The 144,179-nt window shown below is 41.4% G+C and overlaps 5 protein-coding genes across 7 annotated transcripts; 3 read left to right on the top strand and 2 right to left on the bottom strand.

The window, feature by feature from the left end:
• Positions 1–33,910: 33,910 nt before the first annotated feature.
• On the top strand, positions 33,911–92,561 carry LOC107390955 (leucine-rich repeat-containing G-protein coupled receptor 6). The gene is made up of 18 exons (XM_015967975.3): positions 33,911–34,352; positions 59,267–59,338; positions 69,637–69,708; positions 72,551–72,622; positions 75,439–75,654; positions 75,761–75,832; positions 79,780–79,848; positions 80,352–80,423; positions 80,572–80,643; positions 81,020–81,088; positions 85,903–85,974; positions 86,252–86,317; positions 86,592–86,663; positions 87,163–87,234; positions 87,638–87,763; positions 89,437–89,591; positions 91,131–91,211; positions 91,295–92,561. The coding sequence occupies exons 1-18, from the start codon at positions 34,132–34,134 to the stop codon at positions 92,428–92,430; spliced, it is 2,787 nt and encodes a 928-aa protein (XP_015823461.1). The 5' UTR covers positions 33,911–34,131; the 3' UTR covers positions 92,431–92,561.
• A 969-nt stretch (positions 92,562–93,530) lies between these two features.
• Positions 93,531–97,684, bottom strand: ube2t (ubiquitin-conjugating enzyme E2T (putative)). The gene is made up of 7 exons (XM_015967981.3): positions 97,557–97,684; positions 97,281–97,390; positions 96,882–96,951; positions 96,685–96,790; positions 96,355–96,453; positions 96,025–96,108; positions 93,531–93,798 (listed from the first exon to the last, which is right to left on the bottom strand). Exons 2-7 carry the CDS (start codon positions 97,387–97,389, stop codon positions 93,688–93,690), a joined length of 579 nt encoding a protein of 192 aa, XP_015823467.3. The 5' UTR covers position 97,390; positions 97,557–97,684; the 3' UTR covers positions 93,531–93,687.
• On the bottom strand, positions 97,557–100,259 carry zgc:194242 (uncharacterized methyltransferase YdaC). 2 transcript variants are annotated; one of them, XM_015967980.3, is made up of 5 exons: positions 100,168–100,259; positions 99,756–100,012; positions 99,478–99,658; positions 99,190–99,402; positions 97,557–97,684 (listed from the first exon to the last, which is right to left on the bottom strand). In XM_015967980.3, exons 2-4 carry the CDS (start codon positions 100,008–100,010, stop codon positions 99,206–99,208), a joined length of 633 nt encoding a protein of 210 aa, XP_015823466.1. In that variant the 5' UTR covers positions 100,011–100,012; positions 100,168–100,259; the 3' UTR covers positions 97,557–97,684; positions 99,190–99,205. The 2 variants fall into 2 exon arrangements, with proteins under 2 accessions (XP_015823466.1, XP_015823465.1); XM_015967979.3 differs by lacking the exon at positions 97,557–97,684 and having other exon boundaries at positions 98,806–99,402.
• A 272-nt stretch (positions 100,260–100,531) lies between these two features.
• Positions 100,532–107,883, top strand: etv7 (ETS variant transcription factor 7). 2 transcript variants are annotated; one of them, XM_015967978.3, is made up of 9 exons: positions 100,532–100,794; positions 100,993–101,083; positions 101,374–101,538; positions 101,618–101,782; positions 104,268–104,381; positions 104,484–104,627; positions 106,760–106,902; positions 106,988–107,088; positions 107,177–107,883. In XM_015967978.3, the coding sequence occupies exons 1-9, from the start codon at positions 100,762–100,764 to the stop codon at positions 107,367–107,369; spliced, it is 1,149 nt and encodes a 382-aa protein (XP_015823464.1). In that variant the 5' UTR covers positions 100,532–100,761; the 3' UTR covers positions 107,370–107,883. The 2 variants fall into 2 exon arrangements, with proteins under 2 accessions (XP_015823464.1, XP_015823463.1); XM_015967977.3 differs by having other exon boundaries at positions 101,359–101,538.
• Positions 107,884–108,527: 644 nt separating this feature from the next.
• pnpla1 (patatin-like phospholipase domain containing 1) lies at positions 108,528–124,112 on the top strand. Its single transcript, XM_054745555.2, has 9 exons — positions 108,528–108,735; positions 108,819–109,051; positions 116,448–116,513; positions 116,595–116,807; positions 118,209–118,269; positions 118,352–118,579; positions 123,374–123,491; positions 123,808–123,930; positions 124,049–124,112. The coding sequence occupies exons 1-9, from the start codon at positions 108,528–108,530 to the stop codon at positions 124,110–124,112; spliced, it is 1,314 nt and encodes a 437-aa protein (XP_054601530.1).
• The last annotated feature ends 20,067 nt before the right edge of the window (positions 124,113–144,179 follow it).

The following is a 144,179-nucleotide window of genomic DNA, read 5'->3' as shown; positions in this document are numbered from 1 at the left end:
TGGTTAGGATTTATTTTAAAATTTTTATGATGATGTACTGGTTTATGATATCTGTGAGCACGGCAAAGATTTATACATGTTTATTCAGCAATGAATGTTTAAATGGAGCATGTGTTTTTACATGGACTTTGTATTATAACACTATATCACTGTAATCAATGGGTAAACCTATAACAACTTGGAAGACTTTATAATAAAAAGGGAAGCCAGCTGAGATTTTTTAAAGAAGTGGTTCACTGAAAACCCATTTTTAATGATAATTTTTGATAATAATCAGTCACTCTGACTTTTTTTATGTAGGCTGAACATGAAAATAGTCTCCTACACCTTTCTCCTGCATTAGCTTCTGATAGAAAATAGATGGTGGAACTCTAGGACTTCAAAAGCCTGACAGCATGACATCACATTGTAGCCTAACACTCATCGACTCACTCATCTTGACTCACTGTGAGGAAGACTATTGTTGTTTTAGTGTCCAGGAAAAATCAGGCCACATCTTGGCCTAGTAGAAGCTAACTGTTAGCATTAGCAGCTCCACCATACAGCAAAACTCCTCCAGAGTAGAGTTATTTGTGGAGACAAAACATCAGCGTTGCAGAGAAAACTGTGTCAGCATTGCTGTTAGACAGAGGTGAGATGCCCAAATATCAGGAAGTAAGACGCCAAATCCTGCTGTCTGAAGCTCTCCTCTGATCTGGCAATCTTCTAGATCCTGAAACAGTGCACCAGGGCTTTTTGTACCCACAGTACAACTTACAAGGCATTTATTCCTACTAGAAAGCACTGAAAATGTATTGATAAAAAAAGTGAAGCACAACTTTATGTCACAATAACCAAAGTTATTTTTGTTTCTGTATATTTTGCCTTAAATTGTTGAAGCAAATGTTAAATGTGTAATTTTAATGAAAAAAAAACCACCTCTCACAACCAGTAAGTTATAAAACACTTTCTGTATATGAGCTGCTTATTTAAGCTAAGCAATATAATGAAAAGATCACCTTTTGGATCAGCCATACTTTTTAGCTGTAAAACCTTTTGTGACAAGGTAAAGAAACAAGGGCCCAGGCAGGATTCAAACCCCAGACTTCCAGGTGAAAGTCATGCGTGCTTACCGGTCATCCAAAGGGACATCCCCTTGGTCAAGTAGCCAGGATACAGGATCAATCAGGATGCAGTGACCCTCACCCTGTCACACTTTGATTACACAGACGGTTTTATGGCAGGTTTTAAATTCATGACTCGTGTGTATTTTTCGGTTCTGAAAACAGGAGTCTAATGCACAAAACGATTGGCCACAAAAAGGAAGCAAATAGAGAAGGACATTGGATCACACTCATGGTTTGACATGATGATGTCACACATCTGGGTTCTACTAGCCTTCCTGTTTCCCTGTAATGTGTGTTAGCAGACGTGGATTCCAACACACATCAGGCCGTACAATGTTTTGTTCCCTGTGTAGCTGAGGGATTTCCCCATATTATCTTTTTTGCTTATTCTGTAACAAACTTGTCAAACTAAAGGATTTTACCAGCTTGTTTGGTAAGAAGAAAGCCAGAGATGTACTAAATGTTTTTTTTCTCAGGTTTGGAGATAAAGAAGGCTCTATATACATTCTTTCATTGCTGTTGGATCATTATTCAGCAATTTTGATGATGATTCATTCCTCTGACATCGTTGGAAAATTCCAAACAAAATAATAAATCTACATATAAACAAAAGGCTCACTCTTTTAGCAGCATTAGCAGTTCTATTGATTTAGGATATTTTTATACTTTTAGAGTTTATTTACCACATAAGTCATTCATTAATATTATAAAGCATAATTAGCTGATTGGATTTGAGGAAACATTCTCCACATTTTGGACTGAGTATCTGTTTCTGCAGCACATGATCAATGAAGCCTGTAAAACAGAGACACGTTAATCCAGAATAAATCCCACTAGTCAAGGAAAAGGATGATTAATAAGTCATCAATTAATGAATTTGTGACATGTCATGATCCAGGAGAAGTATGACATGGTCTCATAATGTTTTATACCTGAGGCTGTTATCACATCATGATAAAACCTATTTTTACTGAAACGGGACCAGTGGTTTAGTGTAGGAATTACTTACACTATTATTTTTTGTACAGGGTCGTAGAGTTCAACCTGTTGAAAAAGAAAACTGCCACTTGGTTTAGTTCCAAGCGTTTCATTTTTAAAATTAGATTTGTGAAGTGGTTGAGTTTTCATTTTAAATTTTCATGCTTTTGCATCTGGAACACACATGTACATAAACCTTCTTCAAATCAGACGTTCTTAGATGCTCATAAACTATTTCTGCTATTATGAAAGTACAGGATACACGTTTGCTCACTTTGCGTCATTTTTGTTTGTACTAGAGCCTCCAATGTTTATTTAAATTCTCTTTCTAGGTCCATGAAGAAATCTGATCTTGGTTTGATACAGTTTGTTTACATTACATATGCACATGTGTGTTGTAAATAAACTAAAGGTATCCATTCTGGAGCACAAAGCGACACAGTCACTATTTTTCTGAACTCATTTTTCTGAGGAGGGTTGCCTTGCCAGTCCATCACCGGGCCACACAGAGACAACCAGTAATACACACACTCACACTTAGAGTTACCAACCACTCTAAAAAGCATGTTTCTGGTCTTTGTAATGCACAGAGAAATCCCATGCATGGGGGGAACTGTGCTACCCCAGAGGCTGCAATCGAGATTCAAACCTGCAACTATGCCTCCATAATGGTGAACGCCTCTGTTTGATGCCCCAGGGATGGTGAATACTATATGCAAAGCAGCTGAGGGAACATTCACAGAACATTAAAATATACCAGTGCAGCAGGTTCTTATCTTTAGGGACATGGGAGGATGTTATTTTATGTTAATAAAACATGTTTATACTGGAAAGGTTTATTCCAACCCTCATTACATTGCACCATGCCTGCTTGACCTCATTACCTAAATTGTAAGGATTTGTAATTAGCCGTCTCTCTTAAGACTCAAGCGAAAAAAAAAATCTACAATACCCCTCCTATAGGACTACAACTAGAATACTATTGCTTATAGAAAATAGAAAGTGATATTTCCCAACATTCAACCTTTTTTATTTGTATGTTTTTGGCTATTAACAAAACAGAAGTATTCAGAGCAGGTCCTCAGAGTCCATTGCCCTGCAAGTTTTAGATGCTTCCCTGCAAGAAACTTGTTAATCATTGGTTATTCAAAATGAATCTAACTGTGTATCTTAAAGGGGCATTATGGAAGTTTGACAGCCAAAACATGTATAGAAATAATAAATTTCTTCTTAATACATTCTCCTGCAATGCCCTGGTCCTGTAGAATGAGCCCTGGCATTTTTACTGTGATTGCCTATTTTTCTGTAAAATCACAGAAAAAGAGAGCTGCTCGGGTCGAGCAGGCTGCTTCATGCACGTTCACGCTCAGGCATAGCCCTCCGAACCGTTCTTTGAACATTGTTTCAGGCTGTCATCAAGAATATAAATGTTACAGATACAGAAGACATTACTAGTGGTTTAGCTCGTCCAGTAACACTTCGGGCTTTCGTGCAGATGACCTGGGTTCAAGCCTGGATGCGAACATAACTGTTTTAGAGTTTTGTTTTTACATTAATGATATATGTTTTTACAGTAAGACGCCCAAATTGTTATTTGAGACTCGCCGAACGGCATTGAATTCACAAGTGGGTTCAACTTTCATTTTGAAACAAATTTTCAGGCAAGGGAAGGGAATGGTCTGAGCATGCAGGGAGACTGACCCATCTTAAACCTTTGTTGGCTGTACTGAAGAGAAAGGTACAGAACCAAATTATTTAATTAATTAGCTGCTCGTTCTCCTGTCCTCTGTCCTCCGGGCCACACACACACACACACACACACACACACACACACACACACACACACACACACATACGCACACACACACGCACACACACACACACACACACACACACGCACACACACACGCACACACACACACACACACACACACACACACACACACACACACACACACACACACACACACACACACACACACACACACACACACAAGGGACTGCCTCAGCTGTTATTTTCGTTAAGGAGTGTGCACGTACAGCATCCGTGCCTCGTGCACGAGCCTCCTATTGAAGCTGCCGTTATGCTTTTGGCCTGAGGGGGCAATCGCGAGCATGAAAATTCAAAACTCCATAAAGTCCCTTTAACATTAGTAATGTTATTCTAACCTGAGGTTATAGGAAATCAGCAGAAGATTTATTACAAACATAATAAAAATAAATGTTTTACAACATGTCATTGATGGGTTACCATGGCAATTCACCTAAAAGATGAAGATTTGATTTCAGCAACATGTTAAATTGTCAGTGAGCCACTCATGTGAACTTTCCTGAGTTTAGTTCAGAGTTCTGCTGATTTCAGGACGTGATTTGCACTGGACTCATTTTTCCACTATTAAAGTTTTAGAAACAAAACAAAAGAAGGATTTTGTGCTTAGCTACACAGATTTGTCCTCCAAATAGCAAAACACCTGATGGGTTTTGTTTCAGCCACAAACTGCAGTAACAACCCGTAGTTGGCGTGACACCTTAACTATCTCGGGTTAAAGTGCAATAGATGTTTTATGTTACACATCAGAACACTAGCTAACTTTCTCGATATTGTCAAAGCATAAAGTCACTTCTGAGAGGTAAATAAAGGAGACTTGCTAAACGTGTTTGGAAAAACCCTCAGCGTTCTGAGAAGTGGGTGACGGTTAGGACTTCTAAAGCACAGCCTGCACCTGCAGGACTCAGAGGAGGTGATAAGGCCAGAGACACTCGGACGCTTGCTGTCTGAGCCCCCCGCCCTTGCAACCAACCCCCCCCCCCCCCCCCCCCCACACACACACACACACACACACAGGATGACAATGACTCTTCTTTCACAGATCTGTTGTTTAAAATCAATACAATGGAGATCTCATCTAAAAATAAGCTCAGTTTGATGAATTTCCATATGCATGCAACGTTTTATTGTTTTAACCCTCTGATGCATGAATTATGATATCTTCAACCATGATTTTTTAAACAATTTTTTTCATTCATCTTTAGGTGTGAATGAAACAAATTTCAACAAATATTTTTTGTACCATTTTGTTAATTTACAAATAAATTATTACATGTCCATCTCAGTGTACAACGGGCATTCTGAACATGAAATATGGTGGCTTGACTTACTGAAGTCCAAATGGAGGGGCTCACATGCAATAAAGTCTTCAACAGCTGTGCTTAATAGCAAAAATAAAGAAATAACAATTTTGAGTACCTGTCCACTGTAGTGACCATTATGCATCAAAGGGTTAATAACTGCTCACTTCTAGAAATCTTCATTTACCATTTGTTTCTATTTTATACAGCCTATATTATATTTTTTATATTGATCTTAATCTGTATGTACTCTGTATGTATTTAAACATCAATTTAAATCACATTTGCCTACTTTATTGGTTGCTAGTCCCTTCCAATGCTAATGTTAGTATGAGTGTGTAAGAGTGCTTTAATTGTGCGCTTGTCTCCTGTAATGTTCAACGGTCACAGAATTGCAGGTGACATTTATAGAGCCACGTTTGGATGTGCATGCACGCCCTCAAACACCACTGGTCATTAGTGTGTCAGCTTTGAAGTGATTAAGATGATTGCATTGGCACCTTATCAACCCCAAGATCAGGTGCTGATGAGTTAGGGTCTGTGTGTGTGTGTGTGTGTGTGTGTGTGTGTGTGTGTGTGTGTGTGTGTGTATACAAGTGTGTGACAGAGTGTTTGTGTGTCCAGGTGTAGCAGGTTTACAGTTGAAGCCCAACTCCCTAGATTAGCGAATATACGCAAATCACCTGGAGACATGCAGGTTACTGGGAATTCCCCCCAGTGCTCGCTCAAAAAAGTGTGTGTAGGTGCTTATGCGTACGTGTGTCTAGAAATAGATGACCAACATTATTTGTTTTTATCAAACACTCACACTTCATGTTATAACAGTTTTCCTTCATTGGTTTGGCTCATTTCTTGAAACAGAAATTACATTCTCAAACCTCTAAGATCATTTGGCAAAACACTCTTATAGTTTAGACTTGACAATACTGTAGCTCCCCTGCAAAAGCTCATATCTCTTCTAAAACTGTTCACTCAGGCTTCAATCTAAATCCCTTTCTCATTTAATCAGTCACTGTCTTCAAAATGGCAAAGATCCTTCTCAAAAGCTTTGGCTCATTTCTCGACACAGATCAGACATTCTCATCATTCTTGGTGCTTTTGTGAAAATAAACCTGGATGGTTGATCACAACAACATGGTTTACCTGCAAAAGCTCATATCTCTCCTAAAACAGTTCACTCATGTGTCAACACTACATTTCTTTCTAATCTGAATGGTCAGTGCCCCAAAAATGCATCGTCCCTTTAGCATTGTGTGAGTACTCCCATACAAAATGTTTAGATGTTTTGTCACTATGGCAGAGGACCAACAATATACAACCGAAAAGAGTAGCTTCCAAGGTTTGACGTCACAGATTGCACTCACACTACCAAGGAAATTTATAACCATTTTTTATTCACATGCAAAGAAAGTTTCATACATATGTAAAAAGAAAATGTACATTACAGTAATACAGTAAATTTTATGAACACAAAATCGAAAAACAAGGACGTATTCAGTGGTCGCTGTACTCATTCTCCCGTTCTTGTCCACTGTCTTCCCTCTCCTGATTATTTACACGCTGTTGTCCGTCTGGCCACAGATTCTCATCTACATCACAGTGGATACTTTCTCTTGCAATGCAACGAGGGAAGAAACAGTGTGCATGCCGCAACCATCCCCTGCATTGGTCTCCTGTAATGTTGTCACACGCTGCGTCCATAGCATGGAGCAGGGACAGCTGATCCTGAGCATGATGCTCATACACTCTCCACCTCCAAGCAGAGAAAAACTCCTCTATCAGATTGAGGAAAGGAGAGTAAAGAACTCCATGACCATCCTTGGATGCGTTGCAAACCAGCCCCTAATGAGTGGGCTGTGGTGGAAATTGACATTGTCCCACACAGTTACATAAATGGGTAGGTAAGGCCCTATGAGACCTCTCTCATTTCAGGGATAAAATCGGTATAAAGGTGATCCAAGAAGATGAGGAGCTTGTGTGTGTTGTATGGGCCAAGAATGGGGATGTGAGTGGCCACACCATTTTCAGAAATGGCTTCACACGATCATGGAAAACACCTGTGTGTGACACTCCCTGTTCGTTAGTCTAGTTTCACCTAACTGTCAGTGACTGTCATCAATGTATCAAATATTCAAAGAAATTCGTATTTGGTATTCATGGTATTATGTTCTTGACCAATTCTGACAATTGAACAGACAGTTGTGCAGGCGAGTACTTATACAATGAAATCATGCTGACATGTTTTGGAGAGAATGATCATTAGACTGAGAATCAACTAACCAGTTTCGATCTACAAGATCTCTTCATTTGTAAAATGTGCAAAATGTGGGCTAACTGTATAACTGTAGGCTACATGTACTTAATCATTTGCAAAGATTCACTGACAATTGAGATATGTAAGGCATTTTCCATTTGATAAAATGAATGAGAAATGCCATTCTGTTGTGAACATTTGCCAAGAGGTTTGGAGGTTTGTCCATGTTATTTTGAGAATGTAATTTCTGTTTCAAGAAATGAGCCAAACCAATGGAGCAAAACTGTAATAGCACACATTGAACAAGTACAAGCATGATATATTATCTGTTTTGGTGTCAGATAAATGGTTCAGCTGATGGTTATTTAAATAACCTGACAGGAAAAACTGTACTTTGAAAAAAATCTGTTAAATGTTCACGCCCATGGGTAGGGCCCCTCTCAGGGGCCAGGTGAGTCAGGGGAGCAGCTTGGCAGGTGAGAAGACAGTTGGATTGTTCTGATGTTGGCAGATGAAGTGTCACAGAAAAAATATGCAAAACCTGAGGTTGACCCTACTATCTATGTCACACCCTGTCCTGTCTCCCCATTATGTTCAGTCCTGTGTCCATGTTAATTGCTCCCACCTGCCTCTCATCTCCCAATCACCCAAGGTCCCAGCTCCTCCTGTATTTAAACCCTGTTAGTCCATTTTGCCTGGTTGGCTCATTGTTTCATTGTCCTGCGTGTCCTCCATTAAATGAGTGTTTTAAATGTTCCTGTCTGCCTCCCTGCCTGTTTCTTCCCCTGCACTTGGATCCTCACCTCCGTCTCACTCACCGGCACATTGTGACAGAATGAGCCAACCCAGTAAAGGATCCAGCGGGGAGTTTATTCCTTGGGAGTGTTTGCTCCAGTTTTTAACCGCAGATCACCAGCCGGCTTCTCCTCCTCTGGCCTCGTCTCGCCGCAGACGCCGTCACCGAACCCCGGCTGCGACGATCCCCTCTGCCCTCCCGGAGCTTGATGCGAGGTTGGACCAGGAGATGCAGCTAGACCGCTCCTGCTACGTGGGCACCAGACTGGCTATGTGCTCCCCCGGAGCTGGCCCACGGCGTTGGGAAGGATGCCGGGCTCCACCGTCACCCCTGGTCCCAGGACGGAGCCGCGAGCTTGCTGCAGCTCCGGCTCGGCGCGCTAGCTTGGACCCACCCCCAGTCAGACCAGCAGTCCAGTCTCCGGTCCAATCAGCGCCTCCGTCATCTGCAGGGGGAGGGACCACGCCTACAGCCCAGCTGACAGAGCTTGCCAGCCTCCAGGCGGAGCTTGGCCAGATCCGTCAGCTCGTCAGCCTCCAGGAGTTCCAGCTGGACACCCTATCTTCCCCGAATTACCAGGAGAAGGTTCCGGTCCAGTCTGCAGCTCCCTCATCTATTGGCCAAAGGATCGAACCCACAGTCCACCCAGCAGAGCTTGCCGGTCTCCGAGCTGAGCTGACCCAACTCCATTAGAGTCTCAGTCTCCAGGAGCTCCAGCTGGACAATCTATCCTCCCTGCTCTCCCAGTTTTCGGCACCACCAGTTCAGTCAGCTCCTGTCCCAGCGGTGCTCCCAGAGGTCGCACCGCATCCAGTTCCAGCGGTGGTCCCAGAGGTCACACCGCATCCTGTTACAGCGGTGGTCCCCGTGGGTGCACCACATCCAGTTCCCGTGGTGGTCCTGGAGGTCGCACCGCATCCGGGCCAGCCTGTCCAAGCGGCCCCGTCTGTAGCAACTCCTCCTCCACTCCAGGAGCCGGTGGTCCAGAAGCCGACGGTCCAGAAGCTGACACCCCCGGACCAGAAGTCGATGCCCCTGGACCAGAAGTCGACACCCCCGGACCAGAAGTCGACGGTACAGAAATCGAAGGTCTAGAAGCCGACGGTCCAGAAGCCGACGCCTCCGGACCAGAAGTCAAAGCCCCCGGACCAGAATTCGATGGTCCAGAAGTCCACGGTCCAGAAGCCGACGTTCCAGAAGTCGACGGTCCAGAAGCCGACGGTCCAGAAGTCGACGCCGCCGGACCAAAAGTTGACGCTCCCGGATCAGAAGTCAACGGTCTAGAAGTCGATGGTCCAAAAGACGACGGACCAGAAATCGACAGCCCCGAACCAGAAGTCGACGCCTCCGGACCAGAAGTCGATGGGGGTCGACGCCCCCAGTCCTGAAGTCGAAGCCCCTTCCAGTCCTGTGGTCAACTCTCTTTCCAGTCCTGAGGTCTACGTTCTCTCCAGTCCAGAGGTCGACGCTCTCTCCAGTCCAGAGGTCGAAGCTCTTTCCAGTCCAGAGGTCGACGCTCCTTCGTATCCAAAGGTCGACGCTCCTTCGTGTCCAGAGGTCGACGTTCCTTCGTGTCCAGTGGTCGACGCTCCTTCGTGTCCAGCGGTGAACGCTCCTTCGTGTCCAGAGGTCAACGCTGCTTCGTATCCAGAGGTCGACGTTCCTTCGTGTCCAGAAGTCGACCGTTCCTCGTGTCCAGAGGTCGACGCTCCTTCATGTCCAGAGGTCGATGCTCCTTCGTGTCCAGAGGTCGATGCTCTCTCGTGTCCAGAGGTCGGCGTTCCCTCCAGTCCAGAGGCCGGCGTTCCCTCCAGTCCAGAGGTCGACGTTCCCTCCAGTCCAGAGGTCGACGTTCCCTCCAGTCCAGAGGTCGACGTTCCCTCCAGTCCAGAGGTCGACGTTCCCTCCAGTCCAGAGGTCGACGTCTCCTCCAGTCCAGAGGTCGACGTCCCCTCCAGTCCAGAGGTCGATGTCCCCTCCAGTCCAACATCTCCGCCGTCTCCAGTCCAGTGGTCGACGCCGTCTCCAGTCCATTGGTCGATGCCGTCTCCAGTCCAGTGGTCAACGCCATCTCCAGTCCAGAGGTCGACGTCCCCTCCAGTCCAGAGGTCGACGTCCCCTCCAGTCCAGAGGTCGACGTCCCCTCCAGACCAACGTCGACGCCGTCTCCAGTCCAATGGTTGACGCCATCTCCAGTCCAGTGGTCGATGCCGTCTCCAGTCCAGTGGTCGACGCCATCTCCAGTTCAGAGGTCGACGTCCCCTCCAGTCCAGAGGTCAATGTCCCCTCCAGTCCAGAGGTTGATGTCCCCTCCAGTCCAGAGGTTAAAGTCCCCTACGGTCCAGAGGTCGACGTCCCCTCCAGACCAACGTCTCCGCCGTCTCCAGTCCAGTGGTCGACGCCGTCTCCAGTCCATTGGTCGACGCCGTCTCCAGTCCATTGGTCGACGCCGTCTCCAGTCCAGTGGTCGACGCCGTCTCCAGACCCGTGGTCGACGCCGTCTCCAGTCCCGTGGTCGACGCCGTCTCCAGTCCAGTGGTCGACGCGGCCGTCTCCAGTCCAGTGGTCGACGCGGCCGTCTCCAGTCCAGTGGTCGACGTGGCCGTCTCCAGTCCAGGGGTCGACGCCGCCATCTCAAGTCCAGTGGTCGACGCCGCTCTCTCCAGCCCAATGGTCGAGGCCGCTGTCTCCAGCCCAGTGGTCAACGCCACCGCCTCCACCCCAGAGGTCGACGCCGCCGCCTCCAGCCCTGAGGCCGACGACGCCGCCTCCAGCCCAGGGGCAGACGATGCCGCCTTCAGCCCAGAGGTTGTCGCCGCCGCCTCCAGTCCAGAAGTCAAAGACGTGTCCTCCGGCATCTCTGCCTCCGGTCACCGCCAGTCCTGCCTTCACCAGGCGCGAGCCCCCAAGAGCCCGTCGTCGCCTCCTCCTCTGCCACAGATGCAGGCCCCCAAGAGCCCGTCGTAGCCGCCTCCTCTGCCACAGACGCAGGCCTCCAAGAGCCCGTCGTCGCCTCCTCCTCTGCCACAGACGCAGGCCCCCAAGAGCCCGTCGTCGCCGCCTCCTCTGCCACAGACGCAGGCCCCCAAGAGCCCATTGTCGCCGCCTCCTCTGCCCCAGGCACAGGGCCCCAAGAGCCCGTCGTCGCCTCCTCTGCCTCAGGTGCAGGCCCTCGGACTCTACTGGTTCCTGCCTCCTCTCCGTTGGTCCCTCGGTCCCTCTCGGCCCTCCCTCCAGGCCCCCCCCCTCCCGCCCTGCTCTATGTTCCTGTGGGCGTCTGGAATCCTCCCTTTGGCGGGGGTGGGGGGGTCGGGGTTGGGGGGTGGCGGGGGGTACTGTCACACTCTGTCCTGTCTCCCCATTCTGTTCAGTCCTGTGTCCATGTTAATTGCTCCCACCTGCCTCTCGTCTCCCAATCACCCAAGGTCCCAGGTCCTCCTGTATTTAAAACATGTTAGTCCATTTTGTCTGGTTGGCTCATTGTTTCATTGTCCTGCATGTCCTCCTTTAAATGAGTGTTTTAAATGTTCCTGTCTGCCTCCCTGCCTGTTTCTTCCCCTGCACTTGGATCCTCACCTCCGTCTCACTCACCGGCACATTGTGACATTCTACACCTTCGTTGTCACATATTTTCTGATTCACATAAATGGAGAACATATTTATTTAACTTTTTAAAAGAAAATATCAGTAATTTGGGATTATTTTGTTACATGATTCCTTTTGGAGTATCTTGTCCCAAACTAAATAAACAATAATGTAGCAAACACATAAAAGTACAGCGCTGTGTGAAAGTCTGAGAACCCCTTTAGCAGTTTGGATGTTTCAGTTGTTTTACCGTGATTTCTTTATTTTATCGTCACCAGTTTTTAGGTATGAAATGTAGCAGTTGCATGTACTTGTTTAGTGGGACTTCTTTTTAGTAGACCCAAAACAACAAGGAACATGGAATCAGTGCATTGGTTAAGTCAAACAGCTAACAGACTCAGGTGACACACATTTGGGTGCTGAATTAATCATTTAAGCAGAGCAATGAAATGGTCTGCTTAAATGATCTCGACCGGGAAAGGGTGGCTTGCCAACTCCGGGTTGGGAGAGAGGTCCTACCTTATGAGGAGGAGTTTAAGTATCTCGGGGTTTTGTTCATGAGTGAGGGTAGGAGGGATCGAGAGACCAACAGGCGGATTGGTTCGGCGTCTGCAGTGATGCGGACGCTGAACCGATCTATCGTGGTGAAGAGGGAGCTGAGCCAGAAAGCCAGGCTCTCGATTTGCCGGTCGATCTACGTTCGAATCCTCACCTATGGCCATGAGCTTTGGGTAATGACCGAAAGAACGAGATCACGGATACAAGCGGCCGAAATGAGTTTCCTCCGTAGGGTGGCCGGGCTCAGCCTTAGAGATAGGGTGAGGAGCTCGGACATTCGGGAGGGACTTGGAGTAGAACTGCTGCTCCTCCGGATCGAAAGGAGTCCGTCGAGGTGGTTTGGGCATCTGGTCAGGATGCCTCCTGGACACCTCCCTGGGGAGGTGTTTTGGGCATGTCCTGCCAGCAGGAGGCCCCCGGGTTGACCCAGGACACGTTGGAGAGGTTACATCTCCAATCTGGTCCGGGAACGCCTTGGGGTCCTGCCGGAGGAGCTGGTGGAGAAGGCCGGGGAGAGGACGGTCTGGAGCTCCCTGGTTGGAATGCTGCCCCTGCGACCCGGACCTGGATAAGCGGAACAAGACAACAACGACGACGACAATGAAATGCGACATCCTTGGGAAAGAGTTTGACCTGCTGATAAAAACAGAGAGGAAACCAGCCAAACCACTGTGGTCCCATACAAATCAACAATGCCAAGAGGAAAGGAGATATTCGAGGACATGAGGAAGCGGGTAGTAACAGCCTATCAGTCTGGGAGAGCAATATGACCATCTCCAAAAGATCCCAGCTCCATCAATCAATAAGACAGATAATTTACAAATGGAGGGCCTTCAACATGACAGCAGCTTCACCTAGAAATGGACGCTCATCAAAAATATCACCCAAAAGCAACAGAAAAAGAATAAATGAGGTAAAGGCCAATCCACACTCTAGAGGGTTGCAGACCTCTCTGGCAGCATCTGGGATAAATGTGCATGCGTCTACAATCAGACGAAAATGAAATAGCCATGACATTCACGAGAGGGTTGCTAGAGGGAAGCCTCTGCTCTCAAAACAGAACAAAGCTGTTTGTTTCAACTTTGCCAGAGAACACTTGGACAAACCAGAGGCCATATAGAAGTCCATTCTCTGGACAGACGAGTTCAAAATAGTATTATTTGGTCACAATCAAAACTGCCATGTTTGGAGAAAAGCCAACACCACATGTAAAGAAAAGAAACTTGTCCCAACAGTGAAGTATGGTGGTGGAAATGTGAAGGTCTGGGGCTGCTTTTTTGCTTCTGGACCTGGGCGACTCCATATTATCCAAGGAACCATGAATTATTCTGCATATCAACAAATTCTGGACCAGAATCTCCAGCCATCAGTTAGGGAGTTGAAACTGGGATGAAAATGGTTTATGCAACAAGACAATAGCCTCAGAGGAAGAGGATTTGCACTCTGGATTAGCTAAGTCAAAGTCCAGATCTTAACCCAATTGAAATCTATTGGCGAGTTTTGAAGAAATTGGTACATGTCAGATGCCCTTCCAACCTCTCTCTACTGGCTGAGCTCTGCAAGGAGGAGTGGGACATTTTCTAGAGGTAATGGCTGCAAAAGGAGAAGCCATAAGCTAAAACAAGGGCTCACATACTTGGCACATGTTACATTTTTAATTCTACAACATGGTTAAACCACAGCTGTTGAATTAAATAATGAAAATATATATTTCTGTTTATGTGTTTATCCATTGTTTGAAATGTGTGCTTTACAAATTGGGATTTGGATATATGTGTAATAAGATCATTTAAATGTTTTTGACAAAAACAGTGACATATCTGGAGGGTTCACAAACATTCAAGCAGCACTGTATATTACTTCCATATGGTGACAAGCTGCAAAAAAGCAACAGTGTCCCTCTTTTGGAAGATAAAAAGCATTACTTATATGGGAATGCTGGAGATAAGGAATGGGACTGGGAACTGGTGGGAATCTGCATTCCCACGGAAGATTGTTTGTGTCCTCCAGTAGGCTGTGGTCTCAATAAACACTCATAAAGCAGGCAGACATGGGCACAACCCTACCAGTCTTATCAGAGCAACACATAAACTGGAGTGTGAAGACTACATAAATCATCTGTTTTCACTGTCAGATAAGCAGCAAGCAACAGGGTGAAACTTTTGCCTGGTTCCAGGAATAAACCAAAATGTACCAGTGAGATCATCCAAAAAAGCACAAATAAAGGGTCTGAGTACTTTTGAGGACCCCCCCCCCCCCTACACACACACACACACACAAATCAACATCAGCATATTTGTCTGCAAGCACAGCTTGACGACATTGTGCACTTTCCTCCTTCTGCAGGTCCACACCTCCACTCCACAGCTGTCAGAAGGACGAGGTAGGCGAAAAACAATGGGTTTCTGTGCTATCACACCCCTGAATTTGTCGGCTCATTGCCAACAAACTCTCATGTAACATCTGCCTGTTGTCCCATGGCTTGATGGTGGATGAATCTTCTACAGGTCGATGAGGTCTGATATTCAAATGATGTCAACATGAAAAAAGAAAGTTGTCTCTGTTCTTAGCTGAGTGAATATCAGTCGTCCTGTGATGTTAAAAAGAAGTGACACCAGATGCTTCTGGCAGATATTGTAGTCAGCAAGCCCATCTTTTGAAAAAAATCTTGTCCGTAAACATCTGACGTGAACTGTTGCAAACACAGCTCCGTCTTTGCAGCTGGGACCAGTTTTAGTGATTTGTGGTGGTGAAACTAATCCGCCGTGTAGAACCTCAGTGTCAGAACCACTCTGCTGGTGACGCCTCCTTTGGTTAGCCTGAGTTTTCCAAAACTAAATCCTTTCAGCGGCCTAGAGGCAGCTCACAGGATAATTTTATCTTCAGCATTAATATAATTTTAGTAGTGGCATACCAAGATAGCTTTTTCACTAACACGCTAACGATGCAGCACAAACCTGTCACTCATGGCCAAAGAAACGTTTCACTTGTCAGCCACAAGCCTATCTAATGACAAGCAGCTTTCCTTAAAACACAAGTTTATTACTGATGACTGTTCTACTTCTGATAGTTGTTCTGTAAAACTGTTAATGAACATTTCAAAAGCCATTAACCCCTTTGTTTTCACACTTATTTTAAGGTCAAATGGATTTGTTAATTGCCAATTAGAGTGTTTCTGTACACTCCTGTTGCAGCTGGCTAAGCTGCAATGCTAAATCTATCTACAACAAGCAGACACTCTGTGTCAAAGTTGCAGATCATTTTATTGACTTTTGATAATTTTCTCAGGTTTGAAGTTTAACTTGACTGTAGATTAGAGCCTTCAACAATAACTAGGGGGGTGGGGGGCTTCAGCATAGCATTATTCATTTTATAGGTAAAATGATATCTACTGTCAGCATCAACATAGATAATAACAACAGCAGCATCTTCACTTGCTTCAAATGATAAAAAAAGCCCTAAGTTGGCTTTTTTGAAAGTAGAAACTGCACATGTGGGGCTAAAAGTCCCCCCTACTCACTTGTAAAAAAAAATTTTTTTGTTAAAGATGCAATATGTAAGAATAAGTAAGAATGACATCCTGTGGTCAAATCTGGGTACTGCAGTCAATGTTTTTAAGTGACACCCTCACTACCACTCTGTGAGTTTCATGGCTATTGCCAGATATGGATCAGCACCAGAAGATTCTAGATGACAAGCAAAGATGAGTCATACACAGTAAGTTAATAAGTAGATAAATACATTGTCATATCTGGTGTTAGCACTCTTGAGTGTTCTACGGTCGGGAGCACTTACAACATTTACTATGGTAGTATGCCTCTGGCGTGACAGGAAGTGTTGTTTACCGTCTTACTATTGGCTTGCTGAACAACTCATTAAAGGAAGTAAAACGCCACAATTGACTCAATATTCACACACACATTATGTACCATACCGTACCATACCATACCATACCATACCATACCATACCATACCATACCATACCATACCAACTTTATTTCTATAGCACAATTTAAGACACAGCGTGAGAGCTAACCAAAGTGCTGAACAGGCATGAATCACTGTCTAAAAGCCAAGTCATAAAAGTAGGTTTTTAAACGAGATTTAAAAACAGGCAGAGGGGATGCCAGCCTAACTGTAATGGGCAGTGAGTTCCAGAGCATGGGGGCAGCATGGACAAACGCGTTCACCTCATGATTTGTAGGCCATCCGGGGAATGCAAAGCAGTAGACAGTCAGCTGACCTCAACATACGAGTAGGTACATAGGGAGTCAGCAGGTCGGACAGATAAGGAGGAGCTAGGTCGTGTAGGGCTTTAAAAACAAACAACATGTAATATTGAGTTGTTGGTAATTGCAAAATATATTGAGAAATTTTTGAGCTAACTATTTCTATCTAATTCACCTCTAGCACTGTTAGCTGAACGTTAGCCACTAGCCATCTTTACCTGATATTAGAACAAAACAAAAAGTTGCAGTGGCTGCTTAGGGGTGCAAGAAATAACTTCTGGGTCGCTCCTGTTTACTGGCTTTGGGTTTTCAATCAACTCCAGAGCTTTTTGCCTGCTGGTGTTGAATTGCAAAAGCTGGCGCTGCTGCATTAGCTCGGCACAGATTCGGCAACCTCCCAAACCAATACATTCTCACGCCTAAAGCGTCAAAAAATGATGCTGTGTGACCAAGCGTTTGTTTCTGATACGTTGGGAGCCGACGAGCTGTGCCGGAGCGTAGTTTTTCGACTGCTGCTGTAAAATGGAGCTTTAATTGAATTCCGACCTTTACCCTCTTGCTATTTAACGTTCCCCTCATCCTCACCCCATCCTAACCTTAACCCTCTTCCGCATGCAAAACTTTGTTTAACAAGAGCTTTAGAACAACCAACAAGGTTAAGGTTAGGATGGGGGTGAGGGGAAGGTTAAATAGCAAGAAGTTAGAGGTAAAATGCTGGTTAAATGTGCTTTTTACCATGAGCGTCAGAAACAAATGCTCTGGCACGGCGCATTGGTTCCCAACACGACGGAAACAAACGCTTGGTCACACAGCGTCATTTTTCGATGCTTCGAGTGTGAGAATGTGTTGCACAAACTCACTGATTGTAAACAGTAACTACGTCCTTGTTTTGCTTTTCTGGAAAGAGAAAAACGGACAAACCCCACAGCCGGCTGAGAATGAAATCTGTTTGTTCCTTCCAACATGGCTGAGACATTACACTGTTTTATGGTTTTTGCTGTAAAGTTCTAATGTATTGCTCTTTTAATGGTCACACCATACTATGTGTAGACAAAATGTTTATGTTTTACCATCAAATTCTGATGTTAACCAACAAGAGTAAACACTTGGAAAAATTATCCAACGTGGACCTTATGGAAGATGGGTGCCATAAAACTTCAGCCACTATGTGGCATTTGGGTTTCTTTAGGTGTCCACATTGTGTTCCTTTAGCTATCATACAAGCTGATGGTTTATGATCCTGCTGACTGTGCAGAAAATACTAGTATCAGCACATTCCAGATGTTCAGTAGAGTCAGTCGTTCCTGCCAATATTTGCAAGACCATAAATCAAAGTTTTGGACAAATTGAGAAAAACTAAGTCCAACAAATAATCAGTGGTGTCTTTATTGTTAACAGCTTGTGTGACATTAGCTTGTTTACGTCTGTGACTGGGAAGCATCAGCAAGAAATTCCAAAGAAGATCACAACAAGGATTAAGGATAAATCAATGGGAACTATATTCATGTGGGTTTTTGGTATAACTTCTACATTGTCAGGAGTGCCCAGTTGTGTTGGATGTGTGCTGTATGATATATGACAGGCAACGGGCTTCCTCTTTCCCCAGAAAACCATGTCATCGTCAGAGCGACTGCTGTGATGTTTATGACTTTTCTTCAGCAGAAATTCTCACAGGCCAGGGGAAGGTCAGTGGAACAGAAATCAGTTTGCTTTGCGAATAGCACAAGACATAGTTTTTGTGGTTTATGATTTGTGCTGAGATTGCAGGAGAAGAATAAGCAGCAGCAGATTAAAGAGGAAATTAACATCACAATGATGTCTGTTTTAATACGTTTCCCGTTGAAGACACAATTTAGATTAATTTGATTCAATTTTCCAGCTGATGGCAAAATATTCTCCAGGGAACTATAGAGGTGTATTTTACATTTATATTTATATTTAGATAGATGTCATGAAATATAAATTAGTGAAAATTAGCCTTGCTAAGAGAAACCAATAAATTGTTTTGGTTTTTCTATGGGGAAAAATAATCCACCTTTATATTTGTATTTCCTACCTTTTAGTTAAAAGTGACAAAAAATTAGAGAGGTAGTTTGTTTATTTTTTATTGTTTTTGTTCTTCTTGCCATTTTGCCATTTATTTGGTGTATGCCACACATCTGTGATACTTATCAGGGCTGTTACATGAAAAATGAAATTATAATAACTTTTATGATTTTCCAATCTGCTACTTTACATGGTACCTATTACTACTTAATTTTTAAAATGTATTTATTATGTATTTAGCTGATATTTTATGTGATAAGACACTTGTTATAGCAGATCCTAACTCAATCTAATCAATAATATATAAATATAGATACAGTCCTCAAAATAGTTTTCAGTAATCTGTCAAAGCTGTATGAAAATGTAAAATGTGACTGAAGAAAATGTAATAATATATATACTACAAAACACTATAAATATCTGCCTTTTTCTGTGTATGAAAATTATACATTAGCTGGAAAATAAGCATTATGTAGTTGTTTTCTTCTGAAACCTGTAGATGTTAAGCAGTTGTGAACTTTTACCAGCAGGTGGCACCATTTCATGTTGAAAGAGTAATGCTGGAGCCCTCAAAGAGCGGCTCCAGCCGAATTGCCTCATTTAATAAGGTAATTGTAGCCGTGCTTCCAGTGATGATAAGTTTCACTTCTTCCAGGTGCATAATTTTTGTTTTGATTACTATGATTTTCCAATAGAGAGTGTGTGTAACTCAGACTGTATGTGTCCTCAGACTGAGGTGTGAATCCTGCTAAGTTACAGAACTTTTCCACAACAGTCTCACGGGCCTGTTCTATCTTTGTCCTGAACGAATGAGATTCTATAGAGATGCTGCAATATTTTCCATTCCACTTAGCAGTCCACCTCTGTAAACACGATACAACCATGCAGATCTGTCAACAATAAAAGTCACACAAGGCTTCTCACATTTGCATGCAAATGTACACCCATGCACATAAATCCAAGGTTACAGAAATGAATGTATTCACACAAAGGTCTATTGACTCAATTTGCAACATTTGACTTAATACACATTTACTTTTCTTACTTATTCTTGCATGCGTCCGGTTAATGTTCAATAATTACGCATTCATAGTTACTCCAGTATGGCACCAGCTCTAAACATACAATCATGCACGCATGTACGCAAACACACACACACACACACACACACACACACACACACACACACACACACACACACACACACACACACACACACACACACGTCTGTATTTATATCATAGTGAAGACCCTCCATTGACTTACATTCATTTTTGTGATCCCAACCCTAACCACAACCAATGCGGATCTATTCCCACCCTAACCTATAACTAATGTGTTAAAATTTCAGAGTTAAACATTTGTGAGTTGATTTTAACTCTCACAGTGTTGTTTTAGCACTTTTGGATTAAAATGGTGTCCAGTGTTGGAGTTTTTTTCCAGAGTTAAATGTACTGGTGTTGGATCTAGTGATGTGTCAGTCGCGAACGAACCGGCTCTACGAAGTGAACGGCGGGAGCCGGCTCATCATTGGTGTAATGTTTAATATTTGTTCAAATAACTTAACATGAGAACCGAGTGCTTTCTTTAACATGCCATTTTGGCTCCTTTTTTATTTTGCTCCTTTCCCGGACATGTCAATAAAAGTCTAACTCACCCTAATACATTACATCCCTCTTCTTCAGCTTTATGCTCCTAAACATTGTTAAATCTGAACAATGACATGTACTTACAAAAAAATGTGTCATTCAACTCCACTATTAACTAGCTTCATGCATAAATTGCACTAGAAAAAACCAGCAAACTAGTAAATCATAGTCATTACTACACTAACCTTGCTGTCTACCAACGAAGCATTGCAGGCTGAATATTAGCGTACTGTATCCAGTCTTTTTAACAGTGTTCTTTTTTTATATAGGACAATCCTAACATGAACTTAATATTGCTCTGGTACACATTAACTACTCTCTGTACCTCAGTGCGGTTTTAACTAATCTTCCTGATCTGGTTTGATAATGTTGCGTCAGCACAGTTGTTGCACTTGTGTTAGTGCTTTGTTCTGGTGCTGAGGAGTGTGTGTTTGAATCTTTCTTAGTGACTGTCTCATTGTCCTCACAGACTGGATCCTCTTCAATGTTGTCTGGATCAGGAACAGATGGAAAGTTTGATGCAGCTGTTTGTCTCCAATGTTTCCTGTTGCATTTGAGTCCTTCCTTCAGGTGTACCAACCACATATGATCTTGGCTGGTCATGTTTTCCTATGATCACTCCTGGTGTCCACTTGCCTCCAGTCTGTATCCTTATGTTTTCCCCTTCATGCAATGCCAGTTGCAACTTATCATGACAGTCATAGTAGCTCCTTTGTTTTGCTTGCCTGAGCTCTAGCTTTTTGTGCACATCCGGTGCCATTTTTGGGGTAAGTGCCAGAGAAGATGTAGGCAATGTTGTCTTCAGTCTACACCCCATTAGTATCTGAGCAGGTGACAGGCCCACATCCTCTAATGGCATGTTTCGGTAGTTCAGAAGAGCTTGGTACGGATCACCAGCGTTGTTTTGAGACATTTTTAGCATCTTCTTGATGGTTTGTACAGCTCTTTTCACTTGTCCATTTGATTGGAGATATCCTGGACTTGATGTGACATGAGTGAACTCCCAACTTTCTGCAAAGCATCTGAACTCTTCGCTGGCATATTGAGGTCCGTTGTCTGATGAGTCATACACAGGGTTAGGGTTAGGGTCCATGCCTTGCGAAAATGGATTTCATTGCTGTAATTACTCCTTTGCTGGTCGTGTCTGTCAGTTTAATGATTTCTGGGTATTTGGAGAAGGAGTCAACACAAAGAATGTAGATAGAATCACTGCTGTGAAACAAATCTGTACCTATTTTTTCCCATGGTCATCGTGGCAATGGGTGTGGTATCATAGGCTCTTCTTGTTCCTGTTTTCATTGCATGTAGGATACTGTACCACCAGATGTTCTATTTGAGAAGACATTCCTGGCCAGTACAACACATCTCTTGCTCGTTCTTTGCATTTGACCACTCCAGATATGACCCATGTATCTTTTTCAGCATCTCTGATCTCAGCTGCTGTGGGACTATGATCTTATCTGCTTTGAACATTAGACCTGAAGAGAAACTGATCTCTTCCCTGAACATCCAAAAGGGTTTAATGCACTCTGGCACAGCAGATCTGTCCCTTGGCCAGCCTCGCATTGACATTGTTTTTAGAGCTTGCAACAGCTTCCTGATTGGTGCAGAGACTTCAGCTAGATTGGGTGTGAACTTGGACAGATATTGGACCATTCTCATAAACCGCATCAGTGATTGTTTTTCCGTAGGTGGCGGCATTTGGATTATGGCTCGGATCTTTTCGTCATCTGGCCTCAGACCTGCTGCACTTACAGTGTGTCCGATGTATTTGACTTCCGCCGTCCTGAACTTGCACTTGGATTTATTGAACCTTAGTCCATGTTCGTCAGCTCTTTGAAGCAACTTTTGTAATCTCTCATTGTGTTGCTCCATCGTGTTTCCCCAAACCAACAGATCATCAATGATGTTGACAACACCATCCAACCCTTCTATCATTTGGGCCACTGCTCTCTGGAATACTTCACTTGCTGATGATATGCCAAAAGGAAGACGCTTGAATCTGTATCTTCCAGTTGGAGTATTGAAGGTACAGAGTTTAGAACTTTCATCATCCAGTTTTATTTGATAAAAGCCTTGGTTTGCGTCTAGCACAGAGAAGAGTTTTGCATCAGGCATGCATGACACTACCTCTTCCACTGTAAGAAGTGGATAATGTTCTCTTCGTATTGCAATGTTGAGATCTTTGGGATCCATGCAAATCCTAATCTTCTTCTCTGTCACAACTGTCACCATGCTGTTCACCCAAGGAGTTGGCTCAAACTGTCTTGTGATCACATCAGCCGGTTCCATCCTGTGTAGCTGTTCAATGACCCTGTTCCTTATAGCTACAGGAATTTTTCTTGTTCCATGTACCACTGGTTTTACGTCAGGAACAAGGTTTATGGTATGTTCACCTGGCAAGCATCCAAGTCCTGTGAAGAGATGTCCATGTTGCCTTAAAATGTCTTCTGCTTTTTCCATGCTAAATAGCCTTTTCACCATTCTTACTTTTGGGCTGGACTCTCTTCCCAAAATTGCTGGAACATCCGTCGCCATTACCTCAAAATCAATTTTATGATTTTGACCTTTATATCTGCATTAAGTGAAGCTCTGCCAAGTGGCTCCATCTTGTGGCCTGAGTATGCCACTAGCTTGCATGCAGACGCTTGAAGCTTGCAGTCTGCATTTATATAGAGCTTGAAATGTTTTTGCTTAAATCACATTGCAGTCAGCTCTTGTATCTATCTGAAAGTTGACTTTCTTCTCATTTATTTTCAAGTCTTCAGTCCAGCATTTCTTGTCACTCTGGTTATCTTTGAGCTCCTCTGTATTTTTCATTATTATAGTTTCAATAAACTTGTCATCTTCATCCTGACACTCCTGAGTCTGTTCCACAGCATGCATTTTTTGTGTCTTTCTCTGACTGTCTGTTCCACACATTTTTGCAAAGTGATTTTTCTTTCCACATTTTTTGCAGGTTTGACCATTTGCAGGGCACTTCCTATATTCATGTTTATAGCCACATTTGCCACAGTTCGCTTTCTTCTCAGAATATCTGGGACTTCCTCTGGCACTGCTTTGCTGTTTGCTTGTTCTTGCTGTGGTAATATTTTTAATATTCACTTCTTTTTGTGTTACTTTTATCTGGGTGGATGTCAGTTCACTAGCATGACACACATCTAGTGTCCCCAAATCTATGCCCACCAGCAGGTACATGCATCTCATTGGTCAACACTAAAAACACCATAGATAAACTGCAAGTCCAAGTTCTCCAACACTGGAGAACCTTACCTTTGATATATTACAACACTCTCAATATAACACTGCACAAGGTAAACCCACACACACACACACACACACACACACACACACACACACACACACACACACACACACACACACACACACACACACACACACACACACACACACAAACACACACACACACACACACACACACACACACACACACACACACACACACACACACACACACACACACACACAGCTCTGATTGCAGTGCAGTGGCTCGACTCAGAATAGCATCAAACGGAGTAGAGTGTCTCTTTCTCTGGCAGGAAGCGAGTGTAGACCTGTCTGCTTTAGTCAGCTTATTTCCACACATTCACCCTCGTATATCACACTGTCACTGCAGAGAAAACAAGCAAAGTGGGGATCAAAATATAAGACAGAGCTTATTCTCGTTTTACGGCTGCCTTAGAAATTGGTGTTGAAATCGGGTGCCTTCGTGCTTATTTGTCCTCTTAAAAATATATGTAATTTTTTAATTACTCCTGAAACTCAGTTGTGAAGGCAGGACTATAATTCTGTACGTAAACTAACATCTAAATGGCATCCTTCTTTCTTTAGATTGTGCACTTTGTTGAAACGTGTGCACATCCCACCTGTCAAAATGTTTTTGTTTGGAAAAATAAATCTACTTTTCTGTAGTTGGCAATAGGAATAAACATTACCCATGTGATTGTAGTTGAGAGGATGGGGCTCCCTCTTATGTTCTTTACCAGCTATTGCACTAGCCAATAAAGAGATGGACAATTTAATGTGTTTCCTGTTTTCTGTCCACTTATTCAGGGTTTCTTCCGGCTCTTGGAGAGTACAGACGCTTTTTTTCTCCTCTCCCTCCCTCCTTATCCCAAGGTTCTTTGTCCTGTCTAGTGTGCACGGCGCTTTCTACATTTTTTATGGAAACTGGAAATTGTTAGAAATGGATCTGGTCAGTTGGTCTCTCAACGCGATTGACAAAATTTTTTCAACGATGAGCGGGAGAAGGGGCTCCCGGATGCCCCTCTGGGACAGAGCCAGCTGGGTATATCATGGACTCCTGGAAACAGTGGAAACTGATATGCTTCTCTCAACTGTCTGTAGAGGATTCTGAAGATGTCTGGATATTTGTGGTTTTGGTGTCGGGATTCCTGCTGTTTGCCCTGAGCGGTTACCTGGCTTACTGGAAAATTAACTAGTTTTCGAGGAATATTGGCTCATTCCCGGAGCTCAGGGATAGAATGCATCACACTGTGAACGCACAAACTCATATAATTGTCGAGATGAGTCGTAAGCTTGGAACTTTGGCTGAGATTCAGGCTGTGGCACAGAAGCATTATTCCATCATGGACAGAGTTGTGGACGGATCAGCACGGATTGGGATAGCTTAATTACGCTATTATTGGATCTAGAGGGGTTGATGACCAACAGAACTCTAAGACAGAGGGGAAATTATCTCCGTCTGTCCCCAAAACAATCCTTATCTGAATCTGGTGCCCTTGAGCCTGTGAGGCTGAAGTAAAAACTCCCCCCTCAGAAGAAATGTGGAATGTGGCTGTCGCTGTGGTAACTCTTTCTCCCTATCCCAGCCTGGGCGAGACTGTGACTGGTGAAGGCCGTGGAACCGTATCTAGGAGTCACTGTGCTCTCTAACCCATTATCTCCCTCTCCTGTCCAAACGGAGGTGAAATGCGCTGCTCTTGCGGCTGCAAGCTCTGAAGTGAGGAGAGTCCCAACCCTACCTCCCCACCTAGTGGACACTTATGTTGTGTAATGTCTGAAGTCTGTGAGCAGATCTGTCTGAGGTGTTTTTTTGCATAGCAAAGCTGCCTTCTCTGGTGAGGCTAAAGCCTGATTTATGCTTCTCCGTCTGCATCAGTGCGGAGACACGCAACGCCATTATCCGTCCTTGCGTAGGGCTCCGGCAGGCTCGCAAGTAAGTACGGAGTCGAGCTCTCTTTTTTAAACATCCGTCGAAGGAGACGGATTACGCAAGCTTGTGATTGGTCAGGACGCCGCTGTTTACAGCTCCGCCATTGCGCCCTCAAAAACATAAAGAGAGCCGAGGATAACTAGAGGCAGACATGGAGAAGCTTGAAGAATACCTCGCGAAAAAACTCTAAAAACATGAACGTTTAATTCTCCCGTGACTGGAGGAGTGAAAAGATGCGCGGCAAGCGTTTTATTTGTGGACAGAAATGACAGGAAACGTGGGTTTAGAGGTGGCGAGCGCATGAAGTGGAGAAGAATGAGAGACAAATATGTCCGTGTTAAAAAGTCTCTTATATACAAAAAACACAATATAAACACACTATCTTGGACCGATACATGACAGGATACCACAGAACAGTGCTACGCCCTCTGTGGTCCTGCCGGGGAATTGCTTTGCAACACTCTCCAGGAGACGGTGAAGCATGAGAGCAAAACACTTCCGTCAATCCGTGCGTGTCTGTCCCTTGTGGAGCTGACGGAAAAGCATAAACCAGGCTTAACTCTGAAGTGCCTTTTTTCCCTCCCCCAAACTCTATCTTTATTTAAACGCTCTTGATCTATTAAGGTAGCACGACTCGGGTTGTGAATGACCACAGTCACCAATTATTGTCATGTGTCTATGCCTATGTATGTATGTCTGATCTCAGAATTGTGTGTACTGAAACTCTAATTTCCCTCTGGGATTAATAAAGTATTATTGAATTGAATTGAATTGAATTGTATACAAATGACACAAATTTTAATATTCATATCTTATGTGAAATCAATATAATATTTAAAAGTAAACACCAGTTTTAGCTCATTCAATCAAACGTTAACATACAGCAGCAGGCTATCTTATGGTTTCGATCCATTTGGTCTGTTTGAAGAAAAATCATGGCAAATCACTCCACCCAACCACCAGATCTTATTTTTCGCTAATATGACAACAACTGAATGAATAATCTGAGGAAGAACAGGATTTCTTCTTTCTAGTAGTCAAACATATGCAAAAACCTAGTTTGGACCATAGACTGTACATACTGGACAAAACGATTCCATAGGCTCCAATAACACGTTTTTTGTCTATAATGGGAGGTGGCCACCACCGCCATTTTGACCGTGTCACAGGTTCCGTCCAGCCCAGACAATTCCATAAAAGGGAAGAGAGGAGGAGCTGAGGGTGGGGCTGTAAGGCTGGGATCGAGTGACGACACCCGGGCAAACTACCTACGAGCTAACCCTGGCTAACCCAAAGCTAACGCGGAGGTGGGAGCCGAGCTAACGGATGTAGCCACCTAGCTTCAACCCTACCGGAGCTAACTGTGGAACACCCATGGACCTGAACCTAACACGAAGTTTAGGTGGAGGTTTTCGGCGCCTGTTCATGAAAAGTACCTGGATTAAAAAAGTATTAAATCGGTAGGTTTATAATTTATTTCCGTAATGAAAACATTTTGCTTTGAGCAAGTTTTCAGTACCGTATTCTCCGGGCTATCGCTCCTGAGTCGCACCAGCCATTAAATGTATAATGAAGAGATGTCTCCTCAGCCTTCATTAGTGTCTACAGGACTGGTTCATCACTAAATTAAACAAATCAGCTGTGTTCATGATCTAAAACATGCAGGACACGTGCTGGAAGCAGACTCCAGTGCCGGGCATGCCAGCTCCATTTTTACCAACCAAGTCAAACAAAGCAGCCTGCAACTCTGAAGTTACAAGCGCAATATTGTGGCCACAAGGAATGGTAGGGTTCTGAGTAACTGTTTAATAACCCTGTAAAGAGTTATTTTAGCACAAGAACATGATTTAAGAATATAAAAAAAAATGTGCATGGTATGGCTTTGAGTCTTTCAACTTTCATGCATCTTCCTTTGAAGAATGTACAAAATTTTCTTGATTATGTCACAGAAGACACACAACTGTAGTTCTCTGTGTTTTTTAACTAAACTGAGAGTGCTGAACTTGCAGTGGAACATCCCATTATGAAGAGCTTTATTACCAGTATGTAGAGTATGCTACTTTTTTAGCAGACTATAATGACATGGGTTGCCGTAAAATTTCTTTGCAGACATTTCTGGTCTCCAGATGATGAATACTTCGGACTTAATTGATCCCCTGACTTTTTCTCAGGCACCAGCTGATTCAAAACTGCTGCAATGTTTTCCTGCGAGCAAGGAAAGGCTTTTCTGACTGTCACGACTGGACGGATCCCTACAAAAAATTCTTCCACCAGCTTGTTTTGCTCGCTCATCAGCACCTCATCATCTCCAGCCTCTGTCTCCACCCTGCAAACCTCAGCCGCTCTTTCTTTCATTCATTCCTCTTCTTTGTACTGTGGGATGCCGGGGGTGGGGGGGGGGGTGGGGGGGGGGGGGTTGCTTTTGTTGGCTTTCAGGTGGTTTCACATGAAAAGTCAGAGTACACACCTAGATTGCCGCCACAGCAACCCATGGCATCTCAGTTCCCTCCGCTGAGTATGCCTGAGTTAGCCTTCAATTGCTTCCACACCTCAGGCGTGCAAAGTACACAGACAAGTTTAGCACAGGCATCTGCAGAAATGCACACATCTGCGCAAATAAACACAAATTAAAATTAAAGGCAAATTAAGATTCCTATTCTAAAGATGAGGAAGTGATGAGGATGTTGTGCTTTTGATGGAAGGGGGATGAGGTGATATGAAGTGTGTGTGGTGGTGGTGGGGGCTGCTCGCCGATTGTGCGGCTACTTTCTCTGTTGTCCCTCTGAAAGGAGCTCAGGTAGCCTTGTGTGAGTTTGTTTTATTCCCAGGGAGGCCATGCTGAGTGCTCTCAGGTTAGAATCAGGTGTCAGGTAGCTACTTGTCTTTTTGTCTTCAAGGCTGCCGTTGCTTGGATAGTGTTTACAGCCCAGAGTGCATGCTGGAGGTGGGGGAGGATGGGGAGGAGGGAGCACTTTGATCTGAAGCTGATTGTTTGATAGTGTGTCAGAGTGAGTGTGAGAAAGGGTGATAAAAAAGTACCATGCATTAATGTTTTAGTATAAATGTTTTCACACATATTAAAAAAGTGTGTGTATGTGCATGCACGTGCATAGGCACGAATTCATTTGAAGGATTGGTTCACAATTTTTGGGAGCCCCAACCTGGTTTTTATTTGACATTTTGAGTCATTGTGAGTTGTTTTATAATATAATAGGAGCCTGCTTTAATTTGCAGGTATGGAGGTAAATTTATCCTGGAAAGACACAAGTTGAATTGATATGGAGAAACTTGCGGGTGGTTTTGAGAACAGTTACATAACTGTATCAGACTCAGTCCAAATTTGACATGGGCATGTTGTTTATTGTCAGTTGAATCAGTCTATTTGTAGGTGGGGAAGAAAGCCGACTTACATAAGTGTTCTGTGCATTCAGACCGAAGAGGTGTGGTCTCACCACAAGTCATCACTAAAGTTGTATGTTACATATGCACTTCTTATTGCACAGGAATTCAAGCCTTGGTATGTAATTAAGCATCAAAATGTTACAGGACTTCTCACATTCACCTCAAAGCAATGAAGGCACTTGGTTGGGCCCTGGGGATCATTGCTAGTTTGGGATTTCAGTGGATGTTCTAGGCCCATCTGGCAATGGATTTTAAAGTTTCTCTCTCTCTCTCTCTCTCTCTCTCTCTCTCTCTCTCTCTCTCTCTCTCTCTCTTTCTCTCTCTCTCTCTCTCTCTCTCTTTCTCTCTCTCTGTGTGTGTGTGTGTGTGTGTGTGTGTGTGTGTGCAAGCCTGGGTGATGGATTAATGATCTCTGTATGAGGAGTCATCAAAGTCAGATGACCCCTCCCCTCTGAATAGAATCAAGTGAAGACAACAAGAGTACTATATGAGTGTATAGATAGAAACCAGAAAACAGGACATGCCAAAGTTAGAATATGTGATAAAACCAAAGTAATAAAGTCCATGAGGACAAAAACAAAAGTGATGAATCATGATAACTGATTAAGATGCAGTCTGGAAATTGTCATGCTGAGAGGAGATGTGCAGATCATGAAGAAGTTAAACTGTTAAATACAAAAACAGATATTGTTGTTTCCTGTTGTTTTACAATTGTATGTTGTCAGTAGGTTCAGTGTTAGTTTTCCTGCCTAGGGACTACAAATGAAGATAAGCAACTATGCCATAATCTGGCTCATTTACTGTCTGTACAAAAGTACTTGATTGCTCATTAAGGTGCATTGTCCCGAATAAATAAAGAGAAAGAAATTAGATATGATACAAGCAACTAAATTAAGAACGATGGCTAATACAGTTTATTCTATATAAAGACACATGATTTTCCTAAAAGCTCTCTCTCTCTCTCTCTCTGTTCTCTGCATTTCATCATTAGAAAAAAGAGAAGAACTGTTCTTCTTTGTTTCAAAAATGTTCTCACACTCAACCTCACACAAATCCATCAACTCTGTGAGAACAGGTGCAATTTGACTAAATCCTGGCTGACTTTTCCAACAGGAAAGAGCACCCTGTTGGTGCTCTGCTGCATATTTGAACTTGAATGAATCATTACAAAGTGAAGGATGGAATTGAGAACAATAGCAAAGTCAGTAAGAGAAGACAGACAGACAGGCAGGTTTTTACAGTACACTATGTGTGTTTTAGGGGCCCCCTGGGGCCAGACAGTCAAAGAGCATACCACAAAATGACTGCAGTGCTGCAGGAGGGGAGAGAAGAGACTAGGGAGTGGGGGAGTTTGCAGGTGTATGAAGAGCTTGTGCATGTGTTGAGTTTGCATACATGCACGAGTGGCTGCTTATGGGTAGGATCATGCAATGCAAACGGAGAGTATAATGTATATTCAGGGCACTAGAAGAAAAAAAGACTTTTAAAAATGTTTATGGAAGAGTATCGAACTGAAAACAGCCATTCCACTACAGAAACAGAATAAAAGAGAGGATGGAGAGAGAGCAAGAGAGCAAGAGAGAGGGACATTATGAAAAACAGCTCTGAAAGAGGTTTTGTGGGGCCATAACAAAGGCCCCTCAGAAAACACAGTGGCATAGGAATGTTAATTAATTAATGAGGAACTATTCAGGCTACAGAGGGTTGTGGGGAAAGAAGCACAGAAAAAGAGAGATGGAGAGACAGACAGACAGATGAAAGAGGGACGGACCGCCAAGTGGAAGAAAACATTTTCATCTGTTATGGAGTTTCAAAAGCAATTTGTGCATGTGAATTCAATATATTTTCTAAAAATATAATGTTTTTTTAATAACTGCAATGTCTTTATTTTTTATACTTTGCACCTATTGTTTTTTGCATTCATGCTTTTGTAAACAGAGTCACGTCGTCGGTTTCATCTTATTTTTCAGAAACAATAGGGATGTTACGAGTCAGAATTTAAGGAAAAGTTTAATAATAATAATAATAATAATAATAATAATAATAATAATACTATAGTAGATGTGGAAGTCATCATCAACAGGCAATGAATTAGTGTCCTGTGGCTGAAGTATAACGTTTATTTTATTTAATTTTTTTATTGCATATGCACCTTATAGTTTGCTTCTCTCAATTATAGTCTCTCTTTAATATTACATTAAATCAAATTTCATTATTTGTCATATGAAATTTCATTTTAAAACCAATCTTTGCTGTTGTATTTGGCCCAGTTTAAATTATGTTTCATATTATTATTAATTATTTCATATTGACTGCTAGCAGCTTTTAAATTCAAATCTTTATTAAAATATAATCAAATTAATTAGAGGCTTTGTAATTAATTAATCTTACTTAATCACGTTTTAATCGATCAAGAAAATTTGTGTCATGGTCTCCGTGCTGCGTCCCCCTCAAGTGTTCTCCAGCCCCCTCTAGGTTCCCCTTATGTGTCTCCTTGTGTTCCCCAGCCCCACTCCAGGTTCTCCCCTTAGGTTTCTGTGCCCCCTTTAGGTCTCCAGCTCCCACCAGGTCTTCCCAGGTTCACTTATTCTTTACTTTTCTTATCTAGCAAATTTTTCCCTGCAGTTTCTTAGGTTCAGGTTTTCTTCTAGGTTCCTTCCTTGGCCCTTCCCCACCGGTTTATTAGATCTCCTTTCCTCCCTAAATTATTAGTTATTTGTCTTGTTCTTCTAGTCTTTAGGTTTGGTTATTATTCATAGGTCATGCTTTTTCCCCTCCTCAGCTTTGTTTCTTCTTCCTGATTTGTAAATTGATTTCACCAGGTTTCTCTCTCCCCATGCACCTGCAGCTCATCTCCCATTCATCCTGGCCCTGTGTATAAAACCCTGTCTGCGTCTCACTGTTGTTGGTTCGTGCCAGGGTTGTTTTTTTTATTTTATGTCCTCTCCTGCCTCGTGTTATTCTGGGTATCTGCACTTTGGGTCCTACTCCTCCAACCCTCAGCGTGACAATTTGCCCTCAAAGCAAAAAAAAATTATGAGGAAGAGAATCAAACATTGAACATGGATATAAATATAAGCTCTTTTAATTTCTAAAAAAAATGACCTGCAAAATGTTCCTGAGCCTTTAAATGGTCTCTGTCTAGTTGAATTACTGAAATAAATTGACTTTTGCACCAGATAAAAATAATAATTCTGTTTTACTTTTTTGCATAATTGGGTGTTTTATTAGCATTTCTATTTCTCATAATGTACTAAAATATCTATAAATATAAACCCTTATAGACACCAGAACATGCACACATTAGATCTAGGACTTAAATTGACACATTTTTGACACCAGAGCATGCATGACGTATTCTGAGTTTGATACAATCAGTGTTACAGCATGACTAAATAAATAATCAAGGACTCTAACTGGTTCCAGTTGGATGACTGGAGGATGACAGGAAGATAAAAGATCATAACGAGGAATTAATGATTTGATGCCTGAGCGGTTAAAGGTGTGCGGACCTTTCTTACATGGGAAGTCCCGCTGTCACTTCAAGAAGGTGATGGCTGCAGTTTCTTTTTTTCTTTTTCACTTTGCCATGCCACCGTTTTTATTTTGCTTTAATGACGTACCCACATTTTTTTTGCTTTGATTTTTTCTCCTTGTGATTTCTAAATGCACAGAAAAAAAGTGACTGAGTAAACCACTTGTGTGGTTTTACACTTAAAAATTACACTGAATTTAACAGTAACCAGGAGAAAAATTATTTAATTGTATTTAACAAAATAAGATTACTATCAGTGTTCTAAGAATTGAATGATGTGAGCATTTATTGATTATATTATATTATATTATATTATATTATATTATATTATATTATATTATATTTATTTATTTATTTATTTTGTTGAAAGAGACAGACTTTTTGTAATAATGACCAACTTTATTCTCAGTAAGAAGTGCAAGTTATAACAAAGTTAGCATAAAAGAAAAACTTGCAGTTGCTTTAATTTTCTGAATATATTTTTTATTACTTTGTTTATTTCTTCTTATTATCATACGTTTTATTTCCACTTGAGCAAATCTGCATTCTGCATTTCAAAATGATTGATTAATTTACAACTATGGTCAGATGTTTATTATTGTTTATTCATAATATTAATTTGGTATGGAAAGTAATGTGGTTAATTCCACACCAACCCATACTTGAGTAAAACCGTTTTGAAACTAACTGATATGTAAGTCTATTTGCATGTGCACTCATAATCTGTTCATCTGAGCATCCACGTGTGTGTGCATGAGTGTGTGTGTTTCTGCATGTGTGAATGTGACATTCCAGCAGGAGAAACCTGAGAACGTGTTACTTACGAGACACTGGATTCTGATCTTTCTCGGGACTGAAGGGCGCTGAAGTGTCAGAATTTCAATTTTCTCCAAACAGTTCCTCCCAGTCACACACTCTGACCCACTACACCTCCCTCACACACTCTTATCCTTCACAGCTTTCATTTTATTGTTGTTCAGCTGTAAAGACGTCATGAAGATCTGTGCTATCTGAAACCACAATAATGTGTCACCACCACCTTCTTTTTACTCTTTTCCATTCTTCGAACTAATTACTCACCCACTCCTTACAGATTGAGATTTTGAGCAAAGTGGGGGGTGTAGGAAGGGGCAAAAAAGAGAGAGAAGAGTTTGAGAATTGTGCGGCCCTCCCACTTTCCGGAGATGCTCCAGCCCATCCCTAAATTGTGAACCAATGAGGGTGGCTCATTCACAACTCATGCATCCCTCTACAATAGGTAAAGAGAGAGAAAGACAGAGAGAGAGAGAGAGAGAGAGAGAGAGAGAGAGAGAGAGAGAGAGAGAGAGAGAGAGACATATATATCCAAAGACAGAAAGAAAGAGAGGGACTGAGACAGTGGTGTGTCTGTGGAAGGAATAAAAGGTCAGAGTGGAAGGGTAGGCGGAAAAAAAGTTACAACAAAGTGGAGCCCCAGGGAATAAAGCAGACAGGCAGATAAATAGAGATGAAGAGGCAGAGGTTCTGACAGGACAGATTTACTGTGTGGACATCCTGAGAGGGAGGAAAGGCAGTAAAAGAAGACAGGAATATTTAAAAGAGAGGAAACCATTCATCACAGCTGTCTCGTAAGACATCAGAGGACAGAGATCCTGCAGGTGTAGTTGCAGACAGGTGGACATTCAGACATGCTGCTTGTGATTCTCCTTTTCTCCATGGCTGGAGGAGATTGGGGGTCCCATCCTGGAGTGTGGGGGTACAAGCAAATCCAGGACAGACAGGAGCCAGTGGTGGCGCTCTGCCCGTCCCCGTGCCAATGTGAAGAAGATGGCATCTTCATGACGGTGGACTGTTCGGAGATGGGACTACCTTCTGTGCCGCTCAACCTCAGCCCTCTCACCACATACCTGTAGGTAACGTTCAACGCTTGAAGACGTGCATGCTGTCATTTTACTGAAACCATTTAAGCTTCTGATTGATGGGTCTCTCACTGAGTGCCTCCTTGACCCATTAAATGATGTTCTTGTGTTTCTATCCTGAGTTCTCCCCTTCAACTTCAAACCTCCTCGCTTTTCTCTTGTAGTCACAATCGTGGGTCAGCTTGTTTTAAATGGTTTGAATAATAAATCAGAGCTACATGTCAACATAGTATTGTTTTATCCAATAAAATATAGCTGTAGTTGGTTTGATGTGCAGGAACATAAGTGAACCAACATCCGTGTCAGATTTCCCAGCACCAACTGGACACTGAGAGTGTGAATGTGTGTGTGGACACTTGTGTAGGACATGGCCATGCACGTGTGATAGTGTGTCTGAATATTTATGCAAATACACACTTCTCCCAAGTGTTTGCGAGCCTTTTGACCACTGATATGTGTAGAAAAATCTACATTTAGGCATAGGTTTATTTTGTTTAATATCATTTTTCAAAAACTGAAGAAAAGCAGTTTTTAAGTGATTATTCTATAGTCTGAAAGTCTTGACAGATGCTGTATATATATAAAAAAAACCAATCAACCACTTTGGCAGTAATAAGACACACCTTAGGAAAATATTTTATAAAACTCCCAAGCTGTTTCTTATGCCATCCCGCTGTGGCTTAAAGGCAAATCTGTCAAACTGCTTTGGGGTCTGAGCCGTCAAAGGACAGATTGCAGAAACTCTGATACCTGATACTAAAGTGATGGAAGTCAAATCCAAAAAACAGACCGTAGTGGAGCGGTTCTCATTAGGGGCTTTACGTCAAGAGCAGAAGGTCAGAATTAAGAAAGAAAAACAGTTTATGTAACAAATGACTTTATAAGTGACATGAAAAAAGAAACTTGAACGATGCCTGCCTCTTTGGTCAACTTGGAAGCCAGTGACAGCCAGGTCTCACAGTGTTCATTTAAAAGTAAAAACACATGTACAGTTTATGGTGGAGAAACATGGTCCAAAACCTCATCTAGGAATCCCTCTGTGTATCCCAGCATCAGACGTTTGGCCCCAAGTAGTGGGGCACAACTAAATCAGCACACACTTGGAGGAGGCTGAATGTCAAGCCTCCCAGTTCACTTCTAGAGTCCAAACTATGGTGAGCTGAGAATCATTTTGCTCCATGGAGATATTAGTCCACTGTAACTACACACAAACGCTCATCGTTCCCTGCAAACACAAGCTTAATTGTTCATTTCCCCTCGTTACCTATCGCTGGAACTAACCAATTAGTGAGTTTCAGGGTTGATTTAGAATAGGATAAATAAACTCGACGACCAACCGCACACGCCCACACAGTTACATACACACACACAAACACTGTTTGTAGAGGAGAATGCAGGAAGGAATGCAGTAAAGATGCTGTGGCAAAAAAGATCCTACATAAAAAAAGCATCACAGATTTCTCAGTTTGATAAAAACTGATCAAAGTCAAGCAAAACAACGTCTCCTTCCTGGCTTTTCCCACATGCATGCACACTCAGAGTAAAACTGCAACCTTAACAGTGGGTTACAGTTTCTTGTTTCATTTTGTAGCGTTTACAAAAGGGGTTACGACAGCGGTGAGCCGGTCCAATCCCCACCCGGATCTATGGAAGTGTCCAACACACCCCACTGGGCTGTGCGGGCTGGATTAGCCTCCCAGCACATGGTCCAAGAGCGCCAAGGTCACAGAGATTTTCTTGGGAATGGTCTACTTTACAAACTACATCACCACAAATCTGCGTAAAGTGTATGACATCATTCACTCGTGTCACCAGAGAGGTCTTCAAAGTGAGCTGGAACACTTGTGCAACTATGACTGAGAAAGCAGAGTGGGCAGCGTTTGATCCAGTATGTTATGGTTTGCACACAGGAACTCGGTGAAAGCAGGCAGGAAAATAATGAAAGCTGAATCAGGGAAAGTAGCTGCATCAGAACACAGAGGAGAAAACACTGCAAAGGAATTTAACCACTGGGAGGCTAAGGTGCTCCAAGCAACTCAGAGAGGAGTGCATAAAAATTTATGACAATAATAGTTTCCGTAGGCAACACATGAAATGAGCTGTCATGTGAGATGGTTTGAAAGACCCTCTCTTTGATATCAGATTAGGAAGGAAAGACAGCACTCCAGGGTGTACAGCTATATGAGTGTGTGTATGGATGTGTGAGGAGTGTGGGAACACTGAGTACACTTGAGTGCATTTTGTTTTGGGGGGGTGGGGGGTCTATACTTTTTTATGTGCAGTTGAAGGTGAGGTACCGTAAATCCTCTAATATTAGCCTGTATTTAATTAACTGCCGGGTATCATATTTTGGCCGGTGTCGGAGTCGGCGGAGGTGAATAATGGCCGGTTTTTTATTGTGGCCGGGTGGAATGTGGTAACAAGCAAGTACGGGGGGCGGTTGTGTGTTCCGTCTCACTTTTGATTTGCCAGTGATAGACCACGAGGGTAACTTTAACCGTGCGGAGACGAAGAGGAGGCGAAAATTTGATATCAACTTTAAAGAGAACGTGCTGATTATGCTGCAGAACACTCTGGGGAGCAGTAGCAGGGGTTGTATGAACTAGTCACTAGTCGACTTTCCCGCTCTATAGTGACTTGTTATGCCTGTCATCGACTAGTCGCTGTCACGTGATAATGACCAGCAAGATGCAGTCCTCGGAAAAGACAGCAGCCAGCTGTCAGCAGGTGACAAGCTCCTGCGCATCGGGAGGCAACGCGCTGTGCCAGAGCGTCAGTACTGACACCCGCCGTAAAACTGACATTTAACCAAATTGTGACGTTTACCCTCTTGCAATTTAACATTCCCCTCACCCCCATCCTAACCTTAACCAGCTTGCGCATGCAAAGCTCTGATTGTTGACGCACTCCAGACATCTTCGTCCTGAGCACGGCCACAGTAACATTATCAAATCAGGTCTCGCCACCTCAAAAACTAATTTAACACGCGATCGTTCATGTCGGCTCATTTTCTTTAATGTTTTCTGTCTTTTATTCTTTTATTTGTGCCTGATGCGTTTCGCTGCTGTGGATCGGGGGCATCACCTGTTTTGTCCTCGGTGACGCACCTAACTGATGTGGCCGGCGAGCACTCCGCTGTTTTTGCGGTCGGTAGATCTTTTACAACTGCAGTTCAAAGGTAACTCATGAGGTGAATATATATGAACCCAGGTAGCAGTTTTTCTTTAGGATTGAGAGGAGATGCAGGAAGATAATAAACAGGCAGGACAGAAAAATAGTCAAATAAAAACAAGTTAGTTTTTGTACCTGGTGGTTGCAACAAACAGACACCATTGAAGGTAATCAGAAGTGAGGAACAGAAAATGAAATAATTATTTTAATGTTTAGAGCAGCAGGAACTCCGAGAGGTTGCAGGCATATCAGTGAGTTTGCGGCCGCTGCGCAGGAGGAGGGGGGAGAAGGCTGAAGCAGAAACTACCGTTGTTAAAAGAAATGTGTTTAACTTTGAAAATGTGGGCGCAATTTTAATTGTCAAAGACTCCAGCGAACCATTAGTTCATTTTGCTCAAATGGAAATTGAGGCCTGCCTCTAATTCTGGTCCTCCTTCCAATAAAGGCCTGGAGCTTGATGAGCTTGAGTCAAATACAGGCCCGGACCTATATTAGAGGATTTACGGTAACTTGTCATAAAGGATGAGTTCACAAAAAGTCAGTAAGTAGCCTGTTTGTCAAACGATTTAATGTGAGACCAGATGAATTAGTCAGCTGTCCCTATGATAGACTGATACATGCAATAAGGTGTAAAAGTTTAAAACCATCTCTTTCTTCATTCTGCGCTTCTAAGCTGTCACACGCTCTTGTAATCCTTTGACGTGGTCTTGAACAGTAGTCCTACAGGTTTTCCGGAGGTCTTTCGGAGATTTATTTTGGGACTTGGGTTATTTTGTTCCACTTGTGTCTAGTTCTTGTATCTGATAATTGTCCTTTTACAATGAGTAGAGAAAAATAGAAAACATGTCTGACACAAAAAGATTTATAAAGCAATTGGAAAGAATCTCGCCTGGACATGAGACCTCGGACTCTTGATATTTGATGAAGGGGATAAAACACTGATTTAGTTATAGTCTTAATTTGTCAAGGGAAGTTCAGGTCTGAGTCAATGATAACACCAAGATTTCTAATCTGGGGTTTTGTCTTCATTCCCATGGAGTCCAGCTGAGCAATAACATCCATTCTATCCCTCTTGTTGCCAAAGACAATAACTTCAGTCTTGTCTTTGTTTAGTTGAAGGAAGTTTGACGGCATCCAGTCGTTTACTTGTTCTAGGCACTGACCAAGTGAGTCCAATGGACGAAAGTCACTAGGTGATAGGGCTAGGTAGATCTGGGTGTCATCAGCATAGCTATGATAGGCGATGTTGTTATTAAGTATGGCCTGACCCAGGGGAGCATATAGAGATTAAAGAATAGTGGTCCTAGAATTGAGCCTTGTGGGATCCCACATGTCATGGTGATCCACTTTGATTGGTAGTCCCTAAAAGAGACAACATAACCCCTGTCTTTGAGATAGGACTGGAACCAGCCAAGCAACTGTGCCTGATGGTCCCACCCAGCTTGTGAGTCTGTCCAGAAGGATGTTATGGTCCACAGTATCAAAAGCTGCACTGAAGTCAAGCATCACCAGGACAGATGCTTTACCTGAATCAGTGTTGAGACGGATGTCGTTTAATACCTTGATCAGTGCAATCTCCGTGCTGTGGTGCTGTCTAAAGCCTGACTGAAGACCTTCCATAATGTTATTTGACTCTAAATAATTGTTTATTTGGATCATTACCACTTTTTCAATGATTTTTCCAATCAGAGGGAGATTAGAGATCGGTCAACATGAGAAAAATAATTTTGCTTTGGCTCCTGTCTGTCCAGATTTCTAAGCAAGAATCAACAAAGAGCAGAATAGAACCTGAAAAATGCGCTCATTATTATTGATCTTAGCAACTTCACCTCCGAAATCATATGAGCACATTTGCCTCTTGCACTGTAATATCAATATTTGTACTTTCTCTTTAAAATCAGTGATTTTTAAGTGCAAGAAGTCCCAAAATCCCAAATGGCTGTAACAATAAAACACACACACACACACACACACACACACACACACACACACACACACACACACACACACACACACACACAAAGCAAAGAGAAGCTCAGAAGGTGAAATCAAAAGTAGTTGAATTTTTGGTGTTTAACACATCCCCTGAACAGCGTTAAACATGGCATACTTTAATGGAACACAACATCTTTAATGTTATTAATGCAGGTACCTTTTAGCGCTGATCAGACACATTGCTCATTGCCAAAACCGTCATGATATGTGGACATCTTAGCAAAGTCCTTGAAGGGACACAATGGCTGAGAGGACCAGGCTATTGTCTCTGTAATCTTCCCCCCTCCCAGAAATGTCCCAGAACTTATCTAGTGGAAATGCAGAAAGAAGGGAAATTTCACACGATTTAGCGTCTAAGAAATACTGTTACAAAATGCTGTATTTCAAATGTTATGAATGATTGGGTTAGGGTGAGTCTGAATAATTCAGTTTTCTCAAACGGTCAGGCACTTTGTTGAGAATGAATAAAAAAGCAAAAAATGTTTAAAGAAAAAAAAATTTAGATCGAGGATTTTAAAAAAGAACCAAATATTCTACCTACTTAGAAGTGAAACAGGAAGGAATGAAGGATAACCCAAAACTCCTGCACGAAAAGTAGAGTAAATATAAAAAAAAAATACAATTATATCATTTATGCTCATTATCTGGCTGGTGAAACATCTCGTACATAGACTGTCAGTTCTCAAGCAGGTCAGGAGCTCATGTTTATGTATTTCACACTAGGCAGTGTGTGTGTGCTGGGGGAGGGGTGTAGAGAGTAGGTCTGGGAATGGGTTGAGAGTGAATTTGAGCAGCGTTTAGGTGATGCTTTGTGGTAGCGGGGAGTGCGGTGAACTTCTAACAGTGTTTTGGCCAAGGCCAGGAAACCACAGTGAGAGCATTACCAGACAGGAAAACCAAGGAGAGTGTGAGCACGTGTGTGTGTGCATATGTGTGAAGACCACCCACGCAGCAAAGGCAACTTTTTCTTTTCTTTTTTTTCCCAAATCTGTGGAGGTGAAACAGGATTGTAGAAATAATGCAGAGATGAGAAAGAGGGAAACACTCCTGTGGAATTGGTGGACGGAATTTTATATTGAGGTAATTTAAAAATTGTAATGTGCTGACGGGGGCAACATCCTGCTTCTGTGTGGTGGCCGTGACAGTAACAGCCATGTGCGTGTCATTTAGCCATTATGTTGATGGAAGGATTCCTATCAGGAGTGACCGGGGGTCACATTGTAAACATCATTTCTGAGAGACAGAAATTAGAGAAACTGTATGTGATGAGGTGGGAGGAGGATTCAAAGAGAGCTAAAATAAGAGAAGTGAAGAAAAAAAAGAAGTTGTGTGTGTGTGTGTGTGTGTGTGTGTGTGTGTGTGTGTGTGTGTGTGTGTGTGTGTGTGTGTGTGTGTGTGTGTGTGTGTGTGTGTGTGTGAGTGTACTGACAGCAAAGGGTTCTCTTTGGAGCAGTTATCTGCTCTAGCATCACTGTCCTGGCTCCAGACGTCTATGGTAGCCCCCCGCCCTAACTACACTGCCCTCCCCTGCGCTCTGTGTTCACCCTGACTACCCCCTACTCATACCTATTCTCCTTTCCTCAACTGTTTTCTCCAGTTTCCTTCAAACTGAAGAGGAATCCACACAAATCTGTGTGTGTGTGTGTGTGTGTGTGCGCGTGTGTGTGTGTGTGTGTGTGTGTGTGTGTGTGTTTTCCAACGGGAGGAGAAGCTGCTTTGGCCTAGAGCCAAAAAACTGTCAAAGTCTAAGGGCACTTCCGAGGCCCACATCAATGGCATGCACCATGTTCAGCTGAAAAAGGCACAGAAAGAAGCACAGGTTATTTCTCCATTGTTTCCTTTGTGCCATCCACCCTTCCTTCTTTCCTTTGTTCCACCCTTCCTTGACACAAACTTAAAGTGTTTACTTCAAAGTCTCAATTTCTCAGCTCTCTCCCAGATTGCCCCAGAGGCTCAAGAGTGAATACTCAGAAAAAGCCACTTCCGCTTTCCACAAAAAGATATATTTACACCAGAGGGGTGTTAGAGAAAAGAGAAAGGCGTTCAGCACTGGATAGTGCATAGAAGTGCAGTTTCCTGGGAGCTGCCCGGGAGGCATTTAAATGCTGCTTCGGGACAGACGGCAGGTAGGCAGGTACGGGACAACAATGGAAACAATGACATTTCCCTAAGGAGCAGCGGGCGGAGAAGACACTGTGGCTACAGAATGCCCCACCATTCCCATATCCTGTCCTTTAGAAAAGAAGTGGAAAACATCCATGACACAAGATCTTGAACCAGTGTGGAGGGGGGTAGAGATCGCTGAAGAATGCATTTGCACATGTACGCACTGGGAACAACAAAGCCCTCACGGACTGCATATGTGAATCTGTATGTTTCATATGATGGCACAGTGACACAAATACAAAACGGGGGTAGGAATGTGTGATGTGAAGAGCTGCTTATGTCAGAGAGAATTCTGATTGCCTGCATGGCCCAGATTCCTACTTAGACCCTTACCAATCTTGAGAATTCACGGGAATGTTTGTGTGTGTCCATGGGAGTGTGCATGTGTGTGTGTATACGTGCAAAGCACTCAATTTCCGACTACAGAGAAGGCATTGTCCCATGCTGGGACTAGTTACAGCAAATGTCGCTATCTGTCCTGACGCACATACGTACAAATAACGAGTGCAAATATCTTTAATGATACATAACTGATATGAGATGTGGCTTTGCACTTTGTCACTTTTGTCAATGAATGTACATTTGCTTATGAAAAGAAAACATGGCACTAAAACAATTATTTAAAATATTATTATTTGTACACTCTAATATGTGTGTAGTTTATACTTTTCTGTCTGCGTTCGCCATTATCCATCGTTGCAAGGGTTCTCCAAGCTTGCAAGAACATATCGAAAACGACGAAGACCGCAAGCCTGTGATTGTTCAGGGCGCTGCTTCCTTTAACTTTGTCAACAGCACCACCATTGTCCCCTCAAAAAATAAAAACGAGAGTCAAAGACATTTAGCGACAGACATGATTCGAGACCGTCTCACGGTAAAAAATGTAAACGTCTACACACCCTTGGCCAGAAAGCAGGGTATTACAGTAATCCATTCTACTGGCAATAAAAGCATGCATCAGCGTCTCAGTATTGGCCTGAGAGAGAATGGGTGGACTCTGGCAATATTCTTTAAATGATAAAAACCTATTTTAGTAATGTTTTTTATGTGTGGGATAAAAGTCAGCTCAGAGTCAAAAGTCAAACCCAGGTTTTTCACTTTTTCAGAAGGATTTAAACTAGGGCTGGGACTGATTAAATATTTTAATCTAATTAATTACAGGCTTTGTAATTAATTAATCTCAATTAATCAATTTTAATCGTTCAGGAAAATGTGCTCTCAAAGTAAAACTTTTAATTAAAATTTTGAGACAGAGAATCAAACATTAGACATGGTTATTACTGTAAACTAAAGCTTTAATAAAAAATGCATTTTAATTATTCAAATGTCACTGTGTGATATGAAACAAAACCCAAATCAACTAAAATGTATAATTACAAATAGAAAACGCCTGTAAAGGGTTCCTGACCCTTTAAATAGTCTCTCTGTCTAGTTGAATTACTGAAATAAATTTGACTTTGCACCAGATTCTAATTTTTACAGTTTCACCTGTTTGTATAATTGGAAGTTTTTATTAGTATTTCTACTCATAATGTAGTAAAAACACATAAATAATATTCCTTCAAAATGACAGTAGAACAGGCACAAATATGATCTAGGACTTAAATGTACTAACTTTTAACAGCAGAGCAGGCATGGCATATTCTGAGAATGATCAGGAACACTAACTGGTTCCAGTTGGATGACTGGAGGTTGATGGGATGATAAAAGATCATGGCGAGGAAATAATGATCTGACGAACAGGTGAGTGGACCTTCCTTACATGGGAAGTCCTGATGTCACGTTAAGGGGATGCTGCAGACCAGCAGATTCACGTCTGCAGCAGCGAATCTGGTGTGATCTTCAGCGTGATCACAACTTTCTCGTTCCTCGCTGCCCCTGATGCACTTAAGCATGCGCCCCTTAGCTGATGACAGCTTTAACACACCTCGCTGCTTAATGATAGTAATGCATGTGATTTTTAGACAGTGACTCATCTCAGAAACGTAGAATTCCCCGACAGAATTGTTTAGAAAATCATCAGAAAAGTTTCAGTGTTTCTGTTTTTACTTAAACTTCTGTTTTCAACTTTAAGACACGTTGCTTGTGATTGTTTACAGAGTAGTGAGAACACGGAGCATTCTCCCAGCGGCAGCCAGGTGCCTCTCATTTGTCTGACTATTTTCATAAACTACTGTTAGGGCAAAGGATTATTCTGTCTGGTGCTTTCAGCGCTGCACAGATGTTACGTAAATGTTAAAAATATAGCTTACCGCAACTTCTGTAAAGTTTCCGTTGCCACTGGGCAGCTGCAGCAGAGACAATCTCTGAAAAATGTCCGCGACACGGACTCCGTTGTTGTCTGGAAGTTTTTTTTTCCAAGTTAAGAAAAGAGGCGGACGTGTTTCCTAAATCCTGCATCAGTCCAAGCAAGGCAACTTCTTTCTGTTTTATTCCGTTTTAGTAGCCATTAGCACAGTGCATCGTTGTGTGCGTCAGTGATATTCAGTCTACAAGGAAATTGTGCAATGACAAAGGTTCCGCCTCGCTCGAAATGCAAGCTGCGATTAAATGCGTGAAATTTTTTTAACGCATTATTTTTTTCTAATTAATTAATCGTAATTAACGCGTTAAAGTCCCGGCCCTAATTAAAAGACATTGATTGTATTTTTGCTAAAAGTCTCTCTCTCTGGATCTCAGGAACGATGACTAAAACTTCAGTTTTGTCCTGGTTGAGCTGGAGAAAGTTTTCTGCCATCCAGGATTTGATGTCTAAAATGCAGTTAAAAAGTGTGTCCATTGGCTGTGTGTCATCAGGAGACACAGAGATGTACAACTTGTGTCATCAGCATAGCTGTGGAAATGCATGCTATGTCTCCTGATGACCCAGCCAAGAGGGAGCATATAAAGGTTAAAAAGCACTGGGCCTAAAATTGAACCCTGGGGCACACCACATGTAATCCCATGAACCCTAGAAGAGCAGGTATCCAGACTCACCATAAAAGTTCTGCCTGTGAGGCAGGATGTAAAACATCTGTGAATAGCACCAGAGAGGCAGATCTGTTTTAAACGAGTAAAAAAAATAGTGTGGTGTCAAAGGCAGCGTTAAGATCCAGTAGAACCAACGCCGTTACCCTTCGGGCATCATAACTTACTCTAAAATCATTAAAAATATTCAGAAGGGCCTTTTCCGAGCTGTGGTTCACCCTAAAACCAAACTTGGATTTATGAGCATTGACAAAATCACTAATTTGAATTAAAACAAGTTTTTCTAGAATTTTGTTTAAAAATGGTAAGTTGGATACCAGTCTTAAGTTGTTTAAATCATTAAAATCTAAATTGCTCTTCTTCAACAGGGGTCTCACCACCGCCCCTTGAACTGCGGCAGGAAAGACCCCCATCTGAAGTGAGCAATTTATCAAGGTTAAAATCTCATCCCCAAAAGAATCATAGAATTGCTTAAAAATCTAGTGGGAATTGGGTCCAAGACACATGTGGTGGGCCTCATTGAGGAGAAAACTTTCTCAAGACTGAGCTTCGACAAGAACAAAACAAAACTGCCAAGTGCGCCTTTAAAAAAGTCCCTTAAATACATAAACCCAAAATAAACTCATTAGAGTCGTGACTGCATTGAAGGCAGGATACCTCAGAAAAGTACTATGCCCTCTGCTGTTCTGGCAGAGAATTTCTTCACAACACTGACACACCAACGAAGAAGTAAAAGGGAAAACATCTCCATCAATGCGTGTGCATGTCAGCGCAAACTTGCTGAAAGAGATCTATAATCTAACCTTGTGTTGTGAGTGAGTCTCAGATACAACCACTCCAAATTTTAGCTCAACATGTTTAGATGTCAGGATTACAGTAAAACACCAAGGCAAGCATAAACAAAACAAACAAAAAAATTATAAAGAAGAAGTAAAACCAAAGATGCATAAAATATGATAGATAGAATAAAACCCAAGAGATAAATCATAAAGTAAAAATAAAAAACAAAGAACAGAAAGTGTCTGCTTCTACTACTTGCTAGTGAGTAAAAGAGAGTTTCTAATATTTGTGTTTGCTAACTCGAATTAGCAGAGGTGGCCACGCTGAACTGGGTCGATTCCAAAAGTTAATCAGTTCTTTTCTGAGTTTGATTAAATACAGCCAAGCTGTCAATTATATACTTTGCTAAAACTACAGATGAATGAAAACCACCTGACACACAAACATGTGCAAAACCATTACAGCTACCAGTTGACAATCATGCCCCTACACTGACAACACACAAGTGTGTGTAAAACACACAGAAGCTTTCTATGGTCTTCTTATTTTCCAGGTCATTCTTTTTCTGTCTATATGAGACTGTTGGCCAGTCTTTTGGAGTAAAGCGGCTTTCGTGGGGTTGGCAGAATACAGATGATGACTAGTAAGAGCTAATGATACTTAATGCCTTTTGCAACAACGCGCGCAACACACATGCACCCACAAAACCCTGTGGTTTGCATCTCAAATAGATAAAATAGAACCAAATATTATCTAGAATATAGCTGATATGTTCCTCTTTCCCAACAGGTGAACTTTTTTCTGAAATTACTTTATCATCACATCACTTTGAGTTAGAGCTTGTGAGCTAATTCTGAGACTGGACCTCACAGGTGCGTCCTGCTCTGTTTAAACAAAGAGAAAAGCAGAGTGTTTGCCACTGCAGGGTCTCTGCAGCTGAAGCCAAACCTAACTCACGTCTCTATTACATGCTGAGATGGAATAAAAGAGGAAATCTGGACTTTCTACACGCATGGCACAAGGCCAAACTAAACCTCTCCCTAAACCAACAGCAGCCGCGTGCCTTTGCTGGAACAGGCTTAGATTTTGTCAAGTGCTGATCTAAGTTCAGCTCTAGATCTTATCCATCTGCATTGGTAAACGCGTAGTACAAATGAGCTGATCACAGATCTGTGAATGTGAGAGCAGAGGTAGCGGAGGAGGAGGGGAGCCAACGATGGATTTGAGTGATCTTCTAACTTGATGCAGCGTCCTCCTGTTTCTGCCGTTCAACTAAATGAAGTCATAATGGAGCCTGACACTAATACTCATCAGGTTTCATTTACGGCTAAGAAGCTGCCTTGAAGCACAACGAAAGAAGAAGAAGAAAAAAAAAACCTTCTCTGACAGAGATACCCTTTTAGGAATTGAGGAAAAGTGGTGGAATTTGTAACCACTTCCAAACACCTTTAATATAATTTCATCAAATTTGATTAGCATGCACTCTGCTCTTTATAACATTTAATCAGCTTTAATTTGGGGAAAAATGTTATGTCACATACATATTGAAAGCAGACAAAACACACATGCCAGAACAACAGATTAATGGGCAGGGCTATGCATACCTTTCCAGAGCCGAAGCTCGCTCACAACAGCTGCCTGTCAGTCCTGTCCACATGTTGGAGGCAGTTGCATGTTGTGTAGCGCCGACTGTTTCAACACTTCCTGTTCCATTACTGAAGTGCTTGACCTTTCAACCCCCTCCCCTCTGTCTCATGACTGGGTGAGTAGGAGGACACGGAGTGGCCATAGAGTGAGCATGTGCATGTGTGTGTGTGTGTATGCACTATACCAGGGTATGAATGAGTCCCAGAGGTCATGAGTATGTTTCCCATGACATGGCCTCAGACTAAACAGCCGCTCTCTCCACCCAGACATCCGCCTGCCATTCTCCCCTAAACCGCAACAGGCATAAACACAAAACAAGGAGGCATCTCCCTTTTCTGCTCCCACCGCCTCCCTTTGCTGCACTTTTTGTAGCCCAGACCTTCCCTGTATCCCTCCTTGTCCAGGTGAAAGACTTCTCCTCGCCCTCTCCCTTGCTCTTTGTACCCCATGAATAAGGGGAAGAGAGAATAAGAGAGGGAAAGATAAAGAGAGAGTGCATTTGGACACAAAGGCCAGTGTACCCCTCCCAGGAAGTCTGGGAGAGAGGGAGAAAAAACACATCTTTAGAGGAAGGAGGAGGACAGCATTGTGCCCTCCTTCCTGACTCTTTGTGTGTGTGTGTGTGTGTGTGTGTGCGTGCGTGTGTGTGTGTGTGTGTGTGTGTGTGTAAGCTCATGTGTGACCAGGAGAGAAACTGAATGCCAGAGCGGTCAATCTATTCAAATAGAAAAAAAGTAAACACACTTAGACCTCACCCTTGCACACAATGTGCACGCGCGCGTGCGCACACACAAACGCACACACACACACACACACACACACACACACACACACGCACGCACGCACGCGCACACACACACAGGCAGTTCCTGAGAACTGACTACCAGTCTCATTGTGTGGAATAAAAGATCCCCTTTCATCGTGCCTTAACTGTTTCAAAGAACTAAGCGGAGAGGATCAGACTGAATCTGACAGAAGACATTATTGTCATAATTGCAGTAAAAGACAGCCAAGGTGCGGCCCAAGCGCCCCTGATGCACAACTCCTGCCCTCCGGGCATGGCTCCGACTGCTGATTTTTACTAAAGATCTATTACTCTCATGTTCCTCACATATAAGCCATCTTCAAAGCAGGGGAAAGCTTACTGCTATTATTGGTTATTTGTCTGGTAAACGTCTCCACCTGAGGAATGGAGAAAAGGATTGGCGAGAAGAAAAAGAGTAGAGGAAAAAGAAGGGAAAGGCCCTGAGGCTATGGATCTTATAAACCAGTTTGAGTGTCTATGTGTTGTGATAAAACAACCCTCTCCAAGAGAGAAATGTCTGCTTTTCAGTGTGCTCTATCTGATTGTGGCCATTGGCCACTTCTATCATATTGACCAATTTGTTTACGTTTTACATCAGAATCCTTCTGAGTCAGTAGGGGTTTCTCAATGTCAAGGTGCCTGGCCTTGCAAGGCCAGGTCTTGCATCACGTGACTGCAGCTTCCACGGCAGTCACGTAACATCCCCTCACATGGGAGATAACGTTATATTGTGTACGTGTACGTTTCTATATAAATATATAATGAGCTTTCAATTTTTAAATTGTGAATATATTTGTTAAATATGTAAGCGAGGTACTACCTGCTAGCCACCGAAGGTGCAACTACTTAGCAAATAACCAACCATAGATAACTGCTTTAGATATAAAAAAATAATAATAAAACATTTCAGATATTAGCCCGATAGCTACCATTGGTTAACTTACATTTAAACTTGAAATTTGCCCTCGAAGTAGCTAACGGCTTCTGATCCGCCATCCTTTTGAAAATGCTGCGGTGTAATGTGGGAAATTTTTGACCAAGGCTAGGCTACAAGACACCTTCCGTGTATCCTTGCTAAGCTAGCTAAATGGCTAAAAAATGGAGAACACCCGCCCCGGTAGAACATGAACATTAGAACAGGCCTCGGCGGTTCCTGATGACGTAGCTCCTAGGCAACCATGGTGGGAAAAAGACATCAAGGCGTGGTTCCTTGACATTGAGAAACACCCAGAGTTTTTAGATGGCAAACTGCATAATTAGGTAATGGATTTTGGAAATTCCATAGAAAATGTAACTCTGTGCTTCAACTATTAACTTAATCTAAGTTGTAACTCCCTTCAAGTTGAATCACGGACATAAGGCGTTCTTCGTTAACTGGCATTTATTAACACGTTCGTGCCATCAACCATGCCGTGAGAACTGTACACATTAGTACAAATGTTCAGGTTAAAAATGTAGTGATGTGTAGTTTGTATATTTATACGCTGTAATTAGATCTAAATATTATAATCAGAAGTGGTTGTTTTTATCATCAGGGAGTTTACTTAAACACTCTGTATTGACTGAGAGACAAGAAAAGAGAGAGTTGGGATCGCTTAAGAATCTTTAATTTCTATAATTATAAATTCTTACAATCTACCAGGACTAACTCCGTGATGGATGCATATGGATTTGGATGTTATTGTGTTGGTGTGTGTGTGTGTGTGTGTGTGTGTGTGTGTGTGTGTGTGTGTGTGTGTGTGTCAGAATCTCTAGGCTGACGTAGCGGATCTGGTTGTTATGACTAGGAACCACGAGGCTTCAGAAGCTGATAACATGAGCAGCCATTTTGCCGTAACTACGTACCGTATGGGGCCTCCCGTGTTAGATCAGGAAATGCCAGGTCCTCGGACCTTCAGATGTGCTGGAGCTGGTGAAACAGCGGTCGCAGCACTACAAAGCCCGTCTGCGGGTCGACTCCGGTAGCAGCGGCAGGCGTCAGCGAGTTCAGCTCTTATTTTGAAGGGACGTCGTCTTGTTGTTCAAACGACGGAAATCTCCAGCTTGACAGTTCTCAGCTTAAAGTAGAAAGTGCATCTGGCCAGGCTTTTGCGGTGATGGATCGAGAGCTGGTTGAAAACTACGTTGAGAGTATGATGTAACTCCTTTGGAACTCAGATCGAACAGAGCTGAGGTTAAAATGGAACTGAGTTTAAAATGGCGTTGCCTTGTTTTATATCCCCTAGTTGTTTACAAATCTTAGTAAACCGGATTGGACAACTTCATTAAACAACCCAGATTCTGCCCTACGACAGACGAAAGTTCTGATTGGTTGAGAACAATGTGTCATGCGTTTCCATGTTAATGTAGATCAGTCTGTCTGGTGCAGTCCTGTTTATTCATTAAACACATAACTCATGACATCTTTATTTCACAGATCATTCACCTGATTATTATTGATCAACATATGCTTTGATTAGCTTTATCACAAATAAAGTACTTTAATTAATGGAAAGCGTTCTTCTTCTCTTCTTCTGTCTCTCCTGGAATGTAAACATACTGAAACCAGCATCCGACCTTGGCGATTCCTACACGTTGTTACTGTGTGAAGGGGTAGCTGTTAAGGGCAGACAATAGGATCTTAATAACGCTACAATAACATACATTCTCATAGAGAATAAAAAATAAACAACATTCAAGAACATAAAATGACTTACTAACTCCAAAGAACATTTCACAAAACAACGAAGTGTAACCATACTAATTATTTCTGATTCAGCATAAAACATATGAAAATGGCACAAAGCAGAAACATTCATACCTCATTGGTCGCATGAACTCAAAGGGGTTAAGAAAGGTTACATCCTGCAGTAGAACTCTTAATTCTTGATGGAGGAAAACGGTCTCCTTTACCTCAACGTGCCTTAACAAGCGCACGTCGTGTCAATAAGAACGCTGCCCTCCGCTGACTGAAGTGCGTCACAATTACAGACCGGACCGCAACAGCATGTGTAACATTAGATCCACCTCGAAGAAAAGAAAAATAAATGCCTATTTAAATGTATGCTTAAAACAAACCTAAATAAACCAAATTTTCCTTAAACATAAATTGCTCTTTCAACCATAAATATCAGATAAAAGAAAATCGTATAACTGTCTCTGATGGCAGCTACATATGTTTTATAATGTCTGGTCTCACCAAACAACTATGAATACTTGATTTGCGCTATGTACGTGCAGGGTGCCTGTATTTGTCTAGAACGCTTAGAGAATCATTAAGAGTAGAGATAAACAAGAAAAGAAAAGCATCAATACATTGTATTTGGTTGATTTCCAAAGTGATTAGTTAACACCGTTAATATGGCTCAATGGACCAATCTAAGAAACATTGAATCAGCAATTATGGTCATGTTTGAGGTGAGAGACGATCCAAACTGCAGGTGAGTGGGCGCAGAGCCAGCCATAGAAGGTCTGAAGTCTTTATTTGAAGAGTCCAGTCAGGAGCAACATGAAAGGGGCGAACCAAAGAAGCTAACAGACGATCCAACAACAAGAGACAAACGGGGCTTAAATACAGGAGGGCGCAGGCGATAACGGAAACGAGAGGCAGGTGGGACCAGATAACACAAACAGGACACTAAAATGAAGCTGGGGAAACAGAATGTGACAAATGTTACAGAAGGTTAAAAAAATCCGTCAATTTTTAAGTGATGACACGCATGAAAACCAAGTGATAAGTTGGATGTAGCTTATTAGTTAATGATCTATGACCCTGAGAACATTATTATTCATTGTTTAATGATCTAATTACCAAGGAGATAGAGCTGTTTACCACAGTCCGCTTAAAACATCTGGCTTCAGACATTTTGGTTCATACAACATTATACACTTCTTTTACAAATTTGCCATCAATTTCACACTTCAACATTTTTCTGGAAGAAATATCTTGATTAATGTCACCCCACTTCAGCAGTAGTCCAGGAGGTAGAGCGGGTGATCAGAGGGTTGCAGAATCAATCCCGGCTCCCAGCAGAGAGCACTGCTGTTGTGTCCTTGGGCAAGACACTTCACCCACCTTACCTGCTGGTGAAGGTTGGAGGAACTTGTGGCACCTGTACTTAGCAGCCTTGCTTCCATCAGTGCATGGGTGAATGACTGATTGTGTTGTGAAGCGCCTTGGGGGGTTTTAGAAGCCTAGAAGGCACTACATAAATGCAGGCCATTTACCAAGATTTTTAAACATTTAATCTTCTTCTTATGCTTTCTGACATTATTTAAGACTCCTCCACAGTACAAAAATATTCTCAAAGGGCAAAGCAGAGAGGAAGGGTTCATAATTGGAATCTTAAAAAATCCGATTCATTCTATTTTTATTTTCACCTTTTGGTTTCCTTTGCGAAAAAAATGTATTTCATCAAAGTGAAACAATCTCCAGCTCAGCTTTGTCTGACTGACACATTTCATCACTAATGCCGAAAAACAAACAGCTGTCGACTGATGGTATCTGTCCTGGTCTAAGGGTACATTCACTCACCAGGGTGGTCTGTCACCAAACCCACAAAACACCACCGGAGCCTGGAGCGCGTTTGTGACTGCTTTTGTATGTGTGTGTGTGTGTGTGTGTGTGTGTGTGTGTGCACGTGCGCGTGCCTCTCAGCGTAAACGTGCATTTCTCATAAGATGTGGCGAGTTGTTTTGCTGCACTAAATCACCAGCTCTTGTCAGGAAGGCTTCCAGTTTAAAACTTGCTACAATGGAGCTAGGGGCACATTCACACCCACACACACACTCTGCCTTTGATCACAGAGGTGATAACGTACTTCAGTAGTTCTGTTGACTCCAAAGAGGAAATTTGATGAATCACAGTATTGTAACTACAGGACTGTGTAACCCCATGCTCCAATTGAAATTTAAAACACAGATGCCGAGGTGAAAAGAATAAGCGTTGAAGACAGAGCCGCGCAAGGATCAACTGAAAGAACCTGGGCTGATGAATGGAAATGTACCTCAGCTTTTTCATCCTTGTGTTCCTCCCCTAAGAGCAGCTCCTTGCCATGGATACTCTATCAATCACAACACAAAGCAGTCAAATATCCAACATGTTGCCTTTCTTCTCATGCCAAAGCTTGCTTTCTTACACAAGCGTACACATGCACACTTTGGAGACGAAAGGAAAACCGATCTATCAAAGTAAATTGTGTAAGAGCAAATCATGAAACTTTGGCCGGATGTAAATGAAAATATGACAAAATATTTTATGCTTTCCTGAAAATGCTGCAATACCGCCTTCAGTTTTGTTATTTTTTTACACGCTACTGTGCTTAAATCGAGAAAAAAACTAAACACATGCACAGTAAAATATAATTCCTCTCAGGGGAAGGAGTAGACCATTGCCTGGGACTTTTTCGGTACAACTGCAGAATCACAAACTAGAGAAATAAAAGGATGCGAGAGCGTTAAGTGATGAGCATCAGCTTGCTTTCCCAGCTCCAGCTTCCAGAGTCCCACGAGGCTCCGTTAGTTGACATGTGTTGCCCCACGGTCGACATCAGACTGCTTTCTTGACACCTCAATGACCGAAACTGGGCAGAACTGTTCCCTGCTGAAGACTCATATAAAAAATAAGAAAAGAAACCACATGTGCCTCAATTCTGTCATTCACATACAGCAATCTATTTCTATGCCCAGGCAGCGTCGACTATGTATGATGTGGTGAAAGCGCGACCCGGAACCATAACCACCGCGTCTGCAGGCTCCCTGGGAAACAATAGGGGTGTGAAAATAAGCAACAGACTTCTCACCACAAATACCACAGCCACCTATAAATAGGAAGACTATTGCATAGGACACACATCTTTGAACTCCCTCTTGCTCACACAGTTGAGATGCTCATAAAGTTGGGAATCCAAAGATCCTAGCTCTAGAGGTGAAATTCCAACACTCTGGCTGCAAAATTCTTCAAGTACCCTTTTTCTCACTTTGTTTCACGGACTTTTGTTTGCGCTGAAAATATCTGCACGTCACAGCGCCAGCTGAAACAATTCACATGTGGTAGTCATCAATCATAATTATCATGGTTTAAAAAAGCCACAGCTGTTATTTGATTTTAAAAACAAGCCATAGCAAAGAGCCTTCCAACGATACGTCAAGTTGTCAGCGGAGGCCTTGGCCTGCACAGCAGAAACCTCTTTCTCTAGCTTCCCAATGAGCTTGTTGGAGCGCACAGCCGAGCTGAGCTGCATTCAGCCTTTCCCCATGACTCACCAAGTGAGTCTTTTATTTGTAAACATTTTCTCTCTCCATTGCTGTGTGTTTATTCTGTCTGAGAGAGGCCGCTGTTATGGACTTCACACAACGTTTGTTTATGGCTTCTTTAATCAGGACCAGATAATGGAGGGTTGTCTCCATCTGTGGGCGCATCCCCAGAAGCTGCTTGGGTGTGTGTCTTAGGCTTTAATGATTCGCCTAAAATGTTCCATTGAATAGTTTTAGTACACACACCGTAAACAAGATGTGTTTGCATGTTTGTAATGAGGCCACACGCCTATTTTTGTTGATGCACATGATGTCACACAGTCTTGATTATGTTATCTGGTAAGCTCACACTGCTTCCTGTGTAATCTTCAAGGCAACGTTATTCATCTCAGACTAAATGTGCTACACTTGTTAGTTTATTACAATAAGCAAGTCGACGTCAGAAGAAATTTTGAAATCACGGGACATATAGCGGTGGAAATAAGTGCATTATGTAAAAATTGATGTTTCTATTTACCGGTCGATCTACGTTCCTACCCTCATCTATGGCCACAAGCTTTGAGTGGTGACTCCAATTATGAGACTGCGGATACAAGTGGTTGAAATTAGTTTTCTCCGCAGGGTAGCTGGGCTGTCTCTTAGAGATAGGGTGAGAAGCTTGGTCATCCGGGAGGGGCTCAGAAAAGATCTGCTGCTCCTCCGCATCGAGAGGAGCCAGTTTAGGAACTCTAACCCTAACCCTCAAACATCTAGATAGGATGCCTCCTGGACGCCTCCCTAGTGAGGTTTTCCGGACACGTCCAACCAGTAGCATTGTTTTTTTCAAATATAGTAAATTGAAGTAGAAATAGTGCAGACAGATTTATTGGCCTTTCTTGATTAATCATTTTAACAAATGTTAATTTTCAGGTGTTGTGTTTATTGTATCTTATCATATCGTAGTAGATGTATTTTACCACATGTTCAATGAAAAATACATAAAAATATGAGGACTGTTTGATATTATTGGTCCGCCATTAATATTGGCCGATATTGGCAATAAAAGGTAATATCAGTAAATATTAGTATCGGTTTTCAGTCTTTTAATGATAAAACTTCTACCTACCAAACAAACATCAAGCTCTTTAGCTACTTCTCCTCTCTCCCAAATGTCAAAATACGACAGAGCTGAGATCGTTTTTGAGATATTTTACTTTATTTGAGACAATTTGTGAAATAGAATTTGGTTTATGTAGTGCAGTGTTTCCCAACCCTGGTTCTCAAAACACACTGTCCTGCATGTTTTCCATGTTGTCCTTTTAATCACCAGTGTTGCTCTGCTACCACACACCTGACTTAAATGAACGAGTGATTAACAGGAATCTGCGGCACTTGATGTCCTCCTGTGGAGGGAGTGTAATTCAGGTAGAGGTGTGTCAATGCTTTGCAAGTCACAAGTAAGTCACAAGTCTTTCCAGTCAAGTCTCGAGTCAAGTCCAGACAACCAAGTCTAAGTCGAGTCCAAAGTCAATGATGTGAAAGTCCAAGTGAAGTCCAAGTCCAACTTTGAATTTTCAAGTCATAATCAAGTCTTCTGTCCAACTTCAATTTAATGACGATGATAATAAATACATTCCAGAAATAAAGCTTCTTAAAGCTTCGGTTATTTGCTCAAACAAGCAGAAAGTGCAACTGAAACTGATTATAAACAAAGAGCTGCTGCATTTAGCAGTACAAGATCAAATCCAGAACCAAGAATGATTTATGACTTTTGTCCATGTCGTGCCACTTTTGTGCTCAAATATCAAATATGCTCAAGTCATCATCGTCAACAGATGCAAGTTGATTCAAGTTTCAAGTCATTCACGTTCAAGTTCGAGTCAAGTCGTAAGTCTTCATAGATTTTATCAAGTCAAGTCAGAAGTCATCAAAATAATGACTCTAATCCAAGTCATGCTTCTCGAGTCCACACGTCTGAATTCAGGTGTGCTGAAGCTGACATGGAAAACATGCAGGTCAGTGTGCCCTGAGGACCAGGGTTGGGAAACACTGATGTAGTGAACGTATGCTGTCCTCACAACACATAGCTATGTGTAGCCAGCCAACTAACCCTAAGTTTCTTCACCCAAGGCATGTTTTTCTTATCTTATGACCTTTATACATGTTTTACCACCATAACTGTACAATACAGATAGAAAATATATAAATTTCTGACTAATACACATATCTTGGTGTCACGCTTGGGGAGAATGAAATTCAGCTGCCGTTGGAGACTAAATAAATATGACACTTTTCCTAGTACTAACTTAAATTGAAGTAGTTGTCATTTTGCACAAAATGTGTTTCAAATTTTAAAATGCATGGCAAGAGATGAGTGATGTTAGTAACCTAAAATGTTTTAGCTCTTCTTTTTATGAGACGGGGACACCGCATATAGAAATAACGGCTTATATTAGTCTCAGAAATTAAAAAATAGACAATATCGGATATCAATAGACATGCTAATATCGAGCATCCCTAAAGCATACAGATACTTCAGATAGAATCTAAAGAGGCAATACTTTCTTCAGATGCCTGGTTTTCACTGGGTTATGCAACAGGGGCGTGTCCAGAGAGTGGCCTGGGGTAGCACATGCCAAACTTAGAATCTGATTGGCCACCCCAGGTGCCACCCTACTAAGTTCCAGTTTAAATTGACTTTGCATTGTCGACCAAAGGCTTGAGTTGTAAACTCCAAAATAGTGTGTGGTAGCATGCACCTTTAACATTGTCTTCTAGCCCAGGCCTACAGATCATTTCTGTAATATTAATATTATTTATTATGTTTTCATATTCACATAAATAATATTTAGAGTCCCACTGAACTCCAGTTGGTGGCAATAATGGTACAAGAAGTGACTTGCTAACCACCACAAAGCTAGATGATGAAGAGAAAAAAAAAGGTGATTGTGCAATGTGAAACTTCAAAATTCACTATAAAGTAAATAAATAAATAAACGATTTGTGTAAATAAATAAATAAGCATAACCATTGGTGCCACCCATGCATAAACAAGTGCCCCACATGGGCCACCCCATTTTAAAAGTCCTGGACACAGCTCTGTTATGCAAACATGTCAAATAAATATCCAATGTATCTATTTTTTCACCTGAAATATTTTTGATTCTTTGCAATCTTCAGTATGTATGTATGTATGTATGTATGTATGTATGTATGTATGTATGTATGTATTTATTTATTTATTTATTTATTACTGTGTATTCTAATGCTCCATATTTTCTCCTAATCGCTGATTAAAACGCCCATCTCTTTTCAGTCAAAATCAGCATGATGTGGAAATTTGTAACATGGAATTCCAAAGGAATGAAAAACAATGTTCTTATTTTACCTTCCAAGGAAATTACTAAAACAAATGAAACTGATAGTGCAAAACTGACACATAAGAAGAAGAAGAAAAGATTTTTTCTATAGCGCCTCTCGAGATAAAAATCACGAGGCGCTTCACAAAAACAAAAAATGTAAAAATATAAAAATAATTTAGAAAATGGTTAAAAATATGTCTAAAATTAGCACACAATTGAGAATTGTAATTAAAAATGTAAAGAAAGAGAGAGGAAAGAGGGAAATCAGAGGATCCTGAGGAAGGTGGAAAAGGTAGGGAGAGCAGAACAAGGAGAGGGTGATGAAGGTCACACAAAAGCCAGCTTGAACAAGTGAGTTTTCAGTTGCTTTTTAAAGGAGACCACTGAGTCCACTGATCTCAGGCTCAGGGGGAGAGAGTTCTAGAGTCTGAGGGCCACAGCAGCAAATGATCTGTCACCTTTGATCTTTAGCCTGGTGCACTGCTTTGATCACTGGACCTCAGGGACCTGCTGGGTGTGTAGGAACTAAGAAGATCATCAATGTATGTTGGTGCTCGTCCATGTAAGGCCCTATAGACCAGAACCAGGATCTTGAAATTAACCCTGAAGTTCACTGGCAACCAATGAAGCTACCTATAATTACCTGACCTAAAGAAAATTAATGGTAGAAAAAAGAGCAGGACAAAATAATCATCAGAGGTTACTAGAACATCTCCAAGTGACAGATGGAGTCTACATCTTTACATCCGATGACAAACTTTGTTGAGAAGAATCTACTTTCAGTGTACCCAGCTTGCCTTGTGTTCTAATTAAGACGGGTAACTAAAATACCAGCGTTTTAAGCTGTGAAATGACCTGTAGTGACATTTCCAGGTCTCCCTTGAAGCTGGATGTAGCTCACGCCTGACGACAGATCCATTCAGCCCCCCGTCAGCTTGGCTGACTTCACAAACAAACAGCCAGTGCGTCAAAACTCCCAACCTCGAAGGGCTTCTGAGAGCACAGTTTACACTTGCTAGCCCGGTGGTCTGGCTTTATGAGCAATGGTTACTGTCATATACAGATCCCGGCACACACGCACAGACGAGCCTCACTGCTGAAGACTCATGCAAGACCCCAAGGACAGTGAAAGTGAAGAAAAGGGTGACACATGTCCTTTGCTTTCATTGTTTTTATCAAAGAGATGACCTCAAATGACTTGGGCCACAGGGTTATGTGTGTTTCCTACCATAGGCTGAACCTTGAAAATGTTGCATATGTGTTGTGAAAATGTACGCCCTTCACCTCTTTGTTTTGCACCAAAATGCAGCTGCATCAACACTCATCCCAGAACACACGCTCTGACAGCAGCATAAGTGTTATAGAAACATAGAGATGGAGTGTTTGTTCGAGCCTTGAATAAAGAGTGAAGGTGGTGGACTCCTGAGAATCCAAAGCAAAATACAAAGAGAAGAAAAAAATGGGACGGGAAAAGAGAGAAAAAAACTGGTATATATGAGGGGAGCCTGAGGGGTCAGATGTGAAAGAAAGTCGAGTGAGACATCTGGAAAAGAGAAAAGAGTTCATGGGACGAGGAGGAAATTACAGCTGCCCAACTATGATTCATTGGGGAAAATTCTCTTCTGCATCTCTATCTTCACCCTTTGTCCTCCCAATTTTATACCTAATCCTTACAACTCTGTCTACCTCCATGCTTTTGATGATTGACTACCAAGTATAAAACACATCATAAACATTTGTTATTTACAAAGGAAAACAATAAGGTATGTAACGATGCTTCGTATTTCTGCGCCTCCAGGGATCTGAGCATGAACAACATAAGCGAGATCCAGCCCAGGGCCTTCCACCGACTGCACCTGTTATCAGAACTGTGAGTACCACAATCATTCAACTCACACTCATTATATGAACCCTCATTGTCACAATTTACACATGACAAGAAGCAGCCATTTCCTGAACCGCTGGAATGCACAGACGTTGGAGATGAGGTTGATGGTTCTGGCCTGCCTCGCATCTCCCCCACCAAAAAACTGCCTGCAACAATGTTCTAGTAGACCCTAAGATGGTTGTGCAAAGGAGGGACAAGATAGCAACCTGAAAGTCACGAAGAGAGTGAATGTAAGGTCTTTAAACTATACCGGGTAGGTCATGAACTTTGCATCTAGTTTGCTGCTTTCCACCTCCTTTGACTTTGTTTCAGCAGACAGCTCAGCAGGAGCTGTACACTCACAGACACAAGTCGTTGCTAAGACACACAGTTTGGGAGGAACTGTAGAGTTTAGTTCATGAGACACAAGAGCTAAACATTATTCATCAGATAAAAAGGCCCTCTAATGTGGAAGTGTCTTTTTTGTACCAAAATATGATCTGATTTTAACACGATTGTCCAGTAACTCTGCTCTCCTTTCGGAATTGAAAACATTCTAGATACTTTACTCTAGATCAGGGGTATTCAATTCCATCATCCAGGACATTTTAGTGGTATCTCTGCTCTAGCACACCTGATTTAGTGGTTAGATCCTCTGTGCTGCAGCTCATCAAGCTCTGCAGAAGCCTGCTAATCACCTGCTGATTGAAATCAGGTGTGTTGAAGCAGGGTTAAAACTAAAACATGGTGGATGCCAGCCCTCGAGAACCAGAATGAAAACCCCCTGCTCTAGATGATGACATTTCTACAACAGACATGTTGTGGATGGTCTGCAGCAAGCACAAAACTTCCTCGGTGTGGATGTTATGTTTATTATCATGCTAGCAGAAAATTGAGTCCTAGTTGGAATACTGGAACTGGCGCACACCAGTGTGGCTAGTTTTAGAGAATTTGAACTGGGACTTGTCATGATGCTGTCTTACTTGCTTGGAAAATGTAACAACAATGCAGCAGAATTGTCCTAGTGCAGTGGCATGGGCTTCTTGTTGCACCCTAAGGGGTATGAGAAAGTTGTAGCAGGGTGGTGAACTGATACAACTGTGAGAACATGAAACAGGATCTTTATGGTAAATTGCTGCAGACATGTGGAGTGGCAATGGTGCCACTCCAGAAGGTTTTTGAGACATGGAAGATAGCAAGAAAAAAAAAACTATTTGTTGAATAGAAACATTAATACCCACAAGAGGTTTTCCAATTTTGCCGTAACCGAGCCACATTATGGTAAGTTGTGAAGATCATGGAGACCCATCCAATATGGGGAGGGCATTAGGCATCATGTTGGTATCTCAGTGGCCTAGTGGTATGAGTGCTAGCTCTGGGACTGGGACATCAGGCTTCAAATCCTGGTCAAGGTCATACCAAAGACCCTAAAAATGGGACCCAATGCATTCCTGCTTGATGCTCAGCTTTAACAGGTTGGATTGTAGGGTTGAACCACCAAATTTGAGCACAGCTACTGCTGCAACTCACTGCTCCCCATGGGGATGGGTCAAATGTGGAAATTTAATTTCACCAGTGTGTGATGATGACTAATAGGACTTTGATTTTAACTTACACCCAACTACTCAGAACAAAGAGGCACAACTGTGCTGTTATGGTTGTGTAAAAAATGCACTCCTAACCCTGATGCTGTTCAATGGTCAAATGGCTACCTTAAACATAACATTTGAAATTTACCTTATATATAGTGATGTCTATAACACCTATGGTGAGCAAAAAAGGGCAAACCACATTTTTCTGAAATTGCATGTTGCATTTGTTCATTGAGCAATATGGTGGCACAGGAGGTAAGTGCTTGCCCCGTAATCGGAAAGTTGCATGTTCGAGCCCTGCTCAGTTTGCCTCTGTCATTGTGTCCTTGGGCAAGACACTTAACCCACCTTGCCTGTTGGTGGTGGTCCGAGGTACCGGTGGCACCAGTGGTCGGCAGCCTCACCTCTGTCAGTGCACCCACAGCAGCTGTGGCTACATCATAGCTCATCCCCACTAGAGTGTGAATGTGTGTGTGAATGAGTGAATGACTGATTGTGTTGTGAAGCACCTTGAGGGGTTCCAGGACTCTATGCGCTATATCAAATAAATGTCATTTTAGTGGGTTAGTTATCATTAGATCATTTCTTTTAAAGGGCATCACATGTTTTAAACAGTACAATCACTCTTAAAGAAGTTTGATCTTTCCTAAGCACAATGAGATCTACGCCGTGACTTCTCTATTATGTGCTGCATAAACATGATTGTTGGTGCTTCACAAAGAAGTATTGATGTTGCTATTGCAAGGCTGATGAAAGACTGCAGTTTTATAGATTTGCAAACCTTTTAACCAGAGTCAAAGTACCCTTGCCAATATTTGATCTGACCAGTCAGCAGAATTCAGTGAGGTCTCCATTTAAAAAAAAAAAATAGAAAAGCTCCCAGCAAATTTGCCCTTAGGGTGTGAATGTGTGTATGTCAGTCCTCACATGATTATTTTTCCTCAGAATCCTGTAATGTGTGTCAGCTTTTGGTGTTTGAACAGACCGCTGTTTTCTTTACTAATTCTTGCAGCTGCAGCCTGTGAAGCATGAGCTAATGGTGATGAAGTTAAAAGGTTGGCTGGTGAACCATTTGGTTCGCTTTGAGCCAGCCAGTACAACCAAGTTTGACCAACAGGACAAAACGGAGCAATGACATTTTGTCACATTTCAAGACCAGAATATTGAGTTCAAGTTTTTGATTTACTGCATCTTATAAAATTGGCGATCTGAGGTTCTTCTATTCTTGTTCATATAGTAATTGAAACCATGCAGAAGAGAGTGATGCTGAACACCGAAGCTGACATGTGCCTTCGCTGGGGAAAATGGGGCTGGAGTCTTGGATGAAGCTACACCTGCAGTTTGTTCAGATGCAATCCTCCCAATTTTTTACGGGCCCATTGATCTTTCTACGTCTCTGTTGTGCTGAAGTCCTGACACTTTATGGAGACATTCTGGTGCTTTAAACTTCTTCCAGAGGAGGAAGTCTTTGCCCTAAAGCCAAGTTCTGTTTGTTGGCTGACTATTTCAGGAGATGTGCAGGGATGATGATGATGAGGTTGCAAGGCAGGGAAAAGTATGTTTTTTGACATCCAGTCTAGACGATTTACAGAGATGGAACTTTACAGATCAAAGTAAACAAATTATTTTTGCAACAACTTATAATGCTCAGACAAAATTCGTTCCAAGCCTAAACTTAGTTGGTCTGAGGGAGACAGCTTTTGATGTGGAACTAGTGCACTAGTTGGTAGCACAAGGAGAGGCAAGGGCCAGGCGTGTTGTGACTGGTGGAGCGATAAACTGTTTGAAGTTGGGCTCAAGCTTACTGCCTACCCTCCCTAACTCTATCTCCCTCCCCTCCAATTCATTTCTGTAGAACCCCATACTCATTTAACTGCAGGCTATTGCAAGACAAAGTTTCTGCCTTTGATAGTTTTTTCCCTCCTTTCTGCTTGTTTGGCTCACTCCACTCACTTATGAACCAATCAAAACAAATGTGCTTATGGCAAGAACTTTGATCTTGTTTCACCCAACAGAGAGGAGAGGGAATGCCGTACCACTGCTTTAAAACAATATTTACCTTTTTGCCGAGTTCCCAGCTTTATAGTGCAGACAGATAATCTCTATGAACCTGAAATGAGGTGATTAAAAAGGTTCACAAAGAAGGTAGCAAACGTTGCCAGAATAAACACCCCTTTGATGCAAGGCGGCAGTAACATTGGAAATAAATTGCATGTGTAATTACCCAACCCTCCATCCCTTTCCACACATTTAATCCTTACGTTTTAATCATAATCTATTGATCTCAGCATCCTCTAATTCAGCCTTCATTTAACACTTTGATCAGTGAATTGCCTCTTAATTGAACAGCACACAACTTTTGGCAATGCATAACATGAAAAGAGGTAACTGAGACGTAGACTGTGTGTCTGTGGTTAATGAGAGGGCAGCGATACCCAAACTGAGGTGCAAAACTTGAGAAACATTACTTATCTACCTGAGTTAAAGGCTTCCGTTCTGTTGAGATGTTCTTCTCTAATATCAAAGATGTGCTATCTATTTCTGGTTCAACTGCACGATCTTCCTGTAAGCTACTTTATAGGTGATGGTGCTTCCAGCCTATCATCTTTATCAAAGTTCCCACTGTTAGTACTTTCATGGATCACATTTCAATCTTCCTTCTGGCTTTAAGTCTCCACTTAATCATCTGCTTTAGTCAAGTCTCTCACAAGTGTCATTAAAAACTTTTCCAATAATTACAAGACTATATAAAGCGGTCTGATAGGTCTTTAAAAAAATGTTTTTAGTTTTTCTCAAGTACAATGTTGAGTCCAATATGTTGGTAGTCCTAATTTACAACTCAAAACTAAAAGTTTGAAAAATTAAGGTCTTATAAAGATACTTTTAAAAGCAAACAAATGTCTGCTTGTCCACACAGAAACACAGTTTTGGTGAAAAAAACAAAGCTGTTAAAAACTTTAAGTAGACTAAAGGTTCAGCGATGTTCAGCATCTATTATATTTTAAACACCTACTGCTTTGTGCAAAAAACGAGGCCATGCTGTTTTCCCCCAAATCCATGGAAGTGATTTTCAAATGGTTTGAAAAATACAAATTCTAAGATAAACTTTAGTCTAACAATGTTCTTTTTTTGTATTTTAATGTTGTTAATGTCTCTTTCTAACTAAGGGAGCAGTGGCATTTTTGTTTAATTTTTGCCAGAATAATTAAGTCTAATTCATTTTTATGAATAAAGAAAATATTGATATGAAGAAAAAAAAGTATATGTATATATATAAACGAGAGAGAGAGAGAGACTTAAACATGGTCTAAATTGGACCCTGTCCTTAGATTTCTCTCCCATCCAGATGCATCAAAATCCTCTAGAAACCAACTGTATACTGTTCAAATGAAAGAAGAATGAGGTGATGAACATAGCCCAGTGCCACCCTGTTTTTTCTTCCTCACAATGATAGGATTGTCTGCACATGCACCAGGACTATGACATAGCTAAGGGTCAAAGGGTTGGAATATTGGCTGGCTCTGTGTTCCAGGTGCACCTCACAGCTGGAGCTCTGCAGGTCAATTAGATGTTCATATATGAAAGCTGCCAACTTTATCATTTGTCAGCATGTCTCCTGCACTCCCACAAACACGCAGCCCCTCACATAGAACAGACACTCCTCAGGTCTATATTTCACTCCCACAATTTCAGAGGTTAACTGCAGGTTAAGTGGCTGACCCTGAGCCTGGACTTAGGGGTTAAACACTCAACTATTAAGATTTCCATTGATGGACCCGCATCTACCAGAGGTCACATATGTGCGAGTTCTAACAAAAGACACACATGCACAAATCTTCTTCTCAAAGATAAGACCTGTTTACCCTCCCTGTCTTCTTTCATCATCGACTCCTATCACCCGCCAAAGCCCTGCTGTGCCTCCATCACTGCGAGAGATTATTTCTGGAAAAAAATGATGTTGTTCTTTATCCTCATTCTCTAAGTCTTTAATCTGTCGGTTTGTTTATTATTCTGAGGCAATGGGACATGGTGATACATAGGATAATCAGCAGTCGGTATGCTTCAGTAAACCCCTCACTGATTAGTACTGATAGCGGGGTGGTCTCACCTTCCTAACACCACTGCCATTTTTCTCCCATATGTCTGAACTACACTGGCCTCTGTTCTTTTACCTATGAATCATCTCAGTAGGACTGAACTATGCTGAAGTGGATTTTTGTATTTCTTCAATCCAAGCAGTGCAGGTGCCAAGAAAAATCCCCAAATCAAATTAAAAGAAAAAATATTTGGAGCCATGGTTTGACAAGAGCAAGGCGCCTTTCATTAAAATGAGATTGATGTGGAACGACTAGGAGGCTAAGTGTGGAACATTCACACATACGTTCAATCATTCACAACATGCACACACACAAGAAGATACACTGATATCATGGAAAGAGTTGGTCAGTAGTGAGTGCAAGTCTTTCTGCTCATGTCTGTCAAGAGCATATGGACATTCCTTCTGCTTTTTTAATATTCCATCATCACTTTTCACATACTTGTTTGTTTGACAAATGGAGTTTGTAGAAATGAAAAGAATCAAAGGGGAAAGAAACATTTTCTTTCGTGAATTTGAGTCTATGGACGAAAAAAAAGTTCTGTTTGGCGTTGTTGGCCTAAAAGTTTGTTTTACAGAAAACAAAATTTAAAATAACGATTCCCATCCAGCACCCTACAAATAGGATAATCATTTACATATATCCTTTGTTCAGCCAGTGTTTCAGCAAATAATTTCCTTTATGATATACTCTTATTTAAATAGCCTCTAATAACCATCTGGTGAAACAGTAAGAGCAGAAGCAGTAATAAACTCATTAGCCTTTTTTAAAAAACAACGCTGCCGGCATCAGGGAGCTTTAGGTCATTTACTGTATGAGTGATCAGACCATGGCTGTAATGTGGCAATTTTACAAAACATTACGCAATGGCGGTATAAAGGGGGTATGGGGCAGTCTCTATGCTGCCATGGACTTCCGTTTATCTTGGACATAAGTTGCTTTTAAGTTGTCAAAGCCGCGCTCATTACGTTTTTTCCAAGTTGCTCCTAAAGGTGTCTGCCAGTCACATTCCCTGTAACGATCAGGTGATATGATCTTCAGCTCTAGAAGCTCCTGGATCTCTGCATCGCTCCATTTTATAATCTCAGCAGATTCTGTTCAAAAAGCAAATCTTTCTGCTAGTATTTACTTTTATTTCAATATGGTTGCTGGCCGGAGCTCGGCAGTAACTCCCAACGTGATCGTGACACCACCCTCTGTTGCGCCAAGGTGTAATCTTCCTACACAAGTCCGGAGTTGCAGTAATTTTACTACTGAGCTTGGTGGCAGTATTATGCTGATATGCCGGCATGGCGTGTCTTCTAAAAAGTGGGCTGTTGTCTTCTGTCCTCTGATGAATGGATACTTTAGTAGTAAAAACTTAAACACCAAAACAAAGTTTAAACTAGATCAGGGATTTCCAAAGTGTGGTGTGCCGCTAGGGGGTGCGCGAGGTGAAAAGTGTAATGGCTGCGGAGCTCAGAGAAGTCTGTCAGATGTCACCATTAGCGTAGCCAGAAACTCATTTGTGGGTGGGCCAAAGAAAAAGTAAGTGGGCCCAATAAATGGAATTGTAAACAAGTATATTTTTGCGCGTGTTTGTGTGTGTCCTCCGCATGTGCCCTAGCTTCATAATAACAATGTGCCGAGCTTCAGCGCTCTGGCCTGCGCACGCCGATATGTTCCGTATTTGATCATTTTTAATGATGTTGGAGGAATCTGAAGGTGGTGAGTCATTCTGGCAGATTGTAATTAACACCTGTCTCATGCAGGTGTTCTGACATTGTAAACCTCACACACAGAACATTGTGGATGTAACTAAATAAATCAAGAAATGATTCCCACTCAGGCTATTAACAGCGTGCTGAAGATCTGAAGTTCAGAGAGCATCTGTCAGAGGTCAGACGCGTTCCATCGGAACCACGGCTCACGGGTGCACAAGTGAGCACATCTGGGCTGGGCAGAAGTCATTTTACAACATTGGTTTAAATAGCGCCAATAACGAGACGCGGTGACTGGAGCGGCTCATGGAGCTGTGCCGCACACACACACACACACACACACACACACACACACACACACACACACACACACACACACACACACACACACACACAGATTCAATAAGCGCACACGCTGCGCAAACTCTGGCGCGCCGTCAGACTGAAGACAGAAATGAGCGCTGCCTCCTCCGTGATAAAACTTTTAAGAAGTTTTATAACATTTTTCATTCCAGGTCAAATTAAGATATTAGCTTCTATTTTGGGATGACGTATTAAAGTCGGGTCCGCTCCAGCCAGTGACTCTGAACCCGACCACAACTCATGTCAGCATTTGTTATTCCAGTCCGCGTGGCAGCGGATCGCAGATTCAGCCACACCATAAAACAGCAAAAAGTCGGCCTGAGGCAAAAGTGAACCTCATGGCTATATATTTTCCATCTTTTCCTCTATAGACATTTGATTACGCACAAGTAGGTGACCAGCTCAGGTTTTCGCAGAGCAGAAGGAAGGAGAGCGCTCTGGCCGCACATGTTAAACGTTCCTACGTTAAGAAAACTGTTAAATTGCATTTTTTATGTGCTACCTGGGCACTCTAAATATTTATTTCAAATTAAATCAAAGGAAATTGTAATGGTATCGAATGTTTATTAATTACTATTTAAAAAATGAAAGTGATGGGGAAAAAGGTCGATCATATTTTTTTTAACCCTGTCTGTTTAGCTTGACGTCTGATATATATATATATATATATATATATATATATATATATATATATATATATATATATATATATATATATATATATATATATATGTATATATGTATATAGCCATGCCCTGATGTGGGGGATGGGGGGTGCGTCGACATGGTCGGGACATAGAAGGGGGTGCGCGGCTAAATAAGTTTGGGAACCACTGAACTAGATACTAGAATTTATTTTAAATAAAAATGACAACATGTAGTTTTTATCATTTTTCTCTGGAAATATCCATTGTAACGTTGTTGTAAATGAATTAAAAGATACTCAGTTGTTGAAAATATTGGCTGTTTCAGAAGACATAACCATAAAAATTGGGTCTAAAATAAACAGAAGCGGGTCTAAGTCTCTGGGCGACGGCATCTTGGATGCCATGTTTTCTTTTATGGAAGCCCACGAGGACAGAATGCATTTACTGCTTCGTAATAAATGGTTACAAAACTTTCAGCATGAATAAATGTTGTTCTTTTACACATTAACCTCTTCACTCATTGCAAGGGATGAAAAGGAGACTGATGTTCGTGTTATTTTACTGGAGATTTCACTCCCAAGGATTTTTGACCCTAATGGCCATCTGTTGGTAAGGTCTTAATTGAAAACAAAAGTAATGATTGCTCACAATGATTTAGGTATCTACTGCCCGCTATCGCATGTGAAACTACACACTGTGACTTTAATTCACAGAAAAGCAGCATAGAGAGACAAAGATAAGTGTCAATGGTGTGTATTAAATACTATCAACTCAGTCCACTCTGTGTCCTAGCATACTGGTGTGCACGTTTGCTTTGATAAATCTCAAACTCTGTGAGAATTTTAGGCTGAGCTGGGTGTGAAACTTGGCAGGGGTGGGTGAGGTTGTGTGGTTTGCTTTTGCACTGTAATAGAACGTGTTGACATGCAAAATCAGATGGCGTTTTCTGGAACCCCTCGCCCTTTTACTGCTAGGATGATAGCATCTTGGAAAGGCAAGTAGTGATCAATATTAATTTTTCAACATCTTGGAATTAATAGTCAGCTTTGCCAGAGAAAATCTGTTTAGCATACAGCTGAAATGTCACCTGTGGAGAAATAAATGGTCTGAGTTGGGGGAGGGTGTCCGTGACTAACCTTTAATGAGTGTGTGTGTGTGTGTGTGTGTGTGTGTGTGTGTGTGTGTGTGTGTGTGTGTGTGTGTGTGTGTGTGTGTGTGTGTGTGTGTGTGTGTGTGTGTGTGTGTGTGTGTGTGTGTGTGTGTGTGTGTGTTTAATAAAAGTGGGTGGTCTTGGGCTGTGAAGACCAAATCTGTTTAAACTTTGTTTCCAGCTTTTGACCTTGAGAGTTACTCTATTGGACTTGGTGTTATTTATTTGGACATCTTATACACACTCGCAAATGACCATTAGGTGCTGTTTCTGATAAACAAACTGATTGGACTGCTTGTGTGAACGTGTGTGGTTTCTCTCCCATGGTGTCCTCAAGGCCTCTTGAATTGGGCCTAATTTCAGCTCAAGGACATGAATATAAGCACACATATTCAGACGTTGTATACATGCTCCAATCTGCATATCCACATATGCTTCTAGACTGCACTTGGTGATCCACTCTAAGACTTTTACTCACTCAAAATTCCCAGGGTTGGTTAAGGTTTCAGGGTGGGTTTTGGGCCAATAGTAACCACACAGAGGGGAATCGAACATTGGTATTTGCATACTGCCCCAACAGTCACCCCAAAGCAGTAACTCTGGGATGAAGTCATGTCACAACCTAATCCAAAAACATTGAGGGAAGTAAACGGTAAAAGTGATCTTCTGAGACTTATATGTTCTTGTCAGAGTTCTTATATTTCATTTTTCTTTCATACTGTTCTCTTTTAAAATTCATGTTTCTCTTCTAGGCGTATCTCAGGGAATCAGCTGAAGTATATCTCAGGCCAAGCTCTCCAAGGTCTACACAACCTCAAAGTTCTGTAAGTGACCCTTTTCTTCCACTGAGCTTTGCTAAAATGCCTCTTGCTTTATCCAGTGCTACATGAAGTTTTCTCCTCCAGCCTTCATGGAGATGTCCTGCCTTAAATAAAACACACTGGCTGTGCATCATTAGTTGCAATTAAAGTTTATGGGTTGGAAGAAAACCTGCTCTGCTTGGAAATCCTTAAATATCCAACAAGTTTCATTTGCAAGCCCGCACCAGTTTTCAGGTGTAATTAGGGGCAATCCTAATCACAAAACTCAATGAGACCATAGCGAGTGTCCATAAAAGAGAAAAAAAAATATTGCAATGTTCAAAGCTGTTCTCTTACCACCCCATTTCTCTTACGGAGCTCATAGCCTTATTATCCATGGCCACCAGTGTTAGAGCGGCCGTGGAGTATTAAATCATACAAAGAGCAAAGCAGCAATAAAACACATAGTACCTTCTGACATGTGGCATCTAATGAGTTGCGGTCATATTTCTTACGGGTGCAAGACAAGGGTTTTAAAGAGGTTTTCATAAGACTTGGCGAACAGCGCCTTTTGGACTCTGGCTGAGAGAAGTTTGAGAATCAATGCCACAGAACTAAATGTAGCAAGTGCTCTGAGGTTCACAATCTGAAGGAACCTGGAGAAAAACCAGGCACACCAGAAATTCTTAAACTCAGTTTTAAGACACCATGACAAACATAGTAATGAAACAAAAAGTATTAATCACAAGTATTTAAATCATGACGTGTGGAAGAAGTCATGCTTTGCATTGGAAGATCAGAAAAAAATTCTGTGGCCTCAGAGAACCTAATAAGTACAGTGACAGTCATTGTGAGGAAGTACTTTAAAGTATTAAATAAAAGAAGCTTTCACAGTCAAAACATGTTTGAGGTGCTTTAAAACTAAAGATGGCTGTTCTTGTTTTAAAGTCCAGGAATCAGCGGACAACGTCCCGACTAGTAGAAGGTAATTGTTAGCATTAGTAACACCACCACACAAAAAAACTCCTCCAGGCTTGTGTTATTTGTGGAGATAAAACATCCACGTTGCAATTCAGTGGTAGAGTCGTGTTGCTGTTATCCAGTCCGAGGCAAAATGTCCAAATATCAGGAAATAAAACTCCAAAGTCCGAGATGGTACGGCTCCCATCTACCTGAATCCTCTTGCAAAGACTTACGTCTCGGCCCGGCCGCGCCGGTCATCACAGAATCGCCGGCCAGCAGTGCCTACACCATGCTCAGGACAATCCAGACTCTTCTCATGCATCGTTCCACAAATGTGGAATGACCTACCAAGCACTATCAGAACAGGGGCTTCCTTTTCGACTTTCAAGAAACTCCTGAAGACCCTGCTCTTCAGAGAGCATCTTCTAAACTAGCACCTTCCCTGCAACCGTCCCCCCTCTCTACTGTCCACTCCTTGTTCCCTCCTCTCCATGATTCATCTTGCTGCCTCACTGCCACCTACGACTGACTGGAAATTGTTTGTTGTAGTTGTAGTGGTTATTGTTGTTGTTAGCCTCAAGGGGCTAACTTGCCGATTATAACTCGTAAATCGTTTTGGACAAAAGTGTCTGCTAAATACGTAAACATAAACATAAACTCTCTATTGCATCAGATTGGTCTGTGCTGATGCAAGTGGTTCTAAGCTTTTTTTGCCCAGAGTATGGTTTGCAAGACATTCATTCTTACCAGAGATCACTGCAACTGTATTGATTACATGATTTCCCCACACCTTTAAGGTTGTGGTGGTTTATATTTTGTGTAACAGCATATTAAGATCCAGGGTGGAGCAGCGGGGGTAGTGTATCCTTAACGTGATGCATCCTTGCACCAGCTTAACTCAGCTGTTGGGGAGTTGAAGCAGAACTGCCCCTGATAACGTTCTGCCAATGGGACCCATTCGTCTGATAGCAGTATTCTTTTAGTAGTGTAAAACTCTAGAATGTGGCTGCATCCTGATGCGATCTCAGAGTTGTACCAGGGCAGAGCTTGTTGAGATTGTAGGCGTATGCTCCAGGACGATTGTGGGGATGTGCAGCTACATATTAAGAGGATCGAGATGTGGTAAAAAGGAAGAAAATATGTTTAATATATGGTAAGATTGTAGAAGCGTCCTCAGTACACTACCTAAGGATGTTTTCAAAACTGGCTACAGACATCTGTTGTTAGCACAATGCAACAAATGCAAATATTTTATGAACAAACAATTTTTTTATCTTCAGAAAATGTACTTTCACCTCTGGTATGAGTAGAAAAACACGTATAGGAGTTTTGTTGCTGCTGGCATCAACGCTCATTTGAGTTTTGAAGAAAAATGATAGTCGTGGGTTTTTTATGACCTATGTATCATTGCAAGTGCAGATATTCATTTCAAAGAAAGAAAGAAAAAAAAAAGATAAAAGATCCTGTTCACTGACTCACAATGACAGGTATTGTGAGATCATGATGTCACCGTACAACCATAACCACACTGCAGGGTAGCATTTACATCCTCTGTGAGCCACATTCAGTCAACAGGTCAAGATAAAACTGATGGAGAGAGAAAGATACAGAAAGTGGGGAAAGGAAAAGAAAGAGAAGGCCATTGTTTGCTCCCCACTTCCCCCTCATTTGAGCTCCATTCTTTTGAGAATGACATCACCAGCCCACCCAAGGAGGTTCTCATTCTTTTTCCCCCTTAGCCTTCGTCCTCTGCTTCTCTTCAAGCTTTCACAAGCCCTTTCCCTTTTTGTGTCAAATTTTCCTTATGATGAAATAATTTGTTCTGCTTGATGTGAACCAACACACAGCAGAAGAGTTAGCATTAGACCTGTCTCCGCTGAATCACCTGTTTTTTACTCTTTAGGATGCTACAAAACAACCAGCTGGAGAGACTTCCTGATGATGCTCCGTGGGACCTACCCAACCTGTTGTCTTTGTGAGTCTGCCACACACACATATGAACACAGTAATCATGCTACTCTACCTCATCCCTCGCCCACCCACATGTCTTAGCTTTAAGCACAGTTCAGGTACAGATTACTGACAAATTACAGACTGTACCCCAGTTCTGGCTGCTACGGTTTTACATTCAACGTGAAAGCCTGATGGTAGAAGTCACAGCCCTGATTGTGTCAATGCAGCTTGTGGTAGCATCTGGAAGCCATGAGGGAAACAGCAGACACTGTAGGCCAGGGAGAGCATCTCCAATGAGCTGTGAAACAACCCTATTTTCCATCAATTCCCCCTCTCTTCCTCCACCACCACCACCCACACACACACTTATCCCCCTGGCTAATGAGAGCGTTGGGTGGCTTAATTGTCTAATCTGTGGGGTCAGTGGATGTGTGTCAGTATGCGTGTTTAGTCAAGTGCATTTCGACCTCTTCTTCTATGATTCCTCACCCCTGCTTGCCCGCCGTTCTTGACTTTGGAAAACCCTCCACTTCTTTGCTTCCAAATTTATAATTCTTTGTAAATATTGTTTCTTTCATCATGCAGATGCACAAATTGCTTGGACTATAAAAGAGAAGGGGCAGGCACAAAACGTCTCTACCGCCTACAGTGTTCTCTGTCTGTCATAAAGATGTTCCCTCAGATGCCACGAACCTGCACACACACTCATTTGTCTTCACACATGTGCTGTACAGGCATACAGTCCACCTGAGGCTGCCCTCATGTGAATAAGACCAAATCTTTGTGTGTGAGGTTTTCTATCATGTTTTTCCCTTTTCACATAAAGATCACCTCAAGTCATGACGAAGGCACACACACACACACTCAAAATACACACACAGAGCTGATGAAAAAAGACACACCTTGTCATTATAGTAATGATAAGCTCAGCAGAGAAAGATTACTGGAACGGCTTTGGAGAGTGAAGCTTGTCGGCGCCTCTCACTGGCACAAAAAAAACACCAGGTAAAAAGACAAGAAAGAGAGAGAGAGCGAGACGACAAATGAGTCATAAACTTAGAAGGCAAGCTTTCATCTAAAGTAAATCATGACTTAATCTCAGCTAAAAATCCCTCTGTCTAAAAGTTTCTCTCACCCTTTGAAACAATCATTACGACATATAGTGCGATTGCTGTTGTTTAGTTTGGTGTCATCACATGCAGTCAGATGCGTTTTGGGCCCCAGCCTACAGGTTAGGAAGAGTAATCACCACTGACGAGTTTCACAAGCGGGTTTAAACCAGCATATGTCTGTTTTAGAAATTTCCCTTACACTGGCTTTAAAATGAGCTCGTCCAGGTTCCTCAGTGTATAAAGCTTAAGCCATCTGGAGAATTGAGCTGGAACACAGAAGTCCCCAGATCTCCTGAGAATTTGGAAAGATTTTTGTCTTTCTGTCTGCCTCTCACTCCTATAATCGTATGTCAGACATTGAAGTGATGGGCAGGAAATAGTCTGCTTTATTGGCTTCAGTGGAACGTACACCATTCTGTCTGCGCCTTCCGGAACAATGAAGGATCTACCCAAAGGAAGGACTTATTTCTTACCCTGGGGATGAAGAGCCTTTCAAAGCGTTCATCCTGTGATTTCAGTCAAGGGTAAACAATGTTGTCAGTCGGGCAAACTATGTGGACAAAACTTCACTTTGTTTAAAAGGACATGTCCAGCCTCCAGGGATGACGGTGTTTCTTGAAGCAGTTTGTGTGTGTGCATGTTCATGAACACACACATTATGGAGGGTGCATGCCTGCTTTTCGAGAATCTGCTAGCATGTATACAGTTGTTAGTCTGATGGAGACGTTCCCTAGAAGGCTCAAAGTTCAAGTTCAGATTTCCCTTTCGTGATTTGTTCTGTTTGGTGTAGTCTCAGCGGGCCGTTGAAGGAGGGGAGGACATGAATCAAGGAACTGTCTCAGACCCAACATCAAGAGTTAGGGACTGAGATGGAAGTGCATCAGTGACGATGTAAGAAACAGAAAATGTGTGGTGTGTGCATGTGTGGAAGAGGCCAGAGGGAGCAAAAAGAGATTAATGAAAAAGTGTGAAGGGCAAAGGAAAGAAGAATAGCAGAAGGAAGTGGTCTCAGGTTGTCAACCCTGCCTTGAGGGGATCGTTCATCACTATGAACAGTGTGTATGGATGAGTGTATTTACAAGGGTGGGTGTCCACACTGTGAGTTTATGGTATTAAGGGAGAAAAGGGACTAACATTTTTGGTTTTTTTTTTTAGAAGTTTTGTTGGGTTTAAAAAGATGGAGGATTAGGTTTAAAGCATATGTCCACTGTCATCCCCTCAGTAGATGAAGCAATGAGTGTTTGTGTCTGAGATGTAGAACCATCAGTCAGATAGTAACGTCAAATCTCCGATGGAAATAACGCGGAAAAGAGAAACAGCTAAGGATGCATCGTTCCCCTTTTGTCCACACATGGAGGAATCTTTACAAAAACATAAATAAATGAAGAATGAATAAAACAGGCTCACAATGATCATTACTACATGGTTATGTTTTTTTTTTCGCATTTTGCATTTCATGCATGTCTGTGCAGGTGAAGCCTGACATAACTTATTTAGCTTGGAAATAAATCATATTAAGGAACTTCTAAGAAGCTGCAGCAGAGATGAAAGACGGAGAATAAAAGATCTGTAATTCGTTAATACCCTTTCAGTAATCCAGAGAAGAGTCTGGAGTCATGACACAAAACCACAAATGCACACAAAGCACAGATATACATATGCACATAACCTGAGATACTGCACTTAGGTGATTATCCTCTTGAGCATGGCTCTTCTTATCCCGCAGGCGCCTCGATGCTAACCTCTTGTCTGAGGTTCCGGCTGAAGCTTTCAGAGGTGTTCGTTCTTTGAGACACCTGTGGTTGGATGACAACTCCCTGACGGAGATCCCCGTGATGGCCTTGGACTCTTTGCCCTCCCTGCAGGCAATGACATTGGCGCTCAACCAGATCACACACATCCCAGACTACGCATTTACCAACCTTTCTGCCCTTGTTGTCCTGTAAGTGACAACTTACCACATAAGTTACATTGTGTCCTTAGAACAGAATGTTACAAAAAGGAATTTCTGTTCTACTTGGAATAGCTTGTGGACATTTATTTTCCAGGCATCTCCATAACAACCACATACAGAGCATGAGCTCAAGATGTTTTGAAGGTCTACAAAGTCTGGAGACGCTGTGAGTATCCCACATCCACACATGTTTTCAAAAAAACTGCACACACTCTACACGCACTCACCTTGATATCGTTTAATTTCATCAACCTAAATTAGTACCTTATTGTTTCCCCAAACACTGACTCAGGCTTTGTGATGATAATCAGCAAGTAACAACATTCATTTAATGTAGAAGTGTTTACAGCAATCACATTGACTCAACCCTGAAATATATGTGGAACTCAATGGATTAAACCTCAAACAGGCAACACAACCAAGATTCATCACGACACGTTGCATGTGTGAGAGACCTTTCTTGTGCTTTGTGAGTGTGTGTGTATAATGGTGGTGGGTGTTTCTAGGAAAGTCTGAAAAATTAATGTGTTTTTATAAATTATATGTAAAAATTGTGCCAAGGAATTCTGAAGCGTAGCGTTAAATTGTAAAGTCACTATGATTAATGTGCTGGTAATTTCAGCAGGTGCTCGAACGTTTCTCAAAACCACAACCAACAACTGAACAGCAGGAATGCAAAAATGAAAAGATTCCCTTTGATTACCTTGAAGTATCATCAATGGATTCCTTGCTGTTTTGTTTTGGTAATTGCTAAGCAGTGTTAAGGTCAAGAATAGCATAGTGTGGTTCCAGGAGAGTTCTTTTGGACTAAATGCCATCGCTTTAATAACTAAATCCTAACCACACAGCAATGTGGAGACCACAGAAAACTGACACAGTCTTGTGGAGGGAGGTGGGGTGAAAAGGCGAGAGAAACTTAAAAAGTTGCAAATCTGTATCCTGCTAAATTCACGGTGGTCTGATGAAAACCATTCCTGGCACAATTCTTAACAACCTGTTGAAGTGTAAAAAAATTGTGCATTCTTTTTTCACGAGCATGTGTGTGGGCACATGCAAGAATGTGTAATAATATAGTCAAGCACCTCTGCCTGTGCAATCACGAGCGAATGGCCAGCTTTACACTCAACCCAAAAGGCTTTATGTATCATGGGAAATGTGAGGAAGTATGGTGTAAGTCAGGGCAGCCATGGTTCAAGCAGATGAAAGGAAACTAGAGAATGTGAAAAAGAGGGAAGGAGGTCTTTGGACAGGAATAGTGTGTGTTAAAGTGTTTGGACTGTCAGGAGAGACAGATGATTCAGCGGGATAAGATGACAGGTGTCATTGACGTGGCGATTGTGCTGGTATGAGGGGTTAATCTCTCACGGTGGCTTTGCCTATGAGAAATATGAGAGACCGTATGCTTTACCGCCATCTACCAACCCCTAGTGTGTGTTATAAAATCATTACTACGAGGAACCATCCAAGGTCCTGCTGGAAAACACAACATATTCAAAGAACAGAGAGCAGCTATAAATGTAAATATTTCTCAACAACTGGAAATGAAATAAAGGATGTCTCAGAGTATTTCATCAAATTGTATAAAGTTTGTTTTGGTCCTTATTATACCCTTGGTGTTGTAGAGTGTAGAATCTTTATAGGATCATATATGTGAACACCTGCCATGCCATATGTTTAAGGGAACACGTCTTGGCATTCACATGCAGGCTCATTTATCCCATGAAAACAAACATGCTAGTGTGATGGGAAAAGAAGAAAATGTTTTTTTTTTCCAAACAAACCTTTATCTACTGAAAACAGCAACTCTGAACAGGACTGTTTTAACTCTTTAACTGGCTGGTCAACCATGTAGTAGAGCACATTTTTGCCCCAAATCTTATTACAAAACATAATGAACAAAAATAAATAAATACATAAAAAACAGAAAGAAATTAAGATATTTCAATAAAAATACTTTTGTTGCATTACACATTGTTGCTATTTTACATTTTTATCACCATATATTATACACCTTTAGGCAGCAAGTCAGCTTTATTTGTATAGCACATTTTCTACACAGAGGCAATTCAATGTGCTTTCCATTAGTGAGAATATCATGAAAAAATCAATGTGACAGCCCAATTAAAATATACAAATAAAGTTAGACAAAAGTAAATACACACATTAATTTCAGATTTTAACATAAGAAAAAACACAAAGTTAAAGAGTGAGCAGTTACAGTGCAGAAGGGGAAGCATAAGAAACACTTATTCAAATGCTGATGAATGTATGGAAGTTTTCCATTTTGATTTAAAAGTTGCTAGAGTTGGGGCACACTTGAGGTCATGAGGAAGCTTCACCCTGTTTGGTTCTGGCCCAAGGTTCTACCAGATGACTGTTTTCTAAGAATCTCAGAGTCCTGATGGGCATATATACTGGATGGAGATCGGACATGTATTCTGTCTCCATGCCTTTGAGTAATTTATGAACTAGTAGAAATTGATTTTGTGGTTTACTGGTAACCAGTGAAGAGATTTAAGAACAGGAGTGATGTGTTTGGTTCTCTTGGTTCTTGTTAAGACTCTAGCAGCAGCATTCTGAATAAGCTGCAGTTGCATCAGTGCTTTTTTGGGAAGACCAGTTAAAAGACCATCGCAATAGTCCAGCCTGCTGGAGATGCATGCATGGATGAGTTTCTCTAGGTTCTGTCTGGACATGAGACCTCTGAGTCTTGCTATTTTACGAAGATGATCAAACACTGATCTATTTATAGCCTTAATGTGTCCAGTGAAGCTCAGGTCCGAATCAATTATAACTACAAGATTTCCAACCTGTATCTTTGTCTTTATTCCTCTGGTGCCAAGTTGAGCAATAACCTCCACCCTTTCCATCTTTTTTCCAAAGACAATAACTTCAGTCTTGTTTAACTATAAGGTTTGCATCCAGTTATTGTCTTACTCCAAACACTGACAGAGCCAGTCTAGGGGACCACAGTCACTAAGTGATAGAACTAGGTAGATCTGGGTGTCATCTGCATAACTACAAGCAATTTTTTTACTGTATATGACCTGACCCAGGGGGCGCATGAGATCGAAGAGCAGTGGTCCAAGAATTGAGCCTTGAGGGACCCCACAAGTCATGGAGATCTGCTTTGATTTGTGAACACCAGTAGAAACCATATAGCCCAACCTTTGAGATATGATCAGAACAAACCATGGACCGTGCCTGAAAGTCCCACCCAGTCTATGAGTCTATCAAGTAGGATGTTCTGGTCCACACTACCAAAGCTGCACTGATAGCCAGACTCTAGCAAGTTGTTCGTCTCCCAAAAAACTGTTCAGCTGGATCATAACTGCTTCTTCAATCATTTCCCCAGTGAAAGGTAGATTATAGATTGGTTTGTAGTTATCACCAAGGGATCTATTTTTTAAGAGGCTTAACAGCAGCAGTTTTCAAGCATTTAGGAAAAATACCTGACAGTAGGTGTGTTGGGAGATTAGTCTGCCTCTCAATACCAGCAAACATTATACAGGAATTGTTAATATTAACACTAATGACTTTGGAGAAAAAGGCTTGTCTTGCCTTATTTAATTCAGAGTTGTAAGAGCACAGTTGCTTTCTGAAGGTTTCATAGTGATCTGGTTGATTAGTTTTTCTCCATTTTTTCCATTCCACTTTCCTGCATTCTCTTTACTGTCCCCCCCAAAAAAAGACAAAAAGAAAAAAAAGTGTGTGTGTGTGTGTGTGTGTGTTTTATTTATTTTTGTCTGATTCATGCTCTATCTCTGGAACTGCATGAGGAAAAGAAAACCAGAGAAGCCATGGTTGTTTTGAATGTTTTTCATTCTAGGAAAAAAAGAGCTAGACTGAATAAGGCTTCGGGGCTTTTATGCCTCAAGAGTTGTGTTACACATATTTATAGTTTTGTTAAACATACTTAACAGCTGTTAACCTTTGTGGCTGGATAGCAAATTGCTATAGTATATGTATATCTTTGCAATCAGACACGTTTTCTAGCACACACACAAATATTTTAAACGAAATTTGATCTTCTTTGCAGAAATATTAAACCTCCTCCATGATTGGGACTTAATAACATACCATAATGGTTAATTACAACTGTTTAACTTGCAGAGATTTAAACTACAATGATCTGCAAGAGTTCCCTGTGGCAATCAGGACACTGAGTAAACTTCAGGAACTGTGAGTACGAGTATGCACGCACACACACGCATGAAAACACACCTGCCTGACATGACTATCATAGTTGGGTTATCCCAAGTAATCCCGTTAAGTGATTTTAATGTGGCACTCGGATACGATCTCACTCGCCCCAAGCAGGTGTTGGCTACACACCCACGCAGACACTTGTCTGCACACACACACACACACACACACACACACACACACACACACACACACACACACACACACACACACACACACACACACACACACACACACACACTTTTTCCTCTGCTTCAACAGATGTTTTGCAGCATGCATGTGTGTCACAGATACAGCGTATGCAAGCATGTTTACGTCTCATGTATCCAAAAATGTTCTTCAGCTGTGCAGTGGCAGGTGCAACATGACATATGACTTGCCTCTCACTCAGAAGCACACGTTGTCGCTCCTCCAAAACACACTAAATCCAAAACATATTGATTGAGATTTGAACTAACTGAGTGTTTTTATAATGTCAGGGGCTTCCATAACAACAATATCAAAGCCATCCCTGAGAGAGCCTTTGTGGGAAACCCTCAGCTCCAAACCATGTGAGTTTGCTGCTTATTCAGAATTCTACAATGTGCACATGTAAAATAAACACAACTGGAATTTCATGTCAACATCATGTGAAACAGCATTTATCTGTGAAACAAATGAATGAGCATGCTGTTGCGTGTTTTCTCTCCTTTTCTCCAGTCATTTCTACGAGAACCCTATCCAGTTTGTAGGGAAATCCGCTTTCCAGTTCCTACCGAAGTTGCACACGCTGTAAGTATGTGGTCAGTAAAAGCCATTCCAGTGAGTTAGCAGAAACACCATTTAAATCATCTGCTGTCCTTTGCAGCGAGGGCTCAGTGGATGTGTAATAGCCTACTGAATGATGTTGTGTTAAGGTATTGCTGTGTTGTGCGCTGATGTGGTAAGAGAGAGTGTGTGTACTGTAAGAAAATGTTGAATGGTGTGACTTATGATGTCTGGTGAGATGGCCAGAAAGGTCTGTGTTGATGTTGGAGCACAAACTTGATGGCTGAAATGAGCTGTTAGACAGGGTCTGGGTTTATGCATGGATACATGAGAGTAAGAGAGGGAAAGGCCGATGTGTAAAACCCTTTTTTTAATTTTCTTTGTATTTTCTTTACTGTAGTTCCTTGAATGGAGCAACCCAAATCCAAGAGTTTCCGGATCTGAAAGGAACAACCAGCTTGGAAATTTTGTGAGTGTCAGAAACACACAATTAAAATAAAATCATGTTGTGACAACCTGAGGTTGCACTGCATTGCTCATTTCCTGCCTCCTCTCTGCCTTGATGGCCAATGCTCAGCACCTGTGCACCACGCCCAAGTTCACCTTTCAAAAGGAAAGCCACACTGTATCTCCCCTGGTTTTTTCTCCAATCGTTTCCTTTGATTCCCTTGGATGTATTGTGCTGGATGTAAAGTGCTGGAGAAAGGGTCAGCATGTGGAGCGTCTTCCTTTGTCGGTGTGGATTCACCTATCATTCCAGAGGAGAATAGTTACTGAATTGTGTCCTGCTAGAAGAATCATTCACACCCCCTGTCAACTCCTTATTCCATGGCAAAGACAAAAGAAGATAAAAAGGAAAATTAAAATGGAGCTACACCAAAATCAAGGACACGATGGCTGATATGTCTTCAAGGGCTGTGCTGTATTCTTTATTCTGCTGGTTGCCTACTACACTTTTTATAGAAATTGAGGGTGTATACAAAATAATTTTAAGTATATGTCCTTGTGTGACAGAGGAAAACTGGGTTCAAAGCTAATTTCTTAAACACTCACCATCATCCTATAAGTCAGGAGGGAGACCTGACTGGCACCCCATAATATTAACTAAACCAACCCAGATGAGAAACTGTTACAATGTGAATATAGACTTGAGTTGAGGAGGATTTAAAGGTAAGGAACACTGAAAATCGATTTAAAACCTTATTTCTGATTATAATCGGTCACTCTGAGTTATTCATGCAGACTGAACATGACAGTAGTCTTCTACAACTATCTCCTGCAAATGATTTGAAAAGACTGAGATATCGACGTCACACTATCACTGAACGTTCAGCAACTTCACCACACATCAGAAGCTCCTCCAGGCTGGAGTTAATAGCGGAGACAAAAATTCCACGTTGCAAGCCAGTGGTAGAATCAAGTTGCTGTTATCCAATGTGAGGCGCGATGTCCAAATATCAGGAAACAAGACTCCAAAACCTGAAGCTCAGCTGTGAGGTGGCTCACTTCTTGTTCCTCGAAATGTAAAAACGTTACCTCTGACTTCATGTTGTGCCTCTCCGCTGCCGGGATTAAGCCTCATCATCCATGATGAAAAACACACCGTTGCACTTCTCAAAAGATGCTGGGAGTAAATAACCCGTTAGGTCACATGTACTGACGTAATCTAAGAAATCACATCTCTGCAATTCTTTTATTTTGAAAATGACCGAACAGTTTACATTGATACCATGTGTGATTTCCTGTCTATTGGGAACTGAATCATCCCAGAAGAAACTCACAGCAAAAATAGAACCTAATCCTATCTTTAGTGGAGCAGCAAACTGCTTCTTGGACTCACCTGAATTGTTCAGCGCCGTAGTCAGTGTGGATCAACCCATAGATTATAATGGATTATACTTGAAGCAGAGAAGTTCTGTTGCTGTTCTGTGCCGCTGACGTCTCCGGTGTGGATTGTGCGTTAGGGTTAGGGATACAGGGAACAAACAGATCACTGTAATTCTGAATAAGTTCACAGAGCTTTGACCACGTCCCGAGAGCAGTGGGGGACATTGAGTCCGAGTGGGCCTTGTTCCACTCTGCGATTGTCGAGGCGGCTGTTGCTAGCTGTGGTCGTAAGGTGGCCGGTGCCAGTCGTGGTGGCAACCCCCGTACCCGCTGGTGGACACCAGAGGTTCGGGGAGCCGTCAGGCTGAAGAAGGAGGCCTACAGGGCGTGGCTGGTCTGTGGGTCTCCGGAGGCAGCAGACAGGTACCGGATAGCCAAGCGGGGTGCAGCAGTGGCAGTTGCCGAGGCAAAATCTCGGGCGTGGGAGGAGTTTGGTGAGGCCATGGAGAAAGACTATCGATCGGCTCCAAAGAGGTTCTGGCAAACTGTCCGGCGCCTCAGGAGAGGAAGGCAGCAACTCGCTCACACTGTTTACAGTGGGGATGGGGAGCTGCTGACGTCAACTGAGGCTATAGTCGGACGGTGGAAGGAATACTTTGAGGAGCTCCTCAATCCCACCAATGCGCATTCCGAGGAGGAACCAGAGCTGGGAGGCCTGGGGATGGACTGTCCGATCTCGGGGGCAGAAGTTGCTGAGGTAGTCAAACAACTACACAGCGGCGGAGCCCCGGGGGCGAATGAGGTTCGTCCTGGGTATCTCAAGGCTATGGATGTTGTAGGGCTGTCATGGTTGACACGTCTCTACAACATTGCGTGGTCATCGGGGGCAGTTCCTAGGGAGTGGCAGACCGGGGTGGTGGTCCCCATCTTTAAGAAGGGTGACCTGAGGGTGTGTTCCAACTATAGGGGGATCACACTCCTCAGCCTCCCTGGAAAGGTCTACGCCAAGGTACTGGAGAGGAGGGTCCGATCGATAGTTGAATCTCAGATAGAGGAGGAGCAATGTGGTTTTCGTCCTGGCCGTGGAACTGTGGACCAGCTCTTAACCCTTGCAAGGGTGATGGAGGGGGCATGGGAGTTTGCCCAACCAACCCACATGTGCTTTGTGGATTTGGAGAAGGCTTATGACCGTGTCCCCAGGGGCACCCTGTGGGGGACGCTCCAGGAGTATGGGGTGGGTGGCTTTCTGTTAAGGGCCATTCAGTCCCTTTACCAGAGGAGCGTGAGTTTGGTCCGCATAGCCGGTAGTAAGTCGGACCTGTTCCCGGTGAGGGTTGGACTCCGCCAGGGCTGCCCTTTGTCACCGGTTCTGTTCATCACTTTTATGGACAGAATTTCTAGACGCAGCCGTGGTGTGGAGTGTGTCGAGTTTGGTGGCAGGAGAATCTCGTCTCTGCTTTTTGCGGATGATGTGGTTCTCCTAGCTTCATCCAGCTCTGACCTTCAGCTCTTGCTGGGTAGGTTCGCGGCCGAATGTGAAGCGGCTGGGATGAGGATCAGCACCTCCAAATCTGAAACCATGGTTCTCGACCGGAAAAGGGTGGCTTGCCACCTCCGGGTCGGGGGAGAGGTCCTACCTCAAGTGGAGGAGTTTAAGTATCTCGGGGTCTTGTTCACGAGTGAGGGTAGGAGGGATCGGGAGATCGACAGGCGGATTGGTTCAGCGTCTGCAGTGATGCGGACGCTGAGCCGATCTGTCGTGGGGAAGAGGGAGCTGAGCCAGAAAGCCAGGCTCTCGATTTACCGGTCGATCTACGTCCCAATCCTCACCTATGGTCATGAGCTTTGGGTAATGACCGAAAGAACGAGATCGCGGATACAAGCGGCCAAAATGAGTTTCCTCCGTAGGGTGGCCGGGTTCAGCCTTAGAGATAGGGTGAGGAGCTCGGACATTCGGGAGGGACTCGGAGTAGAACCGCTGCTCCTCCGGATCGAAAGGAGCCAGTTGAGGTGGTTTGGGCATCTGGTCAGGATGCCTCCTGGACGCCTCCCCGGGGAGGTGTTTCGGGCATGTCCTGCCGGCAGAAGGCCCCCGGGTCGACCCAGGACACGTTGGAGAGGTTACATCTCCAATCTGGTCCGGGAACGCCTTGGGGTCCTGCCGGAGGAGCTGGTGGACAAGGCCGGGGAGAGGACGGCCTGGAGCTCCCTAATTGGGATGCTGCCCCCGCGACCCAGACCCGGATAAGCGGAGGAAGACGAAGACGAAGACGAAGAACTCAAAATTTATGAGGAAACTGATTACCTAATAATTTTTAAGTTAACTTATCTAAAAACTATAAGTTTACCATAACTTAAAAAATATAACCTGAATAAAATTAAAGCATTTAACTACTCCAACCTATAACTTAACACTTAACCAACTTAACCAACTTACAAAGTTTAATTTCACTAAACTTGCATATTTTATTTTATTTGAACTTCATTACATGTTTTTACTAACCTAAATTTTATAACTAATATGAACTCTAAGTGGACCTATTAAACCCTAACCCAAATAGGTAGAATTTACTTTAAAATGACAATGTGGCAGGCTGGTGAAGGCAGTAACTAACACCAGATCATGACTCACACACCCATGGATGTTAACAGCCAATGAAAGTGGATCACTCAGTCAAGTCAAGAGCATCTGGTGTGAAAAACCACATAATTGATAACAATGGAATGGCAAAGCAGCACATCATTACTTTGACCAACCTCCTCACTTATGGGGCTAACATGATACAAAAGGTAGCACCACATTTGCCACACTGAATGAAATAATAACTGAGAACAACAATCCTCCACAATAAGCATGCATAAACAACACAAAATAGAGCAAAATGACTGAAAACATGACTACCCTCAATGCACCGTGCCAGCAGTTGTTTATTGTTTCTGAAATCCACCAAAATTGCTAGTTCATGGTTGTTATTCCTATAAACCCACAAATATTTAAAAAATATACAAGTCTGTTTTTCAGAAACACTTTAGGGCTGACGTAAAGATGAATGGAATAATATAGAAACATAAAATAATAAATCAATATTTTATTAGTTAATATTAATCATTAAAGTGAGGTTGCTCTTTATTAATTAATTTAAGTTATGCTTACTTTAAAAATAAATAGTTCAGATTAATTAATTTAATTTGAGTTCTGTACTTAAAACAAGGTGAAGGTTGAACTAACTCAACACATTTGAGTTCTAAAAACAGTTTTTTTATATAATGAGTTTCATCTACTCAATATATTTGATTATTTTAAACTTTTGGGTTTACAGTGATGAGGTGGAGTAGGTCGATTGTGCCTACCTGCATTAGGTAGCTTCTCAGACTAAGTTAGACTTACAGAACTCTGAAAGTAATTTGCTTCCTTGCACTCCAGCAATGATATGAGGATCCTCTGTTTCTCTACAGGACACTGACTCGAGCCGGTCTCTCAGCTCTCCCTCCAGGTCTATGTGAGCAGCTGCCTCGCCTCAGAGTACTGTGAGTTCACTCAAACACATTATGGGGGGAAAAAAGAAAAAATGGATACATAAAACCTAAACGTGGAGAGTTGTGCCCCCAAGCAATTACTGATACCGTCTATTTACTGTGAAATCCAATCACTACCCTTCCCCCTCTTCAGAAAAAAACGATTGTCTTGTATTATTGCTTAGAGCTGACACCCAAGTAATTCTGTCACCCCATCATTTCCTACACTTTAAACACCACCACTGTGTTTTAGACTGATTAGTGTTGTGTTTTTTGTGGACTCTTTTAGGGAGCTGTCCAACAACCAGATAGAGGATCTTCCCAGCTTTTATCGCTGTTCTGCCCTGCAAGAAATGTAAGTTTTTAAAAACACTTTTGTGTCCAAATCTGTTTTTCCAAAGGGTTCAAATGAAGGCAAATGGACTTCTTTGGTTTTCTTGAAGACGTTTCGAGGAGCTTTGAACTGACAAAGCTCCTCGGATGAGAAGCGAAATGTCTGCAAGGAACCAAAGAAGTCCAGTTGCCTTCATTTGAACCCTTTGGATTACCATTACCTGGATGTTTAAGAAACTTCACCAGCAAAATCTGTTTTTCTTTTAGCTCAACGTCTGTATTTCTCTTTATAACAGTGGATTACAGCATAACCAGATTAGAAGAATAGAATCGAGCACCTTCAAGCAGCTCACCTCTCTCAGAGCACTGTGAGTCGATCATGTTCTAATAATTATCACACTCTCCCACATGACACACATCACTTTCGTTTAGACTTATTGTTTTGAGGTAGAGTGGGTCATCTTCTGATTGAAAAGCTGGTAGTTTAACTTCCAGCTTCTCTAGCCCACATGTCTAGACCTCGGCAGGACACTGAGCTCTGCCCTGATTTAAGATCTGCTTGTGAGCGTGGGAGCGTTAGAATTATTTCTCAAATTGATCCCATTAAGAAAAGTAAGATTAATGTAAGATATATAAGACTTACAACTATTTTTCTAAATATAAGGAAACAGTGTTTATAAATGTTCAGGTGTTAAAATGGGCAGTGTTGTGTTTACACAAGTTAAACATTTGGAAGAGTTGATAATTTATGAAGCTGTGTGACTTATTAATGACACCTAGTGGTGAGACACAACAGAGAATAATGCAGCAGGGTGAATTCTTCAATTATCAGCTCTCTTTGGATTCTTTGTCTTGTTTTTCTGTTAGTGATCTGAGCTGGAACATGATCGAGTGGATCCACCCAGATGCCTTTGCTTCGCTTCACTCTTTGATCAAACTGTGAGCAAAAACAGACACACATCACTCACTTAGACTGCACCTTTCATCTGTGCGATCATTTTTACTCCTTAAAAACAGATTGTCAGTTTGTGTATCGCAAATTATCGGCGTAGCAGTGATGTGGGCTCACATAAACGCAAACTAAGTTTTTGGATTAGTCTGTGAAAAACTGACAATTTTTTTCTTTAAAGCAGCATTTTAAGTCGTATAAAATTGCAGATTTCATGATGACCCAAGTTTGCCTGTCCAAACAATTTTGGTCTGACAGTTAGTACTGTCGTAAGAGAATCTGATAATGTGCCTTGTGTGAACAGGTTAAGATATCAGAGAGATAGAATCATATCTTTTAAAGAATAAAATCTTGTTTTGCAAATGCTAATTTCTGTTTCTTTACCTGCTTTAGGGATCTTACTGAGAACCGTCTCAGCTCTTTGCCAGTTGCTGGTTTGGTAGGACTCACCCATCTCAAACTGAGAGGGAACAAAGAATTATATGAGGCCTTCAGTACGGACCACTTCCCCCACATGAGGTAACACATAAACAATAATAGTTCTCTCTGTTTTTACTTTCAACTTTAAAGGTGTGGTTCACTGATAAACCACTTTTTATAATAATTTCTGATTATAATTGGTCACTGAGATTTCATGCAGGCTGAACATGAAAATAGTCTCCTACACCTCTCTCCTGCATTAGTTTCTAAAAAATAGACAGTGAAACGCTTGGATTTGAATAGCCTGACAGATCTACGTTAAGCGGTCGCTTGCACTCACCCATTCTGGCTCGCGACGGGGAAGGCTGTTGTTGTTTTAGCATCCAGAATGAGCAGAGAACGTGTCGGCTAGCAGAAGCTAATCATTTGCATTAGAAACTCAACCACATGGCAGCTCCTTCAGGCTTGTTTTATTTGTAGACATAAAACATCAACGTTGCAGAACAAACGGAGTCAGTAGTAGAGTTGTGTTGCTGTTATCCAGTTTGAGGCAAGATGTCCAAATATCAGGAAATAAGACAAATTTTGCCGTGTGAAGCTATCCTCAAATGAAGCAGACTTGCCCGTGTTGATGCAGGCGTTTCTGGGCTCTTTTGCCCCAAATATGGCTTGCAAGGCATTCATTCCTACCAAAGACCACTGCAAATTATTGATAAAATGAGTTATTTACACATTTAAAGGGATATTCCACCACTATGGGAAATTTAGTCTGTTGAAATATTCTCCAGAATTGGATTAGTGGAAACTGCATAATCTGGCAGTATTCCTTTAGCGTAGCAATAACAATGTAAGTGAATAGTAACAGCTAGCATTTTGTGCGAAAAGGTCATGAAAATCACCCTATAATGATCCTAATTCTTCTTGGTGAACTCAGTAATCATGTCGACTAAGATCCAGGTGTCCTGTGGAAAGAAGGAACAAACAGTACCATTCCATTTTTATATCCCAAACTTATGATGTTTTATTATTGTTGTGAACTTTCCAAAAGCAACAACTCTGACAACTGGTTAGTTGCGATGTAGACCTGAACATGATTCCTGGCTTGATTTTTAACAGAGGAGATACTTGAATAAGCAAGTTAATTCATGTCGCAAAAATATCCGAAGGCCAGAAAAAAAGAGGTAAAAAGAGAGGATGGCATGTGATCAAGGTGAAATAACATCATTACTGGAGAATACTGTCCAAAAACAGAAGTCCTAGCAGAGAACCAGTTAATGGTACTTAACTGATACTTATAACTGTTAAGCGTTTATTGATCAGTCCAAAGAGTTAGACAACTTCGTTTCAATGCTAAAAAGAAATGGTTAGAGTATTTAAAAACCATGGGGATCATGCCAAAAACAAAGGAATAGAATATTGATCCCACAGTGGGGAAACTCACTTGTTACAGCAGCACCAATACTTAAGGGAATAATTTGAAGAAAAACAATAACAAAGGTACATATATATGCACATAGGCAGTAGTCTAGAATTGTAACCTCTGACAACTAAAAACCATAAATAAAAAAAGAGAAAAACTTAGGTTACAACACTACGCAGCATACTGCACACACACACACACACACACACACACACACACACACACATATGTATATGTATGTATACACACACAGAGATAGATAGATAGATAGATAGATATTGCACATTATTACAACCTACTGTGGTATTTTCCCCTGAACCTTTACCAGTGCTGTTATATCTGTTTGCTACAGGGTGATAGAGATGCCCTTTGCCTACCAGTGCTGTATTTATGCATCCTGCGACAGCTACAAGCAAACTACGCAGTGGGACACAGACCTGAGCATCCCTCATGATGACCTACACAAGAGGACTGTGGCCATGTACCCCATCCACGGTGACAGTAACTGTAAGATATCACAAACACAAAACTTCTGTAAAACCATCCATCCACCCATCCATCTTCTGAACCCACTTTGTCCATGCAGGGTCGCGGGGGGGCTGGTGCCTATCTCCAGCGGTCAACGGGCAATCAGGCGGGGTACACCCTGGACAGAGAGCCAGTCCATCGCAGGGCAACACAGAGACACACAGGACAAACAACCATGCACACACACACACACACCTAAGGACAATTTAGACAGACCAGTCAACCTAACAGTCATGTTTTTGGACTGTGGGAGGAAGCCGGAGTACCCGGAGAGAACCCACGCATGCACAGGGAGAACATGCAAACTCCATGCAGAAAGATCCCAGGCCGGGAAGCGAGCCCAGGACCTTCTTGCTACAAGGCAACAGCTCTAACCACTGCGCAGCCCTCCTGAAAAACCTTTTTATTTAACACATATTCCACGCAAGTTAGACATCTTAATAAAAAAAGGAGGACATTAAGTCTTTCTGTGACTTTGCCATGATAACTTCCTGTACTGGCGAAATCTCCCAGTTTGAGGCTCTACCACCACCAGGTTATTTAAGCCTTTGGTCATTTTTCAAGATGCATGAATACATTTATGAAGTTTCAAGAGGATTGACAGCAAATCTTTAGATGAGTTCACTCAGGTATACCAGCTCAGCGGCCTAGTGTGTCCACACAAAGGCTGGAAGATTGTGGATTCAAGATATCTGCTTGTTAATCAAGTCAAATTTGGCACTTGTGAGACTTCTCAATTTGTACCAGTACACCCTCCAATTTGTACACCCTCCAATGCAGTCAGACTTCAAAACCAAGCAACATCGACCTATAAAAGCAGAGACCTTCCTGCGGCTTTCAGCTTTCATTTAAGGAAAAGGCGTGCGAAAGCAAGAGTCTGGTTTATTATTGACCTGCAAGAAATGGTAAAATTATTAATTTTTTGTCCTGAAAAACTCAAACATGCACATTCATGTTCTAATTCTAGTCTGCAACCACCTTTTAAAGAGGGAACTCTGAGCCAAATTAATTTGTAATCATTTCTCAACCTGAAACGTGTCAGAGCCTCGTTAAAACCACTAACACCTGGCACCTACACGCTTGCACGTCCATGTCGACCATTCCATTCCTGTGGCAGGCATGAAATATAAATACAGATAAATCAAAATTAGGCTAATACCCAAACCTTCAAAAATACACCACTAAGACTGGAAATAGGGTTACAGAATGTACTAAAAAAACAATAAGGAATGTTGTCATAATAAGATTTATAACACTTTAATTGAAATAAAAACACACCAAGAAAATTCAATTACACAGACATGGCAATCATTTTAAAATATTAGTTTATCACTGCAAAGGAATGTTAAGCCACCTCCATAATTTAGAAACAGTCTAGATTTAATCTAATATAAAAGCTACAGGGCATACGAGTATAGATATGTCTAATTGGATGACATAAACCAAAGACCATTTATAGAACAGATCTGTTGTGACTGTAGGATGTTTTATATTTAACCCAACAATGTTGTATTTTAGATGACCCTGACTTGGAGGAGTTCCAGCTAGAAATAGAGGAATCCAAAACGCTGACCAGTGTCCAATGCACACCCATACCTGGTAAAGAAATAGACACTTTTGTCGATGCCATAAAGCAGTTGCTAAGATTGTAGCTCATAAGTTGTGTGTATGTTGTGTTGCAGGTCCTTTCCGTCCATGTGACTCACTATTAGGCAGCTGGATAGTCCGAGTAGGATTGTGGACCATCTCCTTAGTGTCTCTGCTGGGGAACTTGATCCTGTTCCTGTCCCTCTTTGGATCATCTGGCTACTTGTCGCCACTTCGTTTTAATGTGGCTTGCATGGGTGCTACCAATCTGTTAACAGGAGTGTGTACGTGCACCCTGGTACTTGTGGATGCTTTTACAATGGGAGACTTTAGTCTTTACGGTGCTCGCTGGGAGGGGGGACCTGGTTGCCAGGCGACAGGTTGGGTCTGGGTGTTTGCGTCAGAGGCAAGTGTGTTGCTACTGACTCTCGCAGCCGTGCAGTGTGGCATAAGTGTGACATGTGCCCGTGCCTATGGGAAATCATCATCCTTTGGGAGTGTTCGCACATGTGCATTTTTTTGCCTCATCCTGTCACTCACTCTTGCTTCTCTTCCACTGTTAGGTGTGGGAGAATATGGGTCTTCCCCCTTTTGCCTTCCTTCCCCCCTGCCTACCCCATCTCCTCGCTTGCCATTCTCCCTAGCCTTTCCTTTGGCACTCATTATGATGAACACACTGTGCTTGCTAATAGTCACAGGATCATACATCCGCCTTTACTGGGAGTTACTTAGAGGGGAGTGTGAGGGCTTGTGGGACTGTGCAATGATCAAACATGTTGCTTGGTTAATTTTCACTAATGGACTCCTCTATGTACCCGTAGCTTTCCTCTCCCTTTGCTCCCTTTTGGGGCTTCTCTCTTTGGGGGAGGAAGTCCTGAAATCTGTTCTTCTGCTACTGCAGCCATTGCCTTCCTGCCTCAACCCTCTGCTCTTCCTTCTTTTCACAAGAGACCACTCCCAGTTCTTCTGGTCTCGTCCAAAAGCGCACCCACAGCTGCGTCGAGACCGCACCTTGGACTCGTTGGTTTCTGTGGGGACAGAGAGGAGCTCCTGCTCAGATTCGTCAACTCAGGTGTCACTGACCGATGCTGATACCATACACAGCGTGGGGTCTTCCACCAAACCCAGACTGGATCCAATCAGATTTTCCAACTACTCTTCTACTTCATCTGTTCCACTCATCCCGTGTCAAGTGCCCACTCTCACAGCCAAAGAAAGGGAGAAAGTCTGAGCAAAAAACAAAATGCAGCAAAATCTGGATCAAGAAGCGATTGGTAACACCTTCCTCTGTTTTCTGCTACCATGAGTTCTCGAGACAGCTGTCAACAAAATATGGGAAACAATGAACATTCAAGGACCTTTTTCATCATCAGGATCTATTCTGAACTATCGGACTATAAGCTTCTTAAAACTAGAAAACCGGAGCTGTTGAGAACCGATGAGATGTTGATGAGCAAAGAGCCTCTCCAAATAGAGCGGGACTCAAAGCTGCTTCCATAAGAAAAGACTTTTCCTTGAGGAAATGCCATTACTGATGAAAGGACAGTTACTGAGACACACAAGTGGACTTAGTCATTTACGATGCTAACTTTAAATAAAAACTGTTAATTCTTCAGAAAGATTAATCATTACAAAAATCAATGGCTGACCCGTAGAAAATATGTGTTTATATTGAAATGTGGTGAGAAAATCGACTTATAATGAACTTGTTTAATGTTTTAAATGGACTTTTTAATAAGTTCTTCTTGCTGAGTTCTATTTCCAAAAGGGGAATCTTTGTCAAACACGCCTGATCATTTTACCAGCGTAAGCTGGAAGTGTTTTCTACAGCAACATTGTGCGATAAAGAACTTTACAAATGTCCGATACAACAGCTATTAGATAAGTGTTCTGTAGGGGCAACATAATGCAGCAGAAGCGAATTTCACATGGTTTTGTATGGTTTGCATGTCCCTGTCTCAAATATTTACCTCTGCTCTACAGGTGTAATGCAGTCATGAATGCAATGGTACATAGCTATATTTCTGCTGACTTTGGAGTAGGATAGCAATCGGCATTTATAAATATATAAACAATGTAACTACCTCTGAACTACGGTATTGACAAACTACAGCCTCATGATATTTGTCTCCTTTTTTATAAACAATTATATTATTTTATATATTAAGAAATAAAATCTTTTAGTTTGTAAAAACAAAAATGTGTACTAGTTAGGTTGTACATACTTAATAAACTACTGTTAAGCATATGTCTGAACAAAATTATGATCTTCATACTTTATATACATCTAGCGCTCTGCCTCACCACCATAACGCATTAAAGGTCAAGACGTGACACACAACATTATTTAACTTTATTACAATTACAATACAGATTGTGTATACATGTGCAAAACCTACGGATTATACGTAATAAATGAAAGGCAGCATTAATACTAAATTGCAGATTCAAACCACAAAGAGTCAACAGATGTGCAACGATGTTGAAGCTACACACAATGTCGCTTTGCTGGTTTTTCTGTCTCCTGTTGAGAGAACGCATCTCGTTTTGGAGGGACTTTCTGATCTGGAGTGTTTTCTTTGTCGTTCTCTGCAACTCCCTGAACAAAAACACAGAAAACTGATTTAGACTAACAGGCCTATTGCAGCTTTTTGGTGCTCCTCTGCAACTTTAAAGAGAAATGCAGAAACTCAAATGGTCCCATCTGGTTGTAGAAATGTGCATAAGTCTTAAGTAACTCTTCATTCCACTATCATTTTTCCCCAATGAGTCAACAGCCTTCAGGCTTTCATAAGAATTTTCCAAGTTTATTTTTGGAGTAGGGGTAGCCCGATACATTGGTCAGCCAATATACTGGGTCAATATTTGACCTTTTTTTATATATCGAAATCAGCAGATATACCTCCTTAGTAAAGCTGATTTAAAGTCAGGCACATCCCTGGGCAGCCTGAAGCTAACGCAGATTATATTTTAAGTGCATTTTTATGTTACTGAATAACATCTTTGCTATAAAAACTATTTCCAATGAAAATGTATTTTTATTTACCAGTTTGGAATATTTAACACTTGGTCAGTTTACTGATTTGTTTGAGTAACTTTAGACAGATGTCTTATTTTAACACCGATTTAACAGCTGGCTAAAGTCAGTGTTCAAAAGCTGATTCCATTTCTGAAATTTTGTGCATCAACTGATGTTATTAGTGACATTTTAGCAAAAAAAAAATAATAAGATGGAAAACATCTCGATATTGGCCATGAAAAATTGGCCCAAAACATCTGCAGCACAAACCGGTGTCGGTACAAGATCTGCTCGGGTGCAAAATTGGCTCGGGGTCCGTCGACTGCCGATGACGTCTAAGTAGTTGATTGGCTGAACATGAACCTTACGGAATTACTTAATCACGTTACGTTGTTATCACGTTACGTTCGTCCAGGCAAATCTTTCTATTGGAAAGATGGACAACTTTTACAAAGAAATCCGTCATTACCTCTTTGAAAATACACTTTTAGCATAGAGCTGTATGTATATTAGGGCTGAAAGATTAACTGCATGTGCAATTAAATTGCGATGTGACAAAAGGAGATTTTCTAATCTCAAAGGCTGCAATTTGGCAGCGAGTGGTTAGCGCAATGCTGATATACATGGAAAAACCCATAGGAATGCTAATGCTAATATCGCCGATTACGTTATTACAAATTATGAATTAGAAACGTGCCAAATGATTACATTTGGAGTCTAATAGAAAGTAAAAATATCATCAATCAAATAAGTACAGACAGGTATTTTAGTAAAGCCAGAAAACTTTTAACTCCAGAGTTTTGGCTAGCAGCTATGAGTGTAACTGAACTACTCATGGACAAGACGTCAAAAACTCTAAAAACAAAATACTTCAATAAACGGGACACACTTCTTTCCTGCAAATACAATTTCACAGGTGTTGCTAATACCTATGATTCTTCAAGGGATGTGCTCAAAGAGGAGTTCAACATTATGAATAAAATATAGTGTTTTATTTTACAAATACCATTATAAACACAAACTTATGTCTTAAGAAACATTATTTTAATAACAAAACTGCTAAATTCTTTCCAACAGTATAGATGTGTAGTGTATTTTGTCCGAGTGGGTTTGCCGTACTTTGACGTCATCGGCAGTCGAAGGACCCCGAGCCGATCTTGCACCCGAGCAGATCCTGTACCGACACCGGCCGTCGGCTGACCATGACCTTTATCTATCGACATCAGCAATAGAAAAAATAAGATCGATCAACATCTGCTTTGGAGTTTGACTAATTTTTCATTTCGGTCATAGGAAGACCCTTTTTGGGAACCAGTTTCTGCACTTTTAGTAAACTCCATTACACTTTGACCAACTTAGTGTGTCTGCACAAAAATGAGTGAAGCAAAGCACACATGAACTATGGTGGCTCAAAACCTTCCCTTTACATGTACAACTTGTGCTTTTCAATGTTAAAAGATGAGGTTTTCTTTTGAAATTAGCACCCCTTAGTGGTTCAAGTAAGCCAACGCACATGATTACACCATTAAGGATAAAAAAAATCTAACCAAAATTGTACAGATTGAGTGAACAATGAAATCAACCATTTTAATAAATCAGGAAAATCACTAAATATTTTCCAGTAGCCCTACGCCTTCCTGCATCTGTGTCAGGTGTGAAACAACGGTGACAGAATAGATGGTTGAAGTTGATCCACCTCTGAGTTTGCCCCAGAGGTCTTCACAGAACCAAACGGGCTAGAAGATGAGATGTAATGGAGTGGCTGTTTGGCAGAACCACGGTGTGAATGAGAGAATAAGAGCTTACAGTGTTCTTCTGAACTGCATGTTCCTGTGTCCACCTCCTGGCCTTCTCCACAAACACGTGTTTGTTGTATTTGAACTCTGAAGACTGAATTTGAAACAGAAAATTGAAAGTCAGAAACATGCACTGTAACTATCCATTTGATTGGACATGCTCACAGATACAGTTTCAATGTTAAAATAAACCAGATTTCACAGAAACTTTCAAATTAAATATCTTAAAAACAGGTTCTCATTAAACTCCTCATTGATGTTAACTCACAGGAACCAATATGTTTATAAAAACTAACCAATAGGAAGCATGAGATCACGTTTCTAAAAGAAGATGACCTACGATATCTGCCATCAGTGGGTCATCTGGATTGGGCTCAGCCATGAGCAACTGAATCGAGGTAAGAACAGTGGAGATGTTCAGAGACGGCTTCCAGGCACCCTGAAAAAAACACAGAAAACAAAGTGATCATACACACACGAGTGAGTGTGTGTGCGTGTGTGTGTGTGTGTGGTGTGTGTGTGTGGTGTGTGTGTGTGTGTGTGTGTGTGTGTGTGTGTGGTGTGTGTGTGTGTGTGTGTGTGTGCGCTCATATACACAAACAATCAGGTGGTACAAAGCAAGAAAAAAATTAGAATAAAGCACATCAAAAGTTTATTTTATTCTCACAACCTTTGGTGGTAGTTTGAGAGCATCATGACAGATACGCCCCGAGGTGTCGATGTTTGGGTGGTAGATTGGGGTCAAGAATCGCATTTTTGGAGGCTCAAATGGATATCTGTGTGAAAAGAATGGTAAACACTTGGCAAGTTACTGTGTCTAGTAAAAAAAAACTGCAGAAGTTTCATCAATGCAAATAAAATATAAACCTCTCTGGTATCTTGACCTCAAGGGAGAAGACTCCACCTTCATAAGGAGTACCTGTTCCTCCTACTATCTCTGCAAGGAAGAGAAAAAAACAGTTTTTGAACAGCAACATCCAAGTAAATAATAAGAAAAGTTAATAACCATTATTACTAAGGATGGATATTAAAGTTTTAGACACTTTACTCATTTCGAAGTATTGAAGAACACCAAAAACACACACTGCAGTCAGATCATGTTTGTTAATTATGGACAAAAGTCTAGATTTATCCCCAAAACGTTGATGGCTGTTGTTTATAAAGACATAGAAGCCTCTGATAGTAAAAATGGAGCTACTGCATGGGTTCTGTTCTACTAAGATTGTATGATAGTGGTTTCAGATTCAGGGACTTGGTGGGACTTACGTGCCCGGAGGTCGTCGATCCGTTCCTCGGTCTGCCAGCATGTGATCCCGGGAGGAGGATCGGTGCTCAACATCTGAAGTTCACGCTTCAAACGGGAAGCCCTTTGCATTCTTTTAGAGGCGGAACATAAATAAATACATAAAATAAGGAGGGTATGTGAAGATAAACGCTGAGATAATCGTGCTTTCTGGTAAGAATTTGGTTAAACTAGCTCGGGTTAGGGTTAGCAGGCTCATTGTTACAAACAAGCATCGATGTTTTCTCTTATTCACTCACGTTTCCCAGCTGATGTCCTCCTCTGCTCTGAGCGGTTAAACTTCTCACAAGATTTACTTGTTGGCGGAGTTGTTTTTGGATTTCCCTCTCGACGCGCCGCCGCCTCGCGCTGCTTCTTCTTCGTGTAGCTTGAAATCACAGATTGGTGCATTACCTCCACCAACTGATACTAATAGAATATTACAAGTGTTTTTCTTTTTCTTTATTTTTCTCAAGATTGTCTATTTTTTTATTTAATATTGCTTCAAATATTCCGCAAGAAAATAAAAATATTTATTCTTCTTCTGTTGAAATATTTCTGGTTGTTTGCTGAAGTTTAAACAAAACAGTGTATCCTGTTTGAGTATCAAAATATTCACGCATGTTTCTAACTGTGCATCTTACCTCTTCCAACATTAATTTTTTTAGAAATTTTTCTCTAATTCTCTTCCAGTCTTTCTGTAATATACTATTTTTGACTATTCTTCTGCATCAAATGGATATTTGAATCAAATGTTTTCTCTGGCCTTTCTGTGTGGATTTTGCATGTTTTTTTCTTATCTCAATAAAGCTGAAAAATCCTATTTTTTGTTCTCTTGGGAGTAATAACATTCGGCAGAAGAAGAGAGATTTACAAATCCGTGAACGGCGAGGGGAACTACCGCCATCTAGTGGAGTTAGGGCGAAACTACACCATAGTTCTGTTAAACCATTTAGAAGAGATCATTTAGGTTTTATATTTCAATAAAGCTGATTTAAAAAGTCATAATCTTTCTTTTTCTTTTGTTTTCTTATGAATAATAAAATTTAGGAGAACAAATGAGGAGAAGATATACTAATTCTTTTTTTAGGTTTGGTAGAAACACTTCCTGAGTTTTTTCAAAATAAAACGTTTTAGCGTGTTTGCGACAAGAAAACTCGACCTAACAGTCTTTATATACTATTTAGCTGAATAAGAAAACAATTAAACTGTATTTATTTAGTTTGAAATATGATAATTCTGTGGAGTAAAAGAGCTAAACCCAGCTTGATATACAGGACTTCAAACTCAGATGAATTGTCGTTCTCCAGTGGCGACAACTAAACGACTCTCGGGTTTTGTGTGTGAAGAGAAAACTCACTTGAGAGTTCAGCCTCTTAGATTGGTATCTGTCTTGGGTCTCACCTCTTATAAATTTGCTGGATCGAGTGAACATGAGTGGTACAGAACATGAATGATTTAGTGTCGTCTGTTCTAAATTACTTAAAAAAATAATAATAACAAAGTAAAGGAGTTTCCCACATTTTATCAACTACATTAAAAAGATTCTTACTTCTTTAAACAACATTATTAGTCTATGAATGTATAGTTTTAATCATTTTTAGTGTGTTTTAGAGAAAATAACTATTCTAATTATTGCCTAGAAATGTGAATATTAACTTGACACATATTCCCAACTTTTTCAGAACTTTAACAGAAAAATGTCTAATTGCGACTAAAACATTTCAATGTAACAATTCATCTGTGTGTCTTTAAAATAGAATTCATCTGCACAATGAGAGCACAGAACTAAATGTTGTGACACAACTGAGAATCTGAAAATAATTTAGAGCTTTATCTTCACTGTGATTATTATTATTATTTAAAAAAACAAACTGATAGAATCACACATACAGCTTGACGGTACATCTCATTTTGAAGCAGTGGCAAACATCGCCTGAAAAGGGATGTTGTGATGATATTTGTCTTCCATTTTGACATCAGTGAAGCCAGAGTCTCTGAGCGCTGCCATGTAGGCATCTGGACGCCAGTTCTCTCCTGGCATCACTCGCTTTGCTCCCAAAACAGCCACATGGGAAAGTCTCATTGTGGTTACCATCAGACCTCCTGAATGGGTTAAAAATCAGGAAACAACAATGTTTGCAGCAGGTTTATGTTAGGTGGATGTAACCGTCATATTACCTGGTTTCATGACCCGGTGTATCTCTGTGGCTGCCTTGTTGAGATCAGGCCAGAAGTAGTAACAGTTACAGTGAAATACTTTATCTACTGTGTCATCAGCCAGAGGCATTGCAGCAACATCACAGAGGTGAAAGGTCACTTTACCACTGGCAATGAAATCCTTCATCCTTTCTTTTGCCATCTGCAACAGAGCAAATTATTAACTATTCTAAAAGGAACATATAAATATATTCCACTAGACCATCGAGCTGTTGTAGTTCTTATAAACCGTGCTTCACCTGGTGCATGTACTCAGAGTAGTCCACCCCTATAAGGTGGCCCGTGGGCTCAGTGAGGAGCTTGGCTGCAGACTGCAGACCCAGACCAGGACCATGACCCAGCTCTAGAACTGTGTCACCCGGCTGGATCCCACAAAGCTGCACTGCGTTGTCCTCCAGAACCTGGTTGCGGATTTTAAAAAGTTTGCTGACCAACCATCCCCCCAGTGACCGTGTGGGGTTGCCAAGTTGTTTCCCTAGTTGCTCGGTCCACATTGCTGGAAAAAAAAAAGACAAAAACACGGGGTGACTTTAAATTTGTGCACAAAAACCTAACTGTTCAGACATTTTGAGCGACAGTCCTTTACAGTCACGTGGGTTAAACAGTTACGTGGGATTAAACCAGTAAGGCACGTTCTCCCCTCCAGTTTACCTGAAAAAATAAATGGCCTCCTTTCACCCCTGTGGAGACGCTGGAGCGCGCTTCTCTTTTCCTGTGTGGGAGGAGCGCTCGCGTTTATTTGTGCGCGCACGCGCCGCTCTCTTCTGCGGTTCTCGCTCCCACCGCTTTCTGATCCCAGTCTGTGAATTATCCAGCATTTCCTCTCACCTTGAACTTAATTATTCATATAGTTGATGCATAAGAATTCAATGTTTAATGATTTATTGTACACATCGTTTATTACAGATTTGTTTACAACGCGGTTTATTAATAAGCGTCTACTCAAATATATTTGGAAAGGTGATCTACGCTTCCTCCAACGTTTGCACACACCCCCTTTGAGGATTATGTTTCTTTCGTTTTCATTTCCCGGAAGGGTCGAATGTGAAAACACTGTCGTTTTTTAAAGTCTATGTGGATCGCGTTCTATTTTCTTAAAGGGTTGACGCTGAAAAAGCGTATCCTTTATGTGAATTTCATTTACTGCGTTTATTGTTTTTACTTTTAAGAAGAAATCATCCCGATTGTGTCTGTGCGTGTTTTTTTGGTCTGTGTGGGTGTGTGCAGTCGTTTAGGACGATATCAATGGCCAGCATTTCCTCGTCACCCCTTTTCAAGGTAAGTTAATCTCAGCTAAACTGTTGAATAAACTGATCTTAAATTGCAATAAAAGTCTCATTCGAGTTTCCAGAAAACTTTAAATAGTGGACACAAATGTATGTTATTAAAACCATGCATATATACACGTGAGCCATGCAGTTGCGATTTTAAATTCAAGTTTATGTGTGCCTATCTGTTTGTGTGGATGTTTTTAAGCATGAAAGTGGACATCACCCTCCCCCTGCTCCTGCTCCTTTGGCCAGTGCTCCCTCTCAGGAAGACCTGTGGCATTTACCTGGACGACTGAGTGAGTCTTTTTATTTTACTTATTTATTTATTTTACTTTCCTACATGCCTGTGTCCATTCATCATGCATTAAAGCCACATGGTGGCGCAGTTGCCTCCCAGCAAAAATGGGTAGCTGTGGCCTTTGGAATTTGCATGTTCACATGCATGCATGGGCTTTCTCATGTTACTCCAGTTTCTCACCGCAGGCCAAAAACATGCATGTTACGACTCTCTTTGGGAAAATGTCTTCAAAATAATTAAATAAGTTGTTTAGTTTTAGTGTTTGCTTTAAAGGAGGATGCTTTCTAGGAATAAACCCATCTCTGTGGGATAAGGAAGATGTTGCCCACTGGCTCCACTGGGCGCAGAAGGAGTACTCACTGCGACGACCAGAAAAGGGACATTTTGAGATGAACGGCAGAGCTTTGTGCCTGCTCACAAAAGAAGACTTCAGATGCCGTTGTCCCAGTTCAGGTAAAAATAAATACATGTGCAGAAGAAAAAAAGGTTGATAAATGTTTAGGTTTCATTATTGCTTTTTTTTCTGTATTAGGTGATGTTCTTTATGAGATCCTTCAGTGTGTAAAGCAGCAGAGGAGGAGTGTTGTATATGAGGCCCCTTGTGCATCTCCATCTGTCTCAGCTGGACACATTCAGGGTCCCCTCAGTAACCAGATGTCTTCGCACACAGTCACAGAGCCAAACAGTGACACCCCAGGTCAGGACATTTTCTAACTTGATCTCTTTCTCACAGATTACCGCATTTTCCGGACTATAAGCCGTTACTTTTTTCCCACGCTTTGAACCATGCTACATATAATGAGGTGCGGCTTTACTGAAGATTTTCCTTCACCTGCCAGGGGGCGCTTTAGCAGAAAGTGAAACAGGTGGAAGTCAAAAGTGGAAATCGAAGAAAGTGCTCATTTTAAATTAGCACATGCATGCAGCCGGCATGACGAATAATTTTGTTCAAATCCATACCCCTCTCATCATGGTAACTACAAGTATGAGTTCATATGTTGCCGCATTTAAATTGAAGGCCATCGATCTGACAGTAAAGGAGGGAAACAGTGCTGCCGCACGTAAGCTTGGCATGAATGAATTCATGGTTCGGCGCTGGAGACGTCAGCGGGAAGAACTCATTCAAGCCAGCTTCACCCCGGGATGATGACAGCAACACGGACAGCGGCACTGACATTGCCACAGAAAAGGTATGTGACGACGCTCTTCTGAGGCTGTTCAACTCCGACAATGAAGAAGAGGACTTTAATGGCTTTAGTGCGCAGGAGGAAGATGAGAGCGATTGACTTTTTCTGGTCGGCTGGCAAGTGTGTTTTATTTACTAACCAGGCATGTTTTGTGTGCAGTTTTTATTTTCTAATCATCCAGGGCTTATTAATGCTGTGTCAGCGCTGTTCTTTTCTTGTAAACATGCATGCAAATTACCGGTAATAACGTGTCAGTTCTGTTTTTATTTTGTAACCATCCAGAAATATGAATGCTATCAGTGCTGTTTTCTTTTCTAAACTTGCAGGCACGTTCACCCGTGTTTAACATTTGTTTTGTTGAATTAAAACAACAACGAAAAACCTCAGTGTAGCGTCTTTCTGTCTAATTATCTTATGTTATGGCCATACATGCGCTGTGCGCTGGAGACCTGCATGTGGCTGCTGCGCCGCGGCTTGTATTCGAGTGCGGCATGTGTGTGTAGAAAACCTTTTTTTTTTTTGTTGGTGCGGCTTATATAGAGATGCGCTCTATAGTCCGGAAATTACGGTAATAAAGAATGGGAGGCAGAAGGAACTTTATTTGTCACTAAACCAGCATCAAGGTACAACAAAACAGTAAAACCTTCAATATTCCTTCAATATTAGACATAGCTCATTAACACTTAAACAAGAAACAGTTGGCTGTGGGCATGCAGCCTTTACGGTGCTATCATATTTAGATAAGAAAACGGGTGACACAAGGGCAGGCAGCGATGAGGGAGAAAAAAAAACATGCACCCCCACTCTGCCCCCTACAGTGCACAGAGTTGGCTTGTGGGAAAAACACCTCAAAATACAAGCACATATTTAGGCAATCAAAGCATAATGCATGAGTGGTGGTTGGGTGGGGCGGGGATCCCCTTTGCAACTGAAAGTGTTTGCAGCTATTGGGAGCGCTCGCCGATCTCTGCTGCTCAGAGGTGTGAGGGAGTCAGTGTATGAGGAGGGCTTTGAGTCTGTAGGTTGGTGTGTGCATTTCTGTGGGATTTGTGTGTTTGTGCATGTGTGTTGCATTAGTGGTTAGTAAGTCTATGACCTTTTTCTATTTCATAGTCCCATGTGAGGTGTAGGATAAGGAAGGGGCAGATCATCCATCTGTATCCATCTTCAGAGGAAGATTTGAATTCTTCAGCCTTCAAGGCCAGTCATTGGGGAGCCAAAACATATTTGCAAGAATTCAGCATCATTTGAACATCAAATCTGTCAATGTAAAAAGAATTAATATTATACGGTTCATTTTTGGTATCTCTCTTAACAAACATGCTTGTTTTGTCATGATTGAAATACAAAATAACTGCTGATATGATCGTGATAACATATCAAACCAAACTCATGGGTTCTAGATAAATCTGTGGCTTCCTGGTCAGCCTGTGTGAATACATTGAGGCTAATTTCATACTTTTCTTGTTCTGTTAATACGTAGGCAAAGTATTGCTTCATAGTTCTAAATTACCCAACCATGACCATCACACACCCATTGCCAATCAATTTTTCCCCTCCTGACTTGGTACATGAATGATGAAAATAACACAACATAATATGTTTATGACTTTTAATAAGTATCACTGGAGGCAGAAGATGAGCATTTCCTCATGAAGCAACAGTATATTGAAAAATGTAAAAATCATGAAACTTCAGAAGTGGTGCAAGTGCACACATTCCTAATTTGGCAAAACAAAAAAGATACTTTCCATTGCAGGAAGTAAGAAGTGCTACAGTGTGTTGTTTCTGCATTGATACCAATAATCTCACTGCTTTGAAAGCCAAACATCTTACTTTACTCTGTGCTCTGTATTTGGTAGTAAAATAGCCTCCTTGTGTTAAATATTACTTTGATCTTTGATAAACCTGTTAATCAGAAACATTTGAGCGATTATAAAACAGCTTTTGCTTTCTGTTCTACACTTCACATTTCCTCATATTTCTCCCTCACAGTTTCTCCTACTGTCAGTATTGCAGCGTCTGCTGTGAGCTTCCAGCATGAGCCCATGCCTCCTTTCAGAGAACACCCTGTTTTTTACCATTACTCTGCTCCGCTCACACATAACAGTGAGTAACATAACAGAGCAATACAATAACAGCAGGGTCCTCTTGTGTTTTTAATCGGTGCTAACACTGATTTTCTGTCACTCTTCTATTTGTTTTTCTCAGATGGATCACCATCTGTTTCCTCTTCGCCCCATAATCCAACTCAGTACCTTCCTCTAAAAGAGCGTGTCATCCAGGAGCCTCTCAACCTGTCCAGTAGAGAGAAGCCAAGGAGCCCACTACACAAAGCCAACGGCCGAATACCAGGTGATGTTTTAAACTGTTTCTTATTTCAATCCCAACCTAAACATCCATTAGGAAAATTTACCACTTAAGAACTTGTAATGCCTTGTAATTTTCCTTTTTTATTAGAAATATCACAAATTCAGTCCAACATAGTCTTGCTGCAACCAGTGAACATGTGTTTGAATGCAGGGTGAAGGCTCTTTCACATCACGTCCAAAACAAATGAGGTCCTGTTTCTGTTCAGCTTCCGGATGGACTTCCATTCACAAAGACTGCCTTTCATGTGCTGACCGTCACTGGATATTTGTTCTCACAAGAGCACCAAATGATTAAAATTTGACATAAATATTTCAAGGAAGGCTGTTTTTTTAATGTCCGGAAATCAGCAGCAAACATCTCGGTTAGTTTAAGCTAACCATTAGCATTAGCAGCTTCACCAAATGGCAGAAGCTCCTCCAGGCTTGTGTTGTCTGTGGAAACATCCATGTTGCAAATCAGTGGTAGACTTGTGTTGCTGTTATCCAGTCCAAGGTGAGCTGTCCAAATATCAGGCAATAAGACTAAAACTTGCCATCTGAAGCTCAACTGAGATGAGGGCAACTTTTACTTCTGACAAATGGTGCACCGGTATACCCCCCAATAATAAAAATAAAAGCTGGCAAAAATAATGCGACACAGGTTTTGTTTTGAAACCAAACCATGAATGCTCTGTTTGAACTCAATATTTGATAGATATGGAAGTAGCATAGAAACCAGACAACATTCATTCAACATTCAATGTGAATGAGGCTTGATGCATTGTTATTGGGATCACACTCTTTATCTTCCCTGGAAAGGTTTATTGTAAGGTAGATGAGGATCTGGCCAGTGGTTGGATGTCGGATTGAGGAGAAGCAATGCGGATTATTTCCGGGCTGTGGAACCGTGGACCAACTCTTTATACTTGGTTAGGTTGAGAAACGGCATTTGGATTTCGCCCAACCAGTCCATGTGTTTTCTGGACTGGTTTGGCCTTGGAGAAAAATGCTCAGTGTGTATGAGGGGAAAAGCAGGTCTGGTGTACAATAAGTGAGGCACAATCCCAATACTTGTATTGTACCCTATGATCCTCAACGAAGTGCACTTGGAGGAAGTATGCAATAAGGCTTTGATTATGTAGTCCACAAGTGTGCAAATAATTGTCGAATTGGGACAGCGAGCATCGCGTCATCGACCACGAGGAATGCCAGGATGCCGATCGCTGTTTGTGCTATTTAAAAAAAAACCTTTAACAACTTTCAAACAAACAAATTATTTGACAAAATTTGCATTTATTGCTGTCAACATAAAATCTTAGTCTCAAACCTTAGAGCATGGATAAATATAATCAATCATCTAAAATTAACTTCTTTCCTTTTGGGTAAACAAGGAAGTTATAATAATGTGGTTCTAGCATTGAAGATTTGATTTCCCAAATGTTCTTTTTTGTCTGACCGAAATGGGAAAATTTCCTTTCCACTTTTTATCTCAACATTTTGCTGTTGAATCTGCAGTCTGTAAAATTGTACTGAATGATATTAAAACAAGTGAATAAATTACTGGGATGTCATGTCCAACAATACACACCAGCACTGTTATCAGTTAATGATATTTTTCAACAGACACGACATGTAATGTAATGTACACAATCATTAAATATTCAACATTTCGATAAATATGAAAAAAAGCATATTTTCAGAAAAGCCACTTGAGCCAATGCTCTGCCTTTTCTCAAAATTCCAAAGCAGCAATGGATTGTGGGTAGTACCCTTTGCTGATGCAGACTATGGCAAAGTGTTAATCAAGGGTGCAAAAGGGGCGTGGTCAACTTCCACACTTGAGAATCGGGACACCATACCCACTCGCAGCCTTGGATGGGAACGCTCAATTGAAGGGAGGAAGGATTGAAATGCGAGCGTTGGGATAGGGCCTTGGACTGTCTCCATGAGGGTTGGACTCCTACAGGGCTGCCCTTTGCAACCACTTCCGTCCACAATCGAAACCCTGATAAGTGGAAGACAAGTGTGATAAAGGTGCATCATGGATATGTAGAAAAGTCCCACCTCCAAATAACAGATGAAGAGGATATATTTGACCCTAAATTAATATGTTGCATCTTTTCTAATCACGACCAGAGTGCAGACTGCTTTGGGACTACGTGTATCAACTGCTGTGTGATGAGCGTTACCAAGACTACATCCGGTGGGAAGATCCAGACAGCCACGTATTCAGGGTCGTTGACCCCAACGGACTGGCACGTCTTTGGGGGAATCACAAGGTGAGTCACTGTGTCCTAAACCTGAAAAGAAAAGCAAACAAAATGAGAGTTTTATGAAAAGTTCAACACATACCAAAATTGACAGAATCGGGATAACATGACCTATGAGAAAATGTCCCGAGCCTTGCGGCACTACTACAAGCTCAACGTCATTAAAAAAGAGCGAGGACAAAGACTTCTCTTCAGGTATTTGTTTTTATTTGTCACATTCTGCCCTTTTCTCACAAAAACAAGAAGCATCATTGTTTACTGCATCTCCTCTGACTTCCTTCAGATTCCTGAAACTCCCACAGGACATCAAGAAACATCATCTTGACACAGCTGAGTCCCCAGAACGCAGTCCTCCTCAGGATGGGGACTTTCCAGACAGCAGTCCTACGTATGATTTCAGTTCGGGCCAATTTGAGGTTTCACCTGATCGACCTTCTCCACAGCCTTCTCCTCCAACGAGAGCTTCAGTAGGATGAAAAACACATGGATCAAAGTCCAACTACAAAATATATTTCAACACAAACCAGAGTAAATTCCTCTGACTGATTCAGCATTATAATACTTATCCATGACTTTACACAATGGATAATGGATTCTAGCAGGTGTCGGACATTTGTGTGAGCTTGCTTTTTGTGCGTTTGTTATGAATGACCACTAACACTGCAATTAAAGAAACTGCATCGATAATCCTCCAAGAGGTATAACATAAAACACAACATAAAACATAACATAACATAAAAAGCACATTATTCTGTGTGACTGCATATTGGTTTCTATCAGATTTGTTTATCGTCTAGCAAGTAAGTGGTTGGTGTGTTTGGGATGCAGCAGGTTGTCAGAAAGAAGATGGAGCTTTCACTCGCAGTTTAAGGAAAAAATACTTATTTTTTCTTGCCAAATTTGATCTTAAGATCAAGTATTTGTTTCTTTTTCATTAAAGTTGTGGTTTGCTTGTTTGTTTGCTTTTAAAAATAAATATTTTGTATGAAATTTTTTTTGTTTGGGTCTAATGTCACTACTGATTGTAGATTTCATGTACATGAACCATAATCGACTCCCTTTTTTAATGCATTAATGCTCTTTAACAGAGGCTTTTGGTTTAACACTTAGACTCATTCTAAACATTCCTATGGTTTAATGCTAACAACCATATTACTCTCACTCGATCATCATCATGAGTCTTTTTTTTAAGCCAGACTGACAACTACACACCGGTAATAGCCTCACAACTTCCTATTAAGGGTTGCACCAAATTTGTCCATCAGAGGGTGCTGTGATAGCAGCACAAAAAACAAATGCTAACTGCACATTCATTCATTAAATGACCAAATCTCGCTCATTACCCCAAACTGTCAGACACCAGAGTGTCTCATGTAGACATCATTAACTAGCGTTTTATTGTTGAGACTTTTTTTGTGTAATTATGAAGTAAACTTCACAACAGAGCCTGCTTTATAATAACACAAAAAGCCTTTGAGACAGCCATGTCACATGGGCATGACTAATGAGATGTGTCTAATTGCGATGTATTTAAATACACTGGAACTCTTTCAGTGCGTAGCTTCCTGACTTAATGGAGTAGAAGAGCCTTCAAACTTTAAAAAAATCTATAGATTACAGAAACTAATTACAATATGGCTCCCAGTCTTTCAAGTCCTCACTACAGTGACATTCCCTTTGATATATCCTTCTCTGGATCGGGATTTTTGAGCATCTACCAGTTGGGAGTCACCTTAGCCTTCCTGAAGTACACACCCTGGATCCTTCAGTCAGCACCCCACATCCTCGGTGCTTCTGCTGGCTCTCTGGTAGCAGCTACTGTGGCCTGTGAATTAAACCCCAGTAAGTGACCAGTGCTTGTGTTTTCATTTCTATTGTGTGTAAAAAAAAACATCTTATAAACTCTGTGTTTTATTATATTACAGTTCTCATACGGGATGAGATACTTCTTTTCGCCAAACAGTTAAAGTCTTTTACATTGGGAGTATTTAACCCTTCAGTCAGCATATCCAACTGGCTAAGGAGTGTTCTCCGCAAACATCTTCCATCCAACGCTCATGATTTGGCAAACGGTCGCCTTTGTGTTGCTGTGACCCGCATGTCAGATGGGAAGCAACTAATCATCTCTGAGTTCCAGTCCAGAGAGGATGTAGAACAAGTAAGTTTGGGTAAAAGGGTGTTTATACTGACAAAATATAAAAAAAAACAGCATTAAATTATAATTCAGGGCTTTGTATGAAAAAAAAACAACCTTTTGAATACTTCATGATCAGTCTACATAGCCTTTAAGTAAGATATTTACTGCATTTATTTTACTTGAAACAAAGTACTTTTGTGTGTGTACAAGAAACAATTTGAATACTTTCAAAACCGCTGATTCTGAGTTATTTAGGTCCTGAATCAGACAGAAACTAGAGTCAGACTGGAAAAGTCTTTGCCTGAATCAACCAAACAAAATGGCAAACTATCCAATATGTGTCTATATATAGTCTGGCCATGACTCTGAGAAAGAGCTCAGTCGCTGGGGCGGAATTTATTATTGGACATCAAACAACATGGCATACTCACCTCTATGGATGTCAGTGACTGGGGCAGTCTGCCATACACTGTTGAAGAAGACGCGCATACATCCTTTTTCTAAATAAAGGACTTAAGTACCTCTACCCACTCTTGACTCAAAGAAAAGCCCAAGTCTAAATAGTCCAAAGTTGATGCAAAAGCCTTTTCAAGTGAGCCATCACCATAAATGTTTTTTTGTTCAAACACAATAACATCCTTCCTACCAAACCAATAGTGCTGTGATTGGCTCACAAAACAAACACAGCACTGTGATTGGCCCACCAAACCGATAGAGCACTGCGATTGGCCCACCAAACAGTTAGAGTGCTGTGATTGTCCCACCAAACCAATAGAGCACTGTGATTGGACCACTAAACCAATAGAGTGCTTTGATTGTCCCACCAAACCAATAGAGCGCTGTGATTGGCAAACCAAACCAACAGAGCGCTGTGATTGGCAAGACACAAGACTGTTAGGGCCTGCTGTGGTTCTAATGGATCATGGCTTGATCGACCTGCAAAGCAAAATAATTTTTCTGCTATGGTCTGTCTAGATTTATGGGATAGAAGAAGGTAGCTGTGACTAGAAACAACTTTTAGCATATTTTAAAAACTTAAAATAAACACGAAGAACTACTTTTGTGGAAGAAATGGTCTTAGAAAATATGTAAAACCTTGATAATTTTTGCTGTAAATCATTGAAATGTCAAATTTTAAGAACAGTAGTAATCATGTATCAAAGTGATGACCAACTTTACATTCCGATTCCAAAGAGGCCTCAAGATTTTGGTGTAAGGAGTTGTGAGAGGAGAATACAAACTTCAGGCTTAGCTTGCTAGAGAGCTTGTTATGTCATATAACTAAAAGATGGAGGAAGTGATGCATCAGTCATGCTGGTCCATGTTTACATTCATAAATACTTGTGCCAAAAAGATGAGCTAAAAGTTTATTATACTGAATCATCAGATTTTCAGACTCCAAGTTTTAAAGACAGAGAAAAAGTTTTTTACTTGTTAGTATTGAAACTTGACTGGTCACTGTGGGTTTCAGATGCAGGCTAAACATAGAAAGAGTATTTTACCCCTATTTCCTGCATTAGCCACTGATAGAAAATGGACAGGGAAATGCTTGAATTAAAAAAGCCAGTCAGATCTTTGCAGGTAGCATTCATGGACTCACCCATCTTGGTTTGTGACAAGGATGGCTGTTATTGATTTAGCATCCATCAGAAAGCAGAGCGTGTCTCGGCTAATAGAAGCTAACCGTTAGCATTAGCAACTCCACAACACTGCAGAATTCTTTCAGACTTGTGTTACTTGTGGAGATAAAACATCAATGTTACTGTGTAAACAGAGTCAGTGCTAGACCCGGTGCGGAGTTGGTTTTCTGACTTGGATGTGCTGTTACCTTGCAGCCCTGTGTTTACACCGGTGGATCAGCTGATGCCTTCCCGGGTACGCTGGAGATCACGTGATCGCGTCTCCTGCTTACGACCGATCCTGCTGAATTCAGCTCCTAAGCCTTTGACAGCTCTCTCCTGCCGGTTTGGCCTGTTTAATGCTCGCTCTATTGCGAATAAATCATTCTCCTTGAATGAACTTTTCTCCAGTAAAACTCTGGATTTTATGTTCTTTACTGAGACATGGCAGAGAGAAGGTGAATATATTCATCTCAACGAACTCTGCCCTGCTGGCTGCGCTGTTTTTGGGATGCCTCGCCCCTCCCGCCGCGGAGGAGGTCTTGCAGTTGTTTTTAAGGAGACTTTTATCTGCAAAGTGTTAAACACTCAAGCTTTTACTTCTTTTAATCACAGACGATCAAGATTGGTTCATCTATTCCATTTTACTGTGTGCTGATTTATCCCCCACCTGGACCAGCCACAGCTTTTCTTAAGGATTTTAGTGATTTTTTATCTTCTATCATAAAGCTGGAAAATGTTTTAATTCTGGGAGATTTTAATATTCATATTGATGACAGCACTTCTGGCCCAGCAGTGAAACTTTTAACAATGACTGAATCTTTCAATTTTGAGCAGCATGTTTCTGGCCCCACCCATCAAAAAGGCCATACTCTAGACCTTGTGTTTTCCCTTGATCTGAATATTTCCAATCTTTGTGTGAAGGATGTCCACATGAGTGACCATAGCTGTGTTTTATTTGATTTACACTTTAATCTTGAGTCTACGCCTTCTGTGGTCATCCCACAAAGGCGCCTTATTTCAGAGAATACAGCAGCTAGATTCATTGAGATGTTTGACTCCAATTTGTTTTTGGAATCTCAGGATGTGGACAGCCTTATTCACAGCCTAAATAGTAACTGTAAATCCATTTTGGATGTGGTTGCTCCTTTTAAATCTAACAGGGTAACTCGGAAACCATTTTCTCCTTGGATAAATGACAGCATTCAGAACTTAAAAAGACTGTGCAGGAAAACGGAACGCCTGTGGAAGTCCACTAAACTCGAGGTCCATAGGCTGTACCTTAAGGACCTTATGCTTTCTCTAAATGAGCTGATAAAAAAATCCAGGTCTGAATACTTCCGCAAACTGATTATCCAAAACAAGAAAAAACCACAAGTTTTATTTGACACTATTAGCTCTATTGTGGCTGCTGCTGCGCCTCTTACACCTGTTTTCAACAAAGCAGATGCAAACAAATTCCTTAATTACTTTGTTGATAAAATTCAAAATATCAAAGACAAACTCCCATCTTTTCAGTCATGTAATGATGATATTGATGAACTTCCTGCGCATGCGTGGTCCTCTTTCTCACCTGTAACACAGGATGATATTTTAGCTTTGGTAACCACAATGAAGCCCTCTTTTTGCCTGGCTGATGTCTTACCTTGTAAACTCCTTTCAAAAGTATTTGATGCCATTGGTCCCTGGGTTACCAGAATGTTTAACCTGTCCCTTTCTTCTGGCGTTTTCCCTAGCTGTTTTAAACATGCTTTTGTGGAACCCCTACTCAAAAAATCTAATCTGGATCCAACAGATCCTAAAAATTTTAGACCGATATCAAAACTCCCTTTCCTGTCTAAAGTCTTAGAGAAAGTGGTATCTGAACAACTGGTTTCCTTCTTACAGGATCGCAATATCTTTGACAGGTTTCAGTCCGGTTTCCGTAAGCACCACTCTACGGAAACTGCGCTGCTTAAAGTGTCCAATGACATCTTGATGTCCGCAGACTCTGGGAAATGCACGGTCCTAGTTTTACTAGACCTTTCGTCCGCATTCGACACGGTTAACCATGTGATCTTGCTGAGTAGGCTCCGCGAGTTGGTTGGGTTGTCAGGTTCTGTCCTGGCGTGGTTTACATCCTATTTATCCGGGAGAAGCCTAAGTGTCTCAGTCAACCAGATCCTGTCTGACCCAACTGATCTACGGTGTGGAGTACCCCAGGGCTCAGTTTTGGGCCCGGTTTTGTTCTTGTTGTACATCCTTCCTTTGGGAAACCTAATCCAGGAGTTTGCCGATGATGTTTCCTATCATCTCTTTGCTGATGATCTTCAGCTGTATTGTTCATTCAAGCCTTCTGAGGTTAAACAATTGCATTCTCTATTATCTTGTTTTGAGCGAATTAAACAGTGGCTCGGTGCAAATGCCTTACGGCTGAACTCAGACAAAACTGAAGTACTGGTGATTGCCCCCGATGATGCTGTTCCAGGGATTCACCAGCAGTTAGGTGATCTGAGTTTGTCTGTAAAACCTACCCTTAGAAACCTTGGAGTTTTCTTTGACAAGGAATGTCTCTTGAACATCACTCAAAGCAGTTAACTAGAAACTGATTTTACCACTTGAGACAAATTTCTAAACTCAGAACAATGGTGTCTAAAGTTGATCTTGAGTTGATTATTCACACGTTTACATCATCCCGTTTAGACTACTGTAATAGTTTATTTTCTTGTCTAAACAAAAAAGAGCTGCCCCGCTTACAACTAGTCCATAATTGTGCAGCTAGAATTCTGACCCGTGACAACAGAAGGGCCCACATTACCCCCATTTTAAAAGCTCTTCATTGGCTTCCAATCACATTTCGCATCAATTTTAAAATTCTTGTGCTGACTTTCAGAGCGCTGCATGGTCTGGCTCCATTGTATGTTCGAGACATGCTCTGCCCTTACACGCCTTCTCGCAGGCTGAGATCACTGGATCAAAACCTTTTAATGGTCCCACGTACTCAGTTCAGGACACGAGGAGATCGCTCATTCCAGGCCGTCGCTCCTAGGCTCTGGAATGAGCTACCTCTGTCTTTACGCTCAATCGACTCAGTTGATGTTTTTAAGAGCAATCTTAAAACCCATTTGTTTCTCCAGGCATTTTAAACTTAGTCTCATTCGGATTGGTTTTATTTGACACTATGTATATTGTGGCTGTATTTTACTGTATTTATATGTTGTTGCCTTTTAACTTGTGAAGCACTTTGTGACCTTTTTGTCTGTGAGAGGTGCTATAGAAATAAAGTTACTTACTTACTTACTTACTAGAATCATGTTGCTGCTAGCCAATCAGAGGTGTCCACGATGTCCAGACTCCAAAACCTACGCCTTCTGCTCCTCTCTGCTCTGGCTCAGTTGAACGCCAGAGCTTTTTTCCAAAGAGATCAACTCACAAGGCATTCATTTAATGATTATTATAATAAAACATTGATCAACAATAAACATAGTATGAAGGGAACATGGGAGATTATAAATAGTATCATTAAAAATAATTCGGGAAAACAAACTTATCCGCAATATTTTATAGACAATGGTAATATTATGGAAAACACTAAAGAGGTGGTCAACGGTTTTAATCATTATTTTGTATATATTGAACCAAATCTGGCTAAACAAATTCCTGAGCCAACAGTAAAATGTAGTGAGTGCCTAATCGATAGGAACCCCAATTCTATGTTCCTCACAGCAGTAGAAGAAAATGATATAATGGATATTGTACACATGTGGAAATCCAAAACATCTTCGGATTGTAATGATATTGACATAAAAACAGTAAAGAAGGTAATAGAAGGAATTGTAAGACCTTCAACACACATTTGCAACTTATCATTTCAGACTGGAAAAGTTCCAAACAAAATGAAAATAGCTAAAGTAGTGCCAGTGTATAAAACTGGGGATAGACACCAATTCACAAATTACAGGCCTGTTTCGTTAAAACCACAATTCACCCAAATCCTGGAAAATTTGTTTAACAAACAATTAGACAAATTCTTAGATAAATATAAACTAATATCTGAAAGCCAATATGGATTCAGATCAAAAAGATAATCATCACTGGCATTAATTGAATCAATTGAGAAGATCACAAATGCTATAGAACGGAAACAATTTGCAGCCAGATTATTTCTGGATCTCAAAAAGGCATTTGACACAATTAATCATGACATATTAATTAATAAACTGGAACGGTATTGGATACGGGGGGCTGTACTGCAATGGGTGAAAAAGTCATTTAAGTGACAGGAAACAATTTGTAAAGATGGGCACCTATTTTTATCATGCATGGACATTGCTTGTGGTGTTCCACAAGGCTCTGTACTGGGTCCAAAATTATTTATTCTTTATATAAATGGCATTTACAAGGCTTCTGATATATTGAAATTGGTATTATTTGCTGATGATACAAATATTTTTTGTTCCAATGGAAATCTGGGGGAGCTGCTGAATACAATTACTTTAGAAATGGACAAAATCGAAAAATGGTTTGACAGTAATAAACTGTCATTAAATTTAGTAAAACAAAACTAAATTTATTTGGAAATTCCCTTAGAAATGAACAAGTGCAGATCAATGTAGATGATGTGGAAATTGAAAGAGTATTTGAACATAAGTTCCTACGTGTAAGTATAGACAATAAATTAAATTGGAAGTCACATATGAATCATATCCATAATAAAATTTCAAGAAGTATATCAATTTTGAGTAAAGTAAAACACATTCTGGACCACAAATCACTCCACATTCTATATTGCTCCATGATTGCACCACATTTGTACTATTGTGCAGAGGTTTGGGGCAATACTTACAAATGTTCATTATCATCGTTCTCTATATTACAAAAAAGGGCCATTAGAATAATTCATAAAACTGGCTGCAAAGATCATACCAATCCACTGTTCTTAAAATCTAAAATTAAAAAATTTACAGATCTGGTGCATTTTATCACGGCACAGATTATGTATAAAGCAATAAATAACCTACTTCCTGACAACATTCTAAAATTATTTTCTAAAAGGGAAGAGGGATACAATTTGAGGGGTGAATTTAACTTAAAATATCCTTGTATCTGCACAACATTAAAAAGTTTTTGCATTTCTGTGTGTGGAGTGAAGCTGTGGAACAGTTTTAGTGCAGATATGAAGCAATGTCCAAGCATGAGGCAATTTAAAAAGCAGTTTAAGGATTTGGTTTTTGCAGAGTACAAGGAGGTTGAGAATTGATGATCTTGTACAACATTTTCGTTGACATAATTGTGCACGGGTATGTTGCGGTGGGTATCTATGTTCTTAAAAATATACAGGTCATATATACTGAAACTATAAGGAGGAATGTCTGTAGGCTATTAATTGTTAGAGTGGAAAGGGGGTGGGATTAAATAAGCTTAAACTTCTTCCTGCTCCTTTTTGAACATTATTTGTAGTGTGTTTCTTTTTTGTTTGTTTATTATTTGTTTTTTTTTCTGTCTATTTTCTTCCTTTATTTGTATGTGCTGTTTTTTTTAATGTGTTCAAAATAAAGACTCAACAACAACAACAAACTAAAGACCACTGCAGATGGATTTTGTGAACTTGTTCTTTAACCCCTTTGATAGGCTTCAGTGGTTCATCTCTACCATACAAGGTTTCTGAGGAAAGTGAATGGACTTCTGTAACAAATTAAATGTCATGAATTGAATGTCATAGAACGCTGTACAAAAAGTCAGTAAAATATTCCACAGATCAACTCTTTGGCCATGTGGTGTATCATGTTTACTGTCTGATGTGTGTTTATTATCTTTAGGCTCTGCTGTGCAGCTGCTATCTGTCTGGATATTGTGGCTTTCTGTCTCCATTCTTTAATGGAGAAGTGAGTATCCTCAGAATCTTTTCATGACTTATCTCCAGCATTCTGTGTAATCCATGTTTTGTTTGTATTCTTACCCAACAGCGCTGCATGGATGGTGGTGTGAGCGGCTTTCTGCCCAGAATGCCTGAGTCATCTAATAGCACGCTGTCTGTGTGTCCATTTTCTGGAGACGCTGACATCTGTCCCCCAGGCCCGCCTTGTACAATAGAGATGGAAATCAATGGAGTTATGATCAAGGGCAACAGGGACAACTGCAGGAGAATGATCAGCGCCCTTTACCCCTTTAGACTGGAGGTCAGATACATGATGATTCCCATTTTATGTATCTAAATCTGTATCTTTTATGTTGCGCTTTTACTTTTTTAAATTGTACCAAAAACCAGAAGCACCATTTAGGCTGTTAAATGATGAACACATGAAGTTTGAAATGTTGGACGATGGCACAAAAGTCCATTTAGTTCAGTAATTCAACTGAAAAGGTGCCCTGCGATGGACTGGCAGCCTGTCCTAGGTGCACCCTGCCTGTTTGCCCGAAGACAGCTAAAGATAGAACCCCCCCCCCCCCCCCCCCCCCCCCCGACCTTGCATGGACAAGCAGGTATAGAAAATGGAAGGATTAATGGAATTTAAAAGGTGACACTATATAGACTCATCAAATGCAAAGCCAGATATCACAATCCTTTATTTAAAGTCAAAGTCCCATCATTCATAATCATATGCTAGTGAAATTACATCTCCACATTTGACCCATGTTCGTGAGGAGTGGTGAGCTGCAGCAGTGATTGCACTCGGGAATTATTTGGTGGTTTACTCCTCAATCCAACCCCTTAAAGCTGAGTGTCAAGCATGGAGGCATTGGGTCCCATTTTTAAAATCATTGGTGTGACATGACCAGCGTTTGAACCCTGATTTCCCAGTCCCAACACTCAAACCAATAGGTCACTGAGACAGATGTCTGATGGTGAGTGGTGTGGCCTAGTTAAACCCCAATCAAATTTGTTATATAAGTGATGATTATGTCTTACAACTGATGAAAACCCCAAATTCGAAATCTCAGACAATCGTCAAAAGGTTCAATATTCTAGGCTCCATGTGTCACACTCAGCTAATGAATCCAAAAGACCTGCAAAGGGCTCCTGGGCCTTTAGATGGCCTCTCAGTCTAAGCTGAATGACTGAAATAAATGAACTTTTGCACCATATTCTAATTTTCCAAGTTTCCTCTTAGGCATGTCACTGTACCAATGGATTTCCTGTATGTACCAAAATAAAGTTTTTTCTTTCTTTCTAGGTGGATTTTAAGCCTTTTTTTTCTAGCATGTGTACTAAAAAAGACAAACAGATGTTATATTTTATTTATGGCCCAAAGGTTAAACTTTTAACTGATTTTATCTGTCTTGCATGCATCTTTTAGGAAAGTATAGGGTGAGGTTTTTAATGATTTGTATCAAACATGTCATCTTAAGAGTTGTCGTAATCATCAATGTATACTGGGATCACTCTAAATATGATAATGGTCAAAGTCCTAGGATTCTTTGCACATTGAGCTTTGGGTGGAAGAGCACTCAAAAACCAAATAACTAACTCTTCCTAATTCAAAAGTTTAAAGCACTCATGCTTGTATTGGGGCCTAATGCCCGGAGAGTGTCAGTTAGGGATAATATGTGGGTGTGAAGGTTGACTTTTTTCTCTGCAGCCTCTAGAACAAGCTTTTGACTCTGGTTACAAAGACTGCATTCAGTTCCTTTGGAGTAAAGGTGTGTAAGACGAACAAATAAAAATGTGTAATTTTGGTCTCGCACATAATCTCCTAATCTTCATGTCTTTATCTTGGTTTAGATCTTGTTTCTTGTGTGATGAGCGTGTCTGAAGGATCCCCAAGCTATGACCCAACTAATGCCTTGAAGTATTTGGAGACCACCAGAGTGGAAGAAGAAGAAATGAGGAGGGAAAATCAGGCCAGCGCACTGACATCCTTCACAGACTGCAGATCCAAGCAGATGGTCGACTCCACCGATCCAGAAAACACCAAAGATCCTCCTCTTCATTTTGAAGTTGTAAAAAACGGTAGGGTTGCTCAAACATATGTTAAACAACTATCATCAGCAGTTTCTTCTAACTTATGTAGAAATGGGCTGGAAGCCTCTGCAGCTGACACTTAACTGCTTTGTCACAGAGATGCAATCTGGATTCAGAAGTAGGGCAGTTGAAATAAAAACATGCATGGAAAGGCCCCAGCTGAAAAACATGTCAAAAAATGAAATATGTGCTGAGATGTGACAGTGCTGCTTCAACAGGGAGGAAACAGAAAATAAACAAACTGAAAGATACCTCTAGTCCAAAGGTATCAAACCACATTGACACATATGCTAAAAACTGAAATAGCACTTGGTTTTGTAAGAAACACAGCAATCAAGCAGAAAAAAGTAAGAAAACTGGTTAAAGATGTTTACTTTTCACTAAATTGCACAAACAAGCAGACTGTGTTTTAAATGGATACAAGGCAACTTTTTCTGTGGACTGGGACTGTAGAGTGGAGTGGAGCTGACATGGTGAATCTGTTACGGCACGTTTCCGGCATGTTTTAGATCATAAACACAGTTGATTTGTTTGACTTAGTGATGAACCGCTTCTGTAGAAACTAAGAAAAGCTGAGGAGACATTTCAGCAGTTAGATTAAGGTGTTATAAAGACAAACTCACAGTGAGGAGAAAAGTTTCATTTTCAGTTTAACCACAGTGAATTAACAACGAACACTGGGGGCGCAAGCAAAACTGCCTAGTATCCCTTTAATGTTGAAAGAAAGAAACAAATGTTTGTGTCACATGTTAATTTTAATGTGTAGATAAGAAAATTAAGTATAAAATTCTGAATATGAAAAATGTTGAAACAGCCTTAATCGGGAAGTAAATCTTGTTTTATTAAACTACTTTGTTATGATTTCTGGTGTATTCTGGCAAATCAGAATGTGCCATGTCTGGAAGGCGTTACCAAAACATTCCTCAGAAAGTCACGCCTTCTTGCAGATACAAAGATGTTTTTAACCTTAATATGTATCTTATTGTAATGTGTATGAGTGTAAACAATGATTAACTTGTTAAATCAAACACATAGTGATTTGTGATATAAATGGATCATTGTAAGACCAATGTTCATTTCAAATGCATTGATTTAAGCACAGGTTATTCCTGTTTATATCCATATTATGTATATGGATACACTTTTAACTGCATTTTAGATATTAAATCATAGATGACTGAAAACTTTCTCCAGCTCAACCAAGGCAAAACTGAAGTTTTAGTTATCGGTCCGGAAAGCCAGAGAGAGAAACTTTTACCTAAACTACAATCAATGTATTTTTATCCATCACTACAAGTGAAGAATCTGGGTGTTATTTTCAACTCTTATCCCCCACATTAAAACATCACAAAAATAGGTTTGCACCATCGTGAGAATATCGCCAGAGTCCGCCCCATTCTCTCTCGGGCCAATACGGAGACACTGATGCATGCTTTTATAACCAGTAGAATTGATTACTGCAATGCCCTGCTTTCTGGTCTTCCCAAAAAGAGCATGTCAGGTTTACAACTTTTACAAAACTCAGCAGCACGTGTCCTGATGAAGACCATGAAGCGGGAGCACATCACTCTGGTTTTAGAATCACTGCACTGGCTCCCCGTATGTTTCAGGATCAATTTTAAGGTTCTTTTAATGGTTTTTAAGTGTCTTAATGGTCTCAGGCTTTCTTATCTTTCAGAACTGCTTTTACTATATAAACCCTCGCAGTCTCTGTGCTCCTCTGGCAGCCGTCTCCTAGTTATCCCTAAAGTTAAGACACACACCCACAGCGAGGCAGCCTTCAAGTATTACGGCTCTCGCCTTTGGAACAGGCTGCAGGAGGACCTCAGGGCCGAAGGGAATGTCCAGGCTTTTAAGAATAGGCTCAAGACCCACCTTTTAGCTTAGCTTTTAACTGATTACTAATTATCTAGTCTGTTTAACTGTATCGCTTGTCATATTTGTTTATTTATATATATACACCTATTTATCTGGGCTGCATGGTGGCGCAGTGGTTAGCACTGTTGCCTCGCAGCACGAAGGTCGCAGGTTCAAAACTCACCTTTCTGCGTGGAGTTGCGTGTTCTCCCCATGCATGCGTGGGTTTCCTCCGGGTACTCCGGTTTCCCCCACAGATCACAACATGCCCTATAGGTTATAAAAATTGTACGTCGCTTTGGATAAAAGCGTCTGCGAAATGAATAAACATAAACATAAACTAGGGTTGTCACGGTATGAAAATTTAACCTCACGGTTATTGTGACCAAAATTATCACGGTTTTCGGTATTATCGCGGTATTTTTTAAACGGTGTTGCATATGTTCAGAAAGCATTGATAGTCCTGTTCTACACAAACTGAAATAGTTCTGAAAAGGTTTAACAGTGTTTATTAAACCTAAAATAACACAAAGCCTTAGCAAAAGTGCAACTTTTCACAAGTAAAGGAACAAATAGCTTCTTTTTCTGGAACGTGTTACAGTAGTCAGTGCAGGTTTAAATTATACAAATCCAAACATTCAAAACATAAACAATATGTAAACAAATCAAAGAAACACCACTTGTTTTCTCATATACTTGTTTTCTTCATTATCAAAATGAAAATCTAAAACTCCAGTCCACACTTGACTTGAGCACTGTACAAGTCAACCTTAAAAAATATGTATTTAAAATAAATATCCACTTTAAACAAATTACTAAAATAACTACTACACTATGTAATCAAATCCAAATGTTCAAGTATAAATGGCATTGAATAAGTAAACAAATCCATGACAAGGAACTAATTGTATATTTCTCTTCATCATCAACAAATAAGATGCTTCATCCAGCAACAGGGTGTCCGTGACACGGTTTAAATGCTGCCAGAGGGCGCTGCGGCTGCAGTATATAGTGACTCGTTGCATTCTCCCTCAACCAAAAGTCCTCACGTCATGCATTTCAGCTAAAATGCTAATGTTAACTTACCTTGCACTGGCTGTGGAGACGTGGGTGATCGTCACGCAGATGTGCCTTGAGATTTGAAGTGTTGCTGCCTTCTGCAGACACTTGTTTCCTGCACGTTCTGCAAACGGGATAGCCGTCTTCTATTAATTGTCCCTCAGCATTTTTCAGAAATCCCAAATATGCCCATACTTCCGATTTAGTCTTCTTTGAGGGCTGATGGATGTCCTGGGCGCTGCCGTCTCCTCCTTCGGCCATTATTTCAGCTTCAAAGTTTTGGTGCCGTTGCAAATTAAAAAGTGCGTGTGCGCGCAGCGGAAACTTCAGCTGAAGCGACGGTGGCTGGTAAGGGTCATCGCGCCGAAACCGCGGCCACGGTAAACCCACCGAGATAATATAGTTTTTTAAAAACTGGACGGTTATTTTTATTGTCAACTTTTTTACCGGGGTTTACCGCTATACCGGTTACCGTGACAACCCTAACATAAACATTATCTCTTTTACTTAATTTTATTATTTTATTTACATCTTAGTGTTTTTATATGATTATGTTTTCTTGTACTATCTTTATAACCACTTTATATCAGTTACTTTCTATCCATATTAGCTTTTGTTATTTTACATGTTATATATTTTAATCCCCCAGTGTTTCCTCTGCAGAGCCCTCTGCCTTGGGGCTAGTGGTCGGCGGCGGCGGCCGAGGCGCTCCTCGGGTAGTGCCCGGGCAGTGGTGGGGGTCTTCGCCTTCCCTCCCTGGGCGTCATGGGCCGGTGTCTTGGCTGCTGCCGTGGATCTGTCGCTATCGAGGCAGATGGCTCTGCTGATGATGTGTCGTCCATTACTTGACCCATCTGAACTCAGCCTATTGTTTACTCTGTTGTTCACGTGTGTGTGTGTGTGTGTGTGTGTTTGTGTGTGTGTGTGTGTGTGTGTGTGTGTGCGCGTGTGTGTGTGCGAGTGTGTGGGTGAGTGTATGGTCACCTTGGAAATTGGTTGCAGGAGGGGAAGTGTAATTGTCAATTGTTTTATACTGGGGGTGGGGGGGGTGGGGGGGGGTGGGGGGGCTGGGATGGGAATATGGGATCTAATGGGATCTATGGGGCTATTTTAATCTGTGAAGCACTTTGAGTAGCAGTTTTTTTGTATGATAAGCGCTAGATAAATAAAGTTGATTTGATTTGATTTAAGCACAGGTTATTCAGACATTTGAATTAAACATCTTGTTCATTCATTACATATGATTATTTAACTTATAACTGTAAAATCATGGAGTCTTGACTTATTCAGACTGAAGAATGTTGACGTCTGGCTTTCCTGCAGAGAGTGTAGGACCTTGGGAGAAAATGTTTGTCTGGATGTTTTGTCTTCTGTATGTAAACACACACTGAACAGAACTTTCTTTAGAATATTCTGTTCAGTGTTCAGGATTTAGAAGGCCATATAAAAAGTGGATTTATGCTGTAAATGAAAGGTTATTATGTTGATCAATATATAGGTGAAAATTGACCCTTTTGGTATGTTACACTGTGAAAAAGATTTCTACTTAGCTTTTATCTTTTTGGGATTTGAATAACTGGATATTTTTAAATAAATTAAATCTAAGAAGACAGTGAAATATGGAAACATTCCCTAGTCTAAAAAAGAACATTTATTTTTACTAGACAAAATCTGGGAAAAAAATCTCTTTTTTTTCTTTTTTGATGGAAGAAATAAGTTGAGTATTTTAATTTTTATTTTTGAGACAAAATCTCCACATTTCTTTTATTTCTTTTTTGTCCCATCTTATATTTAACATCTGTTTATATGAAGTTTGTTAAAACAGATTCATTTAATTTATTCTGTCTGTTACCATTTGTTTTTCAGTTCTTTTGGGTCATGTGACATCTTATTTAAGCATGTTTGGACTTCCTGTTATCATGCTGTCCAACCTGCTTCTGCCACTCGTCGTGTCCTTTTATGCTCTCCTCCAGAGCAGGCAAAGGTAAAACACTGACCCAAGTGAGTTTACTCAGATAAAAATGAAACTGTCTTTGTTTTCATAGTTTTAAATCAACATAAAGCAATGATCACACCGACCTAAAGCAAAATATGTCAAACCGACTCCCTAGAACTTCAGACGAGCTGCCATTTTTATGTGTTTTCATCAGCATAACATTCCTGGAGATTTTCTGGACACAATGAGCTATCTGGCAATAAAAACAATTAATTTGCTTCTTGATGATAAATAAAAGTAGCTGCAAAAGCTTCACAGGCATTTTACAACTCTAAAAGAAAAATGTGTTTCTTTTTTCATCCAGGCGCAAGTTGTTACTTAGGGAGGCTCCTGAGTTTGTGTACGGGCTTTTGCTGGTCACAAAATATTTTGGACTATTTTTCCTCAACATACTCATCTGCACCACCAAGCGGCACATAACAGACAGGTAAGATGCTCCTTAATTACAAAAATGTCCTAAAAACTGTTAGATTTGTTGTGATTTTCTTGGTTTTTTTTATTTCATTGGACTGAACTCAACTATTCTTGGACCTTCTTTGCTTCAGGGTGGCATACATGCTGCTGCTGCTGCACTGGCTCAGGATTTATCCACATTATAAAGCTCACTGAGAGGAGGAAGAATGATCTGGATGCACTTTGATCTCATTCTGGAAATCAGTTGCTAGAATAAAGAATTAGAAGCATCTTTTTTTTTTTTTTTTTTAATTACTTGTCCTGTTCTGGCAGACTAAATTGTTCATCTGGGTGTCATACCAGGCTAATAAGCAGTAATCGAAGTGTCTCAAGTTTGTAAAACATCAACATAACATTAATGAAGAGCTAAATATGCAAAAATGTAAAGCATACAGCTTAATGCAAATAAGGTGGGTTTAACATTTATGTTTGATGCTTTAAATGTTTATCCCAGTGCACCCATCTCTCAAAACATATTATTATTTTACTTATTTTATTTGATCCAGTACCTTGATTCACAACACAAATTAATCGATATTACGAACAGCACGTTTAGTACAATTCTGGAATGGGTCTAGTTCCATTAGAATAAAATAGCTCAGTGCATCAGTAAGTTTACATGCTCATCTCCATCAATATAACGTAATAAACTGGGAGCCTTTATCCTAGTTTAGAAAACCAATTTCTCAAATAAAGTTTGTTCCACTCCGGTACAGTTGGCATTCTTCTGGTTCATGACAGCAACACAAATAGTAAACAAGCACTGGTGGGAGTGAAGCAAAGTTAAAACAGAATATGCACAATGGCCAAAGGAATGGACAACAAATGTTTGATGGTTTCATGTTACTTTGAGTTGATGATATCAACAGACAAGTGCTTACGCAGTCTTGTCACTTCTGCAAGTTGCCAATATCAGCTCGACTGAGCTGTTTACATGCAGATGAAGTCAGTTTCCTACCACATTATCCGGGTGCTTCAGCATGATTAGAACCAGTTCACGTTCAGCGAGACTGACGTGACTATTGCATAAAAAAATAATTAAACGTCATTCTACTTAGGGCAAAGTTCAGTTTTGTGATGCGTAAAGTTAATTTCCCACTTTATACATGAAAGTTGAGAATGTTGTTTTATCATTGTAGCCCTCATTTACTCAATACCATTAAATAAATGGGCTTTGGGTTCTTTTTTCTAGTGTACTCTCGTACGATATTCTTAAATTAACTTCTCTTTTGTGTCTGGGATCAATGAAGCTTATTCCTTAACAGTGGCACTACACGCGAAAATGAACACTAGTGTCTACAGTGCAGTAAATCATATCATACACCATGTAAAGTAGAGCAATGTAACCCTCCTTTAATTTACCAAACAATGAAAACAATAAAATAATAAAATGGCAGGTTTCAGTATTCAGGCAAAGCAAAAACATCCACAGCAATTTACCCAGTGTACACAGAATCCCCACATACACAGTATAAACCACCAGTGATAAAACAATTATAGTCCCAAACTAAACTTAAAGCCGGCAGAGATAAACCCTACGTTGCAGGCCTGTATTGCTCCAGTATAAATCCAAAACGATCTCCAAACCGAAAGTTCTTCACTCAACGAGCAAAAATAAATAAATAAACTCAGTACCTTGTGAAACATGCAATTCCCACCAGATTACTCCAGGCAACAGGTTGTCTTCCGCTCCTTCAAAAGCACTCCGCTCTGAACGCAGTAGCCAAAGATGAGGAAGGTCCGTGATCTCCACGTGCTCCACAAGCTACTTGTTTTTAGCTTCCCACGTTGCCAGAGGTACTCAGAGTGACGCGGGCACTCAGAGTGACTATCTGGGGTCTGTCTGTCGCTATCCAGTCCAGTAACGATCCTCTGCAGCTTGTTTAAGTTCCACCACTTTAGCGAAACGGCAGTCTACAGTAGTCCTTGTTAGCCAATGGCTGTGTTAGCCTCACTTTAACTCAATGCATGCACGGACGCAGTAAACAAAACACACAGTCCAGCAGACTCACGCTGAAACTTTACATGTTATGTCACTAGCTTACCGACACTATGACTTATCTTTTCAAAAAGTCAAAACACACTTATTACTAGTACCTAAAAACAAGCTAACTCTTCGGGATACTCCGTGTAACTCACGCACCACCACCATCTCTCCTCGCGCTCTCTCCTTCTCTTCCCTCTTTTTTTTCTTCTTCCCCACGCTGTGTTACCTTCACAGACCATATCCCCGTAGGAAATTACAGTTCTCACAAGCAATTCACAATAAAAGAAAGAAAACTTATTTTAAACAATGCAAACATGTTTTTACTCATTTGACATGAACTTTGATCTTTTTAATATACAAGAAAATTGAACAAATGAATTTTACTCTTTGATATTTATACTCTTAGACTTTACTTATCTTTTACTACTTATGCATCTTTTTAACCCGGGTTACACCCTCCCCCCACTAAATGTCTGGTGTCCTCAACAGACTACCAAGGAACTACAAGAACTTGGGAAGTAGGATGACCCCCCTTTTTTTTTTTTTTTTTTTTTTTTTTTTTTTTAACATACTATGGCTCTTAGTCTTTGCCTATAGTGATAACAACCCCTCTATGTATAATAGTGATAGGCTGATCTTTAGCTTTTCCTGGCTCATCATAGGTTAAACGAACTACTGGTTTAATCTGTCTCTTAGGCCTTAGTTTAGGAGTGACACCCAATAGATTACGGTGTGTATTTGGTTTCTGAGTTTTGTCAGACTGGGCTGTTCTGTGATCCAGATCAGGTTCTGGGGCAGAATCTTCATCATCGTCTTCATTTTGGTCAGACTCCTCCTGAATATCCACCATTTGGTCGGGCTCAGTCTCACTGTCCTGATTAACGTCTCCATCCTCCAGTGGCAGTTCCTCATTTTCACTGCGCTCATCAGAAACAGTTTCATCACTGACCTTGTCCTGGTCACTTGCACAATCCTCTTGTGACACTGCTTGGGATCTAAGAGCCTGTCTTAGTGCTTCTCTTACTCTTTCTTGAGAGTAACCGTATCTCTGAGGCTCATAGTATTCACTCTCTGAGGACGAATCAGAATCCTGGGACCGCTGAGGGTCAGACACAACTGTGGCCTGCTTTGGTTTCTTGCCCTTTTGTTTTTGTCTGTCACAACAGTTATTGCCTTCTTCAAGGATTGGCAATTTCACATGTTGGCCAATGGGAAGGATGTGATCTCTGTGGATTGTTTTTAGACGACCACTTCCATTCTCCTTCTTCAGTTGGTAGACAGGGAGATTGGGCATTTTTCCAACAACTTGGTAAGGTATTGGACTCCATCTTGTTTGCAACTTGTGCTTCCCTTTGAGACCCCAATTCTTCAGTAGGACTCTGTCTCCTATTTCTAGAGACTGGAAACAAACTCTCTGGTCATAGCCCTTTTTGTTCTTCTGATGAACTTTGTCTGCCGTCTCGGATGCTAGCTTGTAAGCTTGACGGAGATCTTCTTTAAGTTTTGACACATAGCGTGAGTGACTTTCCTCAGCTTTGTCAATTGTGGTCCCAAAGCACAAGTCCACTGGCAGTCTGGCTTCACGACCAAACATTAAGAAGTATGGTGAAAAACCAGTTGCATCACATCTTGTACTGTTATAAGCATGGACCAAATAAGGGACATGCTGGCTCCACTGACGTTTCTTTTCTGTGCTTAGAGTACCCAACATTGAAAGCAGCGTTCGATTGAACCGCTCTGGCTGCGGGTCTCCTTGCGGATGATACGGAGTAGTGCGCGACTTCCGTATCCCCATGTTCTTCAACAAGTCTTTAATCAGACGACTCTCAAAGTCTCGCCCCTGGTCTGAATGGATACGAGCCGGAAGGCCATAGTGGACAAAAAACTTATCCACTAAGGTTTTGGCCACTGTTTGAGATGTCTGATTCTTGGTCGGGAATGCCTGGGCATAGCGGGTGAAATGATCGGTGACCACTAAAACATTTCTCATGCCCTTGGAATCCGTCTCCATTGAGAGAAAGTCGATGCACACCAGATCCATAGGTCCACTACTGGAGATCTGGTGAAGCGGTGCGGCTCTCTGGGCAGGAGTCTTGCGTGTTATGCATTCACCACAACTTTTGATATGGTGCTCAATGTCTTGCAACATTCTTGGCCAGTAGAACCTGCGACGGAGTAAATCCAGAGTTCTCTCTATGCCAAGGTGTCCTGAGTTATTATGTACCGATCTCAACACAACGTCATGATACACCTTTGGCAAGACGAGCTGACGGACCTCCTCCCCTGAGTGACGTTTGGTGATGCGGTAGAGCAGACCGTCACTCAGCAGAGTCAGCTTATCTTTCTCTCTTTTTAGGAGCGACAGCTCCGGACTGTTGCCTGTCCATAAATTCTGTTGGACAGCTTTGACTGCTGGACCAATGACTGGATCCTCTTTCTGTGCCTTAGCGAGATCAGCTTTTGAGACGTGTTCCAGTGACTGTAACTCCATTGTAAGAGGAAATGCATAGATGTCAGGGATGCATTCCGGGGAAGCCCCAGTTTGGTCGACACATCTGGTGGGACACTCTGGGCTTTCTGACACTCGTACTCTTTTGCAGATGGATTTAACAGCTGCCTCCGGGATAGTCTCCCATTCGGTATCAGTGTCAAAGTTTCTGGAGAGGATGTCTGCATCTATGTTATGCTTGCCTGGTCGGTAATGGACATCGAAGTCATATGTGGACAAAGCAGCTAACCATCTGTGTCCCACGGCATTGAGCTTCGCCGTAGACAGAACATAAGTCAAGGGGTTATTATCTGTACGCACTGTAAAGCGCACTCCATACAGATAGTCATGAAAGCGATCCACCACAGCCCACTTTAATGACAGGAACTCCAGCTGATGTATGGGGTACCTCTTCTCAGCCTGACTTAACTTCCTGCTGGCAAATGCAACCGGCCTTAGTTCTCCTTCTTGTAGCTGGTATAGGACAGCCCCCAGTCCTTTGAAGCGTGCATCCACGTGGAGCTCATAGGGCTTGGTAGGATCAGCGAAGGCTAATACCGGTGCATGGGTTAGGCAGTGGATGATCTGCTGAAAGGCTTTGCTGCAGGAGTCATCCCACCGATCTCCAAAGGGTTCTGACTCGTTCAAGTAGGACTTGTTGAGGCCTGGACTCGTTTTCTTACTCTTCTGTGTCGGAGTATAACCTTTGGTCAGTTCAGTGAGTGGTCTCACAATGGCAGCATAGATAGCAATGAATCGCCTGTAGTATCCGCAGAAATCTAAGAACGATCTCAGAGACTTTAGATTGTGGGGCTGAGGCCAGGTGGTAACAGCCTCAATCTTCTGCGGATCAGGAGAGACACCTTTGGCAGACACCACATGCCCAAGGTACTTCACCTGTGGCTGGCAAAACTGGCATTTGTCCAGGGAGATCTTTAGTCCTGCTTCTCCAAGACGATCTAGGACTTTAATGAGCCGTTCTTCGTGTTCCTCCAGCGACTCTCCGAAGACAATCAGGTCATCCAGGTATACCAGGACTTGGAGGAGGTTCATGTCTCCGACTGTTTTTTCCATTAGACGCTGGAAAGTCGCAGGCGCTCCAGTTATTCCCTGCGGCATTCTCTCAAATTGGAAGAAGCCTAGGGGGCAGATGAAGGCCGTCTTCTCTTTATCGTCTTCTGCCATTGGAATCTGGTAGTATCCACTACGCAGATCCAGCACTGTGAACCATTTGCTCCCAGACAAAGAATCCAGAGCTTCGTCAATGCAGGGGGTCGTGTACTGGTCAGGCACAGTCCGGCTGTTAAGGAGCCTGTAGTCTATGCACATCCGTATGGTTCCATTTTTCTTTCTAACAATTACAATCGGTGACGCATAGGGGCTACGGGACTCTTTAATGATGCCGGCACAGAGTAACTCTTGCAGATGTTTTCTAACATCCTCTATGTCTGCAGGTGCCAATCGACGTGATCTTTGCCGAAAAGGTCTTGTGTCAGCCAGGCGGATGGTGTGCTCCACCTCTTTTGCAAGGCCAACATCCCATTCATGAACTGAGAAGACGTGGGAGCGTTCCGCTAGTTTCTGTCTAAGCCGGTCCTTCCACTCTTCAGGCACAGGAGACTCACCAAAGTCGATCTGGCTGCTGTCAAAGGCTGTCATCTCTGGTTCTTTGCTTGGCATGGAGATGACGCTTTCGGTGCGATAAAGGTGACCCATGACGGTTCCAACAGGGATAGTGGTTTCCCTGGCTGAATGGTTCTGCACCAGGATCCTGAAGCTGTTAACTTGTACCGCATGGGCGGGCACAACCATGGGTTGTAGCAGGACATCACCTGGCAGAGGAGCTAAGGGAGAAGAGTCAAACATCAAGATCTCTTTGCCAACTGTCTGTTGAAAACGAACTTTGCAGGTTATTTGCAAGTCTTTTCCGGGGGGTAAGGACAAGGGATTTGAACCTTGCCAAGTCACACAGCCAACCTGGTCATCTTGAGAGCCTAGGGTGATGGAGTCTGTGAATGTGGGTAGCGACTCCCTATGAATTTGTATGCCCAGGCTTTTGGTTATGTCATGCCCCTCTTTTCTGCATTCCTGTACCAACTTGCGGACATGGCTGGTGTTAGTGCCAACAATGACAGGAATCTGCTCTTCTTTTGGGCTTGGACAGATCAGGGCAAGGACTGGTACTGTGTGTTTGGTGCCAGTCACTTCAGCCGGGTACTCAACATCTACCACAACATAGCCAAGGTAGGGGTAACTGACATTGGACTCACTTAAACCCCAAATGTTGAGACCAGTGACCGGATGCACTGGGATGGAAGGCAGATGAGCTTTATACCAGGACTCAAATATTATAGTGACCTGTGATCCACTGTCAAATAAGGCATCACAGGGCTGTCCATTCACTTTAAGTGGCACAATACTTGGGGGCCCAATCAGTCCTTCTGGAATTCCAGCTGGGGTGGGAGAAGTCAGAAGACCCTGCTTGACATGGCAGTCAGTGTCAGTGGCATTACGCGTTGAAGTAGCTGCACTTTCTTTCAGTGTCTTGACAGTCTGGATGAGCTTTCGTATAACTTTGCTCTGATTTTCAGGATTTTGACACTTTGCAACAAAATGTCCATTTTCCCCACAACGGTAACAGAACTGCTCACCCAAAGGTGTTCTGTTCTGATAAGGGGTCCTTGTCTTTGAGTTAGCCTCTACTGCTGCCACGGTAGCCAGTTTTAAAGAGGAGTCTGGAGCAGTATCTCTTTGGGCTACTTTCTGCTGCAGTCTTTTCACTTGTTTCTTCAAAGCAGCCAGTTCTTTGGTGTCACTGTGCTCACTTGACTGCACTGAGGACACATCTTTATCTATGACATCAGGGGCCTTAGTCATGCAGGTGGCTAACTTGGCCTTAAGCTCTTTAACTTCAGCTTTGAGACTCTGTATTTCTGTATTGCCAGTCCCTGATGGTTTTGTCTGTACCTGCTGGACTGAGGTATTTAGCTTTCTCCTTGATGCCTCATACTCTTCCTCTGTGCGAATCTCACTTAAGAGTTGGAGGAAAGTTGGGGGTTTGGACTTTCTCTCTCTCAGGCGCAGATTAATTAGCATGAGATCGGAAGCGACAGCCCCTCGCAGAAGTTGTTCCAGGCGCGCTTTGCCTTTGCTAGAACCTTGAAATCCTCCTCTCTGGACAACTTTAGTGAGGGCCCTTTCCAGACGCCTCAGAAAATCAGACAGTTTTTCACTTGGTTGTTGCTGCATTAAGCGGAAAGCAAAATAGAGATCATCTCCAGACTCAGCACTGCCAAATGCGCTTTCCAAAGCCTCCAGGTATTCAACAGGGCCTGCCTCAGGGTCTGACTCACGGACTGATTTGGCAATCTCCAACGCCGTCCCCTTTAAACTCTCCATCAGCCTGCGCCTTCTCTCCTTGTCTGTACAGTCTCTTTCCTCCACCATGAGCCATGCCTGCTCAAGCCAATGGTCAAAGGGGTCCTCACTAAGGGGAACTGGCAAGTTCCCTGAAAACAACCTCAAACGCCGATAACCACCTTCTGCTTGTGGTTTACGTGCCTTCTCCAAAAAATCACCAACTGCTTGCAAGACAGACTCCGTGGAGTTTATGGAAGGATCAGAGCTGGGCTGCGGAGGAGCAGGGCTGAGAAATAATCTTTGTAGGTCTTCAATAGTCCTACCCTCAGTGTCTAAGAGACTCTTCAACTTAACAGCAAAATCGTCAGGAGCAGCACATTCATTAAGAGTCACTATCGGCCATTTTCCACCAGTGTGCGGGTCCAGCACTTCCTTGGGCACATTATCCTTAGGTATACTTTGTTTGCACTCGCAGAGAACCATTAGACAGCTCAAGGGGGTGTGGAACAAGCGCCCTCTAACCCGGACTCGCCCTAGACACTTAATAGTCTCCATGGTTTCTTCTATCTGGGCTATTTCCACTTCTTCTGGAACCAGAACCAAGAGTGCTTTAGCTTCCTCCAAACCTTCACCCCGACACCACCTCTTCAGCTCTGCAGCAAGCCCGGTGTGGTCCGCCATACTCTCAATAAACAAAAATACTAAGAAATATAAACTAGCTACTGTAGGTTAACTTTTAAATTTTTTTTTTTAGCGTGTTGCCCCTTTAATGCTTCTATGAGACCCAAAACATCCCAGCGGTGCCTCCATTTTATGTAGCCCTCATTTACTCAATACCATTAAATAAATGGGCTTTGGGTTCTTTTTTCTAGTGTACTCTCGTACGATATTCTTAAATTAACTTCTCTTTTGTGTCTGGGCTCAATGAAGCTTATTCCTTAACAGTGGCACTACACGCGAAAATGAACACTAGTGTCTACAGTGCAGTAAATCATATCATACACCATGTAAAGTAGAGCAATGTAACCCTCCTTTAATTTACCAAACAATGAAAACAATAAAATAATAAAATGGCAGGTTTCAGTATTCAGGCAAAGCAAAAACACCCACAGCAATTTACCCAGTGTACACAGAATCCCCACATACACAGTATAAACCACCAGTGATAAAACAATTATAGTCCCAAACTAAACTTAAAGCCGGCAGAGATAAACCCTACGTTGCAGGCCTGTATTGCTCCAGTATAAATCCAAAACGATCTCCAAACCGAAAGTTCTTCACTCAACGAGCAAAAATAAATAAATAAACTCAGTACCTTGTGAAACGTGCAATTCCCACCAGATTACTCCAGGCAACAGGTTGTCTTCCGCTCCTTCAAAAGCACTCCGCTCTGAACGCAGTAGCCAAAGATGAGGAAGGTCCGTGATCTCCACGTGCTCCACAAGCTACTTGTTTTTAGCTTCCCACGTTGCCAGAGGTACTCAGAGTGACGCGGGCACTCAGAGTGACTATCTGGGGTCTGTCTGTCGCTATCCAGTCCAGTAACGATCCTCTGCAGCTTGTTTAAGTTCCACCACTTTAGCGAAATGGCAGTCTACAGTAGTCCTTGTTAGCTAATGGCTGTGTTAGCCTCACTTTAACTCAATGCATGCACGGACGCAGTAAACAAAACACACAGTCCAGCAGACTCACGCTGAAACTTTACATGTTATGTCACTAGCTTACCGACACTATGACTTATCTTTTCAAAAAGTCAAAACACACTTATTACTAGTACCTAAAAACAAGCTAACTCTTCGGGATACTCCGTGTAACTCACGCACCACCACCATCTCTCCTCGCGCTCTCTCCTTCTCTTCCCTCTTTTTTTTTCTTCTTCCCCACGCTGTGTTACCTTCACAGACCATATCCCCGTAGGAAATTACAGTTCTCACAAGCAATTCACAATAAAAGAAAGAAAACTTATTTTAAACAATGCAAACATGTTTTTACTCATTTGACATGAACTTTGATCTTTTTAATATACAAGAAAATTGAACAAATGAATTTTACTCTTTGATATTTATACTCTTAGACTTTACTTATCTTTTACTACTTATGCATCTTTTTAACCCGGGTTACACCATGTTTGATGCAATTTCCACAAGATCATGAGTTTACTATCTGCTTACCATGCGGAAGTAAATCTTTTTATTTTTTTGATCCAAGATGACATTTCATCCTTTCTTTCCTGGAAGTGATAAAGTAATTATAATGCAAAACAGAAGTTAATTTTGTTTTTATTGGTTTGTGTCCCTGTTGTGACACGTAGAGATGATTAATCACAATGCTTTGAATAATGATAAATGTTTCATGAGGTCTTCAGGCAGAATCCATAACCTGCTTGAAATGATTCATAGGTATCAGGACAGAATAAGCTTTCAATGTCCAAAAAATAAACATGTTACATCATTATCACCATAAAACAAGCTTTGCTATCTCCAAATGAAGACATACTTGGTTATTTCAGGTGATGTCATTTCTTGGCATCTGGAAGAAAACTTTGGCACAATTGTACACTTTTAACTTTTTTTTAGCAAGTGGAGATCAAAATGTGTTAATTTAAAAAATATTTTCTTTACTAACTAAGTAATCTCAAGAGGAAAAAATCGCAAATTATTGAAGTTTGCATGTCAGGCAATGTTTGAAACATTAGCAGAGTTTGCATGTATTGCAGTTTATGTATTTTTTATGGTCGATTAGTTTTATTTAACAGAGAAGGAATGTATTCAAACATTTAGTAAACTTGTTTTATGATTTATGATTGAGACATCAGCCAACTTGGGTGAAAAAAACTCCAATGCAATGGTGCATTTCACTTGATTCATGAGTCATTCAGTGGAACATTACAGGCGAAATCATTGTTATGCAAGTAGACATTTTTCAAGAATGTACTCTTTCACTTCTTATCTTGTATCTCATCTTGCACTATGAAACTCTTCTTTTTGCATGAGGGCTGGGGTGGGGTGGGGTGGGGGGTGGTGTCTGAAATGCAATCCTGTTGTGTACAGCAGAAAATGTTAGAAGCTCCAGGAATGGAGACTATTGTCTCGAGTCTGAGTGTGCACTGACACTTTCAAATCTGTTGGGTGGTCATGTATTTAAAGGCGTTGGCTCCACTGGATTATATCATACGTAAAACAAAATTATGATGGAACTCTGTAATAAGCTGCAAAATAAATAACACTGCATGAATTTGTCTCACATAGTTATTAATCGTGTGTATTTGTGCTGTCAAAAGATTATAACCATCAACTTTGAAGTTGTAGCGATAATTTCCATCCAGGTTTTAAAAAATACTGTAAAAAACTAAGTCATGAAATGCAACTACAGTAATTAAATACAGTCTGTTCTGAATCAGAAGTTTGAGATGGTTTAAAAAAACAGGGAAGAATATTCTCCAAGACAATTCCTGGTACTGAAATTCTTAAGTGTTTATTATTAAACAAACAACATACTGATAATTGATTAAAAATATGAATAATTAATGACAATAATATTAACCACATTTAATAGCAGACACCCAAAGTTCTACATGTCTGAAGATCCAGACTTGGGAAACCACAATTATATAAAAAAAGAAATAAAAAAATTTAAATATCCTGAAAATAATAGCTACAGTTTATTATATGTTTTCAATTCAGTAAAACTTTATTAGGTTCGACTGTAGACAAAAAGCCAAGCAAGACTTCTCAATCAGAATAAAGCAGGTTCATTCATTAATACTCGCTCAAAACAAAAATGTATTTACATTTGGACAAATTTCTGTACAGATGGTGCTAAGGTGGATGCAAAGCACCATTAATTTGCATAGAAAGGCCAATAGATCTCTGATGCGACCAGCTAATCCACTTTTACACTCTTCCCTGAATGTTAACATGTGTTAAACACCGAGTCACATCTCTGATCTTTGTGCTCCATGTCCTCTCTAGCACAGACGTCCTGTTACCTGCAGTGAGATCCTCTTATGTAACGAGTGTGGATGGCTCAAACGGATAACACCAACATCTGCTGCTCTGTTACATTAGCCACTGATCTCCCAGCTGCTTTGTAAAGACAGAGCAGACACGCAGTGAGGCCAGTTTAACTGAAGAAAACATAAAGAGGGGGGTTTATTTGAATGATTGATTATGCTGATGAAGGATCTCAGTCATCCAGGTCATGGTAATCAAAATGGAGCAGGTGAAGGCAACTGGACTTTTTTTTTTTTGGGTTTCTTGAAGACGTTTTGTTTCTCATTCAAGAACCGTTGTCAAATCTGACTGAAATATGGGGTGGCCAAGCTTATAAACTGTAGCTGTCTGTAGTTGCTTAATGAGCTGAAACTACCTATGAATACCCCCTTCCCTACTTCCCAGGTTAGTCATTGATGTCATTAGGTCCTGATGTGTTGGGATTGTTGTTTTGATGAGATGCAGGAGGTGCACGAGGGTGCGACCTACTGAAATTGTTTTGGAATTAGCTGCATTATGGGTGCTGGAAAGGTGAAACCTGAGAAATTTTCCTTTGTAATTAGAAGCAAAATGTCTTCAAGAAACCGGAGAAGTCCAGTTGCCTTTTGGATAACAGTTGGTTATATTTTCATCATTATGATTTGCTATTTTGCATGGGATATAGTTGTCTGAGTGGCAGGGAATTTCTTTGGTCTGAAATAACAGAAACTTAGAGATAATCATAAAAACAAAAAGTTCTGCATTTAGCTGCCAAAAATGGCGAAAGGTTTGCTGGAGTCTGATAGAAAAATGTCAGGACAGATTTGAATAAAACCCTAAGAAAGTAATCAATAGAAACACAACTAGTTCAACCACTGATTAACTTTTAGTCAGTCCATTTCAGGATTGCTGATACAACTAGTCGGCATTAAGCAAACACAAAAACGTAATTTTCACAATTTCTGGGAAAAATAAATTGTACATGTTAGTAGCTTAGAGTCTTTAACAACATATTCTCTGAGTAATAACTGATTGTTCCACATCTTGTAAATTGTGTGAGAATAAAGTCAATGACCAAAAAAAGGCAAACAATAATCCTTCAAGAAAGGTCAACAGATGAACAGGACCATATAGATACAACTAGCCTTTCATGCTAACTTTCATGAATAAAGGCTATGATAATATCAAAATAACTCATCATGACTATCTGTCAGAGCAGAGAAAACACTCAAGCACTGAGAACGGGCAGAAAGCCACATTTGGATGTTGAACTGCAACCTTTTTTCCTGTGAGGTAACAATGCTCGCCAACTGCTCCAATAAATGAAGGGTACATACAATCTTCAGCTCTCAAACACTCAGAACAAACTGTTCACATCTATCAGTCATTGTCTGCCTCGATGGTGCGTAATCTGATGGGTCTAAGGATAATTCAGATTAATTCAGTTCATGCAATCAACAGATGTTAGCAGATGCTGCCAAGATTCACTTGGAGCATGTTTTAATGAGTCAGCTTGGGTGTGTGAGCATGTGTGTCTGTCTGTGTGATCTTTCTCAGATCCTCGGCCGAACTGAGTGATCTTACAGAGAGACACACTCATTGTTTGGGTCTTTTCTAGTATTTTGTTGTAGTTTTTCCTCTTTTCTACTTTCTAACAAATAATTATTTAATTAGCAAATTAATAATATATTCTAATACAACATATTCTGTTAGGGCAGTTAGAAAATTTGCAGTGTTATTGAAAAAAGCCATAGGGTTGCTGTTCCAGTCTCATTTCTAAGGTTAATTTCCTTTCCCATTTTTGCATTTGTTCAGTGAAAATAATGAATAAACTATAGGCAATTCAGATAGTTTGAAGAAGAAAACAGAGCAGACAAACTAATTCTTTGAATATGAAATTCAGCAATTGCGTAAAAACTAGTTCTATCTCATGATCTTCTTAGTGAATCACAGTTTTGTTCCTAATTCATCTCACAGGAGGACCATTTAAAGGTTTCGGTTAACCGTCTCTCTTGTCGGGTTCTCTCGTGACCAGCATGAACTGATGAGATTATTATGCCCCTGTTTGTTTCCCTTCTAACCTGTTAGCTCTGGGTTACAACATCATTTTAAATAACATTTTATTTCTCAGGTTGTCCTCTTCCTTCACAGTCATGTAATTCCGCCACTGTGATGTCAGACCCTAAAACCTTTTTGAAGCTTTTGCAGGAAGTAAAAGTGATTAAATGTGTGTGTTAAAGTGACTGTGTGTATTTTTCCTGGTGATAGGGGGCAGTAGATACCTAAATCATTGCAAGCAAGCAGTATTTTTGTGTTGGAGTAGGACCTTACCAACAGATGCCCATTAGGGTCAAAAAGAACCGGGGAGTGCAAACTTCAGCAAAATGACAAGCACATCAGACTCCATTTCATCACTACCAATGAGTGAAGAGATAAATGTGTAAAACAACATTAATTAATGATGAAAGTTTTATAACCATTTGTTACAAATCAGTAAATGTGCTTGGCCCTCAAGGGCTCCCGTAGAAGGAAACATGGCATCTAATATGGCGTCGTCCAGAGACTTAGTCCCGCTCCCATGTATTTCAGACCAAATTTTTATGGTTATATGTTACAAAGCTGCCAATTTTTTCATCATCTGGGCATCATTTAATTGATTTTCAACACCATTTTGATGGATGTTTTCAGAGATTAGCAATAAAAACTACACATTGTCACTTTGATGGTTCATGAGACAGTGTTAAATGTCTTTATTTTGAAAATGAGATTGAAAGGAAAATTCATGATTGAATAACCAGTTGTCAAAAAAAGAACAACTTTAGAACCTACCCAGAAATAAACAGCACAAAACTGGCAAAAGAACTGAACAAGATTACAATGGAAGACAATGACATGCTAATCTCACACAACACTGCATCCCCGTTCACAAAAACACCAACCCAAAAAAACATTGACAAAGTAGTAAACAGGATCAGACAGGACTAAACTCTACACAAAGGAACAAACCTCACAACGGACGACACAGCACAACTGATTAAACTGGTAGCAAACTCAACATACTTCACATACGACAGAACAATATACAAACAACTGGAAGGCTTCATCATGGGTGATCCGTTATCAGCCACCCTTTGCTAGTTTTTCATGGAGGATCTAGGTCAAAAAGCCATAGCCATTGCACCCCCAAACTGCTAAATAAAATAATGGAAACGCTATGTGGACGACATACAGGCATTAAAAATCATACCAAAACAACAAACGGAGGCACTAACAGAACACCTGAACAATATCGACGACACAAGAAACATAAAAGTTATATATGAAGAAGAAATATAAGGAAGCATGACATTCATTTCATTTATTCAATTTTAATTATGACATTTTCAGAGCAAGACAGTCTCAAACCAAACTTGTGAAATTGGTCAGACTCAGGCCTGTTATAATAAATTATAAAACTCGTTGACATAAAAACACATGCAATAACTACTATACTACATTAGCATTAGTCTTTAAGCTCTGAGTAAGGCTGTGAGAGATGGACAGCAGAAGTTAAAAAGCAAAACAAACAATAATAAATAAATAAATAAATAAATTGCGTGAAGACTTTTACCAGGTTTTATAAATGAACATACATTATGTGTTATGCTAGATAGAGTTATTCTGACATGAAAACATAGAAGCACACGGGTGGCACTTTGGAGAGGAGGGAGTTTTTATTTTGCTCATACTATCCGTCTAACCTTGGCTTTTCTGTTATCTTCATTGCTCCTTCTCTTTTTCTGTCTCTCAGTTGTGGAACTTTCCATCATGTCGTTAATGATGAAGCACTCTCATGCATCTTTAAGTGCTTGACAGGAATCTTCCACTGTGAATATTCAGCTTCTTCATCGGACAAACTCTTGCACACATGAACTTCTTTTTGATCACAAGAAGAATAATCCTTTGGCTGAGCTAATTCTGTCTTAACACGTGTCTGTTAGCCTCAGAATAACTTTTATTGTAAAACAACAATAAGCCAAGTACTGTTTCCTGTCCCTTCTAGCATTGCAACACCTTCTATTCAGCCAATAATTTATTCTCATATTGGTAGCAGCCATGATCTTAATTTTGGATCTAGCAAATATAGAAAACAGATAAACTCCAAACTGAAAGGCCTGCAAACCTAAACTGGAGATGGATTTTTGTTGTGAGGTGATTTGCTGACTACTGTGCAGCATCCCTAACACTGGATAGTGAATCCGAACCATTTCCCTAGTTGTCATACTGAAGAAGAAAATAAAGCCTTAAATACTCGTGTTATTTGAGCAGTATTACCTGTCAGAGTGCTACTATTACCAGACTGCTACTAGGTCACGTTGTCATCCCTCAGTTAATTAGGAGGTATCAGATTCTTCCGAAGAGCTGCTTAAACACACTAAACATTCAAACATGATGTTTATAAATATAGAATAATGTTTTTACTTCTGTTGGATAGACCCAATACACAGAGACTATCTCAAACCCTCATAGCTCTTCCCCTACTTACCCACTACGCGTGGGTTTTTGATCCAGGTACTCAGGTTTCCCCCACAGATCACAACATGCCCTATAGGTTAAAACTTGTACGCCCATTTGGATAAAATCATCTGCCAAATAAATAAACATAAACATCTGATATTTCTCATCAGGAAGACAAGCAATAATGGTCAATCTCTGCTGCGGTTTGAAAGATGCCAAAAATAACGAGTTCAGGGAGCCGGGCCTGTATTTGTTTTTCCATATCTTCACGAACGAGGAGAGTTAACTATGTGAGCTTGGAGATGTAAGTCAAGGCTCATTAGTATGAATGTGGGTGAATGACTGGTCATACTGTAAAGCGTGAGAGCAGGAGGTTAGGACCCAAAATGCAGAACACCCAGAACGACATGGGGCAGAAGTGGATGTAAAAATAAAAATTCCTTTTATTAGAATGGGGAACAAAAAATAAATTCCAAAAGGGCAGGCAGCCAAGGCCCTTTGTCTGTCTCTGTGGGCTGGGTGCTCGGCTGCTTCAGCATTTTTTCTGGAAACTGGAAACTGAAATCACTAAAATGGACCTCGTCAGGTGGTAACTCAACGCGATTGATAAAAATTTTTCAACGATGAGAATGGGAGAAGGGGCTCCCGGATGCCCCTCCGGGACAGACCCAGTTGGACACAACATGGACTCCTGGAAACAGTGGAACTTGATTTGTTTATCTCAGCTGTCTGTGGAGGACTCTGAAGACGTGTGGATATTCATGGTGTTGGTGTCAGGTTTCATTGGCCTTGGAGGCTTCCTGGCTTACCGGAAAATTAACAAGCTGTCGAGGAATATTGGCCTGCTCCCGGAGCTCAGAGATGGTTTGCACCGCACTGTGAATTTACAGACTTACATAATTGTCGAGATGAATCGTAAGCTTGGAACTTTGGCCGAGATTCATTCATTGGCACAAAAGATGGATGCTATCAAGGATAGAGTGGATGAATCAACACGGATTGGGATAGATTAATGTCCATTATTGGGATTTTGAGAGGTTGAGCACCAAGGAACTTTATGACAGAGAGGAAATTTTCTCTGTCTGGCCCCAAAACAATTTCTAATCGGAATCTGGTACCCTTGAGCCTGCAAGGCTCCAACTAAAACTTCCCCCTCAGAAGACATGTGGAATGTGCCGTCGCTATGGCAACTCAACTCTGTCTCCTATCCCAGCGTGGGCAGGACTGCGGGAAGGCCGCCAAATCATTTCAGGGTTACTGCAACCCTCCAACCCTCAATGCTCCTCCCCCAATCCAGACAGAGTTGACATGCACTGCTTGTAGTGGCTGCAGGAACTGAAGTGTGGATAGTCCCAAACCCACCACCCCACCTAGTGGACACTTATGTTGTGTGATATCTGAAGTCTGTTGCATATCTGTCTGAGGTGTTTTTTTGCAGAGCAAAGCTGCCCTCCCGGTGGAGGGTAACTCTGATGTGCCTTTTTTTCCCCTCCACCTGATTCCATCCTCATGTAACCCTCTTTTCTCTATTAAGGTAGCGCGACTCAGGGTTGCGAATGACGACAGTCACCAATTCTTGTCATGTGTCTTGCCCATGTATGTCTGATCTCTGAATTGTGTGTACTGAAACTCTAATTCCCCTCTGGGATTAATAAAGTATCTTTGAATTTGAATTGAATTGAATTGAATTGAATATCTAAATCCTGACAAAACCAAAAAGCTCACTTTCTGAGCAGATAACTAGAGACCAGGTGGGAAAACAAAACAACGCTGACACAGACAATGGACCAACAACACTGAGGGACAAGACAGGGTTTTTAAACACAGAGGGAAGCAATCAGGGGAACAGGTGACAGGTGTGAGGAGTGAGGTCTAGAGGGAAGCCATGTGTCATCAATAAACTAAATGGGTAAAGAACAAGGAGAGGGGAAGATAAACCGTAACCTATAAAACAATAAATGACTAAACCTAGAAACTAAAGGCAAAGATAAAAAACTAATGACCAGAGGGGTGAGGAGGACTAATGCAAACAAATAGGAACTACAAGGGAGTGACTAGGAGGAAACATGAGGGAAGCCTAGAGGGAGCTGGGGAACACAAGAAGACACATGAGGAGAACCTGAGTGGGCTGGGGAAGTAAAGGACACACAGAGCACAAGAGGACACACGAGGGGAACACAGAGGAAAAACAGGAGGGGGCTGGGGACCAAGAGGACACAGAACATGACAGGTTTGGAAAACCCTGGAAAATGCTATATTAAAAAAATATGGTATTTACCTCTTACTTTAGTGGGTTGTCAGTGCTGAAATGTGAAGCCAAATAAGCGGGGAATGATTTACCTGACTTTTGTTGTTTCAAATGTAAAATTGATTTCACCAATCAAAGTCACATAGGCAAGTTAGATCTGGTTCACACAGCAATATAATTAAGCTGATACTTACCCAATTCACCCCTTCAGACAACTTTAAAGGATAACTAAGTAGTTTTGGCTTGCTTTTAGCACCCCCCTCGTGTCCGTTTGTATTACCGAAACAAAAACCTATCTCCGTGCTGTGCTTTTGTCTTTTAACACCTTAATCTAATGGCTAAAATGTGTTCCAGCTTTCCTTAGTGTCTACAGGAGAGTTCCATCACTAACTGCAACAAATCAGCTGTGTTCATGATCTAAAACATGCAGGTAACAAGCTGGAAGCAGACTGCAGCGTCAGGTATGTTAACAAATTTTTCATCAAAGCGGCCAGCCAACCTGAAGTTGCAAATGAATTATTCTGGCCACAGTAAAGGGTCACTTTATTTCATTTTGGCTCAAGAAAACTATTTAAAAATATGAAAAATTTGCAGTACCCCTTAAAGTAAAGTATCCCTTTAAAGATAGACTTGACAACTAAATTGGCTCTTAAGATAATCCTATCAGATATTCCTGCCATGTGTGGTTTCTCAAGTGTGCTATGGTCTAGTCAGAAGCATATAGGGACAGTTCCAATCTTGAATTGAGGGTTTTCAAAATGTTGGAATGTCCTGGTACAATGCCACAGCATCTGAAGTATACTTAAGCCTAATTTATACTTCTCCGTCAGCTCCATGAGGGAGAGACGCGCACGCACGGATGGAGACAATTTACCCTCATACTTCTCTGTCTCCTGGGGAGTGTTGCAAAGCAATTCCCCACCAGGACAACAGAGGGCGTGGTGCTGTTCTGTGGTATCCTTTCAAGTATCCAGTCCAAGATAGTGTTTATATTGTGTATTTTTGTATTTAAGAGACTTTTTAACACAGACACATTTGTTACTCATCCTCCTCCACCTCTTCATGCGCGCGCCACCTCTAAACCCATGTTTCCCATTATTTCCATCCACGAATAAAATGCTTGCTGTGTATCTTTTTACTCCTCCAGTCACTGGGAAATAAAACATTCATATTTTTGGAGTTTTTCCCCAAGGGACTCTTCAAGCGTCTCAGTGTCTGCCACTAGATACCTTTGGCTCTCTTTATGTTTTTGAGGGTGCAATGGCGGGGCTGTAGACGACAGTGGCGTCCTGACCAATCACAAGCTTGCTGACGGATGTTTACAAAAGACAGCTCGACTGTCCGTCCTTGCAAGGGCTCTCCAGGATAACGACATTGTGTCCGTCCGTCCCAACGCAGACGCAGAAGTATAAATTAGGATTAGAGGACAAACAGCCTGTTGGATGTGATGCATGATCAATCAGAAAGTGAAGCAAGGGAAACATGTGGCATGAAGCAAGAGGAATCCAAATCCTTGTTCACTATGTTTGTTTATTTCAGTCACATTTGAGCTTGAGAGGTTTAGCAATATTTACTGTGTGACCATGGACAGTTTGTCAGTGAGACTGGTTCATGTGTAGCGCGTAGGTTTTGCCATGTGGCAGCATGCCACACACTGTAGAACCAAAACTGT

Source organism: Nothobranchius furzeri, chromosome 15 (assembly GCF_043380555.1).
Source record: "Nothobranchius furzeri strain GRZ-AD chromosome 15, NfurGRZ-RIMD1, whole genome shotgun sequence".
Lineage (NCBI taxonomy): Eukaryota > Metazoa > Chordata > Actinopteri > Cyprinodontiformes > Nothobranchiidae > Nothobranchius > Nothobranchius furzeri.
This window is presented reverse-complemented; position numbering and strand designations above follow the sequence as displayed.

What these genes read in the sequence shown, in the direction of transcription:
- etv7 (XM_015967977.3), top strand. Translation starts at nt 100,762, where the DNA reads ATGGCCAGCATTTCCTCGTCACCCCTTTTCAAG. An exon ending in GCCAAACAGTGACACCCCAG is followed by an intron (nt 101,783 to 104,267) that starts GTCAGGACATTT and finishes TCTCCCTCACAG; the next exon opens with TTTCTCCTACTGTCAGTATT. An exon ending in GGACAAAGACTTCTCTTCAG is followed by an intron (nt 107,089 to 107,176) that starts GTATTTGTTTTT and finishes GACTTCCTTCAG; the next exon opens with ATTCCTGAAACTCCCACAGG.
- LOC107390955 (XM_015967975.3), top strand. Translation starts at nt 34,132, where the DNA reads ATGCTGCTTGTGATTCTCCTTTTCTCCATGGCTGGAGGAGATTGGGGG. An exon ending in CTACAAAGTCTGGAGACGCT is followed by an intron (nt 75,833 to 79,779) that starts GTGAGTATCCCA and finishes TTTAACTTGCAG; the next exon opens with AGATTTAAACTACAATGATC. An exon ending in CATCCACGGTGACAGTAACT is followed by an intron (nt 89,592 to 91,130) that starts GTAAGATATCAC and finishes GTTGTATTTTAG; the next exon opens with ATGACCCTGACTTGGAGGAG.
- zgc:194242 (XM_015967980.3), bottom strand. Translation starts at nt 100,010, where the DNA reads ATGTGGACCGAGCAACTAGGGAAACAACTTGGCAACCCCACACGGTCA. An exon ending in ACTCTGAGTACATGCACCAG is followed by an intron (nt 99,659 to 99,755) that starts GTGAAGCACGGT and finishes GCTCTGTTGCAG; the next exon opens with ATGGCAAAAGAAAGGATGAA. An exon ending in ACACCGGGTCATGAAACCAG is followed by an intron (nt 99,403 to 99,477) that starts GTAATATGACGG and finishes TAACCCATTCAG; the next exon opens with GAGGTCTGATGGTAACCACA.
- pnpla1 (XM_054745555.2), top strand. Translation starts at nt 108,528, where the DNA reads ATGGCTCCCAGTCTTTCAAGTCCTCACTACAGTGACATTCCCTTTGAT. An exon ending in TTTACCCCTTTAGACTGGAG is followed by an intron (nt 116,808 to 118,208) that starts GTCAGATACATG and finishes TTTTCTCTGCAG; the next exon opens with CCTCTAGAACAAGCTTTTGA. An exon ending in CTCCTCCAGAGCAGGCAAAG is followed by an intron (nt 123,492 to 123,807) that starts GTAAAACACTGA and finishes TTTTTCATCCAG; the next exon opens with GCGCAAGTTGTTACTTAGGG.
- ube2t (XM_015967981.3), bottom strand. Translation starts at nt 97,389, where the DNA reads ATGCAAAGGGCTTCCCGTTTGAAGCGTGAACTTCAGATGTTGAGCACC. An exon ending in GAGGTCAAGATACCAGAGAG is followed by an intron (nt 96,791 to 96,881) that starts GTTTATATTTTA and finishes CTTTTCACACAG; the next exon opens with ATATCCATTTGAGCCTCCAA. An exon ending in CTCTCAAACTACCACCAAAG is followed by an intron (nt 96,454 to 96,684) that starts GTTGTGAGAATA and finishes TGTTTTTTTCAG; the next exon opens with GGTGCCTGGAAGCCGTCTCT.